Raw genomic sequence first — 144179 nt, 5'->3', positions numbered from 1 at the left:
ACTCCTCGGTGTCTCTTCTTTCCTGGCCTTGAGATTCACCATCACTTTACTTCGAACAGAAGTGGATACAATCGAGGAATTTCCGAATTCCCCCCCCCCCCACCAAGTTCTGCATTCCTGTGTTCATTCCCAACCGAGCAAAAAAAAATCCCTCTTCTGATGTACGTATGTTTCAATATTACTACACCGCACAGTGGGTCAGAACCAGGTAAAAAAAATTACATGTCCATAAATAGCTTTTTGATACTCTGAGATGAAAGTGCAGATGCTTAACAATACAGAAACCATCATACGGACTTCGTTTCTCTAATGCTGACTCCCGCTGCATCAGCAAGTGTGGCAGTGTATAAGATATGAGGCAGCTGTGGCATGGAGGTACTGCTGCCTGCTTTCTTCACTCGGCACTAGCATGAGGTGGCGGTACTCAGCTTGTTAGGAGGGGAGAGAACCTCGGGGCCGTTCTGGAATTTGGCAATAAGAAAATCCCGTCAGAACCGCAGATTGAACGTAGGACCTTCTAGTCCATAGCCAGTTGCTCTACCAACTAAGCTACCCAAAATCTAAGTAAAGAGCTGAAATACTAACATTATTTTTTTACAAGTAAGAAATTAGTAGTCTTGTCTTTAAAATTCTGTTGTGTAAGTTATAGGTTTTCAAATTGTGACTCTCATATTTACCGAAATATTTTTATTTCAGTCATATTCTTACAACCATTGTATCAAGAAATTTAAATGTTGCAAAGTATTCTTTGCTATGGCAGAAAGAATGTTCAATTATAAATTCAAAATAATTACATAACTAGACTTCAATCCGTACAGTCTTTCTCTGGAAATCCGGACTGTTACGAGTTAGCTACACGTGTGTACTGTATGCATACTGATGTTACAGATAAACTGAACTAAGTGGCTCTTCTTTACCGCAGAGCTCTGTGCATGTCATTTCATGTGCTGCTGTAGACTGCTTAATGGTCAGTTCGTCATCTGCCATTCTCCTCCTTTCTTCTTTCTGCTCGGAGGCTCGCGACTTTTCCTTTATTTGGTTGCATGTCTTTCACTTGAGCCGTTTCTTCCTCTTCGGATTGCACGTCGCTTTTAACATTTGTGGTCTTGTGTAAAACAGCAGTTGTTTGAAATAAACATAGTAATCACTTTTCCTGTCACCTCCTACAGATCCGGACTTCAGTTGTTTCTGTCTGTGAAGTTTCCTGATGAAAGAGTCTCTTAGATTTTTCCATCGTTTGTGCAGTGATAAACGTATGGAGAAAAACTAGAATGAAGCCTTTGAGTAGAATACCGGTACCAAACACAGGAAAAGGAATACTTAAGTTATTGTCGTCGTTTTAACCAATGATGATTCTTTCGCCTTCATTAAACTTTTTTTGTGAGGTAGTCGTCCTATATTTCTTCTTTGAACATTATGTTGTCATAAAATAGCTCGGGCATGCTTATATATCTCCGTTCCGGAGTAACAACGACGTAAGTGCAACATACAATATTTTTCAGGAGAACAAAAACAGAATCGTATTACATATAAATACATGTACAAAATAAATAATAAATATTTGAAAAAAATTGTAATACTCCAAATAAAGAAAAATATTATGATTTTTAGTTACTTTTAAATAGTACCGGTACTAGTTAGATAGGGGCGTTACCCAAATTTTGCAGTTGCGTCATTGTTCTTCGGGACGAGCGATATGTTCTTATCATTGTTTATTTTCTTATTTCATAATTTACGGATTGAAAAATAATTTCCGAGCTTTCTATTTTTTATCCCTATCCCTGTGTGCAGACGTTAGATAGTCGCTGCAGTTAGTAGGTCTATAGTAATCTTCTTATGGAAAATTATATTTGTCTCTGCGTTGCTTGTTAGATGTGGCGCGTAATATGCCAGACTATTGTAATAGACGTAACTGCTTGACTGCCCCGAAGAAGACAACTTGTCTAGACGCTAGGCACAAAACACAAGCATGGCTGTTGTGTAACTCGTGTACGCTGCGGGATGCCCACGTGGCTGTAGAATAACAAACAATTCTATTAGTATACTAATGCTGGAGTAGCAGAGAGGGAAGGGATTACAGAAACTTTTACTACCGGGCTGGTAAAACGGGGAATTACTGCTGCTCCACACCACGTGATGCGTCAGTGTCAGCATATTTCACATTGTAATGACATAAGCAGAAGTGGTAGGTAACACCATTAATTTTGTGTCTGCAGGGAATACGAACCTATTACGAATATGCCATAATGTGATCTTCATGCCCTTCAGACAATTTCAGTCTTGAAACAAGACGGACATGTAACGAAATTGTCATAGTTCTGCCTATTACAACACACCAGACCATGTCCTCCAGCTGCGCTGTAAATATTTCTTCTTGCAGCAAAAGGCCTATTTGTTGCATGCAGTTTATTATGTATGTATGACACCTACTTTTTATCGATTACCGAAAAGCATTTGATAATGTTAGGAGAGAAAAACTTCGGCGAATAATGACACAAAGAGGACCCCTGAACACCTGATTGAAGTTATAAGAGACATGTATGAAAACTCCAAAATTTGTTACAAATCAAAACAGGCGAAAATATGTACGGAGACAATAAATTTAGGAATAAAGACAGGCTGCAGCTTGTCGCCGACATTATTTAAGGAATATGAAAGTACAGCTCAATTAGTTGGAGAAAGAAAAGTTTGAAAAAAATGTATGTTTGATGGTGATCAAGTAATTCCATCAAAGGATGAAGACACATTGCAGAGCGGACTATTTGAATTAAATGAAATTATAAAAGAAATTAATCAAATTTCAAAACAAAAAACTAAAGTGATGGATGACCTTTACTCGTATAGGCAAAAGACCTATAAGATCTAAGATTTAATGGAAGATGATATTATTGAACAAGTGAATACATTTAATTTGTTGGGATGCCAGATATCATGCATGGGTGAAATTGATATTAACCATAAAATATGTAGATTTAATCATTTATGCGGCACTATTAGAAGAACACTCCGTAATAAAACAAGAAAGGACACCCAGATTGAATTATGTAAAGTAATGGCATTACCTGCAAGCCTTTACTGAAGTGAGAAGGATAAAAGTAGATGGCAGGCAGCAGAAATGAGATTTCTCAGGAGTGACACGATTAGATCCAATAGGAAATTATACAATTAAACACAATTCGGGGATCCGCAGTCTTCCACAGTAGATGTGCTGTTCAATATCAGGCACATTGCTGACCAAGATGGTTGCTGAATATTCTGAAATATTCAAAAAGATGGCGCCAACAGGCTTAAGAGCCTAGTAGGCAATTAGAAATGTAATATTTCATGTCGTTATTGCACTAACCTTGAGTAAAATTATCGCTGTTTTCGATTTCACAGGGATTTGTGATTTCCGAAAGGGATTAAGTACCCTACCAGTATATGGCATGTGAACGACAAACAGTCAAATACCCGACATTAGAAAAAAAACTAATCCAGTTCCTCTATAGTTATCATACCACTGCGCTGATTCAGCAAGTCCTGGAGAGATCCTATTAAAAGCGCGACATGCTGAGTTGCAAACCTCCGCCACTGTACTGCAGGATGTCCTGGTTTAGTCACGTGCCCATGACTTCTTGCGTTATCAAATGTGAAACATAAAATTTCTGCCGCAAGTGACTACATTCGTTCTTACTTGAATTAAAATTTTTCCAACGACCGTTTAATTTTATGATTGGCACTGTGCATACATGCAGGTATAGGTAGCCTAAGTGTAAGGCGTTCAGATATGTGTCAGGAAAATTCACAAAATAAAATGAATATAATATACTACTAATTATTATGTATTTATTTACTTACTAGTAAAAAGATCTCTACTCCTATTACCTAAATGTGCTGGAATGTGCATTTCATTAAAATAGCGCGCTCGCAGTTCCTGGACGACAAAACATAAAACAATGTTCGGGTGAGACTGACTAATCAGCACATGATTCCCGGCTGGAATGAGCAGGCTACACAGTCAGAGAGAGATCTGCACGGGCCAAAATTTTAAAGCCTCTGAAACCGACCGAGCCCGCCTGAAACTCCAAAGCATCCATTGAAGCCCGATGGACTTGTGTTACATGCGGGAAGGAAGCAGCACTTCATTAAATTAATAAGTATGCTTATATTTATAGCGATTTGTTTACTGTGGAAATGAGTACTCGCTTTTCATTGTTGATTCATGTTGTCACCCATTATGTACCAATGAACATTGATAAGTTAATGTGATGTACTGTTGATCTGGATGCATTGTTAAATTAAAAAGAACATATTTGGCTTATGGAGGGATAAGAAAATTGCTTCCTGTAAATCTTTATTGCAGGCACAGGACAAATGTTTCCCGTTTCTTCATTTTTGAGATGAGAAATAATTATTACAGTAACATGTTATTTATTTAAGAAGCGATACCACGACTAGAGAAGAAGCCGTAAAATATTTTAGGTTTTAAGTGCAAGAAACCCTTAAGATTTCAGACGGAACCCAGGCCCGTGAGATCTCTAATAGAAGAAAAAACCTGGGATCAACAATCTAATATATAAAAGTGAATGTGGGTATGTATGTATGTATGTGTGTATGTATGTATGTATGTATGTATGTATGTATGTATGTATGTATGTTCCCTATACAAATCTACACGCTTTGACCAATATGTACCAAAGTTTGCACATTTAACCTTCATAACCAGGAGAAGAACATAGACTATATTAAAATTGTTAAAATGTACGTTAAATTAATTAAAACAGTAAAAAATAAAAATAAATACGATCAAACATTCATGTATAATACTAAAATGCAATCTTCTATAGTCAATTGTTCTTTATTATTGTCTGTTGTATTCAACATCGACTTTCATGAGGCCATGGAAAAAGCAAAACGACATAAAATAACATTGTAGATACATCATGAAGGCCAAAATGTAGACAATTCATGCAGTAAGTATCCTTATGCAATCCAGAACCGTATTATGTATTTCTCGAGACAGTTGTAGATAGTGAGCAGACTGTGTTTTATCAAACTGAATTCTTAAATTCTTTGAAATCACAAGAATTGCCAACAGATAATTTAATACTTAATATTGAATCACCAATAGTACTATTGCGAAATATTGATCCACAAGAACTATGCAATGGAATAGGAATTGGTGTGAAAAAACTCATGACAAAAGTAATAGAAGTGACAGTATTAACTGGCAAAACGAAAGAAAAAAATGTTTTTATCCCACATATTCTTATGATAGCCAGTAACATGCCATTCGATTTTAAGCAACTGCCATTTCAGTGCAACTAGCATTCGTAATGACCGTAGTAAAATAAAGCTCAAGGATAGGTTGCAGATATTCACTTAAATCTCCGTGTTTTTCACATTGTCAATAATTGCATAACTTGCTTTCAAGTGAGCACACCTAAACATATATACACATTTATACAAAAGACGGGAAAACGAATTGTATGCATATCAATGATACTTTTGTCATGTTCCTAATGTAGTATGTGAATATACGTAAGCCCACTGAAAATAAAATATTAATTTACATTTTCTCTATTTTTGTTCATTTGAATTGATTGGGATGCCGATATTTTAAATCCAAGATTTGGACGGCTATCATTTCGATATACTACTTAATTCTAAAATATATATCTTTCAAAATATTATTGCCCATGTCCAATAAAATTTTATCTGTGTAATCAGGTTGCCAATGTAGTATGTCAAGCGTTGTGGAAAGAACGGTCACTTCATTTTCTATAACATAGGATGTCTTTCAGAATATTATTATTTATGCTGAACAATGACTTCTTGCAAAATTATACTCTATCTGCATTCTGTATATAAAATAAAAAGTAATATATTTTATATGTTTGAATTTGTTAGATATAATATCTCAAGTAGGCCCCTAATATTAAAAAAAAAAGACTGGGTATGATATAAGCGGGCGTACAGCTGTCAAGGGGTAAAAAATATTCCAATATAAATTGAATTACATACGTATATATTGATTCTTTGGTACGACCGATAGATAAATTTAGGCTCACGGTGACACCCCAACGATTCAGACTGGGAACAAGGGAATTCTCTAATCACCATCAGCTGTCTCTGAAGTTCAAGTGAAGCACACATAGACTTGAAATTACGTGAAATGTATGTCAGCACAGCTTCAGTTAAATGTACAGATCTTATAATATTTTTTCTCTGCCTCTGTACAACGTCACATTTTTGGCGGGGAGGAAAGGAGACAGCAGAAAAATTAATGGTGTTTAATACGCTGACAGCCACGACTAAGATAAAGCACTTAAAATTTAGCGGTATCTGACCGGCAGAGATAAATAAACAAAACAAATAAATATATGAACTTAAAACAAAGTTGAACGTCTTGCACATGATGAAATATTTTCTTTTCGGTGCCTGATCTACAATTGTTTTAAATTTAGTTAAACCTGGCAGGCATTTGGCTAAGGAATATTAATTCATGTAAGTGAAGTTAAGTGAAGATTCATCTTTATATGCGAGGAAAGCTTAGTAAAACAATTCATTTTGGTTGTCTATAGTTGGGTTTCCGAAATTTCCGAAAATTTAACAACCAGTTCATTTGAAAACAGAAGCAGAAAGGAAAACCCGGGCAACGCCGGGTACTTTCAGCTAGTATATAATACAGAGCGAGCCAAACCCGAGCCATGAGGTTGCTTTTAAACGAGCGGCGCGTTGGGTTCCCCGGCCTCTTGTCTGAAGAACAATGCTTGGTGTTTCCTTATCAGTTGTACTAACACTAAGCCGATACCTTGCAACAGCAGGGGTGGAACTTAAGCAATTTATGAACTACCGATACCTTGCAACAGCAGGGGTGGAACTTAAGCAATTTATGAACTACCGATACCTTGCAACAGCAGGGGTGGAACTTAAGCAATTTATGAACTACCGATACCTTGCAACAGCAGGAGTGGAACTTAAGCAATTTATGAACTACCGATACCTTGCAACAGCAGGGGTGGAACTTAAGCAATTTATGAACTACCGATACCTTGCAACAGCAGGGGTGGAACTTAAGCAATTTATGAACTGCCGATACCTTACAACAGCAGGGGTGGAACTTAAGCAATTTATGAACTACCGATACCTTGCAACAGCAGGGGTGGAACTTAAGCAATTTATGAACTACCGATACCTTGCAACAGCAGGGGTGGAACTTAAGCAATTTATGAACTGCCGATACCTTACAACAGCAGGGGTGGAACTTAAGCAATTTATGAACTACCGATACCTTGCAACAGCAGGGGTGGAACTTAAGCAATTTATGAACTGCCGATACCTTACAACAGCAGGGGTGGAACTTAAGCAATTTATGAACTGCCGATACCTTGCAACAGCAGGGGTGGAACTTAAGCAATTTATGAACTACCGATACCTTGCAACAGCAGGGGTGGAACTTAAGCAATTTATGAACTACCGATACCTTGCAACAGCAGGGGTGGAACTTAAGCAATTTATGAACTACCGATACCTTGCAACAGCAGGGGTGGAACTTAAGCAATTTATGAACTACCGATACCTTGCAACAGCAGGGGTGGAACTTAAGCAATTTATGAACTACCGATACCTTGCAACAGCAGGGGTGGAACTTAAGCAATTTATGAACTGCCGATACCTTACAACAGCAGGGGTGGAACTTAAGCAATTTATGAACTACCGATACCTTGCAACAGCAGGGGTGGAACTTAAGCAATTTATGAACTTCCGATACCTTGCAACAGCAGGGGTGGAACTTAAGCAATTTATGAACTGCCGATACCTTACAACAGCAGGGGTGGAACTTAAGCAATTTATGAACTACCGATACCTTGCAACAGCAGGGGTGGAACTTAAGCAATTTATGAACTGCCGATACCTTACAACAGCAGGGGTGGAACTTAAGCAATTTATGAACTACCGATACTTTGCAACAGCAGGGGTGGAACTTAAGCAATTTATGAACTACCGATACCTTACAACAGCAGGGGTGGAACTTAAGCAATTTATGAACTGCCGATACCTTACAACAGCAAGGATGAATCCCACACGTAGGTCTACAGTGACGCAGGCCAATTCTGAATTCGCGATAATTCGGTCAGCCCTGTTGTTTTACTCATTAATGCACACATTGACAGCAGAAGTGAATGAGTAGCAGTAGCAATCGTTGGTAAGAGGCATAAATAACACTGGTAAGGAGAAAAATGTGTTGTGTTTCACAATTACGAAAATTTTTATTTTTAGCTTTAGCTGAAATCATCTGCAAAACAGCTTAACGCATGGAGACTTACTCTAATCTTAACATCCGAAGAAATTCTGCTCAACACGTTTTGGAAATAAGTTGCTCATCTTTTCTTATACACGCCCGCCAATAAGATGTAGAGCATCTCTAGAAATGAAGAGGAACTCTGCTTAGGAGTAGAGAAGCGCACGTCTTCGAGGAAGCGCCCACGCTTAGCGGACAGTGCTGTGCAGCTGTTTTTCTCCGACATGTGCGGATGAAGCCAGTAAAGGCTAATTCACACGGGGATAGTTTACAGGAGTCAAGTGCTTGGAGCAAGTCGACTTTTCTTCAACTTTCCCCGTGTGATATGGTCGAGACAGTCAAGTCGTGACTTGGCGGTCAAGCAGAATTTGACTTGACGATCCGTCAACTTTTGTGTCCACTTTCCCGTCACGTGACCAACTTGACTCCACCACTTCCCGCGTGTGAATGCGAACTTGTAGCAACTTGGTAAGTAGAAAGTTTGTAGTTTTAGGCCTATTGTCGAAGTAAATTAATAATTATTAATAATGAGCGCTCCTAAGTGGAATTCCAACGATATCATAAAGTTTTTGGAAGCGTATGAGAAGTATGAACTTCTATGGAATATACGTGACAAAGAATACCTCAATAAAAACAAGCGGGAATTATTATTCCAGAAACTAGTCAGTGAACTCGTGGAACAAGGTTTCGAAAACATAGACGTAGAAGTGGTTCAAAAAAGTTAAAAACCCTTAAAACAGGACTCACTGTGAGATGTTTCCTGTATTCTGCAGGACCTTCTTCAGCTAATTCTTTCAACAAGGTATTACAGTTTCACCAAACTAAAAATGTCAGTTCACTATTGATTTTTATTAACTATAACAGAATACAAGAATTCAAACTCCACTACGAATACAACATTCAGCGCGCTTTTTATCAAGCATGGTTTCAAGTTTAATGTTTCCGTGTGATCACGAATACAGCATCAAGTTTAAAGGCTTCAAGCACTTGACTCCTGTAAACTATCCCCGTGTGACTCTGGTTTAATATTCATTTGTTGTATTGCTTTTAACGCCAATGAAAAATTGAAGTTGCCTTTCGAACTACTCATGCTGTTGCACGTGGTGACTGGGGCATGGAGGTAGAGCTTTCGGCACGAGGCACTATTATAATTCATAAAAATGTGGAAGAGGAACATTTCTTGTTGACGTAGGCCTGTCAATGTTTTTATTCAATTTTTGTTAGTATTTATATGAATTATAATATGTTCGGTTTTGAAGATTATTCTTATAAAATTACGTATTATTACCGCCGTTGTAGTTACTGGCATGTTCTACCTTGTGACATGTACTACATGATTGGAGAGTGCGACCCAAGATACGTTCAGTTCGTTTTACGCAAGGACTAAGTTTTCAAGTGACATGCACTGTGTGAATCATAAACATGGAGTGCCGGGATCACACCCTTCGATTACAAAATCGCGCCATGAAATAAAAATATCAACATATATTTACGAAAACAATAAGCGTATAGGGTCCATAGTATTTGTAGCAAAACTATACAGCGTAAGCCTAAAATGTTTTTATATTAAAGGCTATTTTTTTTAATGTTGAAATCTAGTTAATATTTGCAATAGACCCACTATAGAAAATTCACTACAGAGGAGAAAATGTTTTGACCGCACACACAAAATAAGTACAGTTTTCGGAACTGCAATTCCAAGAACATTATCGCCGATCAGACCGGTAGGGCATAATTATGTTCAGAGAGGGGAACCTTCTTCCTCCGGTTGAGAATGAACACAAGAATGCGGAAGTTGGGGAAAGAATATCCAGAAGCGGAAAATTACATGCGAACACGAGGAGGCTGTTGCACTTAGTAGGGCCTACTCCGAAAACTGAACGTTGCGTAATAATAATGATGATAATAATAATAATAATAATTATTATTATTATTATTATTATTATTATTATTATTATGTAAAGTCAACATGTTAAGTGGAAAAAAACATTTTCAACGCATATTTTTGTATTCCAACAATAAAAACTGTTTCCACCGACATTTAACCGGCTGACTGAAGCTCTTGTTATGTATGGCTACTAATTAGTTCTAACATAGGCACTGTCAAAGCCAAAACTTTCGTAGAATTGGAATGTCAGAAATTTTGAAGCCCCGGGGTTAGCATAATAGTTCAACTGTGATGACGTAGGGCAGCCGTGGCGAAAATGTGACTCGCGAGCACATTGTGGCTCGCAGTGCATTTCTCTTGCTTCCTACCTCCTCGCACCCCCACCCTCTCACTCACTGGATTCAAACTCCGTTCTATTTGTATTTGTCTCTGACCTGCGAGTGACGTATCGTCGCAATGTCTCTATCGAAACCATGTACCTCTACAAAAACGAAAGTTTCAAGTAGGATGGGAGGACACATTTTTTTGATGCCAATATGATGAGAATATTAAATGTATGATTTGTTCACAAGTATTACTAGGAAACGATTGTATAATATAAAACGGCGTTATACTACATGTCACTCATGAAACATTAAAAGGTTAAGTATTATTATTATTATTATTATTATTATTATTATTATTATTATCTCTGTACGTCGACCCCTTTTCAGCAGATGTACGAATAATGCGGTTAGCTCTTCAATTTAAACTCACAGATTTACAATGTGATCTTGAATAAAAGCTAGATGTAAGGACTTGACAAATGTTGAACTTTCAAATCCTTGCCAAAAAATAAATTTCCGAACCTTCGTTCTTTCGCTTGCTCAGTTGAAGCCATGTTCGCTACAACTTACGTTTGTGAAAAATTACTTTCAACAATGAAAATAGTAAAATTCAAATTTAGATCACGACTGACAGACAAATACCTTCGTGATCAACTACGACTGGCAGTAAATGACATAATTCCTGATTTTGAAACTCTGTCGCAGAGACATTCTGAAGACAGTTAATTTTAGGTTGTGATAATGTGTCCTATGTTTTCTTATTCATTTCTTTCTTCGTTACACGTACTAAACATTAGTTTGTAACCTTATACTGTATAAAATTATATTTAAGTGCTTGACGTAAGGAAAATGAAAATCCGTTAATAATTAAGACAGTTGCTTCACTTCCCCTTCGGGTGTCCGCCTCCCTCCATAGGTGCTATGCACGTTGCCGGTTACACAGTGGCTCGGCGCACGACCACATTTTCGCCACGGCTGACGTAGGGGTTCATCCCGCCTCCCTTCAAAAAAATTAATGGATCGAACCTGAGATTAGCGCGTGAAGATGCGTGTATAGACCCCTTGTTGAAGGCTAAGTATTTGGATCTCTATCTCTGATTATCTCATGTTGTCAGAGACAATATTTTGTTACTGATATTGACTTTGTTACTGTTTCTTAAATAATGAAACTTCTCCGAATTTAGGCAGTAAGTTCAACATTTTCCTTCGATATCATTCCATAGAAACGTTACGATGGTTGTCAAGTGTTATGTGTTATCTCTGCTGTTGATTTCGACGCTGTTTTTTTTTTTCAAATCTAATATTCAACTATTTATTTCTCTTAAAGCCTCTTCATATTGCATTATTTTAACTCTGAAGCTACTACGTCACGGACCGGCTGAAGCTCTGCGACAACGCGAAAGCTGGCAGCTGACCTCTCACCGTTACCCGACGCTCATGGAATTCCCCTTCTATTAATAAACGTTGTAATTTTGGTTGCCATTAATGAAATATTTTCGCATCAATTTATACTTCTGCATCATCTCTTAATTCCGTGATTTCACTTCTTGCGTCAGAGCTTATCTCTTAGTAAGCTTGTTTTGGTACTTTTACCTGGAACCTAATGCGGACTACGTTTGCAGAAGATAAATAAAATAGATTTCACACATCTTCATATGCATACCTGAGTCATTCGTCATCCATACATAGCTGTAGACGATTACATTGCCTGCACTTATATTACGTACATGATTCTTAACAACTATTTGCCACATCAGCTTTAAAGTGTTTAGTGAGAGATGGAATTGATATCTTGTTGGACCAATAAAAATCAATAAATTAGAAGCAGACAGTATTGAGGGCATCAAAGCAGCTACTCACAACTTCTAGTCATGTATATAAAGTGAGTTAGAAACAGCCAAAACATAACATATTTGTTCAGTCAACTGTTACGAGTGCACAATGTTTTTGTTTAAGGAAATGCTTCCTTTAAAAGTGCTAAGCGATGGTGCTACAGAATGCTAAACTTGTAAATTAAATTGTCGTTTATTATTTCAAAATGTATCCCACAAATCTGACGGAATCTGCGCAGAATCGAATTCGCTCTCTTCCAATGAGAGGGCATTAGTCGACTGGTCTTTATTAACTGAGCAAGCAACAAACAAACAAACAAGCAAACGCCACGTGCAACAACATGGCTGGAAAGGCTGTAATCTTCGTCGGCCTGGTTTATATCTTTATCAGTTCAAAGACGTCTTCTGACAAACTAAACTGACGTGTGAAATGCGTTAGCGTCTTGTCATTTTGATGTTATCTGGGAACTGACGTGCGATGTTGATAAGCGAATTAGCTGCCTCGTGTGAAGAGCAGCACACCTTGATAGCACTGACCCGTGGAAAAAATAGATAAGATGTTTTGCGAAGCTATTAGTAAGTTATTTCTAGGATAGTGTGTGTTTATACCTTGGATTAGTGCAAAATGCAGGTTGTCTCATTATTACAGGCCATGCTAAGAGTAGAGAGGCCGTCAAAATACTGCAAGTAATTGAATATGTACACCACAAGTCTTACGTAACCAATTACCCTCGCTAGTCGACTGTGCTAAGATTCGCTGCTTATCCTTGGTTTCATGTCACCAACGAATGACTAGAGAAACATTGTGCCATGGGCAATGGGATGATTATCGCTCGGAATGAAGCCAACGCCTATAAATGGCGGTAACAGGAGAATCTCGAAAAAACCTCCAAGGCCTGACTGGTACTCGAACCCCGAATCACACAACCAACGCAGATGAGTTTATGTCCGTCAACTCTCACGAGGAAGATCTGGAAGAATAAGGTTATTCTTAGTGGAATGTAGATACGACTCGTAATGTTTATATTAATTAGAAGGTGTTTGCTTATTCTGGTATCCAGACACTGTACTGTGAAGATAATATTGAGGCGTGTACTTAGTGAGTTATCACGAAGGCAAATAAATATACAGACGAACAAATTTTAATTTTAAATGTACCGACTGAGATAGTGCGTAAATTAACATCGTATTGAAATGAAATGGAATGACTTGAGTCCAATTGTGTTGACGTGCATTCAGATCATCTCATGGAAACAGATATACAAACCAATGTGACAACTTAATGTAATCGTACTTTTAAACTGTGTCCTACTGGGCAATTTAAGGCTGTGAACGATGTGAAAGTAAGTGGCTGTTCACAAATGTGTCAACTTTTAAGATATACATAGTTGCAGCCATTATTTGTGATTATCCATTTTTGTGTCTGCAGCTCTTGTCACGTCTTGCTTATTTTCAATGAACACTTGGGAAATGATGAGTGACAGCATAGCTTGTTGAGCGTGGAATGTTTGTAGTACGTGACAATTGTCTGTACAGTACTATCTGCAGCCTCAACTTGACCAGCAGCACACGTGTCGGTAAGTACAGAGTTTCGATGGCTTTGTCTAAGAACTGAATGGAGTTATGTTCAATGGAATTCATCGCTCTCTAGTCAGGACGGGATGTACTGTATGTGTTTTAAATAGTGGCAATATGCCGTGCTGGTGATGACCATTAAGCTGTGACTGCAGCACTCACCTTGACGTGTTGCTGAGCTATGCTGTGGGAGGTTCCTCTTAACAGCTGCCCTCGCATAGAAGGCGTAGTAAAGAACTGAGTACTGCGTAAATCAGTAGGCCTATGCAAGTATTATTATTATTATTATTATTATTATTATTATTATTATTATTATTATTATTATTATTATTATTTGTATGGCGATCCTGAAGAAAACTGGTGTGGAAAGAGAGGAGGTTGTTCTATAAGCTTTATATGAAACGAGTCAAAGCCAGGATACGAGAAGAAATGTCATAGGAAAGTCGAATAGGAAGAGGAGTACGTCAAGGATGCCCTCTATCACCCGTCCTGTTCAACATCTACTTGGAGGATTTAGTGAAGAACTATTTTCAGAACATGGGAGGAGTGATAGTAGGAGGGAGAAGAATAAAGTGCATAAGATTTACTGATGATATGGCGTTGTTAGGAGAAGAGACGATACTAAGAGATATGCTACTGGAGCGAAATGACAGCTGTGAGGAGTACAGGATGAAGATAAATGCAAACAAGACGAACACCGTGGTTATCAAAAGAAAGCTAAAGAAGGCAAACTTGCGAATTCGAAATGAAGCAGTGGAACAAGTAGATGGCTTCAAATACTTGGGGTGTACTATAAGCAGTAACATGAGCTGCTGCCAGGAAGTCAAAAGGAGGATCGAAATGCCAAAGGAAGATTTTTTTGTAGAAAAAGGAGCATCTTCTGCGGACCTCTAAAAAAAAAACTAAGGTAGAGACTGGTGAAGTGCTTTGTATGGAGTGTCGCATTGTGTGGGGCAGAAACATGAACATTACGACGAAATGAAGAGAAACGAATAGAAGTATTTCAAATGTGGATATGGAGAAGAATGAAGCGTGTGAAATGGACAGACAGAATAAGGAATGAAGCTGTGTTGGAAAGAGTGGGTGAAGAAAGAATGATGCTGAAACTGATCAGAAAGAGAGAAAGGAATTGATTGGGTCACTGGTTGAGAAGAAACTGCCTTCTGGAAGGAATGGTGAACGGGAGAAGATTTCGGGGCAGAAGAAGATATCAGATGATAGACGACATTAAGATATGTGGATCATATGAGGAGACTAAGAGATAGGCAGAAGATAGGAAAGACTGGAGAAAGCTGGGTTTGCAGTGGAAGATCTGCCCATGCACTTATTTAGCGAAGTATTTCTATACACACAAAGTGAATGTTAGTAATAATGTACGTCCGACAGAAGTTTAATAATGTAGGGCTAAACAAGTAACTGTTTATTTATCATACTTTCAGAACCTTGAAGATCATTTCTTAGATATCAAAATATCGTAATTTGTTCTATCTGGAACTACTTCCAAACATTTTAAGCAATATATATTTCATTATCCAGTTAAGGAATTGTAAAGCATTGCTCAATTATTTGAATGCTTTTATAGTTTTATTGTGCGGCATCTCAGACATAAAATGCTGCTGCAATATCAAGATGTAGCGTGACACACAGATATGCATATTAACTGTGTGGTACAAGGTTATCATATCTTTTATATAAACTGGCTTGACTACCTGACAAGCTTGTCCGCATACAAACATAGTAACAATGAAATAGAAATAACAAAATTTTGCGCAAACGTTTGAGAAACCAAGGACGCGCCTTATCAGCTTATCAGTTGTGAATGCTGTGCACTGTTGCCTACCCACCGCGGACAAGGCCTTCGCACAATAGTGTGCTGCGAGGAAATGAAAATATTTTAATGGTGTTAATGTCTTTGTTTCATGGATGACAACTAGAAATAATTAACATTCTATAGCACCAGTATGTACAATATTAAGGTTAGCCATCACATTCATAAAAAAGAAATAGGCCTACTGTAAATTAACATTAAAAACTAGTGTCCAGTACAGTACTGACAGTCAGGGATCTACTTTGTCCGTTACTGTTCCTTAATTATCAGAGTCCGTATTTTTATGTAGCCTACTATAATTACATAGCATTTTGTATCTGTCTGAAAACTCAAAATGTTGACGAATTAGATTACTCATTTCATTCAGTGTTCTGCCCAAGGGCAGGTCTTTCACTGCAAACCCAACTTTCTCCAATCTTTCCTATTTTCTGTCTTCCTCTTTGTCTCCTCATATGATCCATATACTTTAATGTCGTCTATCATCTGATATCTTCTTCTATCCCGAACTCCCGTTCACCATTCCTTCCAGTGCTTCCTTCACTGAAGACCACATCCGCGAGAGACGCGCAGTTTGCTTTACTGAATTGCGTGTGAAGTGGCGCAGGCTGTGTGGACTGCAGCTTGGCAGAATTCCGAACACATCGAGAAGTTGGACGGAATCGAGGCGACAAGCTGAATGCTGTCCGTGGAACTGCAGGTATTATGAACAGCAGTCCTCGAAGAACTTCGGGGTTACGCCGTCATTTAAGATCCTTACTTACGTCGATTCCGCAATCTGCCCATGTCCATATTTACTTAGCATGTAAATTTACAATCTGGAACTAAGTCATTGCGATGTCAGTAGCAACTGATAACTCCAGCAAATGATGGGCCTACTGCGATAACAAACATGGAAACCTACTTCGTTATGCAATGAGAAACTAGACTTGCATAGTTTCTAACGTACTCACATGGCAATTTACTTGTTAGTTTTCAAATATGTAACACATTTATACTTAACTTTACACTGTCAGCTAGAAATACTCCTGTTTTTCACAACGCGACGGTTATTAATATTATAATTATTATTATTGGATTCCTTACAAGTGGCGAACTTTGAAGGCATTTTGTGTAATGTTTGTATTTCGTTTTCTGCATTGCCCGCCACAGGCCTTTGCTGTATCACGAGGCATTGTCCAGCAGACACGTGTGCGGTTAGTCTTATGTGCCACAGAGATGTACATTTATTTTCTTACTTACAAACTTACAAAGGCTTTTAGAGAACCCGGAGGTTCATTGCCGACCTCACGTAAGTCTTCATCGGTCCCTATCCTGTGCAAGATTAATCCAGTCTCTACAATTATATCCCACCTCCCTCAAATCCATTTTAATATTATCCTCCCATCTACGTCTTGGCCTCCGCAAAGATCTTTTTCCCTATAGCTTCCCAACTAACACTCTATATGCATTTCTAGATTCGCCCATACGTGCTACATACCCTACTCATCTCTTTTTGATGGTTTATCTATATTAACCATTATTTGTACTTCACTATTTATTATTACTATTATCATTATTATTTTCAATAATTGTCTTATTTTTTTATACTTTGCTTGTCTCATTTATTTTGACCTGCTGTTCACATTTTATTATGCTTTTTCCTTTCTTTCTGTATGTTATATATTATGTCTGATTACTACTTACTTGTTGTTTACATTTTATTATTATTATCTTATTCAGTTTTGTGTGTAAAATTGTAGTGTACTTTGTAAATTTGTAGTGTTTTTTGTAACTCAGTTTTACTCCTGGTTGAGTGTTAGAGAAGGCCGTATGGCCTTAACTCTGCCAGATTAAATAAACCATTATTATTATTATTATTATTATTATTATTATTATTATTATTATTATTATTATTATTATTTCAGTTTGCTTTAATGAGACTTCTCCTACACTGTGAAGTTGATAGTGCGTTCCTCAGTTCGTCTTCAGATCAAGTAATTGTAACCTGGTCATTAGCAGAAGGAAATGTACAATATGTTGTTGATATGTGAAAGTCCATTGTTACAAGTTAGCAGGACTGTATCAGAAATTAACCTGAAATTACGAGTTTTTGTTTTACTGCCATTTTCTCCCTATTACTTAATAACAGTTAAAAATGACGTCTGAGAAAATTTTACGTCGTATTTATAAAAACCGCTTTCTTATAGAATGTCGTGTTATATGACTTTCCTTGTTTCATTGCCAACTCATACGACTACAGACAAGGCAGTGACGTGTGAATTGAACTATTGCGGAGTATTAGAAAGAAAATCACGGGTTTCTTCCATTCACTGGTATAATAGTGGTTACAACGATACTTTCAGTTCAGTCAACAACATTATCCAGGTTTGTTTTTCACAGATTTGCCTAAGCACCAGCAGTGACACGTTCGATTGTCGAGAACTTCATACTTTCCAGTTCTGTGCTTACAAATCTCCGTATGCCTACGTTTAGCTTGTCTCTGAAAATTGCTCAGATTCGTTTTTGTTCGGAATTTATTTCTTGATTTCTCTGCATCGGTGGGTGTTCACTATTGCAAAGAAGGCCATGCCCAGACTGTGCGTCAGTGTGACAAATAATTCAGAAACGTAGAAGCACACACCGCGTTTATAGATTTCAGTGAAACATTTGATAAAGTAATTCGTAATATGTTATGGAAAATAATGGAAGATAAAGAATGTCCAAGGACGTTAAGAGCAATGTGTTTTAATGCTGTGATCACAATCCACAAAGAAGACTTTAAGTTCTAAGTGGAAGCTGATTAATTTATGTGTAAGACAAGGATGTCCACTGTCATCAACGCCTATTAATGTGTATATAGAAGTTCAAAAACACGTCCGAGATATGCTTTAATTTTAAATTGAATAATATAATTAAACCAAGTGAGGAGAAATGCATTGGCAGAAAAAAAACAAGAACATATATTTCCAGTTAACCAAAAATACGAAACAGCAAGAAATAGTAAAAATTTTCAAGAGGTACAAAACTTTAATTGTCTGGGGTGTACAAATTTCAAAACGCGTGTGGAACATTAAGACACACATTAGGGAGATATATTGTGACAGAATGTGCTGGAAACTGAGTTAGGAACGGAGTAGACAGAAACGGCTGAAATAAGATTCTTAGGAGGAATTTCTGGATATGTTCTGCGAGATGATAATAAGACAAGATTGTATAGCAACCATGGGGAAAAATGGCTCCGAAGGGCCACTGCACTCAAAGTCTCCTTACCTCACTCCACCGACCATCTCCTCCGCCTGGTGCTTCGTAAAGACACGCTTCATTCAGTGGCGGGTATGGCTTCGATCTCGGGACGTCAGTTTCAGGAAGAGTGGCAGAAAGAATTTTTTGTTACTTACAAAAAGAATGAAGTCTGCTGCTTAATATGTAGGTTTAAAATTGCGCATATAAAACGCTTCAATATTAAACGCCACTTTGATCGGAGGCATAAAGCGGACTTGGATAATCTTACAGGTATAATTTGAAAAGCTATTTTCGTAATATTTGTGAAAAGATACAAAACAAGATATGTTTATGGTATTTTCGGGGTCTAGTCACTTATTATTTTATTAAAGCTGGAACTGAAGTTACTTATTTAAAACTTTGATGCGATATCATCAGTTCTGTAATATATTTTTAAATCTATTTCTCTTAGGGTTGGAGAGAGAACGTAGACTTAATGAACTGAAATCGAAGTCAAGTGCACCCCAGAATGAAACTTCTCGACAGAAAATATTACGCGCAAGTTATCGAAAATCCTGGCTTATAGCTAAAAGAAACCGCTGTTTTTCAGATGTGGAATTCGTTAAAGATTGCTTAGTGGCTGCTGTCGAGGAGGTTTCTCCAAATTCAATGACTACTATAAACTCAGTTGCTCTGTCTCGTCGGACGGTCACCGACAGAATTACAGAAATGGCAAATGACATAGGCCCTACAGGAGCAGTTAGAAACAAAACTGGAGCACCTACTTTTCTATTCTTTCGCCCTAGATGAGTGCACAGATACAAAAGATACAGCACAACCAGCTATATTTATAAGGGATGTGGACCAGAACTTCGATATAATTTGTCTAATCACAGTAAGTGGCTGTAATAATTATTATATGACACATGTACTTCATATAAACAAAATACTGTAAAGATTTGGAAACGACAAATAAGAGAGGAGAAATTACTGACGCGTAAGGTGTGTCGAATCCACCACTGCACTTGACTTAGCAAAACAACTGCGTTACCCCTCGCCTGCCAATCAAACGAATGTGGAGTGAGTAGGACCGTTCCCTCCCTACTTTGCTGATAGTCCCCATAGCTGCTGTATAGCCTTACTCAAACCTGGGCACTACTCAATTGAGGCACTGAAGATTTCCCCTTAACCCCCCACTCCACCTTCCCTAGCTGAGACAAGTAGACAGGAAGTAAGTATTGCTTAGTGACGGATTGTATAAGGCTTTCATGAACTTTCGGCTCTCGCTGGTCGCCTGAAATCCATTACTGATGCACAGTGGCTGCTGTGTGTTTGTTTGTAAGGCATGGGCGGGGGTTCTGAGTTCCGTTTCGCATCCCCGTTGTGCCCAGGGCTGTTTTAACGTAAACAAAAAGATACAGAATAGAAATACAATATTTATCAATCATATCACAAATCTGGCAGACGGATAAAGTTATTCTTTAAATGTAAGTTCGTCCGCTTGTTTATTATCATTAATGATGAAACCTCTCCTTCCATGGACACGAGGTTGCCTACGCTTCAACCATACAGTGTGGGTGTCTGCACAGCGGTCAGAGCAGGTTTCAGACATACAGACAAAGTGTACTTCGGTGGGACATAAACGTTGCTCACTACCTGTTGGGAACATTTGGAGTGAAATATAACCAACGTAAAGTTTTACTCTTTATGAAGTGTACAATTCAACTAAAGCCTACATATATTAGAATGAGAATATAGCAACATGTTAGAAATTGGCTCGCTCACTTACTGGACACGTAGCACCAGCACTGTTGCTGTACAGAAAACAATTTTAACCCCCTTCCCTCTGACGTCATGTACAATACTCGAGTCACATATACGCTGGTATCATGTTTACGAAGGAATTGTTTCATCTCTAAATGTATCATACAGAATAAGAACATAAGACCTTAATAATTTAGTAGAAGAGAAAATTTCTATAATCGATCACCTATTCACACTTTATTTTGTTGTTTTAAGACATTTTTATCCGTGTTGATTTAATAATTTGATTTCCTAATATATCGCTGTACATAATACAGTATTATAGCAGCATAGAATGCTAGCAACCTTAAATGCACCGAGGTCCTGCTATTTGCATATACAACAGGCGAAGTGATCTATCTGTACTTACTTACTGGATTTTAAGGAACCCGGAGGTTCATTGCCGCCCTCACATAAACCCGCCATTGGTCCCTATCCTGAGCAAGATTAATCCATTCTCTATCATCATATCCCACCTCCCTCAAATCCATTTTAATATTATCTTCTCACCTACGTCTCGGCCTCCCTAAAGGTCTTTTTCCCTCCGGCCTCCCAACTAACACTATATATGCATTTCTGGATTCGCCCATACGTGCTACATGCCCTGCCCATCTCAAATGTCTGGATTTAATGTTCCTAATTACGTCAGGTGAAGAATACAATGCGTGCAGCTCTGTGTTGTGCAACTTTCTCCACTCTTCTGTAACTTCATCCCTCTTAGCCCCAAATATTTTCCTAAGCACCTTATTCTCAAACACCCTTAACCTATGTTCCTCTCTCAAAGTGAGAGTCCAAGTTTCACAACCATACAGAACAACCGGTAATATAACTGTTTTATAAATTCTGACTTTCAGATTTTTTGACAGCAGACTGGATGATAAAAGCTTTTCAACCGAATAATAACAGGCATTTCCCATATTTATTCTCTGTTTAATTTCCTCTCGAGTATCATTTGTATTTGTTATTGTTGCTCCAAGATATTTGAACTTCTCCTATCTATCTGTGCTATTAAAAATGACGATACAGTAATTTGTGGTGTGTGTAACATACGGCTTTGATTGCCTTATATTTTGAGAATTCAGTGACGATCCACCAAACAGCTCAGTTCCTTCACAGCTGCAGAACGCGTCGGGGGATTCCCGTCCATGCAACCAGTATCAGCGACCTGTTACACAGCAGCACCATGTGCGTCACAACATGGCGGCCACCCGGATGTACGTAACATGAGGAGAAAGCACTGCGATCCTGCAGCTGTCAGTTCCAGCATTCTTCTTGCTTACTGTCTCTGCCTGTGTACAACGATTTCTCGTAAACTCTTGCACAGATTTTGTTCGCATTGAGCACTTCCTCCTGGAAATTATGCACGTGAAGTATAACAACATTTCTATTCTTAAGGAAAATGCCGGACTGGGTACAGATACGGACGTCTGCAGACTGTTCAGGTACGGCTACTAGATGGAAATACATGTTTGCGAACTGGCCGATAGCTGGCAGCAAAATGAAAATACAATTTCGAACACAGTCAAATATGAAGTCGCACTTAAAGCGACTACAAATGAACCTTAAAAATTATAAAGCGTGCTTTTTCCTTAATTAACAGTATCTGTGAAACAGATCAGAACAATTTTGCGCACTAATAGAACATTTATCTCAGACTGAGGTTCTGGCTGATATGTACCGGTAGTCTATTACCAGGCAGTAGGCTGCATCTCACTTGACAATGTGCGTCCAGCGATGATCGCCGTAAACAACCCGTAGCTTTAATCAGTTGCCGGAACTTTTCCCCATGCCTTTCTATACTGCCATAGCTAGGCCTAGTTTACCAGAACATGTAGTTAAACAATGTAGGCTATACGCCCGCAACAACTTGTGTAGAGAAAATGTTCGAAGCCTTAAAGTAGAATTATAATTCCTGAATTTTAACACAAATGCCGCCATATAAGTAAAATTAATAAAATGCATATTTTAGTGATTTTTGTACTGTTATGTGGTGACATTGATTTGACGACTTGGCAACTCTGTTAAGGATACCAGCGTGCATGACTCAGTAGGAAGCAGGAAAACGAAGACTGTGAGAGAGGGAACACACCATCGCGAGATCGCATCGGGGAAAGAACTCGACGCTGACTTCGGAGGAGGAAAAGATGAATCTATAACGAAGGGAAACACCACTCATTTTATTTATCTATAGCGTCACCATTTTCTGCATTTATTTTTACATCCTTCATTTTCTATTTATTTATTTATAGAAACACAATTATTCTACCAACTTTATTCATGCATCCTTCATACTTTTGTCATGTTTTATCCCGCCCTGACAATGCATAGTGGAGGAGGTATATAAGATAGGAAAAACTGGTGCTTCGAAACAATTTGTGAGGTGACAGATTGGACCAAAAGGAAGCCATGGATCGGAGTTGTGTAATTACTCTGCAATAGGTGTAAGTTCCATAACATCGATAGCTGTTAAAGTCCATATATATTTCAGAACGATATAAAAACCGCGTCTGTCCTGTAAAACTTCAAGGTGTGTTTCTTAACAGCTTCTCAACTTGGTTAGTTTTAATGGATCTGATTATTCTTAAAGCGCGTTACGGAATGAGCACTGGTTCGAGTTTTCATGGGGGAAAATGTTTCCTGATGAAATGTCGGTCACTGTATGGGACCGGTGCTCACCCACATCGCATCGTCATGAATTTAGGGAGAACAGTGAGTTGCAGAAAGGTACCTATAACGGCTAGGAAATCTTCCTGCTAACCAAACGTTACTCCTGTATTGGTTGGATGATCGCTCACCTCTGCTGAGGTCTGGTCCTCTATGAGCTGTTGTCATATTCATCTGTATTCTAGCGCGAGGCTTTTAAAGCCATGATGTAGTGTGGAAGTCCTGAGAGGCGTTTGTGTGGTGTAAGTACACAAAACTCCGCTAGGGTTGTGAAACTCATCAATAGGCCTATGTGCGCAAAAGTGAAATAAACAGCTTCAGATTGCGTGATCAAAGTCTCATTTGACGCCACTGTCCAGTGTAGTACCGTGCTAACTCCATATCACGAGAGTCCCAACCCGTTCAATTCTACTGATACACAAGTATGTGTCATCCAGGTATAATAATAATAATAATAATAATAATAATAATAATAATGATTTATTTTAGCTGGCAGAGTTAAGGCCGCAAGACCTTCTCTTCCACTCAACCAGCAAAAAGTGTATATACATATACATGAACTTACAAAGAATTCAACAATTTGATTTAGATGAGAGTTACATGTATACAAGAGTTATTTACGAATTAAAAAACAAAATACTATGAACTATTAATTAAACACTGAAATAAACTGTGTAGCAGAATTAAACTAAAATACATAGAATGTTAATATATTTCAAATTATATTAGATAATAGAAAGAGATTATTATGAGACAATTTTGAAAATACAGCACTATCAGGATGATGTCTAAAGAAAAAAAGTAACAATGTAGTCAGTGATAGTTTAAATGAGTTTGATTGGAGTGAAATGCTAATAAGGTCATCTTTTAAGCTGTTCTTAAAGGTGTTTATTGTCTTGCAGCCCCTAATACTTTGTGACAAGGAATTCCACTGACGCGAGGTGGATATTGTAAAAGATGATGAATAACAAGATGTTCTATGAAGAGGTATACTTAGCGTGCTACAGATAAGTGATCTGGTATTTGCGTCGTGGTTAGAGTATAGATAAGAGAAACGAGACGAAAGGTAATTTGGTGTTGAGGTGTGCAGAATTCGAAAGAGTAAAGACAAAGAGTGTATTGGTTTAAACCAAGGTCCAGATCTGGCTGAAACCCCGAGAAGGACATAGAAAAATGGAAGAAGTGTATGTAAATAGAAAAGCAAATATGCAAAAAAAAAAAATTGAATTCTAATTTCCTGAAGTCTGTGGAAAGCAATAGAACACATCTTAGTACAAACCACTTGCTAGTGACCGCAGAGCCTGGATGGAGGGGAAATGCCCTGTGCTGTTTATACCGCTCAAATTACATGCGCGAGCCAAAAATACTTACAAGCCTGGAAGCGCCATTATCCATAACTTTCCAATATAATGCGACTGGACAATGTTAACGTTTGTCAAAGAACTTAATGTAACTTTTCAAGTGTTTGAATGACATTGTGAAATCGCTGGTAACATTTGAAACTGAATTCCATGCGTCAAATTAATGTCGATACGCTGTGCAGTTATGATCTGATTGAGGTTCTGGCTGATATGCACATCTGTTACAGCTCACTTGACGATGTGTGTCAGAGGAAGAACATCTGAAGTCTGATTAGTGTGATATGTATCTGGTCAGCAATGTATGCAATGGAGGGGGAGAGGAACTGGCCACTCTAACCCATTATCTCCTGGCCTAGTTGCCTCATAAGTGATGCGTTTTGGTATCACGTGTGAGCTTCGGACAGCTGACTAAACAAGAACCTTACCGCGCCACACAATGCAACCTGCAGGCTGAATACATGTTGTAAGCAGTTACTGCACTAGCAAGCGACTGAATTGCAGTTTTCATGTTTCACTTCGCTCTGAAGAACTTGGTCGATGGGGTCATGTTCATGACGTACACTGCATCTTGCACCTTGAAGCAATTATAAAGAGATTTCTCGTTTTTTTTTTTCTTCCGGTATGACGTTAGTAGTAAATAAAACATAAAATACCTCATTGTGGCTACTACTCTTTTTCACATCTTTGTTATTTTCTCTTACAATGCGTCATTCTAGCTTCAGCTACCATGAAGGTTCAGTGCTGTCGCATTCCTTCTAATTAGATATTTAAGCACATATTTTGACTTAGTAACACTAATTATACGCAACATCAAAACTTTTTCGTGAAATATTATGACTAGTGTTACTTCAACTGTGAAATTTTTCTTCAAGACGTTCTGAATTTTCTTTTTAGATTCCTAAAATTTCCTTAATTCTAACAAAAAAGAGGAATATTGCAAGGGCGCCCACAGGAGCCATCTCAGTGGTAGCGAGATGGTTAGTAAATTAGAAGAAATGGCTGGACATGAAAAATAGTCAGTTCTGAAATCTGAATTACCTTGCGCACGCATTCATAGTTTAAAGCACTCGTTTTGTTGAATTGTTTGAGAAAACATGTATCGAGCACGTAGAGAAAAAAAAAAACCGCGTAAAAAATCAAAATCTCAGTGGTAGCAATACCACTGGCTACCCCCTGTGGGCGCCCTTGGAATATTGCTTTTTATGTAGTGAAATATCAAAAACAGTTTTATCTACAGTATGTTGCAGTTTTACACATATGAAACGTTTATTTTAACCGGACTTTACGTAGCAGTTCAACATCTTACAAAAGTCTGCATTGTGCTTGACTTTAAGTGTAAGCTAGAACGAACAGATATGGTTAAATCAGCATGTAAACCAACCAAGTTCACAAAAGTTTAGAATCCATTTCACAACAGAGATAGTCATAATATAACAGTAGTAGTAGTGATCATAAGTTACAAGGGACGGCTGTGTTCAATTGTGCGCAGAGAAACATTAGCATTCAGCTAATAGACTTTAGCCCTCTAAAGGCACAGAACTGTTGTTAGCCTATTATTATTATTATTATTATTATTATTATTATTATTATTATTATTATTATTATTATTATTATTATTGTAATAGTAGTAGTAAACATGAAATACAAGGTGTCATAATAACGTGTTTGTTATAGCAACCTGTGTTGGTTTTTTTCTTATTCATTCACTCACAGTGTTCTGCCCAAGGAAAGGTTTGTCACTGCAAACCCAGCATTCTCCAATTTTTCCTATTTTCTGCCTTCCTCTCAGTCTCCGCATATAATCCACATATCTTAATGTCGTCAATCATCCGATATCTTCTTCTGCCCCGAACTCTTCTCCCGTTCACCATTTCTTCTATTGCATCCTTCAGTAGGCAGTTTCTTCTCAGCCAGTGACCAACAAATTCCTTTTCCTCTCCCTGATCAGTTTCAGCATCATTCCTTCTTCAGCCACTCTTTCAATGCCCTGTATTTCAAAAGGAATATTCTCTCCAAATGCCTTTTTTTTACTTCCAGGACTTAAAATGCCCCCCCCCCACTCGTCAACATTACACTGCGGCATTCCTGCCAATTGGAAAAAGTAATGCACCAGATACGAAGTTGCGTCAGCCTCGGTACAGCGGTGCTCGAGGTTGCGGGTTCGATCCCGGCGAAGGTCGATGGCAACTCTGCCAGGTTAAATAAATCATTATTATTATTATTATTATTATTATTATTATTATTATTATTATTATTATTATTTAAGTGTGTTTAAATGCGACAGGCTCATGTCAGTAGAATTACTGGCATGTAAAAGAACTCCTGCAGGACAAAATTTTGGCACACCGGCGACGTTGATATAGTCTCTGCAATTGCGAGCGTCGTTAAATAAACCATAATTTAATTTTTTACAAAGTTGCCAAGTCAGCTATGTGTAATTATCCAGACGGACTGCCAAAATTATTAAAAAAATATGATTATTAGTAAATTCTCCAAATTCTGATATCTATTATTGTTATTATTATTATTATTATTATTATTATTATTATTATTATTATTATTATTATTATTATTTCACAGACATTATTTTAAGCACGGGGATCTGAACTGCAATTAGCTTTGTTTATGTTAAATCATACTCTTTCCGCTCCTATTTGTGTTACATTGTTGCCGAGTTCAAGTGACATAGATTAACTATAATAAGGAACTGTTTGTTAAACGTTCAGTAGCTAGTTCGAACACCGAGCGCGTGGGCTAGAATCGGCTTTATGTTCACAGCAGCACGTGGCCAAAACAAACTAGTGCAATGCAATGAATGCCAGTCTAATGAAGAATTAGTTCAGTTTAGCTACTGCGAAAGAGAAATGTTACTACTACTCGTATTTAGCAATGGAGATTTATGTACTTATTCCTTGTTTAGTCAACTGCCCGAAAACAGGTTTGAACCTCATATGAGGCAACTAAGCCAGTAGATAGACGGGTAGGATGGCCAGTTCCTTCCTCCCCTTTATTGCTTACATCGCTGATTATAACATATTACACTAATCAGACTTAAGATGGTTTGTTGTCAACTGTCAGAAAACAGGTTTGAACCTCACAAGTGACACCAATAAGCCATCACTCATGAGGAAACAAAGCCTGGAGATAATAGTATAAGGTGGCCAGTTCCTTTTCCCCTCCATTGCATAAATCGCCGACTAGCTACTATACATTAGTCAGACTTCAGATGCATACAAACAATTGTTCTTCCTCTGACACATATCGTCAAGTGAGATGTAATAGATGTACATGTCAGTCAGAGCTAGCCTACAATTCCAATTTGTGCATCCTCTCTTTCTCTTTTACGTAAGATTCTTTAGAGTTAGACGTTCAGTCTTCCGTGGACAGTTGGTGCATGAACGGATAGGCGTACAGTATGTGTAAAAAAGATTAGACTTGAAAGAATCACGTGTTACATTTCCCCCCAGCGCATACATATGTTCTTCCTCAACTCGGATTCGCCGGTACTTGCATCCGCAGGTTTCGCCGGACCGGAGCAAGTTCGAGCTTGAGCGGATTTGACTCGTCATGTCGCCAACGTGCGTGAAGCACAAGTCTGGACTTGCAGGAATGCGGATCGATGTGTACAAAGCACTGGATTCTGCCTTCGTCCGAAAGTCACAGTACATACGTATCTCTGCAATTACAGCGATCCAGTTGCTTATTTTAAGTAATTAAACTTTTATTGACCTATATCAAGAAAATTGTGCTCTTAAAGTCTCTGATATTTTTTAAGAAATTTTATTATGACACGCTGAGCCGAAGCATTCTTCCCATCGCCATATGAGACCACTTATGAGCAAGCAATTCAAATTAACAAACCTAAAAATTTAACATTTGTTAGAATTTTGTGAATGAATTCTATGGTTCAGAAATAATTAATATTAACTCTAACCTCGTAGCTTGACTATAACAAAGTGTAATTTTACTTAATTACCAGAATAATTTTATTAGGGGGTGAAGTTTTATATAATTCACCTAAGCGTAAAACAACACAATATTGTAACTTTTTTATTCTACTTTTAACCAACACACCTGTCAACAATGTGCCTTTTATTCTTAATAACTCGCACTACAACAATGGGTATTCCACTCAACACAGCAACACAGTAGCCGTTATTGCACTCCACACGACAACAAAGACAATGCACGTGTAGGCTACATCCCACTAGAACATATACGAAAACAAGAACACATACAAGATTTCATCATCCTTCAAGAAACTAAAATACAACATTGCATATAGAACACAGAACACACTACAAAAACATCTTAACACACAGACAAGACACAGAAATAAACAAACAGATGTATACAAACTATCATGCAATAGTTGCAACGACTTCTACATTGGACAGACTGGAAGATCATTTCAAACACGTTATAAGGAACAAATATCACAGCCATAACCAAACCACACAACAATTCAATGTATGCAGAACACATCACAAACTACTCCAATCACAACTACAGCAACATAGACACTGACATGAAAATATTACACATCCAGCCAAAAAAAACGGGAACTTCACACTCTAGAACAATGGAATATACAAACATACCAAAACACACCTCAGCACATCCTGAACACTAACTGAATTTCAAAACAAACACAATCATGAACACAGGAAACCAGAAGATAGCGCGGAACCTTCACTAGGCTTCGGCAATGAAGAATATCACTAGTCAGCCAAGTAAAGAAGTTATGAAGTTAGGTTTATCTTCACATAGACTTGGAGTGATTTATTAAAAAATGTAACCAGGAGTAACTTAGAAACATGTTAAACCAAACCCTGAACCAAAATGATCGTATCCTAATTATGTAAATAAATTGCAATTAAGAATCATATTAAACGAATTATTCTTGAACCAAATACGGATTCTGCCTGGATCAAAAGATAACAGTTTATTTATTAATTACTTCATAGGTTCATTCTGGTATTTTATGAAGTTGTTATGACTGAGATATCTAATCTTAATTGTTTTTACTTATAATAGTAGCCATGACTGACAGAGTATATAAGGACTCGCGCTCAGAGGGACAGAGGTCGGGGTTTGGATGGCCACAACACATGATGCTGCTTTGCTAATATGGAGTGATGTGTGCTATCCGGAGCTGTTACCTTTTAAGTATATAATTTTCGCAGTGACACATCGTGTGTGTAGAGTGGTGTGTTATCATTTTGAGGTTATTTTATATTATTTAAGTACGTTTTTTCTCCTTTGTGTGGTGTGGGAAGTTTCACCCAAAATTTTGTTAGATATTTTAAACGTAGAATTACAATAACAAATTGTTATTAACATTTTATGATTATCACTTTAGAATCGTGTCTTGACAGCAAAATCTGGGCACTAAGTTGAAAATAAAAGTGATGTTTTATGGTAGTCGCTAAAGTCTAAGCAGGACGACTAATCTTTCACCTACAAACAATTTTTATCAATAGTAATCTCACTAGAGGTTTTGATTTATCTACAGGAAATCAAAACTCGATTGGGATTTAATTGACTATTACACGATTAGAAGAAATTATATAAATATTCGAAGAAATAAAGTATTATAATACAATAAAATATTAATTGACTTACTAAATTCTATTTTACTAATGTTAGCTTCACCAAAACGTTTGAATGGAGCCGTCATTTTCAGTCGACTATCTATGCGGAAAGCAAATGACGATCGGAAATAATTTTTTCTAATACCGTAAAGAATTTGCAGTTTGACATGTTGACAAACAAAGAAACAAATGCTAGGGAAGTGATAAAAAAGAAACAAATGCTAGGGAAGCGATAAAAATGAACAAATGCTAGGAAAGTGACAAAATTGTGCGATAAGCAGCCATGATTGGTTGAAAGACGTCCTTTCGCACCGTTTTATTGGTCAAAAGCAGTATGACGTAGTAAAAGTGTAATAGAATAATAATATTGTTCATTGTGTATGAAAACGATGTGTCACAGTTTACTGTATCTTTCAAGTTAGAGGAGGCTGAAGGTCACTAGAGGTAAATTCTCTGTTGCTTCAGAGGCAGAAATGTTTAAATGAATTCCGACAACTGTATACTGAGATAGGAATTTCTTTGTGAATACTCGCCATCTTTTTAAATGAGTTGGAGTGGAGTTAGGTTTGGTCTCGTATCTTTGTAGTGCTAACATGGAGGGTCGTCACGTGTTGTAATGCTGCTGATATGGCATAAGGAAGAGTTGCGCGCGCTTACTTGACATGCACAGCCTGTCCGCGCTTCATTGAACTCTGCTTGAGGAAAGTGTTCAATGTGAGATGTTGGGGAATTCTGAGAAGCTGATAGGTATCCAGATCAGACCAAGGGAATGTAAATTAATCCAACAAGGCATTACTGAGATAAAATCCACAAGGAAGCAGGAAACAAACATGTTGAGTAGGACTGGCTGCAGTATTTTGTTCAACCGTAACTTTATACGCAGTCCTGCTGGATAGTCCGAAAATATTTTATAAAGTGGAGACAATTATATAGATTGCAAGATGAAATTATAAACAGGATGGAAATATGCGGAATGCTCGTAAGAAATTAGTGTTTAAATGCTCACCAACACACCGACTGCAATGATACTTCATTACAACATGAATAGCGATTCTCTTATTTTGAACAAACTTGTATAAAAATATGGAAATATCAAAAATTAATGTTCTGTAGAATTTGCAGTCATTCATAGTTTTCTGCCCAAGGACAGGTCCTTCACTGCAAACCAGCGTTCTCGAATCTACCCTTTTTTCCGCCTTCTTCTTAAGTCTTCGCATATGATCCATACTGTCTCCATCATCTGGTATCTTCTTCTGCCCCGAACTTTTCTCCCGTTCACCATTTTTGCAGAATGATATGTGGGTGTAAATATGCGGAGTGGTCCTCTCGAACGTGCCTGGTCTGGTTGTTATGAAAGGAAGACCAAAGTCGCAGGGAAATTATTGTCGCCTTTAAAATCACACCGAGACAGGGCGGTGTAACGTTTGCAGGGTGATCCATTTCGACACTCTTCATGAGTAATATTAACATGATTGAAATAAATGTGGTCTCGTTCGATCGGGTATAAGACTACGATGCGAGCATGATCTTCATTTGGCGCCGCGCATTCGTGGACAAATATTTGCGGGCAGTTTATCTCGCGACTTCGATGTGCTAGTGCGCTGATTTTGGTGCTAAACGAAAGATCTCGTCTAGATCTGTCGGTTTAAGCCAGACGCATTCACGTAAATCTCGACAGCTACATCCCGATTTTTTGTTGGGAAATTCGATTGAAACATTATGCTGCACAAAAATACGGAAGTATCACACTTTATTTTTATCTAGAATATAGGCCTACCCTAAGTAACTGTAAATATAATTTTCTCTCGAAATTGTGTAATTTTGATTGTCGTATGTTGGCTGAGAAAGAGGAGTAACGTTATCCAAAGAAACCTGCCTGAACATGGTCTTTGTTTAAAGTTGCACTTCCCGAGATTCGAACGCCGCGTGTCTAGGCGTGAAGTGCTAATCTGAGCTCGTGCAAGGAGCAAATATGCTTAGAATTAGAATTACTGTTGAATCATAAGCTAGACGGAAGTGTCGATGATCCCCCGTGGGTGACGACATCCGCTAACACCTGTACAACTCATCGGTCGCTAACAGCGTTGACAAGTTGTTCTAATTTACTGTTACATTTTTACCTGTATGCATATTAACAATGCGAAAAGCATCAACTTAATAAATAAGTAATAAAAATGTTACATTTTAAATACATTTTAAACTCTTACGCACGAAGTTAGCGATATTCAGTTAGTGAACATGTATTTCGCATTTCTTTGACGTCATAGGAGCTGAACTACGCAACGGGAAACGTGTTGCAATGTGCCACAGAATTGGCCAACGTGTTGCAGAGCTCGGGGTTTCCATAGCGACTGAAACTCTACAAAAACATATCAAATAAAGTGATGAGAGTTGTATCAGTGCTGATAAAGACTTCATGAAATATTACTTGTTTTGCAGAATACATTTTGAGATTTATATTTATAAACGGTAATTAGTTGACAGTCAGCCGCCTATAAAGCTGAGTAACGAGAAGTTTTCGGGGAATGAAAGATGTTGACCTAGTCACATAATCTTCTACAGAATTCGCCTTATTAGAAGGCGGGCGGCGCGTTTTCGGTACTGATAACTGGCAGACTGTTATGTTAGCGGCATGGTTTGCCCTTGTAGAAGTTGCCAACGTTCAGGAAACGAAAGTTATTAGAGTAGCGGGTATTATTTGAAGTTCGAATGTAATTAATAATTATGAATTTCAACGTAATTGATAGTTATTGATATTATTAATAATAAATAATACAGTAAAATCAATAAATAAACACATTTTAAAGTGGTATTCGGTCTTCGCAGTTTGTACTAATCATGTCATGTGATCAAACAAAATAAATTTTTAGGTTCAGTCTCATGAATCTAAATCTGTTTAGTCAAACCAACCGATTTCATGTGCCAGACAAAATACATTTTAATATTCATCAATCAGTCATAAATAAATAATTAGTATTCTTCCTTGAAAGCTTGCTTATATTGACTATGTCCGACCCCACTTGAAAATCAAAGTTCATTTATTTTTACTCGGTGTCTTGGTAGTACTTAGTAGCTCCTCTTGCTACTCGATGAATTGTATGGTCCGGTAGTGACTGTAATTTAATTTCTGACCGAAATACTGTCCTCTGAAGGGTAGCATGCTTTTTTTGCCTGACGTAAATGTGCTACGGTAGATAAGTGTGTCCTAATTCTTGAGCACTGTCTCACATCATTTCATATTGATTGCACGTAAGACTGGCTAATGCCTGTTCAGAAATCATTTGCTTCGGTTTTGATTCGAACAACTGTATGGCTTTTTATATTTTCGTTGCTCTTTTAGGGGAAGCTAGGGACAGTTCTTTAATAATGTTGGCAGCATCTCTTTTTCCTGGATTTCTGAGATCTAGTTGAGCTGCTTCGGAACGCTGCTCCTGAGAAAAAGATTCAGCTTTCCGCCTCTACTCCCGTAACTGCTATAATTTTGGCCTACCCTTACTTGAATCCAGTTTGCTTGTACTGCTGCAGAGTCCGATTTCATATCTCTATTTATTTCTGCTGGGAATTTTAAGTCACAATCTAACCACTGTAGATTTAACTTCAAAAATTAATCCATCCGTCTTCCACACTTAACCCACTACAACTAAACTGTATCGAAAGTTTTGACACAAAATTTTTCATTTTATTAAGAGTTGTTTCATTACATTCTCATATGTACAAGCCTGATGTAGCGATTCCAGCATTTTTATATACTGCCAAGATAACCAAGCAGCACAGGATCCATTCCGACGGCCCTTCCAAGGTGTCGAAGCGCTCTTAAGGAATGAATCCTGGCAGAGATATTGCCACCTAGGTAGCCTACTGTTTCAGAGAGGTCGCCCCTCCCGTAAGCGGATGAAGACATGCGTCATGACCTGAATATGCCTATGGAATATGATATGAAATCTAAATTCTTTTTCTACAGGGAAAGGAAGAGAAATGGACCGTGGCAATGAAAATTCCAACCCGGCATTTGCCTAAGTAACTGTGGAAAACCACGGAAAAACCGCAGTCAGGTTGATCGGTCCGGATTTGAAACACGAATCTCTCGAATGCGAGTCCCATGCGGAACGAGGTTTTCTAATGTATGGCCTAGCGACGGATATCCTTAGCATGGCTTCCTTCGGGAGGCAAGTAAAGCTCTGGGTTCCGTATCGTAGATTTACTGCAGGTAATAACCCGTCCCTTATTCAAATGTGTCGGCCATTATCTAGTCCGCGTGTAAGCCACCGATTAAACCCGGGACCTCCAGTCCGCAGCCACTCGGTTATTTATCTGATCGTCCCGGAGTCCGTTCAGTACCGGGTCTTGCCCGGTCGAAGCCTGGTGCCTTGTTATGAAAGCAAGGGACTATAAGGGAATAATAAAATGTAAGTGGAATTGAATAATTCACACTGGAAATCACAAAAGCAAAAGTTTATCAAAAGTTGATAAATGCAAATAATGAATTTTAGAATTACTGGAAAGACAAACTGTGGGATGAAGGTTGTGTGCACCTGACGCCACCTTCGTATTACTCAACGGAATTCGAAGTTCGGTGGTGCGAAGGCACACTGACCCCCTAATACGTTTATTTGTTCTTAATTCGTCATAGCCTACACTCATGACGTGTTCAGTGATGTAATAACGCTTCGGCGAGGCCTTTGCGGTGTCGGTGAAGGTCGTCTGGCGAACTTATTCTGCCAAGAATAACTCGAAGAAAGCCTTCAACGAAGCACAGTTGACAGCTGTTGAGTGTCAACTTCCTTCACATTGCTTTCGTTTTAATGATGAATTCCACTTTAAGCGGAGAGCAACATATTATAATGACGAAGCATATTCAGTGTTTAAAACGCTACTTGGCATCAACAAGTTACAGAAGACAATTAAAGGATGGAAATGATTCGCTGATATGTGAATGCGTCGATGTTCCTTTAGGCATGAAAATCAAAGGACATTGAGAGCTTTATGCCAGGATCCCAGTGGGCACACAGACTATGTTCGTTGTGGATTTGTTACCACTTAGGAGGGTCGAACCAGAGTCTTATTAGCCGGTCTTCCATATTTCTTTCTGCTATTATCTGCACATATCTCCTGAACACTGTAGTAAAATATGTAAGTTTTCATAAATATATTCGTTCAGATGTAAATTAATTCGGTATGCACAGATTTTACTTTTATTCTGCATGTGGATTTTTTTCATTAAAACTAATTACCATAGATAGGTAGTAAGTTTGTACCAAAACAGTTGAGTACAGCGAGGAGTATAGATGTCGTCCTGCTCCCTCTCGCTACAGACGATACGCAGTTCACATAAACAACGCGTAGTTTCATTCCGTGGAGCTGTGTGCAGTCGTGAATACTTTGAAGAATATTGTTAACTTATGTGAACAGTTCAGGTTTTGAACAAAGTGAGCTATTCTGTTATTATTGTAGTATTTACGTAATGTTAATATTATTCATGATTCCAAAAAAGAAAACTCGCCTGTTATTAAATAGTTATGCAAACAGGAGTGTGTAACGCGTTTTTTTTTATCCTTCGTTAAATGTTGGTTGGAAGACTTGTTTGTTTTGCTTGTCTGTTGCTGCTGTGCTAATGTGCATTACAGTCCAAGTTCATGCAACATCAGAATTACGATACGAACTTTCATTCCGTCATTACAATAGAAATGAAACATTTTCTTGAAAACAATTATGCGTTTAATACTGTATTATGAGCCACATACGAGATACACTATTACATTCACAAAGTTGTTCACCTGATGATAGTAAGATATGCTGTATTATAATTCAGATTTGCTTCAGTAACGTCTTGTGACGTAGAACGAATATTTTCAGAGTACAAAATATTGTTCTTTTTTTTCTGAACGTAAAAGGAGTATTTCTTTCGATAAAATGAAAATGTTCATTGTTATTTGCTATAATGAGGCTAGAATCATAATTGTATACTTTGTATGTTATTTTTATTTCTATGGCACATTATTTTAGGTTGGGAGTTACGAAGTTTGTAATAATTACAAGTTATTGTTTTTTTTATGTTTTTTATTATCCAATTTAATAAACCCTATTTCACCCTGAGGTATATTAGGGTTATAGTTGGCATCAAAATACATATTTTATAAGCAATAAACAATAATAAAATTATAATACAAAATTGTGGTCAAGGTTACAATTCACATGAATTATGTACAAGAATGCACCTTAATGAAGAATGGATCGTTTCATAAAGCCTCTAGGCATGTCTCTATATTTATATCTAATGGTTATAGAAAGAAAAAAAATATATATATATTTCTTCCTATAACCATATATATAACCATATATATATATATATATATATTTCTTCCTATAACCATTAGATATAAATATAGAGACATGCTATGTTATTCGTTTATTCTTTTCTTTTTCTAAGACCGTGGTCGACTGGAGTACAATTTTGGTTACCATCCGGCTGTACATGTTTGTCGTTCTGGTTCACTGACATTGAGAGCTGCGCTACTATCCTTCATTCGGTAGAGATATAGTCCAAATTCATACAAATTAACAGTTTCGGTACCAGCTTCCTAGCTCTGCTAATTACACTAAATAAACCAAACCTTATAATTGAAAGTAGAAGAATGTGTACAAAATGTAACTGCTTGTTATTTCAAAATAGCCCAGCCCACGGCACTCTTGAGAAAGTTACATTCTGTGGACATCTGTTCTCGTCCAGACAGCTACCTTTAAATATTCACAATTATGAAGTTTTAAATGTTTTTCTTCACAAAATTCTTCAGTTTCTTCAGTAGAAGACAAAGTAAGGCAAGTGGCCTACGGTTTGAATGTCGCATTTTTTTACTTCCGCAGCAAATTCGAAGACAAGCACCGCAGCCTTAGGCTTTTTGTGCAACCTTCTTCCATTGGGATGATTTCGAAGTCCTTAGGGCCGCTCTTCAAGGCCCGTGTAATTCGATGAGAGCAGATATTAATGTTACACGCGGCCATATTAAATCAAATATCCACGCAGCCACAGTGAAGAATTCTCCGCTTACCTCATCAGCATTATTAACAGATTTGTAGGCTATGTACCATATGCCCTAGCCCAGATATACACCGGAATAGGCCTACGCTCAGTTCAGAATATCTTATTTTATTAAGGAAATGTGTTTGTATTCTGCTGACCAACTTCACTACGTGATTCGGATCCGCATATATTGCGGATGGATGACAGCACTGTGATCCATTTTCAAGTTCCACACCCCTTCATGTGTTAATAGCTATTCTTACATCTGTTGTTCATAATTAGGCCTACATTGATGACGCAAAATGGTTATAAGTAAGGGAAACATATTGTCGAATATGATAAATGTTTGTTCTTGTTTAATTTACCATAAAATACAATAATTGAGGAAAGTTGGTACCATAGTGAGTGGCTGGCAGGTTGGCATCACCGTCTTGCCTTCTGCCGTTCTTCCCCGCTGCTTAGTCAGACCCACTGTTGCTGTGTGGTGTCACGCTTCAACGCTAGTCCGGGGATTTCCTGAAGAAGGTGCGGACTACAGGATTTCGAGTGGCGGCGGGACTTTCTCGTTGCCAAACGTCAGAATGGCCCGGAGTCTCCTCACCCTCCTGTCAAATTGAGCACCGGTTAAATGCGGTCGAAGCGTGGTGCCGACCACATCGTCCCATTCTGATATTTAAGTCATGAAGGCTCGGAGCTCTTCTATATATTATTCAAGTGGACAGATCTTAGCAGTCCCTCTTCTCGCGACTGGTACGGTCGCCACTAGGAACAGTTCTTCATTGTTGAAGTTCGGAACTTGTTTCAGATTTCTCTTCAATGCAGAATACGCTTTTTGTGACCAGAGCACTCGCACTGTGTGGGTTTTATTCGTATCAATGACTTGAAAATGTCTTTCAACATTTCTTTTATGACCCTTGCAGATCCAATCCACTCCACACACATTCACTAGAAATCCTGTACTATTATTTCGGATGTTTCGACACTAATTCTTATTTCCTATAAGCGTACTCCTTTTCATGTGCCCAGATATCCTGTCCGCAGGCAAATAGGAAGGCGTCTCTAAATAAACTAAAAATGAAGATATGAATTATGATTTAAGTGGGGTTTTAAAATAATATTTTCAATGACTTGGCTGGACTTTGTAGGAAAATACAATGTTTAAGATCTTGTTTCAATGACACTAAAGTGAGTTCTGCAGGTTTATGAAGGCAAGTATGAATCTAAATCTAAGAGAAGGTAATATCATAAAAGAAATATAAATTGACTTAAATGGTGTATGGAATGGAGCTCTTCAATTCTTCTTGCACTGCGTTCCTGCAAGTTCTGTGTCTGTCTCCACCTCTTTCTTGTGCTCTGTATAGGCTAGTCTAGTGCTTCTTTTTCTATGTATTAGGTTGCTCTGTCTTAGTGTTAGTATAATTCATGTCTTTATTTCCACTGACGTTATATCAGCATTCTAGCTTTGAGATGTGGAAAAAGCAAATAATAATAATAATAATAATAATAATAATAATAATAATAGTAATAATGATAATAATTTCGCATCCAGATAGGATAGATTTTACATTACTCCAGACGATTTTTAGTTTTGTTTCTAAAGATATATTATTTCCTTTCCAAATTTTGTGTAATTGGGGGAAAAAACAGCATTGGCTTCTGATAGTTGATCATTTACATCGTCTATATTTACTTTGTTACCCAACTATAGGCCTGTAATAAAACTATTTACATCTCTCACTTAAATTGGGTTGTGTTTTCCACTACTGCATCTTTACTCGAATCAGTGTTGCAGAATAATTTTAAAGGTGTGTGAGAGTAAATGTACTTCATCTGCAGAATCTGAATGCTCCAATCCTTGAGTCAGATTCCCCTTTTATCCACAGTGGACTTTTTCATTGTTGAATACAACACTATAAGAAAATAAAGTAGGAGATAGGACACATTCCTGCCTGGTTGTTCCGTTACTACCAACTTGGCTTGTAAATGGGACCTTATCAGTTATCAGTGGAATTTCGCTAGATTTCTCATAAAGGAATAAGTTCAGGTGTGTAAGGCGCTGCATTATGTTCAACATGCAGTACACGAAACACGCTCATCAGATTAATTCTAAACGTATAATAAGATGGCAAGGAGGGGTTAGACCTGGGATTTTTCATTATCAGTCGAAAGTGGTTGAAAGGTACAACGATGAAAAAAGCGGTATACAACAACAAAACACTGTCGCTCTCAAATGACTCTGCAAATGTTGAGCATTGTATAATTCCTAATTCCACTTTGCTACATTTTGTTGTATGGTGCCATCAATTTTCATTCTAATCACTGTCATAAACCTTGGTGATTCCAAAAGCATATTCCCTCATCGTGTCGTGTACTTCTTCATGTTAAACACGAACAGAACAGTGTTCACAGCCGAAACCAATCATATCAAAGTATTAACCGTCTTAAAATTTACTGAACAGTATGGAAGGGGAGTGGAATGCACTGCTGGATCTCATGGCGGAGCATTTGGTTCTAATGACTGCACTGGTTTATTCCAACTTGACATGGAGGCGTGCCATTAAAAACCGCTTTCACCCTATTCTTCCCCTAGTTTAATACGTTTTGAAGACATGTCCTGTTGTGGACATCCCTAGTCAGGGGCGTTCTGCCCATTGGGCTTCCCCCAGGAAAGGCCACTGTTTACATCACAGATCTGTCGTCTAGTGCGAACACGCAATAAAATAAGATCGAGGGAAACCACATCACAAAAGAGCAAGTAACTTCCACAGTTTACACAGATTGCGTGCAGGCCCACCTCTGAGACAACATAGCACAATACTGGCCACATGTTTAGTCAACCATATTGTTTCGTTTCCAGATTTACTGCACTCTATACCGTCAGAATGTAATATAAGAAAGCTACGTGCCAAATGTTCAGTGGTTCATGGATTCTCCTTCTGCCTACTTTCTCCACTCTTAATGGCAGGACTGTAACACATCCTGATTTACAGTATTGGGACGTCAAGCTTGAATTAGATGTCTGATTACTTATTCTTTGATTCTAGTACAATGTTCAGTCGTTTCTCTTATCATAAATTCCGTCACATATGTAATTGAGTTCAAATGTACACAAGGCAAAGGCTTTAATTCATTTGTCAATGTGACAAGATGCGTGCCCTCTCTTCTTATTTGGAAACCTATCCTTTAATAACGTACTGTATCTAGGATCGTGATGTATTGCCCCTGTTCAATATGGGCTACCAGGACAGAGCCTCTTCTGGTCTGATTAGCTGTACATCCTGGCCATGCATTCAAGATCCCATTTTTTTTTTACGTCCGACAAACTTTAATTTATCGAACAGCGGAAGGTTTATTCGTCTGGAAAGCACACCTGAGAAGGATAGAAATGTAGTTATAGGCCTGAGCATTTTGAAATTTCTTTATTTTACTGGTCACAGTTTTAAAATTAAATGGTAGCACATCCTCAACAGTGAAATGAATACAAACTGCTCCATTCTCCCAAAGTGAAATTTATGTGGACCGTTGTCACTCTTCTTTCGGACCCGCCAGTCCTAAACGTTTCCACCCATTTTCTGTTTTTCGTGCATAAATAAAAAAAAATCCCTTTAATGTCGTGGTGACGTTCAACACGATGGTAAGATAAATCTTCCGAATTTTCCAGTTTCTTAATGCCCTTCACGGAAGCGAAAGAAATGTCTATTTTCGCCGCCATTTCTCTTTGTGAGGAGACTGCGCATTGACTCAGGGCTTAACTATTTAATTATGAGGTGTAAGATAATTACATCTATATCCATACCAAATGATAGCAAAAAACATTCCAAATGCACAGCTTACAATGTTCAATCATTTGCACACACCAAGCTCGGTAAGGTTGACTCCATAGTGAATCCTTGGCACCAATTAAATTTAATGTAATGTAAAATTCCAAACAACTGTAACTATTAATTCTTTCTAAATCGAAGGCATTCTTACTAACGTATGAGGTAGGCAAACAAAGTTATGAAGCAAACAGAATTATAAAAGCTTCATTTAGCAGTATCCTAATAAAGCAGCCAGGTACATGCCTCTCCTCGGCGGACTGGCCATGTGTCTCAGTTTTCAGCGCACCACTTGAGAAACATTGCAGCATTGCAATCCATGTCCAGGCTGCAGCATGGAGTAGGCAGGCCTACGCAGTCTGTGCTTGGGATATTTTAAGAAGTCATGTCCATCATAGCACTTCCTGAAAGAAACCACCCAGCTTCCGGGATGTCGTCTCTTTATATAGGCAATTCCAATAGCAATTATGACGTATATTTAATAAATAAATAATTAATTTTGATACTTTTTCATTTCATTGATTTATATCTTTATGCCAGGAGACCGTGTTAAAAACACTCGCAGGTCTGCATGTTCGGTATTAGAAGGACTTGGAAGAGATTCGCGTGAAACACTATTTAATTTTTAATAATTAGTCTACACTTGATGAAGTAAAACAAATTATAACTGGTAGACAAATGGGGACGTTAAATAAATGCGGGACGTATAAAGATGGAAATAGTTAATTTAATATACAGAGTGATTCACGAGGATTTACCGTCCCTTACGGAGCTTATTTCCGAAGACATTCTGAGCAAAAAAGTCACATAAACATTTGTCCTAATCTCAATATTTTCAAAGTTACACTAATTTGAACTTCTTAGTAAAATATCATTATTCTTGAGTTTTAAAAGTAAAATAATATTACAGATAAAGAATGAACTATTCAGGAGTATCATTTCTTTAATCAGCTAGTATTCTGAAGCTAAAACTGTGTTGTGAATTCCACAGTTGCTTTGTACAGATTTTTTTTCGATTTTTAACTACAAAATTACATTTTCTTACGCATTTATCACAAAAATTGTTACAAGTCACGTCACTCTTCTAAATTCTTCAAGACTGTACATTAGGATGCAAAATTAAACTGTAAAGAATCAAGTTCCTAAAGTCGTATGATTTGTAACAATTTTTGTAATAAGTGCATAAGAATGATGTCATTTTTAATTAAAAATTGAAAAATAACATCTGTACAAAGGAATTAACAACACATTTTTAGTTTCAGAACACTAGCCAATTAAAGAAATGATATTTCTGAATAGTACATTCTCTATTTGTAATATTTTTTTTACCCATAAAACTAAAGAAAAAAAAAGTAGTTTACTAAGAAGTTCAAACTAATGTAACTTTGAAAATATTGAGATTAGGGCAAATGTTTATATGTCATTTTTTTGCTCAGAAATAAGCTCCGTAAGGGACGGTAAATCAGTCTGAATAGTCGTCTAATTTTAAAGTAGTAGGCCTATTTAACTGTGGTATTAATTTCCAAATTAATCCAATTCTCTGTAATGACATTATTCATTACAATTTCAAACAACTCATTGACGCCATATTGATGTGGGAATCGTTTCGACTATTAATTGCATTGTTGCCTGGAGACTAGGCCTCGTGGTATGAGGAAGCGATTATGAAATTTAACTGGAACATCTTCTTTGTCATTCATATATACACTACGTCACAGAGAGCGGTCGGGGTTGAGGACACTACAACATACTGTTAATAATATTGGACTCTTGGGAATGATGGAGGATGTTATGATTTGAGAGAACTTTGTAGAAGGGGGAATACTTACTTACTTACTTACAAATGGCTTTTAAGGAACCCGAAGGTTCATTGCCGCCCTCACATAAGCCCGCCATCGGTCCCTATCCTGTGCAAGATTAAGCCAGTCTCTATCATCATATCCCACCTCCCTCAAATCCATTTTAATATTATCCTCCCATCTACGTCTCGGCCTCCCTAAAGGTCTTTTTCCCTCCGGTCTCCCAACTAACACTCTATATGCATTTCTGGATTCGCCCATACGTGCTACATGCCCTGCCCATCTCAAACGTCTGGATTTCAAGTTCCTAATTATGTCAGGTGAAGAATACAATGCGTGCAGTTCTTTGTTGTGTAACTTTCTCCATTCTCCTGTAACTTCATCCCGCTTAGCCCCAAATATTTTCCTAAGCACCTTATTCTCAAACACCCTTAACCTATGTTCCTCTCTCAGAGTGAGAGTCCAAGTTTCACAGCCATATAGAAGAACCGGTAATATAACTGTTTTATAAATTCTAACTTTCAGATTTTTGGAGAGCAGACTGGATGATAAGAGCTTATCAACCGAATAATAACACGCATTTCCCATATTTATTCTGCGTTTAATTTCCTCCCGAGTGTCATTTATATTTGTTAATGTTGCTCCAAGATATTTGAATTTTTCCACCTCTTCGAAGGATAAATCTCCAATATTTATATTTCCATTTCGTACAATATTCTGGTCACGAGACATAATCATATACTTTGTCTTTTCGAGATTTACTTCCAAACCGATCGCTTTACTTGCTTCAAGTAAAATTTCCGTGTTTTCCCTAATCGTTTGTGTATTTTCTCCTAACATATTCACGTCATCTGCATACACAAGAAGCTGATGTAGCCCGTTCAATTCCAAACCCTGCCTGTTATCCTGAACTTTCCTAATGGCATATTCTAAAGCGAAGTTAAAAAGTAAAGGTGATAGTGCATCTCCCTGCTTTAGCCCGCAGTGAATTGGAAAAGGATCAGATAGAAACTGACCTATACGGACTCTGCTGTATGTTTCACTGAGACACATTTTAATTAATCGAACTAGTTTCTTGGGAATACCAAATTCAATAAGAATATCATATAATACTTCCCTCCTAACCGAGTCATAAGCCTTTTTGAAATCTATGAATAACTGATGTACTGTACCCTTATACTCCCATTTTTTCTCCATTATCTGTCGAATACAAAAAATCTGATCAATAGTCGATCTATTACGCCGAAAACCGCACTGATGATCCCCAATAATTTCATCTACGTACGGAGTTAATCTTCTCAAAAGAATATTGGACAAAATTTTGTACGACGTCAGCAAAAGTGATATTCCTCGAAAGTTACCACAGTTGGTTTTGTCCCCCTTTTTAAAAATAGGTACAATTATGGACTCCTTCCATTGATCTGGTACAATTTCCTTTTCCCAAATAGCAAGTACAAGTTTATAAATTTCGCTATATAATGCACTTCCACCCTCTTGTATTAATTCTGCTGGAATTTGATCGATACCTGGAGACTTGTACTTTTTCAGATTTTCTATCGCAATTTCGACTTCTGAAAGCGTGGGTTCGGGTATAAATGGCTCAGCAGTTTGTATTTCAATATCGTCCCGATCATTTCTATTTGGCCTATGTACATTTAGTAGTTGCGCAAAATAGTTTTTCCATCTGTTTAGGATTGATGGAGAGTCTGCAAGCAAGTCACCATTCTCATCCTTGATCACGTTTACCCTTGGCTGATATCCGTTCTTAAATTCCTTTATACCCTTATATAAATCTCGAATGTTTTTATTCTTACTATTTGTTTCTACCTCATTCAGTTTTTCCTTCAAGTAACCTCTCTTTTTATTCCTAAGTGTACGACTTGCTTCCCGTCTTTCATTGAAATAATTATCTCTCTTCTCCTCAACTGGATCCTGTAAGAATTTCAATTTTGCCTGTTTCCTTCTTTCTACTACCATGTAACAATCTTCATCAAACCACGGTTTCTTTTTCTTAGTTTCATAATAACCTATGCTCTGCTCAGCTGCAATTTTGATACTATCTCTGATATTTTCCCACACGCTATTAACATCTAATTCTTTCTCAACTTCGTCGGAACTTTCTAAAGTGGCAAACCTATTCGAAATTTCGACCTGATAATTTTGCTTAGCTTCCTCGTCCTTTAATTTCAAAATATTGAATTTAGTAATATTAACTTGTTGCTCTACTCGCTTGGCTACTGATAATCTTTCTCTAAATTTTCTCCAATCACCAAATAATGGTCAGAATTACAGTCTGCACCTCTGAAAGTTCGAATATCTACTATACTAGTATGTGTCCGTTTATCTATCAAGATGTGATCTATTTGGTTGTGTGTCAATCCATCTGGAGAAGTCCAAGTATATTTATGTATATCCTTATGGGGGAATGTTGTACTTTTGACAATTAAATTTTTCGATGTGGCAAAGTTGACTAATCTAACTCCATTGTCACTACTAATTGCGTGTAGGCTCTCTTTTCCAATAGTTGGTCTAAAAATATCCTCCCGTCCTACTTTATACAAATCTGAATTATTTCTTGCGCTTGAACATCGATATCCGATGCAGTAGCACAAAGACAAGATTTAAATTAACACCAACATTATGACGACCAGATCGGATCGGCAGTGTGTGTGAGTGAGTGCATTTCTCAATGAACGTGACTCGGCGACTTACGTTCAACGAGGTCATTCTCCTTGCATTGCGCGTTGCCGTCGGACAGGGGAAAACCGTCTGGCTTTCTAATGAACGGGTATTTCGTCACAAACGTAAAGTTAGTCTCAATCGTCATAACGGTTCTCTAAAAACAGTTTTGCCAAAAATTCGCTCGAAGATGACTTTTCCCTTTGACAAAAAAAAGCTTCAGATTGACAACGTCGTCCAAGAGTCCGCTACAAATCACCAATGTGCCGAGCTCTGTAACGTGGAAAGGGACAGAAAACAAACAAATAGAAAACATATTACAGCGAACTCGAACAACAAGTGAGATTCTTCTCTTTCTTTTCGTGGTGTGTTCAGAAGCAACCCCCGCCAGACTGAGCTGGTGCGGGGAGAAGATCTTATCTTACATGAGGAGCTTCGTTGTACGGTCTTCAAACACTTTTTAAAAAGGACAAATGTCCTTACAGCTACGGATGGACCCTCTAAATTTCTAATCTGAAATCTAAATCACAGATGCCAGTCTGACGTTCAACCTCTATTTAGTTATGCTGCAACCCGCCATACAGCATAGAGGGGCGGGGATGCGACGAGTGCAGGAGAAGTTTAGCGTTTCAATTATAATGCAAATTAACAACAATTGTGTGATAATAACATTAAAAACGAAACATAACTTTTTTGTCTATCAAACTGACATACAGTATAAACAGAAAATGTAACTTCAAAATAATTACCTTCTTCAACCAGTGCGTGAAACTCAGGTGTTATACTGTATCTGCTACTACCAGTCGAAATTGATCACTGTAGCTAGACCTGCATTAAGATTTCATTGTTTTCATAACCGTAAACAGTTTCTCACTCACTCACACACAACACACACACACACACAGGTCGTAGCGAACATAGCTTCAATGGCATATCCAAAGGAAGCAAAGAAAAGGATATTTATTTTACAAAACTTCTGCTGCTGCCAATTCCTTGCATTTAGCTTGCAATATAACATCGCACTGTGAGCTCCGCGTGTGGGTTTATTGCAAACGGTCAACAAGCAAAGATATTATAATGTCCTGCTCCAAATGCCATACATAAATCACTAAACCTACGTTCGCAAAATTGGAGTTGTAAGTTGAGCAAGACATCGACATGATCGTTCAGTTTACCAAGCGGTACGCCTAATTTGGAAATCATGCCAAGTGCAACTGGTTCTGAGCCATCCAGAGAGTGAGTTTGTTGATAATCGTGCTACACTTATTATGTAGGCTAGAATATTTTAAATTTCCTCTTTCTTGAGGTACGAGGTTTAGACAGCGACATTGTAATCCGCCACTTAGCCTACCGTCTGTTCAGATGTCAATGTTGGGCGAGTTGGTGCGGAGTGATTAGCTTTTCTTATAGCTATATATATGTGATTACATAAAATCCGGGCTCTACTCATAAGTTAGGATAGGTATCAGAAATTCAGAATACCATGTTAGATGTTACAATAATTAAAATGGACATTAACAACAATTATAATAAGAACAAAAATAATACATAACTTCATAATAATACAGTATTGGTAAAAATGTAGAGGAGAAAAATTTCCGGTTGGCACACTAATTTCTATTTTAATTTTTTTATGCTCGACCATGCCGAAACGTAGTAATTATACACCTGGTAGCAGACCTTTCATGCATGTCATTAAAGTACACCTACTCATTAAAGGTCAGGTCTTTCAGCCAATGACGACTCAGGTTACAACTGTTCAGCCAATGACAGGTCAGCTTTCTACCGTTATGAAACCGCAAGTATCGATTATTCTCGGATATGCAATCGAAAGAGAATTAGCGAAAAGTCACGGAGGCTGGAAATCCAATACTGTCGCAGAAGGTTATGTTCTGTTACTATAATAATTAGCGTTAATTGTAAATAATATTCAAATAAATTCAATTTGTCATCTCGTTTTTCAATCTCTAATTTAATTTGAATGTTATCTCTGTAGGTTCTTATGGCCTAGCAAGGTCAATGTGCACATCTGTTCCTCGGAAAAAATCAATACTTTCGCGTCTGCGCACATCTCACACATACGGGACATTGCTCCAGGTCAGATACAATAAAATTAATAATATCAAGTTAGAAATATGATCGAGCATAAAAAGTCGCATGAAACTCGCCTATAATGGTAATTAAGAAGCTCGTATGAAAATTATGAAACTCGCTTGCGCTCGTTTCATAAATATCCATACTCACTTCTTAATTACCTTCATTATAGGCTCGTTGCATAATGTACTATTATGTAATTTATAAGTTATAATTTGTAACATGTCCGGTTTTAAAGTTTATTCTCTAGAGATGTCACACAGTGAGAAAGTTAATGATAAATTGTGCAATTATTTTGTTAAATAAATTAAAATAATAATAATAATAATAATTATTATTATTATTATTATTATTATTATTATTACAGCAATATACATTTAAGCTGTTATATTATGATTGGTCATAAAATCGTATATTGCATTCTTACGCCTCATATTTGCAATGGCTTTCTAGGAATTCATGTAGACTGGAAATAAAGCGACAGCTCATTGTTTACTCCAAGACAGAAGTCAGAACCAAGTCAGCGTGACTGGCGTTTCCTCGCTTCTGATGTATCAGCGATGTGTGACGGAATTGGCAGGCCTGTTTCATCACCAGGCTTCCCTGCAAGCTGTGGCTCCTCTCTTGTATAATTCCGTTATCACCACATACCAGAACAATGACAATGTGCAGTTGTTGTTGTTCACCAAGGTGTTGTGCAGTGACGTGTTGCTTTCAGATAATAACAGTTTTGCATCAAGTATCATTATGCTGTTGAGCGGCGTCTTGAATCTCGTCTCTGAATCATCATTGCTCGATATACAACACATTTTATATCATTTCTTACAACTATATTCCAGATTACGTCAGCAAGGTTTTCGTATCATCATTTAGCACTGCCACTACCTCTACTGCTGCTGCTGCTGCTATACTGCCTTTAGCAGCGGTTGTAATTTTCTTTTTATGCGGACCAGAGGACAAATGGGGATGTGATATTCGAATGATTGAGAGGAAAAAGTGAATTACAGTATTGAATATGTTTTTCATTATATGTAATATTTATTAACAGCAGGCGTAACTTTATATTTGTAACAACTTTGTTTATATCTGTTATATTTAATCAAACGGTCACGATGTTGTGTGTGAATGATCTGGAAAGTGACTGACAGTATAATATTACTGTAATTTTTATATTACTCACGTCAGAGAAACTTCATTCACGCCGGTAAGTTGACGGGGATATTGAGAAAACTTACAATCCAAATGTCTTGCAAGTTTGAAATTATCCACATATTTGTCCAAAAATAAGTGATATTATAATTTATTACTTCCAAGTTGCTATGAATTCTGAATGTGATGTATTACTGAAATTTATTGTAAGCTACCCTGATTATCCCAGGCAACGTTGCTTTCAGTCTTTCGCAGAATATTATTTATCTGTAAGGGTGTTAAAATGTTTGACAAGTTTGGAGAACTAAATGTTCGACGGGCCGCGTGTTGGGAACCTTGACCTGTAGCATGGTGCTTTTCGTCATCATCCACACATGGATGTGTACACTAAAGACATGTGTTCGCTGTGCGCGGGAGACCACAAGCGTCAGGGGTGCCCAAACATACTTCAGTGAAAATCTTGTAATGCGTATTTTCGGAATCACAGTATTACAACAAGGAAGTAAAGTATGGTATTATGAAAACATTAGTTATGGTTAACTGACTGCAGGAAACTACTAATCGGGGGAACGTGAAAGTTAATATAAATATTGCGGCTGAGATATGATGAAAACTTTTCGTTAAAGCATCCTCCAGCTCAGACGGCAGCTCCGCTACACGGCCTTGGCGAACTGCACCAAGCAGTGCCTTGCACTCTGAATTCCATCTGGAAGCAAGCGTTCACCAGCAAGATAATGTTTCATCACGCCACAGGATGCTCCACGTGGTACTTGCGCAATGCGTGATAGTGAGTACACCAACATGAAGGAACTTGACCATGTTGAGCATAGCTACGAGATCACAACAATAACGATTTTGAAATAATGCTGTCAAAAGATGAAGAATAGATCAGAACCTCTCTCTCTACGATTTGATTAAAATATTCTGACCTATTGTTCATTAATGAACTAATGTTGATCGTACTTTGTCCAACTCTGGGTGTGGAAAATCTGTATTATTATTATTTTCATGTTAATATAGTTCTCACTTTTCGATGATGATCTGTAGCAACACAAGGGAACAAAGCTGAACAGTCCGTCTTCTCATAAGTTAACAGTTCGTTATTTCAGTTCTGGCTCTACAGCAGACCTACTTCGGTCTTGCTAACGATCTAAAATATAAACAGTTTAATACAGGCTGATGGATCTGAAAATGGGTGAGATACTGTAGTAAAATAAACGTTAAATTAGTAAATAGATAAACATATAGTGATAACCGTTAACATTATTATACTGTAGAAGTCTAACGTTGTCTTTCCGGGCGAAAGTTAAATTAAAATGTCATAATTTGAATTTCTGGTTTATATAAAATGCTATAAATAATATTATGATCGGCATGATTAAACGAGATTGTAGGTTAAACTAAAATACTTTATTTTGTATACCATGCCTTATACTTCATCACTTTAAATTATGATTTTAAAAGTATTTAGGCAACCAGAATAATTTTCAAGGTACAGTGCCAACCACGTGACTGAAGTGTTTTGGGTTGATATCAGTGTTAGGTTCCTTAGAAGCTATATTTCTGCCGCTCAATTAAAAATTCTAGCCTACTCAATTCGTTCATTTTAAACTCGATTCTCGCTAAGTTCTTCAAAATTCAACATCGTCTGTTATTTTAATTCCAATAGGAGCAGTACAAGTAAAATAAAATTCTACCAATTTTTTGTCTCTTCGAGGACATTTTCTTACTATTAATGTCATTTGCTAGGGTTTAAATTTTAAAATTTGTATCTTACAATTCAAATTCGCATCTAGATATCGCCACAACGACATACCGGTGATCTTCTCTTCAGTTAAAAAAGTTATCATCGGATTATCATCATCTTTGAGGTGTCTGGCATGTTCATCGAATTTAAATATATTTCTGTAGTCGTTGATGTAAGTTACTCATCTCTTCCTCGGTTTGTCTACACGTTTCTCTTCCGGTCTGTGATATGCGCTTGGAAATGTATTTTTCTTCTATTTTGTTTTAAATGTTGGAGGCATTTATTTTTCTCATCCTTTTCTTCAGTGTCGTTGAATATTCTGATTTTATTTTTGATGTCTTGATTTTTCCTCTGGTTACACATCCTTGCAGACATACACAATTCAGAATTCTTCTCTTGATTATTGTTTGTTTTGTGTGCAACGTAGCTACATGAAGCGAGAGCAGGGACTGATTAAACGATATTTGGAATTCCTTACTATGTAGTATTATTTCATATTTATTCGTTGGTATCATTGGATATTAATTAATCTCAAACTGCCGTTACTGATGAATGCTTTAATCAGATGAAACGCCGACATTGAACGAACTTACATCTCGAATTTCCTTAGAGTAGACATTTTCACCCGGATTTGCGTCAAACGGATAGTGGGTCACGAGGTGACTGCTAACCACCTTCACTTGCGTCATGCGACGGTCTGGAGGGAAGGCAGACATCCACAACAGGTTTTATTTAACAAAAACGCAATGAACGAACACTTTCCCAACATATAGTCGGGAAATTGTGTGTGTACTGAAGAGGCGGATGTAAGTTGGCCCATTATGCGCGACAGATGGTACACAATCCCCGTGTGCTAGCATGTGTCGCCAAGTTGGAAGTGGTGTGTCCCTCCCAAACTAACAGTGTGTGCTGCAGGGCTACAGAAAGAAGGGCCCTGGTGCCCGTGTTGTAATGAGAATGGAGTGTGTTGGTGGAGTAAAATGTGCAATGTTGTAAACGGGGGGGGGGGAGATTGGAAAACCTCTTCCTCTGTCTTTGTTCAAAAGAATAATATTTGTCAGTTCCCAGGATCTCAATGGGTAGGATACTGTATGTACAGTACCAGCCAAAAAGTTAGGAATCGCAGTTCATTAGCAGGCCTTCAGATCCGACTCGAGAGAAATGGTAAAGAATATTAAAACCAGCATACAAGCCAGATGATCCAAGCCCTACGGTACGGCCTAGCAACTGAGTCACTCAGTGAACGCTTGCCTATTCTTTCCCAACACTTATTGTTAGTCCTTAGACACAAACCATACCATGATTACCTGAGTATGACATAATAATGTTATGTTTCATAGAAAATATAGACTAATTAGTACCAATTCTGTTCCATAAAAATCATGTTTATAGCTATGGATTTAATTTCAAATAAGAGATGCTTTTCCTGCTTTGTCAGCGGACTGTTACGTCACTCCGTTTGCTGTTAATATCGGTTGATGAAAGCAGCCGGAACTCTATGAATTTATACGATCATGCTGATGCGTATTTATTTAATTCTATCTGATGTTGTTGCTTAGTCAACTGCCCCAAGACAGGTCTGAACCTCACAAGTCATACCGAAAAGCACCACTTATGAGGAAACTAGGCCAGGAGATAATGGAGTTGGGTGGCCAGTTCCTTTCCCCCCTCCATCGCTTACATCGCCGACTAGCTACATATTCCACTAGTCAGACTTCAGATGCATACAAACAATTGTTCTTCCTCTGACACATATCGTCAAGTGAGATGTACTGCCTGATAATAGATGTACATATCAGCCAGAACCTCAATCAAAGGATTTCTGGTTAAGAGATCAGTCTGCCGTAGAGCTTGGGAAAATCCCACCTCCTCGCTCGGGAGATCCTGCGATCGTTAAGATATAGTAAGGTCCAGGGAATTGAGCGAAGTATCTGTAGCTCCTGGTACAGTTTTATTCTCGACAGCGACTGAATTCGACGACCCTCGCAGTGCAACGCCACCCTCACACTCACCGGATAGAGAGCATATTAGTGAAGTAATATTTCCCAGAGGATGATGACCCACGGCCTCCTGCGTCAGAGTCCCTTAATTGTACTACAACGTTTTTGGAATCCTCTTCTATATTTGTTGCAGAAAGGAAAAAAAAAACGTATTCAATGCTTCTCTGCTAGATATTGAAATAAAAGTCAAAAGCTTCAATATTAAAAAAAAAAGAAAGAAAAGAAAGCACGTAGGAAACGTGATCAAGTAATGAGGACGACGAACATCTGCGCTTTTTCAAAAGTCTGCTGCCAGATAGACCAACGTTTGGTTGAAAGAAGTTCTACTTCACTTAAAATGTTTCCGAAGTCATTCTGGTATACTGAAGAAATATATGCAAGTCTCGATTTATTGGATGAATGCCAAACGTTTTCTTGTCATTTTTAATATAAGACTTTCAAAGTCTGTATCGGACGAGCTAGCCACTGGCAGGTTTAACACGCGTTCTCACAGGTCACCGGCTTTTGCACGCTTTCTTTGTGTGCGTATCCTATGGCAATATATTTCCAAGAAGCTTTACACGAGGATTCTAAAGGCCGTTAAACGGGATGTCTGCATGGTTCAACATGAAGTTATTATTTATTTAATGGCAGTAGGGATGTTAGCCCCAAGGAAATGTCCCTGGTATTCATTTCTGTTGGAGGCTGAGTAGACCCCAGGGCCATAGTGCGGCTGGAAGGATTATATTGATAGAAAAAGCCGTGACCCCATCGGAAATCGAACCCACGACCTTCGGGCTTGCAGCGTCACGCCTTAATCGCGAGCCCTGCTTTTTTATTACCGCACATAATTCCTGTGAATGAGTGTAAAACTGGAATGAGGGTTTTCCCGATTCCAAGGCGCGCATTCTGTCTCGCGTCGAGTGTAAACACAATCCGAACTGAATTCCAAGAAGCGGAGGGCGGGAACCTTGGCTTGTTCTGTGAATCAGCTGATCGTTTCTCAAGCACTCCACGGGAAGGAGTTGAACTGTATTTGCGGAATTCGGAGAGTTTGAGAACAACGCCAATTTAGTTAATAATTCTGATTTTCCGAAAACATGGAATTCTAATCCAATACTTAAGCTATTCAGGTTCTAGAAATTCCCGTATCCTCATTTATATAGTAGTTTATGTATAGTATAGAATGTTGCTTAGTTAACTGTCCGAAGACAGGTTTAAACTTCATAAGTGGCATCAATAAGGCTTCATTCATGAGGCATCTAAGCTAGAAGATAATGGGGTAGGGTGGCCAGTTCCTTTCCTCCCTGACTGTTGTCAGCGCATTTCGAACTGCCGAATCAAGGTTAAAGAATGGACAGCATTTTGCACGTGTGCTTGCCCATTCCTGGACCATTCAGTTAAAGTCAACTGGGACAGCGGGATTACCAGTGCTTCAGTCCAGTGACCTTGTACGTTTGTATGTGACCTTGATCCGCCAGTTCGAAATGCGCTGACAAGTAACGTACACTAATATTGGCATTAATTAAACGGTGAAAGACAAAACGTCCTTTCAGAGTTAACACATTTATAAGAAACCAGGTACTTGCAACACTGAAGTGTCTTGTGGTTACTCTGTCTCTATTTAAAGGAAATACTCTACAATATTATATCACTACAGACTTCATTTTGTAAAGTGTGGATAAATGCAATAATTCGTTTGTCACATATTCATACTCAATAACTTTTCGTATAACGATTTTTAATATTTTCCATGCACTGTACGAGAATCAGGATTTAACATTGGTATATATGTCAAGCATATTATACAAATTCCTTCCTTTTAGAGACTCTACGCTCTCTATAGACCTCCTCGTCATGAAAATATAAATCATTCGGTATATAATGTATTAATCTCTCTCAACCAATCCATCCCCCCTCCCCATCGATACTAATCCATCTCAGTTGTCAATTTGTTCTACGTATTACAGAAAATATGAAGAAAATCGTATGAAGATTCTCGAAATAGAGCGCCATTGTGTATGCTGCTTCATTCCGTTTATGATTTCATAGCTCTAACATGCTGCAGACTATATAGAAGCCACATATTTTCTGCTTCATCAGTTCCTTGCTTCTGGCCGATGGTTAATGTCCAGGTTTTTCATCTCTTGGCCACTCTAATTTTCCAGCGTAGAGCTATGCAAAAACTTCAGTGGTTGTGGTAGTTATTATTAGATAATATTTATTATTATTATTATTATTATTATTATTATTATTATTATTATTGTTGTTGTTGTTCTGTATGGCTGTGAAATTTGGACTCTCACTTTGAGAGAGGAACAGAGATTGAGGGTTTTTGAGAATAAGATTCTTAGGAAAATATTTGGGGCTAAAAGGAATGAAGTTACAGGAGAATGGAGAAAGTTACACAACGCAGAGCTGCACGCATTATATCCATCACCTCACATAATTAGGAACATTAAATCCAGACGTTTGAGATGGGCATGGCATGTAGCACGTATGGGCGAATGCAGAAATGCATATAGAGTGTTAGTTGGGAGGCCGGAGGGGAAAAGACCTTTGGGGAGGCCGAGACGTAGATGGCAAGATAATATGAAAATGGATTTGAGGGAGGTGGGATATGATGATAGAGACTGGATTAATCTTGCTCAGGATAGGGACCAATGGCGGGCTTATGTGAGGGCGGCAATGAACCTCCGGGTTCCTTAAAAGCCAGTAAGTAAATAAGCATTATTATTATTTTATTATTATTATTATTATTATCATTATCATCATCATTATTAGTATACATTCCTGTATTGTATGCGATGCTTTTATTGCATTTCCCCGTTTCAGTCCTATCCTCCCAGCCTCCTCCTCTTGCAATGATTCCTCCTAACCTTGTCTTCATGGGCTCTCTCTTTGAATTCCCTTTGGTAAATTCAAGCAATTTTTCTAGCAGCCCTTTTTTTTCCACACCGTACAATTACAATTATTAGAAATCGATAAACTTTATTGTGGAAATTCATCCGTTGTTTCATTTTTTTTCGTTTATAGTTTTGTCTAATCCGGAACATGTAACTTCTAACTGGTCGTCTGAAAAAATCTATCTGAATAAGGTAGGTGTCCCTGATATGGCCATGCTAAGGTTTGAGAATTTTTCTAGCCGCCATTTTGAAAAAATGTAAACCTCTTTTTTCTTACTCGTTCTCGGTCTAATGGACTTTCTTAAAACAATTTCCTTTCCCCATAAAAATAGCTTTAATTGTCCAAAAAGTCCCAAATTCCAAAAGTCTACCTAGTGGCCATATCAGGAACATGTGCACATGGTATGGCCACCCTTGTTCCATGTTCTACAAATAATTGTGATTGTTTTCAGTTTGATAGCGTAGTTGTGTTAAAATTAAATAATTTTGGTGTAAAATGAATAAAAATGACACTTAATAATCTTTTTTATAATTCAAAAGTGTAGTCAAAACAGGTTTTTCCATAAAAAAAATTAAGTTGTTTTTCTTAAAATACGAAATTTTTGCGTAATCCCAGCTATAAGGCATGTAAATTTGTCAGGTGAAAAAATAAAAGTGAAATGAATTTGATATGGCCATGGTGCATTTGATATGGCCATATCAGGAGCAGGTAAGCTTTCACGAAAATCGTTTGATTATGAACAACTCGTAAAAGATACGCCATCAACTACACCACCAATCAACAGAACATTAAAAACTGAATGGAGTACGATGGTTTTCATGAAACAAGTCTTTGAAAAACACGCATAAAACAAAGGAGACTTACCAGAGAAAAATAAGAAGAGGTCACATGAAAACCGCAAAACAGGCAACTGACACCATATTGCCCAACCTGACTGGATGGAAAATGATCAAGTGACATACCAGGATGCCCTTTCACTGGATGCTGCTGCAATTTAGCGCATTTTTTGGTTAACTAACTCACAATAGGGGGGTGGCCATATCACGAACATGGCCATAACAGGAGCACCCACCTTAGATTGTATTTTTTTTAAACACTTTAGCATCTCTTGTGTTTTCTGGTTGAGCTCACGGATGTTGTTACATTGTCAACAATGCAACGTTGAAACATGTGTTTAGGTTTCAGCCCAGCAACAGTCCTGTTATAATTATCGTATTTTATATTTTGAAGACTGGTTAATGAACAACCCGGCACTTACATTCGTTATGAAGTATTTTTCTTAACATTTTCACATGAGGTTTTAGTCGCAGTGTTAGTGTTTGTTTTTAGTCTCTTCGCACCTCAGCATGTAACTACATTCATTTGTAGCAATATGTGCTTCAGGGTCTTGCTAAGTTAATCCGCCAGGAAGTTGTACTCGCGGTCTTTCCAGATGAAACAAATGTTCCAGTCCGAGACAGGAGCGCGGGGTGGGGGGGGGTGTTCATTCACTCGGCCTTACCCGGAACCAGGTGCCCTTGAACTGATATGTTGGAAGTTTCCAATAATCCGGTCTCGCAGAACCGGCCCGGAGTTGGGCGGTGAAAGAGAATCCGTGCACGAGAGAAAATCGATTTCGTTACGTGGAATTTCCCACAAAGAAACGTGAAGCCGATAAACATCGCGATGTTGGTGCAGAACCAACTGCTGGGAACTCCAGATACACATCAGTCGTGAGCGATAACGATTGACAGGCTATTGTCGATATGCACATCCATCTTGTGGCTGAGTGGCATCGTGCTGGCTACAGATGCCACAGGAAAGTGCACAATGTTGTTTTGAGGAAAAGAAGCGAATTTCTTCTTCTTCCTCCTCTTTCGGTAAATAAATATTAGACTCTCGTTCCGAGGGACAGACTTTATCTGGCCACAACATTTAGTCCTCCAACTCTAGTCTAGCCAACTATAACGTCGGGAAACCTCGCACCACTCATCTTAAACTTGTGTTTTTTCAATTTTATTATGTATTTCACATTTGATAAGCCTTCGAAAATGTAAACTCTGAGTAAAACTATACAAAAGAGGAATAGCAGGACATTCTATTGTTGCAATTCAGAGCTTAAAAATAATCATACGAAATAATTCTAAATTCATAAATGTGTATGTATGCATGCCTACTGATTATACGGTAGTTATTTTATGAACATTTAATTTCATAAATCGTATAATTCAGACGTCTGTAGATAACAGATACGTGACGCAAAGGGCCGCATTTTTTAGCTCTTCTCTTAGAACGTTATGAACTACATTAACAGTCTGGAAGCGATATCTAGCACACAGCAGGTCTGTTTATCGGCCGACATGCTTTTGTTGCTTCCGCAGAAGCTTGGTCTTTGCACCTTGAACGTTTTCAGTCGGCTTGCTGTTTGGAATCGACAACCTTTGCCTTCACAGTGCCCCGTGTACCGGCACCTGACTGCGTGTTGCGACCCGATCAGACTGCTAAGGGCAATGACTAAAGGCTTATTTTTCATAACACTTCCATCTTGTTCGTACCCGCCACAAAATCAGACGACGTGAGGTTCAAATTTCAGGAAGGGAGTGAAGATTGGTATCCCTCTTAAGGTCTTTGTGTGGAATAAAAACTGTATTTAGCAGCAGAAAGCAATAGATATAGTAGTGCAGTAGTGTGTAGGTGCATTTATTATTATTATTATTATTATTATTATTATTATTATTATTATTATTATTATTATTATTATTATATGCTGCGGAAGATGTTGGCTGCCGATTTTACAGTATTAGTTCTGTCATGACATAATTTCGTAGTTATCATATGTGCGTGTGTGTGTGTGTGAGAGAGAGAGAGAGAGAGAGAGAGAGAGAGAGAGAGAGAGAGAGAGAGAGGATCTAGCCACCATACGCAATTATCTCCTGGCTCAGTTGCCTCATGAATGATGTCTTATTGGTGTCACTTATGAGGTTCAAACCTTTCTTCGGACAGTTGACTAGACAACAACAAATGTCTAAGTCTAGGTCTTCCCAATGATTTTTCCCTCTAGAAGATTCTTTAAACAGTATTTTAACTCTTGGAAGTTCTCGAAATATGTCAGTCTGTCGCAGTCTTCTTGATTTAATTCTGTACACACTATCAAAAGATATGGATCGGGTGTGGAGACTAAGAGGAAGACGAAAGATAAGGAAGATTGGAGAATGCTGGGTTTGCAGTGAAAGACCCCTGCCCTTGCGCAGAAAACTATGAACTATGAATGAATATCAGATGAATTGTATAAATCATGAACTATTTTTTTGTGTAGGTTCAAAGTTGCTGTATCGCAAAAGCTCCCCATATTTTTCTTGAGAACTTTATTTTATTTTTAATTCTGTTTTTGTCTTTGTCTATGTCTCACAGGCATAATTAAAGGTTTATATATTTGTAATTTTGACTTTTTGTATAATTTGCTCTTTATTACATTGGATAATGCTTATTTTCCATTTGGACACTGGCATTGTAATTTCTTCTTTTACATTGTTATCGTGTCTATTCGTAGATGGAAAATGTCTAGGTACCAATTTTGGTGTTATCGTTGACATTTAAGTTTTGTGTGAGCAAACAATATTTGGTTTGGCAAGATTTACTTTAACACCAATTCCTTGTGCAACAGTAAAGTCTGAGTTTTAAATTCCGCGTTCATATGGATCTAGTGAAAGAAATCATCTGCGTAAGCCAATATTTTAATTTTGTACTCTATTTTTTTTTTCGAGATACGGGCGTTATTATAATCTCAGTGATTTCTTTAATAACTGCAGGCTACTGGTACACCGTAGTAGAAAATATAAAAATAATAGTAACAGTTTCTTACAATCCAACACGCAGTAGAGCAGCCAGACAACACTGGCAAGGGACAGACACACCAGCAGCCCTCGCAGGGATGTGAAGCGCATGCGCTAATGAAAATAGTTATAGTAATGATACTGATAATAGGAACAATACAAATGTAAAAATATTTGCATAAATTAGCGTTTCCGTGTTTCTGAAACATTGATTGTAAGTTCGTGAACTAATTTATTGTATGTATGTGTGTATGTATGTAGGTATGCATTACATACCAATATGGTTATAGTTATTTTCCAGTAAATCGACATTTCGTGTCATTTTGAAATAAATATCCATTTTTAAATAATTATAAATAGACTTTAGTGTATTCCACCGACATTTGCAACGTTTCGGAACTAAATACAAGTCCCATCACAGGGTCGCCTGCTCGCTGTACCTGGCACAGAACGCTCATAGAGAATTTGCAGGAAAAAAAATTGTGGGTCATTTCTTGTCCCGTATAAATTTAGAGACAGCACAACGGGACTGTGCTTGTCCCCTAATCCAAGCGCTCGTCACTTCCGGATGAATTGACAGAAACAAAATATGTCCAAAATAGTTTGGGATGAGAGACAGACGGCTTTGACAAAACGACTTCCTTGGAATCAGGTATCCTGGAAATGCGTGCTTCCATAAAAGTTCCTGAATCGATTTTATTTAGCATCCGAATATTTTCTCTTTATATTTTGTATAAGGGATCAGTAAATCAAATCTACAGTTATTGTAGTTGTAGGCTACGTGGAAGTGAAGGACCTCCACTATAATTGTGGGTAGTACCTTCAAGAAAAACACGGAAAACTGTCTCTTAATTGTCCATTCAGCAGGAGGCCCGTCCCAAGTCCAAAGGTGGCAAGCGAGGAAGACGAGTCCAAAGTTCGGTGCGTCGTCCTCGTGCATCAGCGGACAGTTCAGATTGTGCGGAGTGAAAGTCGACATCTGCGCGGACTTCGCCCCCTTTCCCTTCTCCCCGCTCAACGAACTGCCTAATGTTATTGTACTCGTATTATGTGGCCCTGCCAGTACCTCTCGTCTGCAAGGTGCGTACGACATTGTTGTATTTCTCCTCGTACAGACGAAGTTTGGAAATGCTTTCTTGTTTACAGTAACTTGTACAACCCCCACTGAGCATGAGAGAGGGTGTATTTGACAACTTCTTCCCTCCCTCATGGAAGTCGTTATAATGTTAGTAAATACTATTTTGTTTTAATAAGTTTATGGATTTAAAAGACGTTTATTCTTCACATCAAGTAATACTGTAAATGCATATAGATAGACGTACAGTAATTTAAGGGGGGGGGGGTAATATAGCGCCAATGCTAAATTTGCTTATTCAATGACCCATTATTTCAGGACCGGCTGAAGGTATTGTACTGAAATAAAGATACAAGGTTTCTAAGCAAACTGACAAAGAATTATCAAGTTGTAAAAAAAAATTAATTCTAAACATATACCTAATACATGTTTTTTCTACGATAGTGCGTAAAGTTGCATTGTACTCACTGTTATCAGCGCCTAAAGTGAACCTTTAAAACTCTAGTGCATAAAAAAGTAAGTAGCCACTTTAGGCACTGCTATTCATTTTACGCTCTGTCAAAGAAAATGTAATATTCAGTAAGAAATTAATGCATTATCTCGATCTTTCATTACTTAAATATTACACGTAGCACAAATAAGTAACAAATTTAACATTCATATCTACATTTTAGCCCTTATTATTCTGAAGTTACAGGTAGTACTAATTGTAAAGAGATTGGTGATTCAACTGTTTCTAACAGCTTTGTAGATTATATGGCCGGTTTAGACGGCCATGAAATCGTGAACATGAATAAAACAGACTGCCATTCCATGAATACTTAGTTCTTATTGGTTCTGAGTATAGACGACCATGAAATTGTGATCTTATAACTTCTCCAAATTGAAATATTTTCTTTGTGCTATCATAGCAAAGCATCGTATGCTATTCAGTCGTAAAGTTATCGTTTTGGCCTCGGCTTCGCCTTGTTTCACAAACTTCACACTCGTGCCAAAAAGAGAACCTTTACCAACTTGTCCATAAATAACTATTGCTCTGTTTTTATGTAAATGCCTCGTTTTCTCACGAACTGTAAATGACAGAAGGATGGAATTTTAAACATATATTGACAACAATACAGTAATGATTTGACGCACATTCAGTGATGTACATAGGCTATGTGTGTTACTTTAATCAGAAAAAATATTTTACATAAAAAGGACAAAATAAAATCAATATTACCTTAAAAAAATATTTTTTACAACTTGTATTTCCTGACGAATCTGCGTGAGTTTCCTTGGAAACTTTGTGCCTTTTTTCAGCACGATATGTTCAGCAGTTCCTGAAATAATGGGTTATTAAATAAGACAATTTAACGTTGGCGGTATATGACAGTTAATCTCTGCTTAAAATTAGCCTATATCTCCTCATTACAGACAAAAATAATTTCCCTCGAGTGTCAGGCCACTGTATATGCCTTGAGAGTAAACATGTCCGTTGCTATAGTAACCTTCGTTCTCTGTTGTTTTTATCCCCGCTGTATATGCCTCGACATTGTGAATTTGCTCTCTTCACACAACTTTACTCGCGAATTTCTCTAGTTTAATTTGGTGACTGCTGATTGTTGCTCAGTTGATATTGTAGCCTGGTTCGTTACGAATTGTTTGACACAACTGCAAACGTTCTATCGCTTCACATTCTCAAGTTACACCTATAGCCTACCTGCCTACCCAACCGCCAATTCGTACAGACCTCAACTTCTCTCCTCCCTTTTATCGCTAGATGACGTCACCCGCTCCAACGAGATTACATTGGATCGTCTGTTGATCGTCGTTTACTTCGTTGGAAAATGTCGTGTAGTTAATAAATGATAAGCGCGACAAAACTGGCCTGGAAATGTGTCGCTCTCTTTCTGGACGGCACCAGCACTGACGGCGGTAGCGTATGGAGATGACTCGGCGGATGGTAATGATGATGGTTAGGCTGGGACTTCTATGATCCAAAAGTTAAGAACTACATTACAACGCTTTTGCCACAGATCGTTACGTCACGTTCACCGGACCGGGACAAAGTACTAATGGCTTGGACCAATGGGCTTAAATTATGTGCGGTCCGGGTTCGAGTCCTGGTATAACGTGGGATTTTACACTTCAAAAGTGATTTCATATTAATTTCTGTACTGTGCTCGAAAAGACGGCCACCACATGAAGGCAATCAATCAACGTCCACCAGGTTGATCTATCCATCGCACAACATTGATCACAGTACGTTGTAAACATGAAGTGGCTATTACGTTGGTGACTATGTACGTAGTCTTAGCAATAATTATTAATCTCCTTTCCGAGCCAGGACCTGAAATACGGACATTTCGTCATTTTTTACTCGTACAGTACGGACACGGGCACGAGTCTTGAACTACAAACTGTCCGTAGAAAATGCGGTCGTATTGTAACCCTACGTGTAGTGCTGACAGGCGTGCGATAAATTCATAAACATTTTGCAAGTTGCGTAGACTCGTAATTTTTAACAGAAGTTCTTATTCTCCACGTCTCATGTGAATTTTAGCTAAAACTGTGACGTCCAGAATTTCAAGAAATCTTAATTCTCTTACGCATTATTTACGTTAATTTATTATTCAACGCGCAGACAGGCGATTGTCGTGGGACTCTGGCATGACGGGAGGTCGAGCGCACCCTGACTCAGCGCTGTCTGTGTTGCGGGAAATTCAGCTTAATCGAGTCCCCTTGTGAGTCACCGTTAGAATATTGCATTATTGGATCTGCCTGCTTGTTGGCCGCGTAAATTGCTTGATAGGCTACATATTTTAAGTAAATTACACGTAGTATAAAATGTCGCGTAGGAAAATTAATATTTTACACGATTTTCTACACGGCGTAATACATTTTTATGAAAGTAAATTAATTAAGTTGTGCAGTCTTGTGTGCTCGAAGACGCCGTGTTGCTCTGCTTCCAATATTGTGGAGCCACAAAATGCAGTTATTTTCAAATTTTGTGACAATAAAACCAAGTTCGTCGTAGAGCCCGGACGAGAAGTTATGGCACCGGCGCGAGGGACACATTTGAGTTCGTTTGCTTGGACTCGCCCTCACACTCAACTGGAGGGGTGTTGGGTTAGTTGGTTACTAGCATTCCGAGTGTTCAGATCGTTCTGCTACTACCGCTATTGCTAATACTGAAAACATCGTACTTCCGAGCGCCCTCATTATGGCATTGTCTAAGGTGTGAAATCATAGAGTGGTCCATAGTCAAAGACATGAAATAGCATACAATGTATGGAAATTCATGTCAGAATAGGCTGTAAATGGAATACCAATTCCATTCAAAGCGTGTGTGCAAGAGTACTGGCTGCCACTGGTATTTCAAAGAGAACCTTTGCAACAATCAAGAAACTAGGGAAAAATATTGATGCAGGAACAGCAGATTCTTTCTCCAGTACGCAAAAATCACACCCGAAAAAGAAGATTGTTGCAGCTGTAGACAGTTTTGATGAGGAAGTCATAAGAACACTCATTTATAATTTTTACGCTACGCATAAGCAGAGGTCGACTCTGCAATCGCTTCTGCCAAGAATGGATATCAGTGTATGATTATGTGAAGAAAGTAGAGAACAATTACATTGAAAGTGAGCACGTGATGGACAGTATTTTGGAGAACATTTCTATAAACTTAGGGACATCTGATTCCAGCACAGATCAGTCGTCTGATTCGGACGGAGAATAAGAATATAAAGATGGAATAGCGGGAGTAATTTCATTAAGTACCTTCGGGCTCTTAAGTAGGAAAGTGGTGATACTAAGATAAGACGAATGTTTTTGGAAAGAGATGAAACGGATATGCCTGCCGCTCTGAGCTTGAGAACCGTAACCCAAACAACCCCCACTCCTCTACCCTGCTGGCCGGCAATTTAAAACTTAGCGCATGTTGGTGCCATAACATCTCGTCTCAGCTCTACTTACTATGAAAAGGTCTCTCTGTGTTCGACATGATTTTTAATCTTATTAACTTCAAAGTCACTGATTATCTCTTACTGAACGCTTCGGAACTGAAGTTGGCTGTAACATTCATCCTTTTAGATTCCTACTTAGACTATCAGATGACATTATAATCTAGAATTGTGCAGTAAAAGTGAAAGGCGCCGCCTCAGGCAAAGTCTCAAAAGAACAACAAAATAAAATTTAGTGTTTCCTCTTTTAATATTGGCATCTGTGAACAGGACTTCTTCGGTCAGCGGATAAAGGAAAGTAAACGAAGTCTGTATCACGCACAAAGACACAGCCCATTATCACAATTATGTAAAGAGTTCAGTAAAAAATATAAAGACAAACGATGCCGGTAGGAACCATGGGAAACACAATGGCAATGATGAAAACCGTTGACAGCCTTTGCAAACTGTGGGACTGTGTCGGCGACGAGTGGGAAGCAACACGCGGACGGTGTGCAGTTTCCTTAACCTAGCGGGACAAAATTCGTTTCTCGACTTGTTGATTTCACTATAATTATATGTTTGTTGTACTTCAGCACTATAAACAGTCTTTATCGTTAGTGAAAATCGTGCATAATATGCCACACTATTGCACCAGAGCCGTAAAATACACTCAGGGACAAAAAAAACCGGACACTTCTATATTTGCTTATATTTTGTTGCCAATTATTTCAAAATGAAACAAAACCCATTTAGACAAGATAATGTTTCATTTAGCACCTTATACGACAACATTTGAAAAAAAATCTTTGATGAGAAAATTTACAAAAAATTACAAAGGGCGTATAACTAGGCATCGTTTGGTCTAACTGTTTTTTTTTTTTTTTTCATTTTATGGTGCCTTAAACATTAAAAACTCTTTTTAGTAACGGGATATTACCCCCTCTGGCTTGAATAACTGCATCCATACGTCTTGGCATGCTCTCAATTTGGTTAGCAATGTCTTCTTGAGGAATAAGTTCCCATTCTTCGCCAAGTGCTCGCCTCAACTCTTGTAACGATTCTCGTCTCGGTCGTCTATTCTTAACACGCCGTCCCAGCATGTCCCACACGTGTTCAATTGGCTTCATGTCTGGACTCCTTGCTGGCCATGGAAGAACATGGATTCCCACTTCTTGGAGATAATCTCCGACCGCATGGGCAATATGCGGCCGTGCATTGTCATGCATTAAAACAAAATTATCTATCGCCTACAAATTGGCCAAATGGCACAACATGATCAGCCAAACATTCATTTATATACCTATCAGCTGTTAGTCTTCCATTTTCCACAACTCTGTACGAGCATCCGTACGCACTCCTGCCCAAACCATCACTCCACCACCTCCATACGGCACATTTTCGGAAATGCAACACTGTGAAAATCGTTCTCCCCTCCTTCACCAGACTCTTCCACGTCCATCAGGTGAGCACAGATTGAAACGGGACTCATCGGTGAACAGAATACAGCTCCACTGTCCATTTCTCCAATCCCTGTGATCATTTGCAAAACGCAGTCGTTCAACTCGATGCATCCTGAGAAGTCTGGGACCAGTTGCGGTCTACTTGATATCAGTCCACTTGCTTTCAACCTCCTTCTAACTGTTTTAGCCGAAATTGGGCGTCCATGCATGTTAACAAATTGCTGGGCTACACTAGTAGCTGGCAGGTTGTGCTCCCTAAGAACTCTCAACACCATATATACCTGTCTTCATTTGGATTTGTAGCTCTTGGACGACCCGAACCTGGTCTTCTGGTATATTCTAGGGTCTCTCTATACCGTTTTATGGCATCATGGGTAGTGCTTCTAGCCATATTCATAACATTTGCAATGTAACGTACACTGCGTCCATCATCGTAAAGGGCTACACCTCGAGCCACATCTTCAGGTCGCATCTTGTTTTAAGACAAATGTTACAACCCCACTTAAACTCAGAAAATGTAAAAATAAAGAAATAACGAATGATAACGATAATGAAGCACAAAATGGTTGAGACACAATTGTTATAGCTGAGACTCCGAAAGCAAAATTGGAATATTTGCTTGTAATGGCTTGTTTCTAAAACAAAAAACAATCAACAATGTATACACGTCTCCATAACAACAGATGACTACCATAATATTGTATGAGAAGATGTTTTGCAAAATACCAGCAAATATTAAAGTGTCCGGTTTTTTTTTTGTCCCTGAATGTATTACCATGCCAACTAAAACGTTATGATTCTATTATGACGGCATAACGTGTGCCATAAAGTTAACATTATGAAACGATTTTCCATGCTATAATCTTTAATACATCCTCTGATTGAGGTTCTGGCTCGTATGTACATCTACGGTATTATCAGACTCTCACTTGACGATATGTGTCAGAGGAAGAACTATTGTTTGTATCCATCTGAAGTCTGTCAGCGATGTATGCAATGGAGAGGGAAAGAAACTGGCCACCCTACCCCATTATCTCCTGGCCTAGTTGCCTAATAAGTGGTGCCTTCCTGATATCACTTGCTAGGTGCAGACCTGTCTTCGGACAGTTGACCAACAACAACAACAACAACAACAATGTTTAATATAATCACTGTTGTCATAGCAACCTCTTTCTGCACAGACCATGATATCAAACTACCCATCATTACAAATCTGATGTTATTTCTTTATTAATTGTTTTATAATGCTGTCGTACATAAAATAACTTATGAAACACGTGTATAATTTAGGACACTTTAAAATAACTTATGAATCACGTGTATAATTTAGGACACTTTAAAATAACTTATGAAACACGTGTATAATTTAGGACACTTTAAAATAACTTATGAAACACGTGTATAATTTAGGACACTTTAAAATAACTTATGAATCACGTGTATAATTTAGGACACTTTAAAATAACTTATGAAACACGTGTATAATTTAGGACACTTTAAAATAACTTATGAATCACGTGTATAATTTAGGACACTTTAAAATAACTTATGAAACACGTGTATAATTTAGGACACTTTAAAATAACTTATGAATCACGTGTATAATTTAGGACACTTTAAAATAACTTATGAAACACGTGTATAATTTAGGACACTTTAAAATAACTTATGAAACACGTGTATAATTTAGGACACTTTAAAATAACTTATGAAACACGTGTATAATTTTTAGGACACTTTAAAATAACGTATGAAACAGATGTATAATTTAGGACACTTTCCCTGAAAATTGACTCTTGCCATAACGTATAACTAACATTATGAACTTGTTTCATAATATAAGCCGATGTCATTAAATGTCCTGACTGTATGATATTTATTTGTTTTAGAGTAACGTAAACTTTGTTATCTGCAGATACACACTGCTCAGAGCGCTTTGTTCAAGAGCGGTATTATGTTCACCCGTTCATTAGAGTTCTCACTTCGTTGTGAAACATTCGTCAACGTTTTGTGCATTTGACAGTTCATATTTTAATATAAACTTCACATTATCATTCCGGGTTCTTTGATATGTCCAAGCAACCGCAAAGCTCAATTTTACTATTTTTTTTTTCATTAAAAGGTTGCGTAGTGATTTTCGCGAGGTTAGTGAAAACTTCACATTGGCAAATGTTTCTTCGCACCGCAGTGCGACGATGTTGTCGAGAACTTCTTCCCAGAACTAGTTTACATCCCCCTGCGAAAACTCAGCTGACGATGATGATGATGATGATGATAGACAAAATTTAAAATACCGATAATGTAAATTTTAAACAATTTTAGTAATTACTCTTGTCAAAATTCTGCGTACGCCACTGGTTGTAATGTATATCTCCAAAGCATTCAAGGTTTGTAAATTATAATACAATTAGTTTCACGTTTACCTAATAACTGTTTCATCATCCACTCCAACTGATTGCAAGCGAAGTTTATTTAGTTGGATGATGCAAGTTTTGTGACCGCACTCAACCCGAACATAGAGCTAGCGGTAATGTTATTAGTTTATGGGTGATTAACAGCTCGCCATATGCGTTTTAGACACTGATAAAAAGACTTAATGATGACGAAATCCGTTGATCTTCACGCTGATAATTTTCTAAATTGAAACATTAAATATCGCACAGTGAAACTGTAAACAGAACAGATTGCACCTTTTATTACGGATTTTCGTTGCATTCGGAGGGGAACCTGATTCTTTAATGAAGATAATTATCTGGGTGTGTGCCAATTGTCTTGTGCCGTACTGGTCGCTTGAGCAACGGGTTCAGCCAGTTGTGAACGTCAAGATCAATGATCAGCAACAGACAACGTCAGTGGTTCATAAAATTAATAATACGGCAATAATAATAATAATAATAATAATAATAATAATAATAATAATAATAATAATAATAAAAAAAAAATAAAGCAAGAAGCTTTACCATATGTAGTGGAACTATTACTGGATGTCTTCCACAATCAGTTATACGCAGAAAGTATCTTTCAACGCATTCTTCAACGAACCAACAAGATTTACATACTGTATACACTTTATCCTTGATTTTTATTAAATCGCGCACAGTTGTAACATCGGTCTCGTATTGTGATGCGAAATAACCCAGAATTCCTCTATCCCCAAACCACTGAATTATTTGAATTTTGTTCGATACTTAGCACAACACGCTTTATTTTGACACTCACGGAATTCATTTTACACAGAAGTTGTAGAGTAAGTTACGGCCACTCGAACAGTAGACCAAATCTTTGTAAGTGTAAATACTTGTAATAACACTCTGTAGAAAAAATACGTACTGTTCTCCAACCAGGAGATCAACCGTGAAAGGAATGTGCTTACTATTGCGTCGTCTATTGGAACGAAGTAGATAGATAATATTACCGTTATAACGTCAGTTTAAAAACCATGCGCTCTCCTGCATATGTTATTTCCTGTATGAAGAGATTAAAAGACCAGGAGATTAACAGTGATCTAATTTTGTAACTAGGGTAGTATCAATATGTGTGTATCAATGTTATGGTTTGTGCTGTGAGAGCTAGCCAATAGAGATGAGAGTACCCACGTGTGTGACCTTATGACATCAACATTCATTCACAGCATCATCCCCCTTCCCTTCATTCCCCGGAGACTTTCTCGTGGTTGGAGCACATCTACTTCATATGTTTCTGTAGGAAAAAAATGAGCGAGTGAAAGACAGTCGGATAATCCGCCAATCGGTTAATAGGGTGACGGATAATCGGGGTTCTACTGTATAGGCTACCGGTAATCCGCGGGGAAGAAATGATCTGCGTTTCTTTAAGACCTGACAAGCACGAATTTCAACGCGGCATAGCTTCGTATATATTTATATTTATCGTAAACATTGCACGGGAAACCCGCACGCTTATCAAAATCTCGGGTAATGTAAACAAGTGCAGCGCGATTCATTGCATAACATTGTGAAGCTAAAGCCACAAAACAAACATGACCAAGTTTAAAATAAGATTGAATATTCTTAACATTCTTGGTGGGGTGAGTACGTTCCACTTATTAATTATGTTTCAATTTGATCTTGGTCCAATTCGCCTTTTATAATAATCGACATGAATTCAATTTCACTGCTAACAAAAAGGTTGCCCCGGATTTAGCTTATCGCATGTTGTGGCAAGACTGTGTTGCCACATCTTGCTTATTTTATTTTATACTTAATTAAGCATAATATGGGCATTGGAGAGTTGACAGCATAGTTTTGACGAGCGCAGCTTGTTTATAATGCTGGTTTGTACTATCTGCAATCTCAACTTAGTAAGCAGCATGCAATTTGAACCACAGATCTGCATGACCCGCATTGTTCATAAGACTATATAGTATTCCTGCATAATGTTTTTCCCAAGGGCATATCTTTCACTATAAACCCAGCATTCTCCAATCTTTCCTATTCTCCGCTTCCTCTTAGTCTTCGCATACGATCCATGTATCTCAATGTTTTCTATTACATTATCTGATAACTTCTCCTGCCCCGAACTCTTCTCCCTTCACCATTCCTTTCAATGCATACTTCAGTAGGCAGTTTCTTCTTAACCATTGACCCAGCCAATTTTTTTTCTTCTTTCTGTTCAGTTTCAGCATTATTGTTTATTCGCCCACTCTTTCAAGCACAGCTTCGTTTCTTATCCTCTCCGTCCATTTCACCGCTTCATTCTTCTTCATAACCATTTCAATGCTTCTAATTCTTTTCACTTCGTAGTAGGCCCTAATGTCCATGTCCGTCCCCTATAAAATGCCACACCCCACACAAATCACTTCACTAATCTCTTCTTTAGTTATTTTTTAGAGGAACGCAGAAGATAGATGTGGCTACAGGCGCCGGCCACGTGGGTACTCGAACACCCAACGAATATTTGTTTGTGCTGAAATTAATTTCGATTTTCATTTTTTACGATATAATTGCAGAAGGAAACAATGATCTCAGCCAGACCACATTTTGTTGTATACATGCAGAATATCCAATGGAGGTAAAATTATGATAGAGCAATTCCTCCTCACACTTTAGTTTAATATAACAGCCTACTGAACCTGTTAAAATGTCCACTATTTAAAATAGGCGAAGTTAATTTATAATATCAGTACCATACCTAGCACCGTTGGGCTGTGTCTATGCATATGCTCCTTCCACCTTTATTCCTTCTCCTGAGAGCTAGAGAAGCAGAAGCGTTGCTTGCACAAGAATCTGACGCATTTCACGAACTGTGACGGATTTGGAGATTTCTCTTCCAGGAAAATGACCAGATTCTGGGCTAAACATCTTTTCTGTTCTTTCGTTCTCAAACCTGCTCGTGATTCTTGCTGTAATTTCTTATGTGTAGTTAGAGTTATAAATAAATGCACAGGAAACTAATTTAACTAAACGAGATTCTTTTTTTTTTTACTTGGTTATTTAACGACGCTGTATCAACTACGAGGTTATTTAGCGTCGATGATATTGGTGATAGTGAGATATTACTTGGCGAGAATTCGCCGTGGATTACCTGGCAAACGAGGTTCTGAATGACGGCCATGAAACTTTTGCATTTGTGCTAAAAGAGGTGGCATTATATTTATTATTTAGAATTATTTAAATTATTCCTTTTCTTGGGTATCTAATCCTAGTTTGATATAAATATTTCATAGCTTTAAACCAAATAAAGTTATGATAAAATTAAAATTCTAAGAAAAGAAAGAGCCGAACCAGGCTTGAGTATTCCCAATTTTATTACAGTATTTTAATATGACAGAGTTCCATGTGTAACGAAACCGTTTGTATTATTACTATTTTCTTTACATTGTAAGACTCAAAGAAAATATTCTCAGAAGCTATCATAGGTATTTTGTTTTATTTATTTTTGATTTCTATATTATACGCCTAAAATTTATTCTTACTTATTTGTGAAATACTTGCTTCCACTATTATAAATTCGTATGCTCAAAACGAAAATTTTAATTTAAATGCTTCTTGTTATGCTATGTTTTATTTAACGACGCTCGCAACTGCAGAGGTTATATCAGCGTCGCCGGATGTGCCGGAATTTTGTCCCGCAGTTCTTTGACATGCCAGTAAATGTACTGACATGAGCCTGTCACATTTAAGCACACTTAAATGCCATCGACCTGGGCAGGGATCGAACCCGCAACCTTGGGCGTAGAAGTCCAGTAAATGCTTCTTGATCAAGTCAATGGAAAAATGTGGTCTACAATGCGATAATTGTAGAAAGAAACATCTGTAAAAAAATGTAGCAGGAAAGCAACTTTCAGATCAGAAAGATAATACTACCGTCTTATCAAAGATGTATAAGAAATAGTAATTCTGGTTCAAGAAAGCAATAATGACAAGTGAACAGGGATCACCTGAATGTCAAAATGAAACTTGTTCAAAATAATAACCCACGTGTCATTTGAAAACAAACAATTTTAGCCTTGAACAAACTGGACTTCCTGCAAATAAGCAAGTCAGTTTTAGTGATTGGCTGCCAGCGCGTCCAGATTTGGCCGACAAAGAAGAAACTTCGTGAACCCCTATCTTCGAGCATGAAGAATTCTGTATAAAGTATATTATCCTGTATTATAGGAGGGGATGGAGACTAGCAGACGTGAGGAATGTCTCTTAAATTCTCCTTGTGGCCTTGCCAAAATAATCAGGTAACATATATCTGAAATGGATAATAAGAGGAAAGAAATTTTTCTTTTGATCTGTAGTATGTTGACGTATTACAAGACTATACCTGTGCAGTATTTTCTTCAAGTAATGACGGTATCAGCATTGATATTCACACAAAACTGAAATAGTATAAGATGGACACCTACCGGCTACCATAACTACTGTAGTAGGCCTATTAGTTTGAGATAGGAAAAAAGTTCTGGGTAAGGGGTTGGATAAAGAGTGATGGGGCGTTGGGCGTTGGACATTAACGTATCTTGCAAAACTGAAAGCTGTTGATGCGTGTCATACAGGGACACATTCCTTTGTCATCCCAGCTTTCCCTGCCTATTAGAAATTGGACAGAGTTACACAATAACAGACCAACTGAAAATTTGAAAAAAATTATATATTTGCAGCAATATCTGCATTTTGCTGCTATTTATAAGCAAAATTCGTTTATTGCATAAAATTTATTTTGCTTTGCAATATAAAATCAACTGCAGGTCAGTTATTAAAAACCAGTTAACCTTTTTTTAATATTATTTGTGCAAATTTTTGTAATAGTATGAATGTTACAATACTTTTTGCATAAGATGTTTAATAAAAACTAGATTTATTTCAATGGTGAGTATCTCGAAAGCAGGTTTTTGGCGATTGGTCTTTTATTGCGTAACTCCAATTTATGCTGCTTATAAAGTCCAATGCACTCCACCAGGTTCAGAGATCATGAACTCCGAATCTGGTGGCAACAATTGCAGCTAGTCGACCAGAAAAGATTCACAGCTTAAAGTGTGGGCGTCCCATACTTCAGCTATGATTTAAATGAAAGGGCTCTTCACCTATATAATATGAAATACCTTCAAGCGATAAGGAGATTGACATTAGTAAATTAAAAGCATAAATTTCATTTCCAGTAGAATATTTTATTTATAAATGATAACATATTTTACAAAACATCATCTTTTTCTGTTTACAACAATATTATCTCTTTTTCCCCTCACTTTCTTCTTTTCGTCAGTTGTACACGCACAATAAAACCAGTCTGCTAACCCTACACTATGGTAATCCGTTAAAGCTCTGCAGTCCGTACAAGACTTAGCGATGAGAAGTAACCACAAACACACTGTAGAAATACTGCAGACTCAAACAGTGCTGGCTGATCACCAACCGATACACAAACTGGGTCATGCGAAGATGCTGCACTGCACCCTCCAGGTGGGCGTCGCCCTTTGACATCAGGTGTACTCAATGGCGTTACGATGCCTTCCTGATTATGGGGCGAAACACCCTTTGAAGAAGACAAAAAGTGCCTTCCATGGCTTAAAGAACCTGCAACAAATAAAAACAAATATTCACTTATTTTATTCTTCGATTTTCCAACTGATGGTTTTATATTTAAACTCAGGAATCTTCAGACCTATTTCTGCAAAATGATTGTGAATGGTGAGCTCCCTTGTTCGGTTCTGGTTTTGTCAGAATTATATGGAATGTTCCACTGACAATAAAATTGGCCTGACCATCGAGCTGTGCTCATTTTCAGCAAATGATTGATATCTAATTATAGAAGGACGAATTTATTGTCAAGGGATCGTCTTAGCTAATGTCGATATCCTTTGAAAATTCCCTGGTTTAATATAGGCTATATTCAGCGAGAGTGAGAAATTTCCTTTTAATAAGGACTGTTTGCAGTATTATTGATTTTGCACGTTAAATAGCACATTCCATACTGATATTTGCTTTCAGTGATTTTGAAAATATTCCTTTATCAAATCTGAACCACTGTAACTTCTTTCTGCTTGTATCTATCATGACTCTTTTATTCTTTTAGTCTTGTCTACAAAGATAATATTAGGCCTACTTATACTCTTTTCCAGATCCTGACTTCGAGAAGAATGTCTTCTCATGAAGGACGTGATTGTTGAAATCTACTCCTGACCAAGACATAGTGCAAACGGGACTTATAGCCGAAATCGACCGACCTGTAGTTTTCTTCAATCAAGTTCGAAGTTTTGTATATTTGTATTTGTGTTGCATTTAATTATAGTTATTACTTTTATGTGTATTATGTAATGAATTATTAGTTTGTAAATTTGTCATATATATGATCAGTGGATGCAATAAATGATTATATTTATTATGATTATGATTACTAGCAACATCACATCACAGTCTACTATATACAGTTACGAAGCTTGAGTTTTGAGGGTGCTAGAAACAATAGACTGTGACGGTTCTATTTTGCATTGCCTGTAATGAGGCGATATTAGCGATCCTAGTGGTGAGCAACTATCTAATGTTTGCATATTTACTACGTATTGAGCTTCTCGACTTTATATACTAGACTGTGATCACATCTTAATAATGGCTCTGCGACAAAACTGATTTTGTTTCTGCAGTAATAATGTTCACAAATAACAGATGTAGGTGGTAATGATAAGCACCTTTTTTCCAGGAGTTTCTCTGTGCGGCTTTCACAATGCTGGCAGCTTGATCACTGGTTGAGGGTATTCATCGAGAGTCTTGTGGCAAAATCCTACCAACTGCTGTTCCCATTTCGAGAGTTCTGGTTGATCCGTGGCCCATGGCTGGTGGACAAGCACACAGCTTGTGTCCAAGCGTGGGCCATTATCTTTCCCAGTCACGATGTCTCCAAGCTTCTCTGAACTGTCCACCTGGAAAATGAATTCAATCATTAAAATCAAAATGTCCTTGCTCCCTGTTTAAAGGACAACTATGGAGATTCACTTCTTTGCTACTTTAAAGAGTTCTCTTTTGCTCAACGAGACCAATGATGTTACCAAATTACGGCATATGTATAAGGTGCGTCTACACAGGTAACTGTACGCATTATGCAAGATTGATATTTAATATTAATTAATATAATATACAGTATATGTAGTCAATATGACATTCAAAACGGCGTACCATATAGACACAAAATCTTAATTGGTCGCGCGTTATAAACTTGATTCTTTCCAGATTGCATGCGTACGCTTATGGAAAATTGAACTGTTTAGATAGCTATAGTAGGTATGCAAATTTATTTTATACTGATTTTGAAATTGCATATGCAAATAGGCTAGTTTATGTGATTAAAAATAAAAACCAGACAACTTTAAATTTCAAATAAATGTGTATAATTTTGTAGCAAGTTTAAAAATAATTAAAATTTCTTTGGAAGTATGGCTAGAAGGGTACGTACCTGTATGATGTGGATGTCATTTTCGTAGCAGAAAGCCTGGAGCAGGACGGTCTGGATGTGCAGGGCTGCATTGCCCTGGCTGCTCTGGGGCATGATGCAGAACAGGGCGCTGTCGGGGTCCATCTCCAGTAATTTTATGGCTGGCAGAAGTCCACACGTCAGACGGTTTTCGGCTTGGGCTCGTCTGAGGACGGCCATTACCGCTTTAGAAACTGTTTTCCTGTTTATGACACAAGAAAAACACCCGTTAGTGCCCTGCATGGCATTTACTCTGAAATAAAGGAATTCTCATTCGCATGGATACGTGTACAACAATAAACCAGTGAACGTCACGAAGAATGTTCCTCCGCTCCTTCACTGTTGAGACTGGATGCAAGTGTCGCCGGTCCCACCTGATATACCTACTCTGATTTAATATCGTTGCACAACATTATGTCATGGAATTCATCTCCTTCCACGTTTCGCGAAATATTGGAAAGTGGTGGGAGTAACGGTCAGTAACCCCACCTTGAAATACTAACGACCTCGAAAGGGCGAAAATGACCGATTTTACTTAATTTGGAGTCGCCGAATTTTGCAGCTTCAACATTATGGAAATATTTTTCTTTTAACATGAAAATTTACAGTATCTGCCACTGATGATGGCTGTAATTATTGAAAAATTAATTACGGTACATTTGAAATTATGTCGATAGTGTGGAATTGTACTAATATTGTGAAATAAGCTACCTGCAATCATGTCGCACTTTCTAACGTCCAGTGTTAACGAGATGACTTTCATTTACGCAAGCATAGCAACAAAATCATCTGAAGATGACAATGTGATATGAATAAAAATAAAGCAAGTGATGTTGCGTAACATTAGATATGAACTTCTGTACTGTAATCGTATGAGACGGCAGAAAACCACATGTGCAATATTGCGCAATCGCGCAAGTCTGGTTATTCCTCGTGACGTTCACATGGCTACTCGCAATTTCGGTTACATAACCGTTACACAAATTTCAACTATTTATTCAAAAGCAATTTGGAAATGTTAAAACTGATTCAAAATGCTCAAGCAAATCTGACTGTATTGCAATAATTGTGAATTACTACAGAGAGTAGGTCATGTTCAATTGTGAAGTAGGCTACATGAAGCATGTCTTGTGAATGTTTTATTTCTAACACTTTAAAATTTTGTGCAAATGGATTGAAGTACTTGGTAACGGGGCACTTAGATCACGCAGAAAATACATTCTGTAAAATTACTTCTTACAAATGTTTAATGATTGTGAGAAACTTGTAAAATAAAACTAGTTTTAATAATTGAGAAGTTACTAAAATAAAATATAATAAATATAAAATGCTTGATTAAATTCGGTCTAGTACAGAAAAGGTTAACTTAATTTAAGTAGCATTGATAACTAACCTGCTCATGGCGCTTTCGGTGAAATCTTCCAGAGTCATGTTGTCTAGTTGAGAGTTCAAATTGTCCAAGTGAACGGAAGAACTCTTCTGTTGAACGGATTTGTATTGCAAACTTTTCAAATGATGCACCACGTTGTTCAGCTGAATGATCACTTTCTGACTGTTAGCCACTACGACCACACCACAACACAGGGGCACTAAACTTCACACCTCGGTGTTGGCTTGCTGTATCACTGTATCCTTGATGTCTCAGCGGCGTAGTCCAATTGATTCGAGCTCGCCGGCCGTACCTCGTTTTATAGCCTTCACTCTAGCGCATGCGCAGAATGAAGGCGGCTTAAAATCCCGCAACAAGCACGTGATGATGAATTCCACGGAATGCCAGCTCTTCCTAGATAAACAGAGTTCAATGAAGGCGATAGCTAAGCAGATTTCCCCGTACATCTGCCTTCTCCTCCCCCTCTTCTTGTAATCACAATAAGGTCGTGGGTAATGTTTGACGGACACTTGAAAAGTGTTTTATTATCACCTATATTAACAAATCAGAAAGTTAAATATTGATGAAACGTGTTTATTGCGTGAGCCGTTATATGTGAAGTGTAGTATATAATATAATTAATGTAATGCATATACAACAGGATTATGTATGAATATTACTGCTGATATCCATTATGTTATTAGATGAAGTAGATCCCTACTATAGGTCCAACAAATTAGAATTTCGTACCTGTACATAATTTAATCACTATATTAGTAGCCTATACACCTGAAGCCATTATTTTGAACCAGACTGGGGACAGAATTTAATTCGATGAGGTTTCGTGAAGTTTTGTCTTAGGGATGGCTGAATCCAAATTATAAGAACTAAAAATATAAAATAAAAACTTAGGGATTTTAGAATGGAAAATCATGAGTAATGAAAATATGTTTCTACTTCAATAGATGAAAATTTTAATAGGCAAACGAAAACAAACAAAACAAAAACTTAGTATTACTTATCCAGAGAGGTCGACGCTTCAGAACTCTCTCTTGCACTGCAGTGGCGCAACAATGGGTGGATTCATTCATTTGGTGCAGGGATCTTAACCTTTTTTGAAAAAGACGCAAAGTTAACTGGGCGATAAACTTGCGCGACCCATGGGCCTATTTTGAAGTTAAACAGTGCTATTGTAATAAAAACAAGTAAGTGTAGCAATTATTTATTAATATAGAGTTGTGATATTTTATAATAAGCAATAATTATAAAACATAATCATAATCCCAAGTACTTTAATTTTATTTTTTCGGGAAGCCACGGCGACCCTTATTTGGGTCGCGACTCATAGGTTAAGAACCCCTAATTCAGTGGATATTCCCTTAAATTCAGAGGGGTGAACAATATAGTTTTTGTCCTTCAAAAATATTAAAGACGTATATAATATAGTTTATACTCTTCTTTGTGACCAAAAATTCAAGTTTATAATTTATTTTAATGAGATGAAAGAACTTCAAGTCACTTTATATAATAATAAAAATAACTAAATTGGAACCATTACGACAGTCACACGAAAGGAACATCACCACAATGAATTCGGAAGTAGTTTCAATATCGTCGAAGTCGGGCGCTCAACGTGTTGTTTCTTGTTTTGTGTGATCATCATTTTGTTTGTTTAGTGCTAATTTAATTAATGTGTTATTGCAAGATTTCGGTTTTTCATTTATAGATCGAAGTAGTATTACTATTAAGATTGCAACGAAGAGGTCTGTCAAAAGAAAAAAGCAAATGGAAGATAACGGTAAGAACATAAATATACCTATATACATCCTACTCTTTACTTCCTTCTTATCAGAGGTGGCATTTCTTCATCGATAACCAGTTACAGTTGCAATACTACATTCGAATAATATATATATATATATATATATATATATATATATATATATATATTTTAAATGTTTATAATCGAATTTATAAAAAAATATTATTTAACTTAATGTTTCAAAATTATTTATTTAAAACTAATTTTACAATAATATGTAATTACTGTATTCTTTTTTCATACTTCAAATTTGGTCTAATCCACAATCACAATTTATTATTATGGTAAGATTTCTTATAAAAATTGTATACGACAAAATTCTTACCCCACCCCAACCAAAGTTGTTGCGCCACTGTGCAGCTGTCCCATTATCCTTCCGCAGTAGCCTGAAGCTTAAGATCTCCGATATCATACACATTAAAGCAGTTATAACATACCACAATAGAAACAATAGTCAACGACCTGTTGATACACCCAAAGATTCCCCACACGCGATATGGCCGTAGATGTTAAAGCCTCTAAAATAAATACAAACGCAAATAGATTATTAATATATTAGTAGTGGGGAGGCCGAGACGTAGGTGGAAGAATAATATTAAAATGAGTTTGAGGGAGATGGGATATGATGATAGAGACTGGATTAATCTTGCACAGGATAGGGACCGATGGCGGCCTTATGTGAGGGGGCAATGAACCTGCGGGTTCCTTAAAAGCAATGAAAGTAGTAGTGGCAGCCCAGATCACACACACATAATATGATCTAGGGTGGTAGTAAGCAGGTTCCCCTCCGCGAACTCCCGGGCGCTTCACCGAATTAAAACTTACGTGCTAGGTTATATTTTCTGAGGCCGGGAAGGGAACATCCCTGTGCACCGCGACCTGAGGTCTATTGTGCGCCCCTGGGATGAGTTGCGAGCCCACCTAACCCCCAACACCCTAACGACCAGTCCCACCATCCTTCTAAGTCCGTGTACCATTCCCCCCTCAAACGATCTGAAAACCGGAACGATAAGGAAGGATGATGAGGGGGAGAAAGGAAGTGGCGAGAATGCATACCTGATATTCATCCATAGGAATGAGGGAAAAACCCCGAAAAAAAACCTCACCCAGACAACTCGTTCTAAGCGGGGAATCGAACCCCGGCCCGCTGGGTTCGGGAGCGAACACGCTACCACGACACCACAGCGGTGGACTATGTTATATTAATAACATTCGTTACTCACTCTCCACACAGCAGCTGCTGGAAGTTTTGTTAATTTTTTTTCCGTACGTACGTTTTCAAAATCTGCACACATTCATGCACTGAATAGGTATGTAACCATTGCAAAACACAACACGACGAAATGAATTGCACTTATTCTTAGTTGATCACTGCTTGCCTTTACTAGCTGTGAAGCAGACTGCAGACTGGCACAGCTAATTTCGGAGTACGGGGAGTTACCAATATACACTGTCACGTGGCGGCGTCTATTCTCTCTATCCCTCATTCCATCTTTCTTGTCACATACACAAAAAGAGCTGATGCCTGAAGGATAACATAGACACCAGTCAGGGGTGATAAAACAAGCTAAGTACTAGGGGATTCACCAGACATGCCGGTAAAGAGAGACGAACTCGTGAAAATGGTCAAATACGACAGTACGTTATTTTTAATGCGTGATGCAAGCAGCGGCTGTAGCATGGAGAACCACTGACAGAAATACCGGAAACGTTCGATGGGACTCACTGTTTTATCTGTGGAAGGCAGATGAGGTGTACCATTTTCAGAGGGCAATAAAAGCGTTACGTTTGTCACACTACCTAAAGTGAGTATTGTATAAATAGAGTTGACATTTAAAACGTTCTTTTTAATTCCTTCAATAGAGCTTTATGTACTAAATAATATGGTACTAATATAAAAATACCAGCATTTATTATGTTTCATGTATGTATGCACAATTTATATACGATTGTTACGTTAGTCACTGAAATATCCCGGTTGGGACTGGATTAATCTTGCTCACGATAGGGACCGTTGGCGGGCATATGTAAGGGCGGCAATGAACCTCTGGGTTATTTAAAAGCCATAAGTAAGTAAGTTTAAACGGGAGTTCAAAATCTGATTTTAATTAATAACACAAACAAGAACAAGATAAAAACATTTTAAACATTGGAATAGTAGCAGTAGTACATAGACCGCAAGCGATCCTTGATGATCCACACTGGATATACAGGGCGACATTGGAATAAAAAATTCTGAGTCACATTCGAATTCTTACGCCATCAGTTTTTTTGATGATGATGATCTTTTTTTATTAAAAGTACCAGGTCTCTTGGACCCTTGCTTTGATGATGATGATGATATGATGATGATTTTCTTTTTTTATTTTTTTTATTAAAAGTACCAGGTCTCTTAGACCCTTGCCTTGATGATGATGATGATGATGATGATGATGATGATGATGATGATGATCTGCTCGAGGACGTAGTTTACAATTTCGTCACTAGATGTTGACGTGTCCAGTGATCTCAGAGCTCAATGGACGTTTCGTACTCGTCGTGACATCTGATGGCCTTATTGTGAACTATGGTTCGAAGACATGAGAATCTTTCCATGCGCACAGTAATGTCAGGTAGAGAGAAATTTCCCACATCCCAGTGGAAAACTGATATCTTGAGAGAAAAAAAGGAAAAATAATATTGTTTCAATCAGCAATATTTTATTACCATCTATTTCTATAGATTCCGGAATTAATACGAATGTTGAATATTGTGCAACTTTGTTATAGATATAATTATGAGACTTTGAGACCCATGACCTGTCATTGATGACGCAATACAGGTTCATTTATCAGGTTTTTTATTGCTCTTTTATTCTGTTATACCACAGTCGTTATCATAGACAAATAAATAGAGGTCGTTATACTGTGACTTGAATGGGATATTCGGAGAGTTACCGTTACCGAGCACAAAGTTACAGAACGTTATATCATTTTTTCACATTGTGTTTACCTGGCCCAGTTATTAGAGACGCAGACAGTCCCTTCGAACATTTACTATACTTTAATGCTCGAAAGGCTGTCAGTGACGTTCATATTATATATTATATACCGGTAGTGAAATTAAATGACGTTACAAATACCCAAAGACGTTGTAGTTATATATCGCAAATACCGCTAATTTGTGAAGTAGTAACAGGTCGGAGAGGTAGACGGTAATTTTAACCAATCACGAGGGAAATTACGGGAATAATCTGACAACACTATTTGCGCATGTATTCTCGAATTTCTCGTCGAGGAGGCTGAGAAAAGTCGAGTGAAGTCTTATGTATGTTGCTATGTTACTCGTCGTTTAATAGTGAAAGAAGATGGCAAATAATCAATATTCAGTTGTAACGCAAGATTTCGTCAATGTCGTTATTACGAATTCAAGCCAAAGAGAAGCATGCGTTGAAAGACGTTTTCAGAAAGGAATTACTATTGCTGATTTGAAGGTTAGTTTCTTGTCAAGTGTAATTTAGAGTTAAAAGTATTAGAAATTACGAACTGTTCAACTAATTACAACATAATTAGACAAATTTTGAAAGTTAGCATAATGGTGACATCAATATTTCAACATCTTCAGCCCAACTTAATAGACTGTTTTTAGATTGTCTTTTGTGAAAAATTTCAGTATTACTATACCAAGAAACTGATTCAAATAGGTCTACTGGTTAAGTAATTTAAGAAGACTTCAACATTCCATGATTTCTTTGGAGGTACTAGCTGTTTCGGATGAAGTGATAGCTTATATTGCAGCATGAGAGTCTGTACTGTCTGGTGTGTGTGTGATCGATATGATAATTATTTTACAGGATTAAAAGTATTGCTGTTAGGGCAAATCGCAATATAGCGAACGTAGAAGCTCCGCCCACGGTCCCTTTCACTTTTCCCCTACTAGCTCACCAAACACTCTATGTGATAGGCGAGTGTTGTGTCGAATGCACATTTCATGTGGTTGGGGATAACTTCCCCTACTGGCGTTCGCTATATTGCGATTTATCCTACTGTTACTTCCCCATCAAAGGCTGTTTTGTGTTGCCCTACTGGTATGTACCCCAGCCTAGTATATACAGTCACGAAGCTTGAGTTGTGAGGGTACTAGGAACAATAGATTGTGCCGGTACTATTTCGCATTGTCTGTGATGAGGCCATAGTAGCTATCCTAGTGGTTAGCAACTGTCTATGGATGCATATTCCCTACATATTGAGCTTCGTGACTGTATATATTAGATTGTGTATGTATTGTAGGACCATCGGATCTGTGCCCCTTCAGCGCTGTCGTCGTTCTTGGACAAGTTAACGCCTGTACTCACTCCATTCCACCCGCTTTCCTCCCACCACGTTAAACGGCAAGCCACGAACCTTGCCGAATAGGGATGTTGCCAGACTTCCGTCAAACAGTGTCATAAATAACTGGTCCTCCATGCTACAATATTATTTCTTTCAATCAAAATACATCTTGTATTTCTACATTTTTTAAACCTAAATCCCATGTCTCGAATCACTTTCCGTAGTTTTTCTCTCCAACCTTGGAAATTATTACTTCTCTCGCAAGCTTCAGTAATTTCTTCAATGTTGAAACTTCTTTCTGAACGGTATAAAATTCTTGTATCTTTCTTCTTAAAATACATCGGTTCATATCATCAACAATAATTAAAAGTTCCCTTGGTCTGTTCTTCTCTGGTGATTCTAGCTTTTCATCTCCTGCACAGACTCCCTCTCTCGTGATTTTCTTTATTAGGCGCTCTGATCTGTCTATATAAATTACATAAAATGTTGTATTATTAGTATTAGTTAGGTAAGTAATTTTAATACGTAATCAATTGAAATAAAATAAGCCTCACCTGTGATATCAGTTGCTCTTTTCGTTGCCTGATTTATAGGAAACAGATATTGACCTGTTTGTTTCTCTTCATCGCAAAATGCTATTACGTACTTGCTTAATAATATTTCTTTCGCCACTCCGTGCTACAGTATTCATGTTGAGTTGACAACACTGGGCTGCAAGTGCAAATATTTTAAACTGTCCCGCAAGAAGGCCAAAATTGTGAGTAGTGGGGGACAGAAAGGGAGAGAGATAGGAATGCAGGGAGAGAAATGAATTGCCGAGGCTGAGAAGGAATTAGAGTTCAGTTTGCATATCTTACGGGGGCACAGATGCGATGGTCTGACTATACTATAAGAACAGTTGACTATCCATGCCAGCTTTTGCACATCTTTCAATCAGTTTGGAGTCATCAGTAAGTTATATAGTCTATATATGGCACAACTGACATCTTCTGATGAATGAAAGACACTTGAAAATGTACTGATTTAGGGTGTTGGGTTAGATGCTATTTTTAATGGGCCATTTTACGATGCTTTATCAACTGCTCAGGTTATCTAGCATCTGAATGATGTGAAGGTGATAATGCTAGCAAAATGAGTCCAGGGTGCAGTGGCGAAAATTACTCAGCATTTGCTGTTGAAGGGTTGAGGGAAAACCCCGGAAAAGAACCTCAACCAGGTAACTTGTCCCAGCCAGGATTTAAACCCAGGCCCACTCATTGCATGCTGTTACTCCACAGCGGTGGACATTAAGTGTTATTCTCCACACGACAACATGGGATAGTTATGCAACTTCCTTAACAGAGGATCTGTAATTCACATCTCTTGTAGAGTGTCAGTGACAGATGCCATGCATGTAACAGTTGCGGTGTTTTTAAGGGAAAATTGGAGCTTCTCACTGGTGGAAATGCATCAACAATGAAGATAGAATTGTACAGCAAAGAGAACGCTTTGGTTGGTTTGCTCGACAATGACGATGCACTCTTAGGGTCATATCCAGTTGATGAGGGAATGCGTCTTCATGTAAGTGATGGATTTAATAATCATATATATTTACATAATGTTAATGATCAGAATAAGTGTAAATTGGGTTTTTCCATTACCAGCAATGGAAAAGTGTCCAGTCTGCCATTGCTTTCTCCCTCATTTAGATCACTGTTTATCATTCAGTTCATATAGACCAAAACTGGTATAGTCTTTAATTCCTGAAGGATGTCTGTATATGTGGCTGCTTGTGAGATTTGGTGTTGGGGGTTCACGTATTGAATACAACTTTAATTTATAGCATTACTTTTTTTGCGAACAAGCCGAGACATTAAAATATTCAGTGGTGTGTCTTCAAAAAGAGAGAAACGTCTCCAGAAAATTACAGATCCATATCACTTCTACCAGTATTCTCCAAAATCTTTGAAAAAGTAATGTATAAAAGATTACATCATCATCTAGACAGATACAACATTTTAGTCTGAGAACAGTTTGGATTTAGGAAAAATAAAGGCACGGGAAATGCAGCATTTAGTTTAACTGACAAAATTCTGGAGGCAGTTAATAAAAAATTACAAGTTGGAGGAATTTTCTGTGATTTATCCAAAGCATTTGACTGTATAAATCATAAAATGCTGCTAGACAAATTAGATTATTATGGAATTAAAGGCGTTGCACACCAGTGGTTTCATCATATCTCATAGATAGGAAACAGAAAGTCGAAATCAATACAACTATGAAATCTACCTCGACATGGGGAACTATTAATAATGGAATTCCTCAAGGATCAATATTAGGTCCCCTACTTTTTCTAGTGTTCATAAATGGTCTTGCCCCCATACTAAAATATGTAGGTCATCCCATATTATTTGCAGATGACACAAGTATAGTAATTACAGCCAATAACTCAACACATTCCAATCTTAAACAGAGGAAATTCTCTTCAAAATATATGACTGGTTCTCAGTCAATAAATTAGTATTAAATTGTAACAAAACTAACATAATTCAATTTAAATCCTGTCCAAATTCAACCTCACAAATTTCAAGTGCAATAATTAACAATAGATCCCTATTAGAAACAACAATCAAATTTCTTGGCTTAAAAATCGATATGTTAAATTGGAAAAATCATATTAAAGAAATTACCCGCAAACTAAATTCAGCATGTTTTGCTATTAGATCTATGCAAAATATAGTAAATATCAATACTTTAAAAACAATATACTTTGCATACTTCCACTCAGTAACGAGTTTTGGAATAATATTCTGGGTAAATTCCACAGATAGTAACAGTATATTTCTATTACAAAAAAGAGTAATTAGAATAATAGTAGGTGCCAAATCTAGGGAATCGTGTAGGACTATTTAAAAAAAATTACAAATAATGCCCATGGCTTGTCAGTATATTTTTTCATTAATAATCTTCCTCGTCTGTAATCGTGAAAACTTTGTAACTAATTCAACAGTTCATAGCATAAATATGCGTCAAAAAATGACTTTCATACTCCATCGGCAAGTCTATCGTGCTATCAAAAAGGAGTGCGTTATATGGCAGTAAAAATTTTTAATAGCCTCCCTATTGATGTAAAAAATGAAACTCAAAACATAAGATTATTTAGGGCCAAATTAAAGAAGTACCTAATTTCTCACGCCTTCTAGTCTATAGGTGAATTCATGACATTCAATAACGCTTCATGAAATTGATAATAAAACTCTGTGTTGTACTAGTAGACTATATTGTAAACCTCGTCTGTATATATTTCATCTAGACTGTGACTATAATTAAGACTTTATAATAGTATTAAGTTTTTTGACTTGTTCCATATTCTAGCTGTGAAGCAATGTATGAATACCATGGAATGTTAATAAATGCAATACAATGAATTTGGAATTCTGACACTCTCTTCATTGTATGTTTTTGCTGATATTATGTTTATATATTTTGAAGATTTACATGAATATGTTTCTGGTAGTAGGGTACATTCTCATGAGTCTGAAAATAGTAACCGTAACATAACTGTTCCTAAATGTAGATTAGCTAAGGTTTGTTGTAAGTGTGAAACTTTTTAATGAAATTCCACTTAATATTAGCAGTATTGGTAATAGTAGAATTTTTAAAAGCAAACTAAAAGCCATGCTTTTAGCAAACAATTTTACACAGTACAGGAATATAATGAATGTAATTTTAACTAATTTGTATGTAAATAGTTTAAACTTTGAGGAATCCTTTTGTAATTTTATATTATTTAATAGCTTTTAAATAAACTAAACTAAACATCTTAGTATTTTGTATTCCTTATTTTTGTTGTTATAATGTATAGCTGATTAGCATCACTGCCAATGATCAAAGCATTAAATACAATAAATATGAATAAATAAAACATGAAAATAAACTGCAGACATGAATATTTTTGCCAACACGGCAGAGAAACTGGATTGTTGTGAAATGTTCTGTCTATTGTAATTGGGGCTTTGCCCTGTTATAGACATAAATAAATAAATAAATGTATTATGAAAAAGTGTCATCTTCATGGTATTGATTTTTGATATGTGAACTTATTTTAGATACACCTTGTATTGTGTATGTAACAAAATGTTATATTAGTTACCATGGCTGCTTTTAATACTAACAGAAATTCAATTTCAGGTTATTGATAAATTTGTATTGAAAAATGAATTCGAAGACCTCTCAAAAGTAGAAAAGTTCGAATTGTCTCTAGAAGAATATTCGAAGAGAACAGGTAAGCAGTCTCTCGCATTTGCGTACAGTGACTGAAAAATTTATTTTGCAATGTTGCTTTAGTTTTGAATGGCATAGCAAACGTGAATTATATTTTTCTCTTTTTTTTTTTTTCAGACACATTAAAATCATTTCTTGAAAGAAATAAAGTAGGCAAATATAATGAAGAAGAAAAGAAACGGAAAGAAGAGGAGAAAAGAAAAGAAGAGGAAGCTGATGAAGTAGCAGCTAAGGCAGCCAAAGTGGGGGACCGTTGTGAGGTTAGAGTTCCAGGGCAGCCCGTCAGGAGAGCTACGATACAGTTCATAGGTAAGATTCCAAGTGATGATAGTTCTCATTACTTCTGCGTCTGTGGTTACCAATACCTTGGTTACACTTGAATATGAAATCCAGATGGGAACGGTTTTTAAAGGCTATGATAGCTCCTCAGGTCATGTGAGACTGCTGTGTCTGTGATGTTCAAATCAGCGTGGGGGAGGGGGCAGTTTCCAACATAGGGAAAGTTCCGACAACTTTCACAAGATTATTAAAACTTAAGGAAAGAAACAGAGCTGATTTAACTGTGCTTGTAGGGTCTATATTACTAGAGGTGTTGAAACTTATGGGTTAACATTGCTAGTTAAGGTGGACTTTGTTTTATAATATAGGATGTAACAATCAATCTTCTTAATGTATCCAGCTGTTTGCTGATAACATAAACTCCACTATAGTCTATTCAGTTGTTGTTTTTCATGAGAAATGAGGGGTACTTTGATCGGTGTTCATTATAGATGCCTGTTGCTAGTAGCCAGAGTTAGGGTGTAGTCAATATATACTGCAGGGCTGTGTCTTCTGCAACTGGTACTGACGATTTTAATTTACTTCTTTTATGGTTTATGGATGGACAGTATAGAAGAATGTGTTCCAGATCTTCATCATGATTGTTACACCACAGACGTTTTGTTTGTGTGTACGTTTTGTAAGCAATGTTCGTAAATATGATCATATTACCCCATCCCTGGAAACAATATGTTGGCTTAAACTAGATAAGAAAAGAAATTTACATTCACTTCTCCTTCTCTTCGAAATCTTGAACTCTTCTATTCCTTCGTACCTGTCGTCTCGCTTCACTTACCTTTCTTCCCACCACAATCTGAACACACGCTCTCGCCATGAAACAATATTAACAATACCATCCCATCGCACCTCCTCATACTCATCCTCTTTCACAATAGCCCTGCCAAGACTCTGGAATTCGTTACCTGCTAGCATCAGGGACTGTCGAAATTGAATTCAAACGCAAACTTACTAAGCACTTGGTCAGTAATTGAGACTCGTTCAGACATGGTTTCTTGTAAATAGTTCTCTTAATCTATCACAAAATATTTCAATATCCGGTAATTTCATTATTATAGATTTTTGTTATTGTAGGTTTAATTTGTAATTCAGTAAATACAAAAATATTCTTTGTTCTTAACTTCTATGATAAAATGTCTAGCTTTCATTAATCAGGTAATCTTGTCGTACTTTAATTTGTATTGTAATTGTAATTGTAAATTTAATGTTAATTGTAATTTTATTCTTCATATTATAGTTGTAATCCCCTGGTAGAGGGGCAGAGAAGGCCTGACGGCCTTATCTCTACCAGGTTAAATAAATAAGTACTAATACTAATACAAGTAGGAGTATCAGAAAAGTGAAATTGGTGTAGGTACAACAGTGCGACAATGTGACCTGTTCCGGCTCTTGTTAAAATGTTTGAACATGTCTGGGCAAGTTTTTGTACATTTCCAGATCATTTGGTTTCTTTTGAACGAACTGTAAAACTTTCCTTTTGAGTCTCTTAATCCGAATAACATGCGAAAAGGGTAGCTCTCCATACAAGGAGTAACATCATCTGCATAGATACTTATTTTTACCTCAGATGGAACAACATCAGATAAGTCATGTAACATTATATTAAATAAATTTGGGCTTAAAACAGAACCTTGAGGTATACCACCTGTAATTTTTTTGGATAAAGATAAATGATTATTTACTGTACTGTTGTTTGAATTGTTCTTTCATTAAGAAAAGAATGTAGAAATCTTAGCATTCTGCCTTTGATTTCAAGTTTCATAGATGTAATAAAATGGATCTGTATGGAGTATTATCAAAAGCGACTTCAAAGTCTATCATTACAGCTAATGAGGTCTTCTTTTCTGTGAAACCTTTATAAATTTCTTCAGCAAAATATAATAGAGCTTCAGTTGTGCCACATGATGGTCTAAAACCAAACTGATATGGGCTTAAAAGATTGAAAGTTTCAAGTCTCCACATAGAATTCCCGAATTTTTTGCCTTATAGTGCTGTCTATAAAATTGTAAAACTTCGACCTTCTTTTTTCTATTGGATATTGGTATTGAGAATGAAAGACGTCCTTTTGTTTTCGACTCTTTTTCTTCCTTAACACAGCGCTGACCAAACTCGTAGGTACACCAGTGGCACAGCATTTATATCCAAGTTATTTTCTGCTTTTAGCTTTTTAAAGCACTTACATACATTGAACACAATTCGGTGTGCCTGATATAGATTTGGGTCAAACAGTGACGTACACGAATGATATGTATTATATTCTGAAACTGATTGAATCTATGACACGTACAGCTTATATTCAAAAGTAAATAATGTAGTTATATTTTATCCCACTGCAAAGAATGATGCTCTGCAGTATAATGTCGCCCTAAAGCAGGACTTTTTTTTTAACACATCTGTACTTATCAGATGTTAAAATTTGTAACTGTTTTCTTTTCCCCACAGTCCTCCCTCTCTCGCCCATCCTGTTCCTCACCTCTGACATAAAAGGAAATTTTAAACAACTGCCACAACTGGATTTTAACATGTTTGCGAGTATAGAGTTGAACAGAGGTAGCAGGATCCACATTCTTTGTCAGCTTATCGGATAACTATGGCCACAAAGTCAGTTTTCTTTAGCAAAGTAAAATATTAATCAGTGGAAAAGCAGCAGCTATAATTTTGTGTATGAAATTGCTGGAAAATAAAACGAAATTTAAAAAAATTCTATAAAAATGAATAAGAATTGAAGTAAATTACTTTTAATGACCTCCCCCCCCCCCAAAAAAAAAAAAAAACTTATCGGACAAAAATGACAAAAAATGAAAAAGAAAATGCAACATAAAAATTGCTTATTTTGTTCTGATTTTCGTCCTAACATAGTTCAAAAGTTAAAAGACAAATAATGACTTTTGTCAACACCTGCCCCCTAATGATAAGTAATAATAATATTGCCATAGTTGTGAACAGAGTCCTCCAGCTTGTGATGTTTGTGTTCCAGGGAAAGTTGAATTCAAACAAGGTTGGTGGATTGGTGTCAGATATGATGAACCATTGGGGAAGAATGATGGCACGTAAGTGTGACCTAGCATATCTGAGTAGTTGGAGGAGTCGCAGAGCAGTGTGGGATACTCGTTGAATTCAGTTTAATAAAACATTCGAGACTAGAAGTAAAAGAATATAATCATCAACAAGTTATGGTGTACCTTCACATTCCTGTATTCAGGTCGCACCATACTGCAACTATCACATTCACATCTGATTACACCGTTCTGCATTTCAAAACTTATTTTCTGTTGTTTTCAATCTGATAGGCGATTCTAAACGGATTTTTTTGTGCTGAATTCGAAAATAATCTCCATTTTGCCCCATCACGTCAGGTTTTCAGACAATTCATGAATAACCAGAAATGAAATTATAGCTTTGTGAAACGTCATAAAAATTATTTTCAACAAGAATTTTGTGAGAAAAGCTAGGCCACAATTTGTTGTTTTCCACTAATTAATCATTTATTAATATTAATTAATATCTATAAGCACTTTCATAACATTACCTCAATATTGCACTTTTTAACATCCAGCAATGGTCCATAGTGTTTCCATTATGAAGCAAAACACCTTTAAGACTTTTCTGAGAAGAATCTATGAAGAACCTCCACTCTTTGGAATTATAGTTTATCTTATGAAATTTTAAGACGGCAAGGAAATCTTGGCAATACACTAAATTTTCTTCTTCAGCAAAAAAAGGAACAGGTTCCTTCTCACGATGCCTATACCATGAAAAATATGTATCCACAGCCAATACTTTCTTTTCTTTTAACCTAGAACCTAATAGTTCTGCTGATTCTTTAGGCAAATTTAAATCCGTCACCAAATCATTAAGCTCATTTTAATTAAAACATCTATCATCACCAGCATTGTCTGGTTCATAAGTATGATCCACTGGAGATTCAGTTTCAGTGCTACTGGACCCAGATGGCAATGTATCTGATTCAGGGTGTACCGGAACGGGAATATTGGGACCATGAGGTACGGACCGAATGGCAGAGGGAATATTAGGATATAGAATATCTTTCTTGTTTTTAGCAGTTTATCCAACTACCTTAACTACACAAAAATAACAATCGTCTCCATGATTTGTAGGTTCCCTCCAAATCATAGGGATACCAAAGGACAATCATTTCCTTTTTCCATTTTTCCAACTCCTCAACTCTTCAACACAACTACGACACACTTTATGGGGGCACCAGGATTTGTCCTGGCCTCCTAACTTAATGCCAAAATATTGAAAGTAAGTATTCTTTACAAAAACTGTTGTATTGTCTCTGTTTTACCAACGTTTATGACCCACATATATAGCAAAACAAATTTGGATCATTTACACAACCACGTTTCGACATTTCTATGAAACAACACTATTAAGTTGTACTCTCGCATAAAAATGAGAACTCACACACTTCACTTTTACACGACAACCAACAACACAAAATTGAACCTCTAATTTTAAAACAACTTTTAAAAGGAGATAGGTTTATTATCTCAGTAAGGAAATCTGTAGCCTCATAAGCTGGATTGCACTTCCATAAATAAATATATATATGGGGACCCTCTGTCATTTCTCTAATTCATTGTTAGTTTTAATAGCAATCTCTAAGAGTAAATATTTCCTTCATAATTTTTTATGGCCTGAGACACTAAACATTTCAACTTCCTGTTTATAGATAACGTTGGTTGCAGACAGATAAAAATCTCCAAGAATAAACAACGGATGTCTTAACCTCAGTTCATTTTAAGGCGGAGGATACAATTTTGTACATCCCTCATGGGCGGATATAGTTAGTAGATTTTAATAAATATCAAATACAAACATAATCAAATATATTATGTCACATTTTCAGTAATAAATTTTAAATTATAAGCTGTCGTGCCTTTTTAACAAATGAAAAGCACATTGTAATATTACTATATTACGAAAAATATTGAAAACATAAAATTTAGAATTGTAAAAAATTCTGATGTGGTACGCAAAAACGGATTTCAGTTTTGCAATCTGTGTGAAATTTTGGTTCAGAAACGCTCATTTATTTCAAAACAACAAAATCCATGCAGAACGGTGTTATCATTGATAGATATTGATATTTACACCGTATAATAGAATTGTTATAGGCATTTCCTTCCTAACTGCATTATAGTAGTCACATTATTTCCGTCCCAAGCTATCATCTGTTGTATTCATAAGTCATCCATTTTTTCTCCCCTTTCTTCACTTGTTACCTCTGCCCATAAGCTGGTGTAGGTACCCTAGGGAGTTCTTTGCTCTCGCGTCATAATTGATGAATAATATCTTGCATTATCAGTGACTAATTATTTTGCCTATTTTTAGATAACTAACACAACTTTACTGTTAAAATAACCAGTTTTAAAGATATTAACTGTCATTTTCTTGTGAAAATCAGAAATGAAATTGAGTCACAATTTCTAAAAGTACATTCAGGTGGGGGTTTTTAAGTTAATTCTGTCTGTCAGTGTTTGTTTTTGTGGTGACAGAAACACTTGGAATATATTCTACATGCAGTGGCGTTGTGTGTTAAAGGATTCACGAGTTAAATCTGACACTGCTTCACAATGTCTTAATGATCGAAACCACTTGAGATGTAAAGTATGCTTGCAGTATATTGTGTTATCACAACTAATGAAACAAGACTCGAGTGTAGTGGGTTTTGTGTTCATCATTGAAGAAGATAACAAATACATTAATATTATCAATCAGTTCTAATACTGTGTCCGTTGACATAACTAAAATATTTTTTAATTTTTATGTATTAATGCCAGTAATCACGAAAATATGGATGCCATATCCTCCTGTTTTTTAATATATAGAATTGAAGATTGCATTGGAATTCAAGATGGTAGTGAGAATGAATTTTTTGCTTGTCTGATCTTAGAAAAAAAATATGCGCATTAAAAGAAACATCTTCGTTGTGCATTCACACCAGTTTTTAAATACACGTTTATACATTCTACGCTGTTTCTTTTTTCAGAGTAAATGGAAAAAGGTACTTCGAATGTCAGCCAAAATATGGTGGATTTGTAAAACCAATTCATGTTACAGTTGGAGATTTTCCTGAAGAGACGCTGGATCTTGATGAAGAGATTTGAAAATGGTTTTAATACACAATCTGCAAAACAGTTGCCCATCGCTATTGATGTACTGATGCTAACTAGTCACTTGATTTTTTGAAAGTCTCAAGTTCATTTTCGGCACAACAAACGAATATTATGCTGTTAAATTGAATGTTTGCAGTACACCGTTTTACATTCCTTCTTTATATCACAGAAGTTAATTTACTTTGTATTTTTGCCTAGTATTTTTATATTAAATCTTCAAGTGGTATGCTTTTTTAATTATGTTTATTAATAAAATGTTTACAATAATCAGTAACACAGTACACATGTGTGGTCTTTGAAGTCTGTATTTTTTAATGCGGATAAAATTCTTAATACTTCCTTCTCTTGAGAATTTCTGGTCGCCAATGAATTGGATGAGTCTCTTCTGTCTGAAATGAAATGAAATAAGCTTAGTTATTATGAAAACGACCATACAATTAGCAGCGACCAATTTTGGTATACAATTTGGAGGACATTCTGAATTTTGAAGTTCTTGAGTGTGTCATATTCTATGTTTGGAATATTTCATGTACGAGTGCAATAGCTTCTGTTGATGTAACAGCCTCAGGTCTCTATAACAATTCCGTAATGATCAATGAACAATGCGATGTTACCCATTGGAGAATGACACTCATGGGAGAAAGGAGTACATTATGAGAGAGCTAGTTCAGAAATTCTACTTGGATGTAGTGGGAATAGAAAGCCTACAGTTTGTTTCTATCATTTGAGTCACGGCGAATTACAGAGAACTCTATATACTGTACATTAATGACTGCTAATTCTGAATCCTGTCCACTACAATTGCATAATATGCATAATTTTCGTTCAGTTCTCAGTCAAAGTTACTCGATTATTTTTTAATAATCAGTAAATTTAAAATCTACACAAATATCCCTGATATTGTTAACAATAAATAAATAAAACGTAATTCAGGTTAAAGCATGCATAATCAAGTCACCGGAATTACTTTGCACCAGCTTTTAACCTAATGTGTTCGTCACTGACACCATGGCAATGCAGATGGACTGTTACTTTTTGTGGAGACTTTATGCTCCAGTTGGTATTATTCACGTTTTCTAAAGGTTAATGTCTGCAAGTGAAAGGGAAACAGGGTTTCTTTCAGTAATTAACACCGCGGGATTGGAAGTTTCTAGTTATGCACTGTTATGTCTTTCTCCTTCGTCAAACATCAGAATTGTAAACAGTAGAATTGCATGTGCTTCTTATTACACAAATATACACAGAGTGCCAATAAAATATGGATGTAAAAATTAACGAGTGTGTACCTATAAATTTTAATTATTATTGCACAGATTTCAACACTGCGAGATTTATTCATGATGAATAATCCTTTCAAAATGAATGGCAATACAAAGATTTATTTTAATTTTTCTCTAAAACTGTCAAAAACTCTGGCACAAGTCAAAGTTGTGAATTTAGGAACGGAAAAGGAATATTATGAAACTTAAGACTGCCTGAATACAAAATCAAGGACGAGCAGGCCTCTATAGAAAATCATAAACCTTATGAAGATTAGGTTCAGCACCAATATATTAAATACTATGTTAATTTTACTATTGAAATTACCCTTCCCTTACTTTTATAACAGTATCCAATGAGCAGCTCGACTCAAGAGAACTTTAAAATAATTAAGCTGTTACAATACGTGCAAGCTGTGCAGACTCGCCGGTATATTAAAAGTAAAGATTCCACAGAAAAATAGAGTAATTTTATTATATGTCTATTTCTATGGCGGCTAGGGTTGGGATAATTTTACTGAGTACTGTACATATAATTAAGCCTCATAACGAGTCTTTGATTGGAGACATAATTACGTTCCCACGTAATAATTTTTCTTAAATTGTAATTTTTTTGGACATACATTGTATAACGTTTCATGTGTCATTTCATCTTATGTAAGATGAACTTTTTACAACTTATTTTGATAGATTGTCATTTCGTGTTATTATTAATAAAGACATCAATTTTTAGTAAAAAAAGGATTGAGGAACCTTGGTTACAGGCTTAATGTTACATTAGTATATGCTGTAGCTGCACCCAATTCATCGCTCAATAGAATAAATTTGCGGGTCTTGCTTCTTCTGTTTGTTATATTGGAAAATTTGATGTATTCCTAACTCCTTTATCAACATGCCTGCAACGGCTCCAATACCCAGATTCGCCATTTTTAAAACAACTCGATCGGCAATATATGTCAACCACATCTAGGAGTGTGCTCGGCCTGACTGTATGTGTATTGTGGCAACGCGGCTTAACAATGCCACTAACACTACGAACTCGTGAAGATAACAGATCAAATCATATGTGTAATTAAGACATTTGGCAACATGACTCCACGTGGACTAAGAATAGCCACTAAATAACCAAATCTGATGGGCGACAATAATACAAAACAACAGGAAACTGTTCCATAATACGGGGTGGGGAGGGGGTTAAGATTGCGTATATTGGAGCACACCATACCGAATACAGTATCAAACAAGCCTACATTATTGTGCACATGTTCTGGCCAATGCAATGTTATGAAACTGATGCTGGTCTGACGAATGTCGCATGATGCTCAGTGGACATGTCAATAAGCAGAAATTTTATTTCCTTGGTTGGGAGAAATCAGAGGAGTATACACAGAGACCGTTACATTCTTAAAAAAAAAGTAACAGTGTGGGCTGTGTTCAGCCAAGGCCTCATTGGCCATATTTCATTGAACATGAAGCTGACAACAAGCTCAGTGTCCTTGCACAAGTTTACAGAAACCAAGATCTTGAATGCTTCCATTTGGCTAAATTTTGTGAAGGAAACGATCTTGATATGAACAAGCAAGACGAGACGACTACCCATACAGTGCACACTGATGCTACAGATGTTTCCAGAGGCTCAGAATTTGCATATCCTGTGTGTCAGTATGTGATGATTTTGCCTGTATTTCACGTACTCGTCAAGATCTTTGGGACAGTTGTTCAGAATTTAACAAGGAAGCAGTGCAATGCTATGGAGCTTATCACAAACAAAGGTGGTTAGATAAGTGTCTTGTTAAGTGTTATCAATATATTTTGGTTACCTATTACCTTCAGGACACCATCTGGGGGAGATCGCTGCAGCAAGTAACTATAGTATTCCAGTAATTTACTTACAGCTGTGTCATCTTCTTTGTATATCTTTATGGTTTTATCTGCTTCTGTTGTAATGAGTCTGCTTCCGCTCTGGTCAAAAGTCATGGAGAAGATTCCAGATTCACTGTCCATGGAACCAGGTTGAACTGGGGCCTGAAATATGCATACCAACTTACATGTTATTATACTCATAAAACCCGTCTATTTCCAACAATTACACACACTAATTTTAAGTACAGTCGAACTCAGCTTTTACATTCCTGCAATTAACGTTTTCCCGTCATTTACAACATTTTTTTCTTGGTACCTTCAATTTTCCCCTGTATTTATGCTGTCGTAATTTCAAACTTTCCGCAATTTACGTTGTTTCCACCAAACTGAGAAAAGACGATGGTGTCCATGCGAAAAATTGCGATTACAAACGTAAGTTTTGCTATAAATGCAGATTCAAGCATAAAAATTCTGTGACCACGTGTATTCCTCATGAAGAATGTGGTCACTGGTGAGGGCATTCTCGGCACATCTCCAGGGTAATAGTGCTGTTATTTCAGAGTCCCTTGAAAAGTATAAGAGAGGGATTCGACTGTAGTTGCATATTAAGTCTTAAAACTACCCAAATTTACAAAACTCTAACATCTACATTATACTGTACAATACTGAACTTGAAGGAATTAGGTGTATTGTAGTTCCCCCTCAGAATTATTGGCTTAATTGGATAGACAGTCAATAAAGTCTTACATAATTAAAAGAATGTTAAATCCTGTTTGGGGTTATTCTATATGACTCACGTTATACAATATGTGATAATTATTAAAAAGTGATTACTGAGACGCAACTTTTTAAAAACTTATAATTAATGTAAGGAGAAAAAAAAGATCTTTTCTTTATATAGCATTGTAGTTAATTTCCAGTTTAAACTTGTTAACCCATATATGTTGTGGCTATTTGAACAGCAATTACTTGATGCTTGGCCAGATTCCTCACATTCTCATGTCATTGTCCTAAACTGTTAATTTCAGTGACTAGAGCGATAGTGTAGAGGTTTGTGTGTGTTGTTTCACTCATTCCAATTAGCCCCACAATGTGTTCGGATCGCTTTTGAAAAATGTTTCCTGGTTTGAGAACAATATTTATGCTTACCAAGTTCTTTAACTTATACAGGATTTGCAAGAGATGACTGATCTGACAGCTTCTGTCTCTAAGGACGGTGCTGTATGTTAGGTGTAAGTTGCATGCTTTCTGTAACTGTACTGTCATCCTAACATCCTAACTACGGTTTCTGACTTACCTGAAGCCGCTGGAAGTTGTATCCCGTGCGCCAGTCCCAGCAATGTAGAGTGCCGTTGTCTGCACCGGACACTAGCACCCCTTCAGGGTTCACAGCCAGACAGTTTATTATTGCATTATGGCCGGGCAAGTTTTGTATAAATTTTCCGTCTGGACATTTCCATTGTTTGATATTGTCTGGAGAAGCTGATGCAAACATGTAGCTGAAAACAGAACAAACCTATTGAAATTGTAAACCTTATTTCTGCGGCGGTCACATGGCATTCAGACACATGAAATTATAAATCCTCAGGGGCCAAAGAGCAATTCTCAAGGTGTTTGCACCTGACTGGATCTAATTTGGGACACTGAAGTAGAATCAGTGAGGAAGTTTCTTCTTTATCTTGATACTCCTCTTCAGGCGACAGTGAGTATATTTATCTGAAGTAGATGTCTGCCAGAGATCAGGTACAGGCAGGGCATATTGCATGACCTCAAGACTGTATATTACTCAGCTCTCCTCATACTCGGGCAGCACTATTAGTTCCACAAGATCCAAAACAGTTTGGAATTGTTTGAGTATCCTGCACTGGGTAATAAAATTCAGATGATAAGAGTGCCGAGTCAAAGGATACGAAGGCAATAACATTGCAGATTCTGTAGCAAAGAAGACGCAGATCAAAGACTCAGTGGTTCTGGACCTGTTTTACCCCTTCCTGTGGGGCTGGTAAGCAATCTATCAACAAGGAGTCAAAGACAAGCTAAACAGATCATTCAGAGCTCTACCACAGCAAGTGGGCACTGCCTCTTCACTTCTAGGACTTGTGTTGTTGTCTAATGGCTTGGGACCTTTATCATGTTAAACCCGGTTCAGACGGTGCTGTTTCCGTGATGGATTCCAAGGTGGCTAGCAAGCTGGCTCCCGTGTTGGCTGCGGTGATGGTGGTTGTTCTCACGGAGCTGGCTCTTTTCACAGTTCAAATTGGAAAATCATCTGTTGTTTCATCTGTTGCCAACACTCACAGTCAAAAATAAATTAAACCGTGAGTAGAAAACAACTAAAGTCCTACATTAAGAATAGTAAATGTCGTTATAAGGTAATTAAGCCATAAGTGCAAAACAACCAAAGTCCGATATTTAATTGCCGTTTGTTAGAAACTAATGAATATAGAAAAAACAGGTTTAGTTGGAAAACAACGAACATGGCGACATGGTTTCAGTGATGATATTGTATCATCATCTTTGGTTCCAGCCTGCAAACCATCACGAAAAATAGCAAGAAACCTACCCGCAAAATGCAGCAAGTGAGCACGCAGGCTAGCCATCACAGAAACACGCACCGTCTGCACTGCATATAAGTACAAGCATTTGTGTCCCACTCCCAACTGCTGTCTTTCTTGGTATATCATTTCTAGATTTTATGTTTGCATATTGTTCGTTTTGTAGTAAGTTATCTTCTTTATGCCCCCCCTCCCCCATATAATGTTTTATTTCGTCAATATGCTCATTAAGTCTGCATTGTGTGGACTTTTCATTTCCCTTTATTCCAACATAGCAGGTATTCATTGTGAACAACTTGAGCAATTTTTTCTTTTCTTACTTTCATCAGATTTCGTATTTCAGTTTTTCTGGATGGTTTTGAGTTGTCATATCATATATTGTCTATGAAATCAGTTTTTCTCAAATATTCTCACCCCTGTTCATTTTAGAGAAAAATGTTCAAATATTTATTTTAAAGAATTAAAAAAATAACCAGAATACAACATATTTATTTTGTACTTACTGGTACAGAAAAATAGCAATGTTACTACTTTTATTATATTTTTTTCCACTACTAATATCTCAAATGGTCTTTGTTTCGTCGTCCTTTCCGACATAAACAATGGTTTTATTTGTAGATCATTAAAATTTAAGAATCTTTCAAGCGAAGATTTACATTACAAATGTGTTATTTAGTGTACAGTAACACACGATGCATTAATGGTGAATACAAATGGAGGAAATTGAAATGTTAAGTGGCATTTCATGCTAGCTATGATGTCTGTGGAAACGTGTTCTGAAATGTACCGAAGGATAAGGAAATATTACATAAAATTATACTTTATTCAGCAATATTTAGCATTTGGCATGTATGCTATACTCACAGTGTTGGATGGAACACTAATGATCGAACACTTTTCTTGTGATTTGTAAGTGTTGCTTTAGACTTTCCTGCTGCTAAATCCCATAATCGAATGGTGCAGTCGTGACTTCCTGTAACAATCTGAAACAAATTTACAATTATAATGAGGCAGCATTGGACAAGGAAGTACAAGTACCCGACCTGCACATTGTATGCACACACTTACTAATGACTGTCACATAGGCATGTAAAACATTAATGATGATGATGATGATGATGATGATGATAGTGAACTAACCTGAGGCTCGGCAGCTTGGCACACAACACTAGCCACGGTGTTGGTGTGTCCTGTAAGAGTGTGCACATTAGCCTTCGTCCTCATGTCCCACACTCGGCATGTTGCATCTCTACCTGCTGTAACCAGCACATCAATATTTGGATGCAATGCCAATGTATACACAGCACTTAGGTGTCCATGATAGTGACGTATGACCTGCAACACACACATAGTTAAATATCAAAGTAATGAACTACCAATTTGTAATCAAGGTTGGCCGCATAAATTACATGATACGTCACATAATAGTTATTGATCTTACAAGTGCTTAAATTGGCCATTATTTGTGAGTGAGATGTTTATGACACAAACATATAATGGACTTTTAACCACGTGTAATATACAACGTTCTATAATTTTAGCAAAACTACATTCAAACTAAAAGAACATTTGACATCATATCATCACATACTGTCTCAGAACATCTGACATCATATCACATACTGTCTCAGAACATCTGACATATCACATACTGTCTCAGAACATTTGACATCATATCATCACACACTGTCTCAGAACATTTGACATCATATCATCACACACTGTCTCAGAACATCTGACCTCATAGCATTGCATACTGTCTCAGAACATCTGACATCATATCATCACACACTGTCTCAGAACATCTGACCTCATATCATCACATACTGTCTCAGAACATTTGTGTGGCACTGCCTATAGTCGTTCTTATTTTTAGCACTTTTCAATCCAATGTAAGACCAACTAGAGAACAACCTTTCAAGCTATATTGATGATGCAGTCTGATACTAATTTCGCTAGCTCTTTGTGAAATATTTAAATAAAATGACAAAATGTTGCTAGAGATTGAATTTACCCGAATATAAGATGACTCTTTTTTTCTTCCAACTTTTGTGTTTTAAAAATAGAAGTTGTTTAATTCGCACTATTGTCCCTGCATTGGCTAACGACTAAGAGCTAAATGAGTGACTAACAATATTTTATTCTACTACCATAAATTAGTTAATGACAGTATTTTCGCCAAAAGCAAATGATCACATCTGCAGCAACTCCCTTGTAAGTCACACTTTTTAAAAGCACATGAGTCGTCATTGATGGCTACCGTGTTATGTTTTCCTCTGGACTTTGGAAGTAAAAGCTAATGACTCTTGTAGTAGGTCGACTGCAAATAAAAGAACTGCTCGATAAGCAATACAGGAATATACAAATAAAAGCAACATTCTATGTTTAAGGAAGTGTAAATCTACTAAAAATCAAATACAGCAGCCCATATTTCGTTCTGTATCTCATCAACTTTTAAAGCTATCCATTGCATTACATTAATTTTTCAAATTAAAGCGATCATATATCATATTCCACTTACCAAATTTAAATTATGTTGTAGGCTGTGTAAAAAATTCTATTCTAATTATTTCACTACTTCATGAGAAAAATTGGCACATATCTCAAGTGTTTTCACAATTTTTTTTTTTTTCAAAATATTTTACTAAAATATTTGTAAGTTCACAAAAATATTAAAATTTACAGGGGGATATTCATCAGACTTTTTTCAAAATATTTTATTAAAATTTTCGTATGTTCACTAGAAAATTAAAATTTACAGGGGATATTCATCAGACTTTTCCTCATCAGTCTTAAAAATTTCACAAGAATAGCTTTAAAAGCTGAGATACAGAGCAAAATGTGAGCTGCTGCATTTTGTTCTATTTCAAACAGAATTCACTGGCACAATAATAATTGTGAGACATACAGTTTCAAGTCATAATTTCGCTTGTGTGTAGTGATACAGTACGAGGAAAGGGCCGATATGAAGCCAACACTGAGAAGAATCAATTTATTAGTAGTCAAGTGTTGGTACTTAAAAGCAACAAACCAGATGTTTAATGGAGTTGATGTCTAGCTAATATCTTCTATTGAATTTTGCACTCATGATATAGACTCAGTGAATTACATATACTTTATATTATGTAAATAGTGAACTCACGACAGCAGAAATGAAGTACGCTTACAGAACCTGCCATAAGTTCATGTTCATCAGTAAGTTCATTTTAGCTGATACAGCTTCGGAAAATAAATTCACTGTTACGGGTAATAAATACAAGAATGAATCATAAATAGTTACTATATTTAATTTCTTCTTACCTTATTGTACTCCAAGTCCCAGCACTTGACTTGCCTGTCCTCACCGCAGCTGAACAAGTAAGGGTGTCTGGCACTCACTGCGAGGCCTCGAACACTGCTGATGTGTCCGGTCAGCGACACTTTGAGGTGACCACTCGCCAAGTCCCAGATCTTTAGAAAGAAACACACAACGTGACCGCTTACAAGAGCTAGGTAAAGGTCTTTATAAATAGTTACTAAAGCAGAGTCTCTCTGAGTTTAATACACTTTCCTCCACTGTACTCGGCAATTACACTAAAAAACAATTTGCTCAATCGAACATGAGCCACCTAAATTCAAGAAATCCCAGGCAGAGCATAATGTTGTATGGCGCTGAAATGTGGATTTTAAATAATTTACTTGGTACAAAAGTTGATTTTTGGAGGTGATCAACCAGGAAATCCACAAAAGATAAAACAAAAATACAGGTATAACAGAAATCATTAATGTAAACGTAGGCTAAATATCCTGAACAAAAAAAAGAACAAAGTGGTAAGGCTCATAAAGAACAACAGATTTTCACAAGTAGCAGGACTCAATGATCTTGCTGTCAACACGACTGAAGATCACTAATTAAGACACTGCAGAATAAACACAAGACTGAAACCATATAGGGGCTGCAAGACTCTTACCTTGATAACCCTGTCCGCTGAGCCAGTAGCAAACCACTCGTTGCCAGGCTCCACAGCAACACAGCGCACCCAGCCTAAGTGGCCCGATATCACACGATACAGCTTCCACGGAGCGTGCCACTTCGGTTTGGGCATTGCAGGGGCACGTCGGGGAATGATGTTTTGCACCGTGGTGCCAGTGACAGGTGCTGGCACATGCACCAGACCACCACCAGGTCCAACATTGGCAGGGACAAGTGCGCCTTCACCCACTGATGCAGCATCACCGGTGAAATTTACACCATCTGAAATGCACAAGTTGCATACACATCATTTTATCTGGAATTAAATAAAATCTTGTTAAATGATTTGTGTTATTGGAACAGTGAAAAACTAGTAACCACAGTTCACAACAGGAACACAAATTAGAAACATACGTTCATTTAAATAAAATAGACTTATAATAATAATAATAATAATAATAATAATAATAAACTGTTGCGTTCAACTAGAGGATAAAGACTAACGCATCTTTTATCTTTTTTTTGTGCTGCTTATACTTGATACTTATATTCCTATAGATGATATTGTTTGTTAAAATTTTATTTCATTTTATCGATTTGTTAAATATTTCATTGTAATTTTTATTCAATGTAGTAGCCTGTATAGCTACTAGGTTCACTACCGGTAATCAGAGTACTGTAAACACATTGATTGAAGACAGTTTTCAGGCTATGATACTTTTTAAACGACTGCCGGTCGACCATGGTGCTTCATGGGATGTTTCACTTTCTGGGAGCCAGCCTGCTGCATACAGTACGAAGTGAGCGACCAACTGCGTGTGTATCATGACTCTTGGTTGGTCGTTCTTAATGAAATGCAGAGCTCTACTGGCTATATAACAGGCATTTCATATTCAAAAAAGAATTTATACATACAGCTATTCAGGAAACTCAAGCATCATTTTTAATCGATTGTTTAGTGATGCTGAATCAAATATGCGGTTATCTAGCATCGATGGGATTGGTGAGAGTCTTGACACTCCCTTTACCTTGGGAAGACCCAAGAGGGATTCGAACCCATGAAACAGGAATCGTACTCGTTAACTCTGGCCTCGATCATAGTCAATGCTTATTCTGCAAGATTTATTACTTTTTATTATAATTGTTTGCTTACTCAGCCATTCATCATTTTCAGCACAGATTTATATTTAAGAACAGTGGGAGATAAAAGTACGAGAAAGGAGGGGAGAGGTGGACTAGACTAATTAAATTATAGTTTGTACAACTTCCTTGTGACTTCATTGAATGCCATCTTGACAGATTTACTACATCCTACTCTGAACACCTCCATTCACATGCCGCACAGTTGCCACATTCCTAGCGATCCTCAATGACAGCTACTGAAGTTTATTCAGAGATGTGATAACTCTGTCTCCACGTAGAGATGAAAGGAAGCCTCTTTCTAAACAAGGGTTGTGACTGGTTACTGACTGCTGAAGACAAGATTTCTGTCGCAGTAAGGACATTATTTTATTTATGACAACCACGTGGTCGAGGGTCAATCAACAAAGTATTTTCTGTGCACTCGAGAAAGTTGAAGTGAACATTGGTTTTCTGTCTTAAGGGTAAGCAACATTACTGACCTTGGACAGCTGGATGCTGGACGTGGGCGTCTGCTCGATCTGCATTATGCAGCTTCATGGCATTACTCCTCTTCACGCGGTCAAATACCAAACCGTAACAATCTCTCGCCTTTACGTCTTTTTTAACCTTCTCACTGAAAAGCAATAAAAGTCCTTTCTTCAATTATATTATTAGGCTACTTTGCTCACTACAAATTGTGTTTTCCTTAATCATAAATCGAACTTGTGATGTGTTAATAGAAAGCACACGTTAACCAAATGTCACTCTATGTACAGAGTGTTCCTGTACAGACCAGTTCATCGGTTTATATGACAGTAGTGTGGAGCGCCTATAACAATGAAGCTCAGTAGTAGAGAATGGAGTGGGACTGGTCTACGTAGGGAAGCGTGTACGAACCTCTCCATACGCTGGCATAAGATCACTCACCACCTGCCAGCAGATCTTGTTACGTGGAGGCTGGAGTGGGACCGGTCTGCATAGGAATGCTCTATGTATGGAAATAGTCTTAGCTAGCTTCTTCGAAAGTTCCTATTACATATAACGATTATGATACAAGTATTTACTTACGCCTTTTCATCAATTGGTGCTAAGAATCCTTGATTTGATAAAAACATGTCATGACTTCGTTTCAGAGAACGAAACACCAGGGTGTGCACTGAATGTCTCTGGACATCCTGTAATGTACAAGTGTACAGTTATTTAAAAAAAAAGTAGGTAAAGAAATTAACTCCGTAATAATTATTTGGTACATTTCCAGAAGCTACACTGAAGGTGGCACAATACTTCACACGCTTGTGTGAAATGTACCGGTATAAACACGTGGTTTTAGTTAGTACGGTAGCCATACTTTCGACATATATTCTAATGAATTATCGTAGCCTCCCCCCACTTGTTAGCAATATAATACTAGAGAGGGTCGAGACGCAATAACGAAATACTGGGCATTCCCTAGTAATTTGTCCTGGACCACTCGCATGTTTTTTGCTAATTAGTACAGGGGAAAGGGACATGTGCCTACTTTTAGTGTACTTCTTCTGGAAAATTAACCTATTTTTGCTTAGAGTCGGCTTAGAAATTAAATAAAAATTGAAAGTTTATAATACCGTCCTGTTTTCATAACAGATGGGCGTATAAATGTATTCAGGATTAATTAATCGAAGTTACTTCTTCTCGCTTTGCAGTTATAAATAAATATGATATATCATAAACAGCATACGTACAGTTTCTTTCTGTACATTATTTCCTAAATATAAATTGACAGTTCGTAACATAGACCTACATTTAAGAAGAACATAACCTCACATAACTAATCATTATTGTACTGATACCGTATTTAAGGTCTAGAAACCTGATATGATAGTTCAGTTTTTATTAACATTATCAACCATACTTACCTCGGTCATAGCGAAAAAGAATTTGATTACAATCACATACAAATTCAATATTATCTATACAAACCACACACAGCAACTAAACCAGTACTGCCAACTTAGCGTAGGGAAAGTCTGAAAGTCACCAATAACTAGTTCAAAAGTAGGTACAGGTAGATGTATCGTTGCAAAGTTACTAGAGAAGGCTTTGATTGTTGTCATAAGAGTAAGCTGTATTTTTGTCATTAAAGATACAGAAAGTGTTGTCAAATTGCTATTTAAACAAAAGAAAAGTTAAAAGTAATTGTTAAAGGACAGTTAAAAGTCACCAGTTTTAGCTACAAGTCGTTATATTGACGACACTGAACCAAGCAAGGACACGAACGTAAATGCAGTTGGCCATGACGGTTTGGAACACAAAGCATTGCCTACTTTAACATAACGAAGGCAACGAAACAAACTTTTCCAGTGAGACAAGAGCAATTGGTGTAGTCGGCCATGACTCGGTGTAATGTCCGTCCTTGTGGATCTGTGCGTTCTTTGGTGCTGTGTACCCTCACACAATTAATTATGAGTGAAAAAGTTTGTAATTTCATTTCTATATGAAGAGGTACGTATAAATATAAAAATAGGGGCTGATTTAACATAATTTTGTATGTGTTGCTTTATTAAAGTTTGAGGCATTCAAAGCTCAATGAAAATATTGTCTTTGACAGCTTACTTTTGAAAAAAGTAAAATTAAAAAATTTAAATAATATATAATAATTTATATGTAGAATACATGTTTTTGGGATCTATGTCTGGAATGGAAGATATTTAGAGTAAAATTTTTGAGTAACTTACAATGGATGTCAAAATATGTAGGCTATGTTTACACGATTGTAACAGTTTTATATTTTCAGAATGTTGAAACTACCAAAAGAACTTGCATTTTGCATAAGATAACGTCAACAGTCTTTCCCTGAACAAGTGAGCAAAGTTCGCCATGGCAACTACAGCAGAGATAGAAGATCTCATGAGTGGACCTCTTGTTACATGGGTAGGCTAGTTTTTATTTATTTTTTTTTTTTTTGCCTTGTGTCATTGTAACGGATGTCTGAGTTAGGAGGAGATTTTCTACCGACTCCGCCACTATGTTGGTGGCAGAAAGCGTCGAGCCATCCCACAATTAAGCAATTGCCGTTTTTGCGGACACAAAAATGTGCTCTTACCTTGCTTGCAGAAGGGCTGAGCCACAGTTGTTTTGTAAGGCCTCAAATTTAACAGTTTTGTTGCAAAATATGCAGACGCTCTTGATATCTGTGTTTGATATGCTAACTCACGAATAGACTTTTTCGGACTGCTTCTTAACAGGCACCCATCTTTTCCAGTTTGCGTTCAGTAAGAGCTTATCAACGTTTAGTTCCCGTATGTACTATCCAGTAGTTATCCCGTTGCACGAAGGTTCTCCATTGATTTGTAAGTCATATAGGCTAGATATCAGAGAATTTGAAAATTATTTACGAACGTGCCTTTGACATTTTCAATCTTCACGTTTAGCTTTATATAATCAGACACTGTTAACTGAATACATGTTATCACAACAGTCAGTGTCGCTACTGAGTGAGCACAGCTTGGCTTGCCAGCAGGAATGGGAACTTATACTGCATGTCCTCTTCATATGGATATATCAGACACCCATTACAATTTAATGATTTATGGGACCTGATATAAACTACTGATAATATAAATTACATGTTGATGCTAGGATTAGTAGGTTATTTTACGACGCTTTATCAGCATCTTAGGTTAGGTCTAAATGAGGCTAGGTGATAAGTGATAATGCCGGTGAAATGAGTCCTGAGTCCAGCACCGATAGTTACCCAGCATTTGCTCTTATTGAGTTGAGGGGAAATCCCGGAAAAAACCTCAGCCAGGTAACTTGCCCCAACCGGGAATCGAACTGCTAGGATTATGGCATAGCCTATTTTATATTTCTAAGATTTTGTAATTTTGGAGTAATTACGGAACCAAATGACAGAGGAAACTGAAGTAGTCAAAGAAAAGAGCTTCTTTGGCACTGTAGAATCTACACATTACAGTTCAGTGTCATAAATAATGGCTAGTCCCTCCCATTTTTAGTAATTTTGTAGCATTATGTGCTGATGTAGCCTATGGCCGATCCTCGCTTGTACTAACTTCGGGAGAGATCTTTGCTGCAATTGTTCTAATCGAGCACTGATATTGTCCAACTTTTCCTCTGTTCAGACATGGCACCCTTGTCTTCTTTTCTTGTCCAGTTTTTAAACTTATGAACTGTAGTCCTTTCAGGTTGATCAATCCAGGAAGACATTCTTGAAATTCTCCAAGACACTGAGCAGGTGGTTGGATTTTTTGTTTTTAGTTACCGGTATGACAATTAAAATCCTTTGCTGTGTATTAAATCTCTGAACCAGGACTCGGCCAACAGAGAGATTAAACTCAACCTATAGGGCTACATACTGCACTGAATACAGACAACTGTCTTAACAGTGACTATGCATGTCTTTGAATGGCAGAGTGCTCAGCTACTTACTGCCGACTCCGGTCCTCCATTATGCGACCGTGGAAAGATAAAATGTATGCCCTGTAAGAGGCTTGTTCATGCTAATTTGCCTCATTTCTTGCATTGTTTGAATTGCCCAACACAAAGTGTTCTGGAGCTGATGAGATTTATCATTCTGAGACTTACAAGTAATTGTGGTGGTAGGGGTGCTACCTTGTGACCTCCAGACAGGCATTTCCTCCAGGGTAGATGAGACGGTTACACTGCTGCTATTCTCAACAGCTACTGAGACCAGAACAGACCTCAGCTTTTAACGTCTTTATTTAGTTTATAATTCTGTAATCTATACGAAGTGCAATAAGCTGAATGAGATGTGTCAGGCTCGCATGAGTAAACTAAAACTAATTAGTGAGACAAGCAGCATTGCACATTGTTAACCTTTCTGTAATTTTTTCAAATTGCAGTTCAGTTCCTGCTTGGAAAATGCTGACAGATTGGCTGAATACGAAGACTTGACTGATGGCATTCTTATTCATGAAGTTCTATTGCAAATGTAAGTTATTGCTGTGAGAAGACTTTCTGTTGTTTTATTTTTACATCAGATGTTTGAGCTGGTAAGCTTTTGCTGTTATACAGAAATATTGTTATGTTCATATTAAGTACAGTAACGAGAGGGCAAGTGGACGTGCTTCACACCTGCATTGTAACATACCCATAGTACAACAGAACTTTTACTCACTGAGAATGAACAAAATTTAATTAAATACTGTATTCGGAAGAACTGTTCTTACAATTTTATTTATCTGCACTCACTTGAGATGCACCATAGCCTGAGATGTCCCTCTGCTGACTGTAGTCAAGGTGGAGAGAGGGGAAACGGGAGTGAAAGACGCTCTTTACAGATATAGTGATTTATTTAAATATTTCGTTTTCTTTACTAGTTCGTGGCAAGGGAGAATGGGAGTGCTGTTGTGAAAATCTCGAATATTGACATTTGGTCCTGAGTCATTCCATACAAAACAGTATGACAAAAAACATGAACTCCAGATTTATTCATGTTTTGTATTTTCAACTTTTTGTGTCTCTTATAATTATTATTACTATTATTTTAAAAAACATTCCAATTTCAGGCCTCAGTGGCTGTTACCACAGTCTAGTATATACAGTCACGAAGCTTAGGATAATTTTTTGCATTTCTCGCGATAGTTGCTAGCCGCTTGGAGTGCTGTAAGTACTAGGAACAATAGACTGTGCCACTGCCATCGCGATCTAATACAGGCTGTAAGGCAGACAATGTGACTCGCTTAACCCGATCATGAAGGTGGCGTTTCAACCACATAACAACATTATCAACCATTATCAACAATTTATTCAATATTTTTCATTTCTAAGACATGTTTTTTGAAATTATTGTTATTTATTTTACTTTTCTCTCAGAGATCCAGAGCCAGTACATCATGGTGTTGTGCCAAGTCTGGGAAATGTGTTGACTCGTGTACGTAACATGGATATCATCATTAGGAACATCAAGGCGCTGTATGAGGTAAGAAGCAAATTACACTTCTCAAATCATCATTCCAACTTTCTCTTCAAGCATTTTTTCACTGTTATCAATGCTGTAAGTTTGTATTTCGTCATTATAAAGCTTCATAAAGTGAATCAACGGTAAAACATATTTTCTCTATAAATTTAACGAACTTTGTTTTGATTGTTTTCATTTCTTTTGACTTCCTGTCATACTTTACTTCTTTCTTCCCTCATTTTTGTGACAAACATGACACTGGACCAGTTCCTTTATAAATTTAACGAGTTGCAGAAATATGTTTATTTAACGACTCACTGTCAGAATTGCGAATTTGCTCTAAATAAATGAAAAGGAATGTCTTAGTTAAACAAAATGCAATGTGCAGTATGAAAGTTCGTTTTGTTTGGTTGCACAGTGAGTTAAATGTTTATTCAAAGAAATAACCCGTAATAACTTCATTGCAGAACATAAGAGAAAGCATGTGTTATCTTTAGTAGTCTGATTATTTTTTTATTTACACTGTATGCACGCGAATACATCTCTGTGCCATGGATAAATGGATGGTCTTAAAGAATATTCGTCCAGTCTTCTGTAGCAGAATTTGGTTCATAAAGGAAAGCACTTCGATTTGCACGCAGGATGCTGCAATTTTAGACATTATCGCAGTTCTTGAGGGTATTCCTCACAGTGACGTGCTGTACAGTCGTTGTGGTCGGCAGGAGGAGCTGTGCCAGGTGCTGCTGGTGCTGCCAGACTGCGTGAAGCTGGGCAGGGAGCCTGACAGCAAGGCTGGCGTGGAGAACATGCAGCTGCTGCTGCTGCTGTTGCTGGGCTGCGCCGTGCAGTGCCCGAACAAGGAAGCTTTCATCGACGGGATCAAACAGCTGGACTTGGATGTGCAGCACGCCATTGTGGACTGCATCAAGCAGGTACTGCAAAGTGATGTGCAGGCCCATCTCTTTGAGTGTCACTTAGTTTTGCTTCTGCCAGTCTAAGGGCCATTTTCTCCAAATAAGTTTAAACTTGAATTTATTTTATATTTAAGTCTGAGTTTAAACAAGAAATAATTTTCTCCACATTAGCTTAAACTGTTGTTGTCCTCAGAACTGACTAGTTCAGAACTGAGTTCTGAGGATAGCCCACACATGAAAGCAATATAAACTTTATATTCCAAAGTGATAGTGTTGACAGTTGTGTAATCAAGATGTATAGTCAAACATTCCGTCTGTATTTAAAAAAAAAATGATAAAAGACCTGGCAACACGAGGAAGCTGGCATAAGCCTATTTCATACATTTAAAAACAACAGATTGTGTTCTGACATGTCACATTTGTGGCAAGTAAGGAAATTTATTATGTAACCAATCATATTATTACCATTGTATTACGACCTGCCCTTTCTGGGTGGAGCTGCAATAAGTGAAATCAGATACTTCCAGTCATTTCAAAATAAATTCCTACGAATTCCACTCAATTTTCCTTTGTTTTCCGTGACAGCCAATTCCACAGAGAAACTGGTATTGACACAAGCAAACCAAGAAGTTCTGTAACAACCTAGAAAATGTTCCAAGTGCCGTCCACTACTCTCTTGGAAGTAACTCTTCATTTCCCACCAGATTCAAGAGTCAACTTCCCTTTGTATATATTGTATATTTTAATCAAAATGTATTATCACATCAACCTGGTATGTATGCTTATCAATCTCTGAGGAGCCCAGTCAATTCATGTGACACATTATCTTTGTATTTATAGAAATTACACAAGATGTCATCTGACAGTTTGAAGAACATCTGAAATCTGGATGAGGCTTGCAATTTTAAATGCATTTTTAGATCCTTTTGTAATATATAGTGTCTGAGTGGTTGAATATACATATATATTATTACCATGCATTTCAAAATACCGAATTTGTAAGTTTCTAAGGTGGTTTTCCTCCAGAAACATTCGATTATAGTGTTATGAAACTTTGTGTCCTGATGCATCGTTTAGAAAATTAAGCCACTTCTGCCCAAGGAATTTATTTTTGTTAAGCTGAAGTCAATGAAGTGGCGTATATCACAAGTTAGATTTGTAGCTTATATTCAAATAAAACCTCCTTCACTCAGTACTATTATTAAAAATGTGTGAAGTTGGATGTAATGTTAACACCAGAGAGTGTTCATTGCATTTGGTCATGTCTCAATGGAAAGCACTGCTGTCAATTACATTTGCCTGAGAAATTCAGAAGTATAATGCAATATTAATAAAAGTTAATTTTTAATCTATTTTTTATTCCTTTCTTCTCTGACATTTGTTTATGTTGGTTGCCATGTATCGAAGTAAGATAGTCATATTGTTTACAGTATTTATTGTTATGCATAGGTACTCTCTCTCTCTGGCTACATGTTGCTCACTGTATTGTTCCAGGTAACGGATAATCACCACATTGTGCTAACTCAAGATGTGATAACTGAAGCCTTTTCTCCTGATCTCATGATCAATCACATCAGAAGACTTGTTCGAGAAAGGGATGATTATTTACAGGTTAGAGTTTATCATCATACTGAAAGTTCGGAAGTCGTCTGCCATGTGTATATTATTTAGTGAGATTACTACTGTACAATGCCTTGTTTAACAGCACTGGACAACTTCAGTGATACAAGAGAGAGTAGGAAGTGAAGGCTGTAATGAACAACAAAGAAAGCCGTCCACTCCTATGTTGGAAGGCGAGTCACATCATCTCGCTGTTGAACTCGCAGATTGGAAAGCTCGGCTGAGAAAACAGCGCCAAGAACTGTAAGCTTTATGTTGACATTCACATAGATGTAAGAATGAAATTAAGTGAAGTTACCTCAAATCAAGACACCATTGTGCCTAGCATGGGTAAGCGAAGTGCTTTTTATCATCATTTATGATATTATGAATTGTTATACACAGTGTGTCTGGTTGTGTGTGGTTCAGAAAATTGACACTGCAGCCTTCTTCTTAATTAATAATTTCTTCTTGAAAAATTTGTATTTTTTTTAAAAGGTGACAGGATTTGAGGAAATCCCTATGATTGCGGGTAATGTCTATACTGAAATTAGGGTAATGGGATTAGAATAAATACAATAATGTGCTGTAAGATTGTGTTCAATGAATGGAATTAAATAAGCCATGAGTAACAGTCAACCCTCCAGGAATGATGGTGTATTAAACAGAATGTACTGTTAAGAGAACAAGGTAAACTATTCTTTTTGGGCCAAAGACAATTAATAGTAAACTGATATAAATATTGTTACTGTTATTTATCCATCTGCATGTGAGTATTGGTAAGCTTATATTATTATCTTTCAGTAGTTACGCATAAGTCTATTTTGCATCTTTGTCGAAGCACAATTGAATAACATTATTTTTGCAGCCCTCACGGATTATAATGAACTCTTCCAAGTAGTTCATGCAGACTCCTTTTGTGTATAATAATGGATTTGTCGACTTATTTATTTATTTTGTAATTTTATCGAATATGATAATTAGGAACTTAAAATCCAGACGTTTGAGGTGGGCAGGGCATGTAGCACGTATGGGCGAATCCAGAAGTGCATATAGAGTGTTAGTTGGGAGACCGGAGGGAAAAAGACCTTTAGGGAGGCCGAGACGTAGATGGGAGGATAATATTAAAATGGATTTGAGGGAGGTGGGGTATGATGATAGAGACTGGATTAATCTTGCACAGGATAGGGACCGATGGCGGGCTTTTGTGAGGGCGGCAATGAACCTTCGGGTTCCTTAAAAGCCATTTGTAAGTAAGTAAGTTTATCGAATATGATATAAGCACTTCAATGGCAACCAAAGTCTAATTTCTGTTTCACAAAATTTTTGTTTTTTACTATTAGTGTAGTTCTTAAATAGATGTTATTATTCTGTTGAAATGTTATTTCAGAATTGACTTGCATGCTCTTGCCAAATGTTCGAGAAATAAGTGAAACAATAAATTAATTTGGAAAATAGAAGTTTTCACAATATTAAGGGGATCACTCGATGTAAGTAGTACTCTTCTATACCTTTATGCTGGTTTAGATATCTCTTTATCTGTGTACAGCATAACTACAGCAAATCATATTCTGTTTTGACTGTTTATTGATTAGGCTCACATCAGTGATATTTTTTTTTGTACATATGTAAATAGTGTTCTGCCCAAGGACAGGTCTTTCACTGCAAACCCAGCTTTCTCCAATCTTTCTTATTTTCTGTCTTTTGCTTTGTCTCCGCATAATATCATCTGATATCTTCTTCTGCCCGAACTCTTCTTCCGTTCACCATTCCTTCCAGTGCATCCTTCAGTAGGCAATTTCTTCTTAGTCAGTAACTCAATCAATTCCTTTTTATCTTCCTGATCACTTCAATTTCAACATTATTCTTCCTTCACCCACTCTTTCCAACACAGCTTCATTCCATATCCACATTTTAAATGCTTCTCACTTCTGACAACATAATGAACTAAAACTCTGTTTTTGTTTTCTTTCAGTGAAGAAAAAACAGAAGCATTAGTGGAGTGTAAGGAAGATCTAGAGCACAACAGACTGCTAGTAACTAAACTTCGACAAGAGGTAACCATGTTATTGATATTTTGTGAAAGTTTTCTTGCAGGAATAGCTGTCAGAAATATTATATTCAAAATTATTTACCATTACACTTATTTCTGTCTTTTTACTGTAGTCTTCAAGATTGTTACGAAGTTCAAGATCAGCATATTTACGGAAGTTGGCCTGTTCCATCTATTATTCTGCATGAAACCCTGTGACACTGCACAGATTCTTATGGAACATTATTTGGTCTTTTTATGAAAATTTGGAGTTTAGCTGAAATTTGTCGATTATTTCGCCTTTTCTCGCATGGGCATAACATATACAGTCACTTCGATCACCTGCTGTACTTGCAAAGGTTCAGGCTGAGATTCTGAGACGAATTTCGCTTGAACAGAATATTAATTTATAAACTTCTGTTAATTTATTATGATTAAAAAGTAAGCAACTTGGATGAGATTTTAAGCAGCTTTTATAATGATTGTATGCAGAGAGTGTGAAGGGTCTCCTACCTTGATGCAACCAAGCGTGGCTGACTAATCAGGATTGGTACCGTGGCCAACTGAAGTCCAGTGTTGAAACACTAACCAATGCTCATTGCAGCTTTTTTTGAGAGATGGAACCAATTTCTTGGGGGATGTTAGGTTTTTAGTTGTTATAAGGTATGTTATGAAAGTCACGCAGTCAAGAAGGTCACACAGTGTTACTGATTGATTGATACATTGGTTGTGTGGGCTCTGGCGAAGTCGTGCTCCTTCTCAGTTGAAAGGCTCTCCCTTGAATTTGTCACCAGCCAGATGAATTTTATGTATTGTGTATCTTCATAACGTCTGTTCCATTTTGAGGTTCAAGAACTGATGCAAGATGCTAGGGCTGCCAAGGCCTACCGAGATGAGCTGGATGCCGTGCGGGAGAGAGCGGAACGGGTCGACAAGCTGGAAACAGAAGTTCAGAGATATCGCGAGAAACTGAGTGACATCGAGTTCTACAAGACGCGTGTGGAGGAGCTGAGGGAGGATAACAGGTCAGGTGAAAGCAATGTACAGTACTTGCTACAATTTATGAAGTCCCCGATTCGATTCCCAGTTAGAGCACTGGAATTTTTTCTGAAAAGGAACTTGTTCCTGTGTTCGACCATGGTGTGGAATTAAGGTTAAGTTTAGATTTAAGACCTCTCCTGGTCCACATAAACATTCATGGTCATCCTATTATATCATTGGGGCAATGTAACTCTGCTTTCCAGGTGCCCCAACCTCGTAACTCGTAAGCCACCGCTAGACAAACTGGTGGTATTAATAAAAAATAATACTAATTTTATGTGTAATACATTTTTTGCACGATCGTGTTTTTTGCTGTATTTACAGCTATTATTGTTGGGCCTTGAAAGTTAGCATTCTCACACAGAAACTTGTTGCTAGGGAACTCATTCTTCATAACATAAAACTATGCTGAAATAGACCCATTACAGTGCACTTATTGTTACTTAGTTACCATTACAATGTAGTAGTGCGAAGGCTTTGGAATAATATTGCTCTAAATTTTCAGTGCAAAATATATTGTATTTGCAATTTGAAAAGTATGATCGTGCAAAAAATGTTGTACAGTACACGTTTGTGAAATAAATTATAAAATCTCGGAAATTTAAAAACGAATAGAGCGAGTTTTTCAAACTTTTTTTCAATTTTGTAAAAAGCAGTTCCCAACCTTGTATCGTGGTCTACTATTTCAAGGTTGTAAAGTGTGCAGGTAAAAATCACTGTTAACATAATTTTCCAATGTGTTATTTATTCTTAATTTATATTTATTATACCACATAGACTTTAAATTAATAAATTAGTTTTCTCTGAGGTTTTACTTTCTGGTTTTTCATGAGAAATGAGGCATATTTTGATCGGTGTTCATTATAGATGCCTGTTGCTGGTAGCCAGAGGTGGGGTGTAGTCAATATATACTGCAGGGCTGTGTCTTCTGCAACTGGTACTGAAAATAGAGCTTATATGAATGCTACAGTACAACATAATAGCAGTAGACCTTCTAACAATGCCATTGTCAGTATTGTTAACAATTTAATGTACATAATTGAAACATTTATTGAATATCATATAATTAATACGAAATTAAAACGATGTGGAATGGACAATAGCCATTTCTTACGAGATGGAATGTAAAGGTACTTGGAATTCATTAAACGGCATTCTGGTCTTCTGTCTGCTCCAAGGCCTGAAGTCTTCTCTTCTCTCACTATAGAATATTGTCGTGCACCAGTTACAGTTCATATGATAGTATTGTGATATCTGTGTAACCGAGTTATACATTCTGTTCCTTCTTCGTCTCTTGAGTGAGTTTCAAGTCTATGGTTCTGTTCTCATTGAATTATTTGTTTTCATTCATCATAGGATACTAGCCTTATATTGTCTGAGCTACAACTTGCAATAGCCACAGTGTTGTCCGTTTAAGCAGACAAATAGAACCCCCATAGGGGTGAGAGGTCAACACTGCTACCGAGAGGGGCCTGATGTTATTTATGATGTTCGCAGAGTGCTGCTAGAAACAAGGGAGATGCTGGAGGAGCAGCTGCAGAGAGCTCGGAAGCGGGGCGACCACGTGCTGGAGCTGGAGAGTGAGATCATCAAGTACAAGCAGCAGCTGAACGACTTCGCGCTGGAGAGGGAGGCGCACCAGGAGAAGCTGCAGGAGCTCTTCGAGGAGAATGCGCAGCTGCAGCTGCTTACCAAGTCGGCCCTCAACGACAACTCAGCATACGATATAGAAAGTGACAACATGGAAGATTTTGATGGGGGTAAGTAACATCCATACTTCAATGTGCTGTTTGATTCGTGGCTGTTTGCACTGTTTCAGCACTTCGTACTGGGGCCATTATCTGAGGGTCAGATTCATGCTCTTAGACTTACAGTGGTCCATTGTGACATGTGGCTTAGTGGCATTTCCAGAACCAACAATGCCCATAAAAAATTCGTAGCCATTTCAAAGTCAGCAGTTGCTGTGTACTTATCTGGCTCAGGATTTTCCTTTTGGTGTACTCCCAGATGTATTTCCTTCTCATTTCTTTATTTACTTCCTTTTAGTAGTTTTGTCTTCTTTTCACATGTCGGCACATTTTATGCTACCTTTTCCTGAAAAGAACCATTTACGAAATAGTTCATTGAAGACTGCTAAGTATTATGGACACTTCTTAGCTCATTATTTGTTTAAGCTGTAAGAAACTTGCACCAGCGTCAAGATGTGTGTCCATGAGAGAAATAAAGATCATAGATAAAATGTATTTTAAAAAATAGCGCATGTTCTCGGTTTTTGCCTGTCACTATAGGTAATGCAATCCTAATCATTTTGATAATTTAATTGAAGCTAGATTTCTTATATTTACTAATAAAAAAAAGTCATTGACAGGAAAAAAAATATCATTCCTTATAGATATGTGTCCCACCATTAACCAAACAGCTCAAGTCAGTCCTAGTAAGATGAAATGTTGCTTGAGAAGCTTGCTCTGTCATATTCGTCACTGCCCATACGACGGGTAGAAACTCTTAATTGTATCGACATGTAAGTGGGCAAATTGCTATGAAGTGATTTATACTGCATTGCAGGTTCTGGAGACAACAGCTTGTCAGAACAATTGAGTAGCAATGCACAAGCCCGTGCTCTGAAACTAGAACTGGAAAACCGGCGCCTTCTATCAACAATTGACAGTCTTAAGGAATCATCATTTCATGAAAGCAGCAACAAAATTCTTGAACTTGAGAAAGAAAAAAAGACATTTTCTTTGAAGGTAAGATGTTAATTGAGGTGGTCAGAAGCAGAAGGGTGTAAGTGCACTTACGTAATTGTCTATAAAATATGATTAAAAGTTACGAAGCATTCGTAAATTCCGTCAAGTTTTAATTTTACATGTTAATATGCGTTGTGGTTAAATTTTAAATGCTTTAGTTTATCTTGGATGCATTTAAATATTTTTTTTAGAAATGTTACTTACACTTCTTCCCTTCTAACTGCCTCAATTTAGAGCTTGTTATGATGTGAAAAATAAGTTTCTCATTATAAATATTAGCAAAAAGTTTCAGACTTTTGGCAGTAAAAATAAATGGCATCATATGAATGGTGCACACCTAACAATTATTTATTAATATTATTTGCAAATGACTTGTGTTATACAGACTGATCCATATAAACCTTTGCAATTTCAATGACTTATAACTTCTGAATCAACAATAGCAAACATGTGCAATCTGTTTTGAGTAACTGTGAGAGTTTCCTTAGAGTAAATGTTGAAAATGTCTTCCACCTGCATCCATACACAACTGTACTCGTTGCACCATATTCCATGACATTCTCCGAAGTGTATCCTCGTCATTGTTGCTGATTTCATTCCTGATGGCCTCATGAAGTTCGGTAAGTGACAGCAGTACATTCTTGTATACTCTGTCTTTAAGGCAGCCCCAGAGAGGTTAGATCATGTGATTTGGGGGCCACAGATTTTTTGAGATTAGGCGATCACCAAAGAAGCTGACTATAAGTTCATGGAATCATTAGATGCACGACGTGTGCCATATGAGCAGCCTCTTTCCTGGCTCAATTGGCGCAATGATTTTCTTGGTGAGTTCACTAAACATCATCAGCACAATCTTGACTCATTGCAGGTCTGTGTTTTCCACTCTCGCTGAGGGGCAAGCCAGTTGCCTCCAGCTTTCTTGCCATCGATGAAACATTGCACAGACCGAATTCTCTTCAAAATGTCCGTTGTGTTTGAATTTGTTTTCCCACATGTTTTCACAATAAAAACGCGCTGCCGAAATGTTATGACAGCAAAAACTAGACTGTGAACTAATTACTGACAGCAACAACAGGGTAGGGATACCAATATAGATTCCCATAGAGCTACTGAGTTCGTGAAATTCAGTTTCAAGTTTATAACCCATTAACATTATAAAGTTTATGTGGATCGCTCTGTATAAGATCTGTCAAATTGTCCTCGGTTCTTGTCACCTTGCTATTGTCTGGCCTTCACCCATGTGTGTATGGGCTTCTGATGTACTTAATAACAGTAAAAGTCATTTTCTGTGCAACAAAATGGATTTACTAAGCAAGTTAATACTGTGTTGCTATTAATGATCCAGTATGCATATACCTGCATAGTGTCAGATTATTGTTTTTTAAACTGAGAAATTAATTATATTTCAGGTTGACCAACTACAAGAAAACTGTCAAAGGTTAAATCAGCAGAATTCAGAACTAGAACAGCTGTTTAAGGATGCTTTGACGGAAAATAGAAAGCTCCAGGATGCATTAGATGCCCTGAAATTAAATTCTGACAAACAACATCAGGAACTGCAGGCAAGTCGAATGTTTCTTTCTTTCTCACAATATATATATACAGAGAGCAGTGTAATTTTATTAGATGATTTGAATTGTTTCCGCAGTGTGACAGATCTCGAATAGAAGAGCTTGATAAGGTCGTTGAGAGCATGGCGAAAGAGAAGCAGAGATTGCAGTGTCTTGTTGAGAGCATTCAGCGGCGTGCAGACGAATTAGAAAGAACAAATGACGTAGCCAATCAGCAGACAGAGAACTGGAAAACAGAAGCCAAACAAATTCCAGAGCTGCGAACTCAGTGTAGTACAAACCAGGCCAAGATAGAGAGTTTGGAGAAAGAGAACCAGGGCTTGCAGAGAGAGCTTTCCAAACTGCGGGAATCCATTGAGGTGAGATACAGGGTGTTCTGTAGTGCTGAGTGAGTGAACCTTTGTGAAGGCGTTAATAAACCTCGTGGTTTCATAAAAAGGGAGTTTTGTAGAAGTAATAAAGCATTAGAATTGTTGATTGGTTTGATGAAGTAATTAAATGACTACCGGTAGTAAGTTAGTCAGACAGTCGACTAGTTAGATTGGGTTTGAGTTCAGATTGTCAGGTTGATTGGTTAAATGTGATAGGTCAATTCACTTTGTTTGTGGTGAAAATCAGAGAAAGAATACGACATAGGTACTTAATTTCATCACATCAGTATATTTTAACTATAAGTATCATTGCATTTTAGTCTACATTTAAATAATACATTGACTGTTTAGTGTAAGTGCTATGTTAATTATATCAATGTTCCTTCTTTCCTTGTCACGCACACACAGTGTGTCTTTACTCTCCCATTACACGAATGCCAAACAAAGGATTATAAGATTTGTATAACAGATTTTGGCAGAAAACACCACTTTTAATGTGTCTTCACCTTTCTTTAGCTTTTATCTGCATCATGCAGTTATATACTGATCGGTGTATATATGTCCAAATTTAGCTAAAGAAACAGCAATATGGCACTGTATTTTGAATCTTAATACAAAAGACTGAGAAAGACTGTGTATTCGAAGTGATTCTTTTCTCCTGTATGAAACATTTCAAAATGGTACGTTGTAGGTGGTATATTTCCAAAAACATGTATTTCAAATTAATAATTTTTTAATACTTAAATATAAAACTACTGTGACAAATATTTATACTCATATTATAAAAATGTACATGAATGTGTATGATTTATTAACATATACCGGTAGTTACTAGTTTAAAAGAGAAGCATAAGAGCCGAGGCTCGTACATTTGATACACTTCCCACCTAGCAGAAGTAGAATGATTGTTTCCATAATTTTTGCCAGCCACTAAATCTGGATAAGAGAATTAAGAATAGATTGACTTTCGTGAACAATAGATGAGCTCTGTACATTGTTCTAGAATAGACAGACATCAAATTTGTTCCTAAGTTGCACCTTGAGTTACATACATAATAATCAACGGGTTGTACAATATCAGTACTTCCTCCACAGATAAGTAACGCTACCTAGGAGATTTCTTTTTGTGCATGGAAAGCAGTCTCAAGTTGCGTCCTAATTTTGTAGGTTAAAGACAAGACCCTGGACCAGTATGCCAGTGATTCTGCTTGCCACGAAAAAGAAAGAAGCAGACTGACCAAGGAGTTGGAAGATGCCGTGGCGCAAATAACCAGGTGCGAATTTTGAGTTTTGTGTGTAGAAATATTTTTATAAATTGACAAATTGAGGAGAAACTTTACAGTTTTATTCTTGGATTTGAGGTGATTGAGTTTAGTCCCAGTGGCTATACCCACGACTTAAATTTATTTTGTGTTAATCATTTCTCCTACTCCTGTTTCACCTAGAATATGTTACATGAATACAGTATATAATTATTAAGGTATAAAATACAAGAACAGTATATGTAATTGCAGAAATAGAAATCAAAACAATATCCTTCAGATATTAGAGGAACACTTGATGTAACTATTGAGGTACCAGTACATTACATGTAATTATTAAAATAAAACCTGCAGGGACACTGTTTGTAATTGTTAAGGTAAACACTTGGTGTATACTTCGTGATCACCAGCTGATGCATTCTAAGAACAATGTTCCCTTACATTTCTTTCTTCCGGTCCTTTATGTATGTGTGTGATTTGTTGATGTGTTTCGATACTAAACATCATGTTATGAGTACAAAATTATAATATAAACACAGGTAATGAAATAACAACAGCAAAACAATAATAGATTTAACAGCACCAATAATAACAATGCACAAGCCAGTCAGCAGATATAATAGAAATACGAACAAATGTGGCTTTGTCCACAAAATGAACTGGCTACGTCACAACTGGGAATGAGCCGTGATTTGTTGTTGTCATAGCAACCGTAGTGACACTTCCAGTGCAATCACGAAGTAATTTTAATCTAAGTATAATTACTATTTTCACTTAACTCTGTTATTTTTAAGTGGACTATTACTGTTGAAAATTGATGAATCCGTAGGATAAAGGTAAGAAAATCGAATGAAAACTAATAAAGAAATTATTAAAAAGTTACAAGTTCAGTCAAGACCAATAAACAGTGTGCTGTGGCTACCCACTGTGCTGCTGCACGTCTTTTGGCTGGCCCATCACTGCTTGTTGATGGCACCACTCCGTAGGGATTGCATGGAGTTCGTTTCCTTAGATGTGATAGAGAGTGTAATTCCATATTACTATTGCACTGGCCCAGTACAGTTCTGCCAAACACGAACTCCACTTGGATTGGCTGGGATTTGATGTCAAGTCGATTAATGTTTAATTAAAGTTCAGGCAAGGCAAGGCAGCTTTATGTATCTCGAACTGTAGCAACTGAGAGACTAAGTAATACAAATCCTACTAATATAGTAATATGAAATGGTGATTACACAGACTTCATGAAGTGGAGAGAGAAAGTCAAGAGCTTGCAAGTCGATCGGCTGTGGACAGGGAGACGCTGGCCACGCTGCAGAGTGACCTGGTCACTCAGAAACTGAACACTCAGCAGCTGAGGAGCAGCTTGGAGAAGCTGGGGCTGGACCTGGATCAGCTCATGGATCCAGACACTGCATTGGAGAGGTACGTTATTCACTTCTACAATCACTATTTAACGACGATTATTACCTGACATTCGCCTTACTGTTGGGGGACGCCTCGAAAAAAATCTAATTAGATAATCAGCTCAGGCGGTTTGGAAACCATATCTGATCACGAATTTCACTTGTGACTTCTTTGTGTATTCTATTGTATCGTATTTTATTGAATTATTATTATTCTAATGGCCAGCGTTGGAGGATGAGTCCATTTGTTGCCCAGCAGTCATGCTGTAGTTTGAAGACCTCAGCAGAGTAGTGGGTGTTTGCATATGTACTAGATTCCACTTTATGAAGCGAGTGAATAAGAAGTGACATCATGTTGCTGTTAGTAGAAGCTCAGTTGCCATAACATTTTTCTTTCCTCTGTCTTAAATTGTATTCTTCACTTCCTTTGCATGTTGTAGCACTCAGGAAACTCCATGCTTCTTTTAATCACAGTGTTAAACTTGCAGTAACAGTGGCAATGACACAGCACACAAAAGCAACTGCATATAACACACATGGCCTGGTGATAAGTTTGGCAATATTGTCCCGCTGTGCTCGGTTGCCATAATATTGCCAGTTTGTCACAGCAGGCAAATTTTTGCATTATAAACTCCAGTGAAAGGTTACTCAGTGTAACAACGCTATATAAGCTACCCTCTACCATTGCCTGTAGGACTACTGTCTGGCTCATTGCTTTAAAACATGGAAATTAGTATTGTATGTTCTCAGATAGATTGTTCTGAAATAATAACATGGCTAAACTCTTCTTGCAAAATGTTCGAAATGACTTGTACGATATTTTCTTCCACTTTTTGTATAACTTAAAAGTACGAAAACTTGCTGCCGTATGCTATACACCATTCTCAAACAATTAGAAAAAATACAGTAACTTGCAGTACACTAAACATGAATGAACAATCCCTTCCATGTTCTGAAACAATTAGAAAATACGCAATAGGTTACATTACATTGTGCACGAGTGAGTAATCCCTTCAGTAGCTCACAACAGCCTGAAGTGAACTGCATGCATGCAATGCCCGACAAATGGCCTTGAACTTCGGTGCATGTGAGAGGCAATGTTTGTATACATCTCATTGTGTTGTGAATACAGTGACAGAGATGCTTTGCAGGATAGCAGCCAGTGCAGAGGTAGTGCGAGCCGTGCGAGGCCTGCTAGCCAAGCAAGAGGTGGCCAAGGAGACTGCTGTGGAGGAGGTGAGCAGCAAGGAAGATCAGAGTCCCGACGTGCAGGCTCTCAAGTCCGATAACGAGTCCTTGGCCCGCCAGTGTGAGGAGCTGCGGCAGGAACTGTCCGCTCTGCAGAGCTCTGCTGACAGCCTTCACTCTGAGAAAGCAAAGCTGCAAGTGGGCGTGGCCACGCTGCAGTCGCAGATATCTTCTTTATCGACCCAGCACACGGCTCTGCAGCTTGCCAACTCTCAGCTGGTCGCCGAGAAAGACGAGGTAGAGGAGCCATTCGTGTTTTGTCGTGATTCACCTTCTAATTAGACACACACGTATTACCTATCATTGACAACACATAATAACATTGTAAAAGTAAGCTTTGTCACACTATTTTTGTTTACTAGTCAACTAATAATAATCTTTATTAAACACAATGCGTACAGCTTTCAGCTATTTTTTTAATTGTTCTGGAGACCTCACAGACTGGGGGTTATTGTGCAGTACGGTGGAATGATGATAGTAATAGAGAGAACACCGAGAAAACCCCACATTTCTGCTTTGCCCAGCACTAATTTTTTCATGGCCTAGATGTGAATCGAACCTGGATCGGCCACAGTGGAAGCCAGAGAGGCTAACCACTTGGCCATACAGTGAACTGATCGACAGGCTTTTTGATGGGAAATGTAGATGAAAATCCATTTCTTGTTATTTACCAGAAGCAATTTTTTATTTGAATTTTGCAAGTAATTAATATAGATAATTTTAGAACTTCAAACTTTTGTCTGAAAAAGTTGTCGGTTTTGTAGATAGTTATTATTCTGAAGCAAACATTGTTGGAACATATATCATAATCTACACTGTTTCATTTCACATTCTTTCTTTTGTAATAAAACACTGCTGGATCTGATTTTGAGTAAACGCTGTTTTGTGCACTTTTGGCATGTGGGTTTAAATAACCTCAGACTGCAAAAAAAAAAAAAAAAAGTGTATACTTGTAAAACCACTCTTAATTTGTGATGGACAAAGTGGGCGTGAGGGTTTTTTTTTCAGGTTTTTCCCGTTTCCTCTCCCCATCATCATCATCATAATCATCATTGCATCAGTACTTTACAATCACTCTGTGAGGTCCCAAGCCAAGCCTCCAGAACAAATAAAAAGAATGGCTAAAAGTTGTACACATTGAGTTTAGTAAAGATTATTATTAAAGCCACCTTCTCAGTATTAAGGTTCCTGATTGCTGAAGATCTGTATTTCCAGGAATATGGCTACTGCTTTGGTATTTTGTATAAAGTGAAAGTGCATGGGAGGTAAAGGATCTTCTTTTTGGAGCTCGGGAAAGTTGTTTTAAATATACTAACAGTTATCAGTGGCGTAGCATGAAATTTTGAGCAGGGGAAGCTAACTCAAGTTGTCTTTCATGTACATATGAGAAAAGTATTACAAAAATATAGTCTTAACCCGTAATTGGTGAGGTGGTGACTGTCAGTGCCCCAGCCATTGTAAGAAAAGAAGCCTGGGCCAGGTGGATGTGCGGAGATATATATTTTTTTCATTGCATATTATGCTGCCTGCTTCGCTAATTTTGAAGAACACCTAGTTAAAACTAATAAAAGTACTTGATTATATAAATTAAAAATTCAGTTTGATTATCTGAGTGCTATGATACAAGTTCCTAAGTTGCGGTAAGTGCAATCCCCACCTCACCAGTTATGTGACTAGAAAAATATCTCACCACTTACAGGTTAAAATAAATAGTAGTCAATGTCAAGTCAGCAGTCCGAAGATTGGTTGGAACATCGTAAGTAACACCAATAAGGCATGACCTCAAATGAGACGTAGTAAAATATGATTTCACGGTTTACACATATCTCTAACAAATAGACACGTATACGTATAACATTAGCTCAGTCCCTGTCATACTTAGAGGAATCACAATATTAACAGTCAATAGATACAATATTAGTAACATTACGTAAGTATGCATCTGTCTTTTGGTTGTGCCCTTCATTGACAGCAAAGGAGTCGTCATTTGTTTTTTAGATCACACTTGTGTTCAACTGAACACAACTCATGAAAGGGATAACTCGGAAAAGAAATTATTTTCAATCTAAAAGCTAGCTTCTTGCGAGCCTTGCGACCAGGGTAGTTAAGTTAGAAAGGGATGGAAAATCTGCGGGGTGGGTTACACAGAAGAATGTGTGAAAGAAACCAGTCAGCTTGGAAGCTGGTGTGTGCAGGCTTCTTGTTTACTGCTGCATCACGAATCATCCTGAGCTGCCGCATCACAATATTTAACGCGTAAATATAAATTCTATAAAAATTAATAACTAATTTTGTTCATAAACTGCAGGTTTATTATGAAATTATTATTAACTGGGGAAGCTGAGCTTTTTGGCTTACATTGACGCTACGCCACTGACAGTTATTTGAACTCGCTGTGATGTCCCGCTTATCAGGCATGTAGGAATGAGTTCTGTTTTGCGAGTTATCACCAACCAGGAGCCCAAGCTCTCAAGCAGAGTGTTGTTGTGCCTGCAGCTGGTGAAGGAGCGCAGCCTGCAGCAGTCGGCACACCAGCAGCTGCTGCTTGACCAAGTGACGCTGCAGTCCCTGCACGAACAGCTGAGCACTGAGTACGAGGCTCTTCTGCGAGAGCGGGAGGGCCTGAAGGCAGTTCAGCGGGACCTGCGCAACGAGCTGCGGGCTCTGAAGGAGTTGTGTGCGCGCCAGGAAGCGGCCCACACTCTGCTGGAGCAGGAGAAGGAGAAGCTCAAGTCGGAGTCCCGTTCCTTGGGCAACTTGAGAGCAGAACACTCCAGCTTAAAAGTACGTATACTGATACTTAAACAAGCAGTGTTACCAACTCACTGAAAGTGCATTTCTTATGTCAGATCTGGTCACTTCACTTTAACTTTGTGAACTCACCTGGCTGAGGACCCCAGAAGAATTATTGCAAGCCTCAAGTTCTGGGTTGGCTACTGAAATACCGTGGCGTGCTGTGATTCATGCTTTGGGAATGTAAAGTTTTAAAGCCTGATATCCATCGGTTTTTTTGGCTTTAGTGCACCCCTGAGTACCTGACACCTTTATCTCAGTTTTGATCAGGAACTTCATACCAACCTTAGAGTTATCACTTGTTTGCAAGAACCCTGTCTGTACTCACACTCCAGAAGAATTTGCTTTGCAGTCTCTTAGTATTCGGAAATAGGTGCAACATTAGCTGAACTGCTGAGTGTTAGCATTCCACACTGGTAACCTGGGTTCGAATCGCAATGGGTCCAACTGGAATTTGTGGTGGACAAAGAGGTGTTTGGTGGTAGGTTTCCACGGGGTACTTCTGTGTCCCCTACCAGCATTGCACCACTGCTCCATTCATCATCATGTTACTTTAGTTCTCCTCCTATAGTGAACCAAGGACAAGAACTACAGGCTTTGGCTAGATGGGGCCTCTTTAGTGAGTGACATAAGTCAAGTGCCTGCCATTAGTTTAAAAAAATTCAGAAATAGAATTATCATAATATTAGCCCATCAGAAGTTTCCTGAACTGGTCGTGTACATTTATTAGCACTATACTTTGTTTTAAGACATCTCTCCACTTGAACAAGAGAGATAAGAAACTGGTTTGGCTTGTGGCAAGCAATGTGCTGGTCTGTATTGTGAACTGTATTTCTTTCCATTTCTCTACTTGCACTACTGACTAGTTCTCTAAAAGTATTTGTCCCCTTTCTGGGCATGAAATCTGTTCATTTCTCTTGAGCTCTGATAACCTGGCAACCGTTGTAGTGTACACAAAAAGTGACCACTCTCCTGCAGCATGAATTTGTCTAACTCCACTTCGGGCAGCACAACTAGGGAAAGGATGTTTATTGTGCACCCCATTTAGCTCTTCAGTATACCTTTGTTATGGATTGTTTATAACATTTGATCTATAAACAGACAGAAAAAAAACAGAACAGAATCTCCTATAAGAAATTCGCTAATATATAAACCTAGGCTCTCACGGAATCAACAGAAGGGGACTTAGCATATGGCAGCCGGTGACTTTTTTTGTCTAAGTCTGTACATATTATATACTGTTATAGTTATGTTATTTAAGGCTTGTTTATGTTAACACCCTGTAAATTGTTTATCAGGATGATTTCCGAAACTTGTTCACTGCAAGTGAGAAGCTGAAGCAGGAGTACCGAAGTCTGCAGGAGGAATACAGAGCTCTGCGCACTGAGAATGGAAGTCTGAAGCTGCGGCAAACAGAAATGCAAGGGGAGCTGGCCAAGGCCAACGACCACAGCACTCTGCTAGAAGTGGAAGTGTCTAAGCTCAGTAACAGGTGTGAGGTAGGCAGTGTTTGTGTCGCTCACAGAGTACAAAATAGGAAATTCACTTTGCTTAGAAGAAATAAATGCTGGAAATAGTATCATTATATAAGGAAGGAGCTCTCACATTGTATTTTACCTGCTTTATATATTTGAATTTCCGTTTGTTTATTACCTGATTCTGAGGTTCCATTATGACCAGGCGTCTGCAGTTTCAGTGCCCGTAATCCTATATATGCGGGAGTCCATTGTAGTACTGTACTGTGCATTTTGTTGTGGTTTTAAGAGTTTAAAGTTCTTATTAAAGTTGTTTTGCAGCTCAAAATATTTTTATAATGTTGTTTATATGACTGCTTGGATAAGTTGTTTTGTTATTACTAATGGTCTTCATACTGTGGTATATTTTTACCTGCATCACATCGGAATCTAATGTGTGATATATACATCTTCCGATACAATGTTTAGAAATGGAAGAGTTATTCTACATAAGATACTGTAGCCAAAGTTGTGTTGTACTTTGAATTGATGAGGCAACATTTCTATACTTTACATGTTAATTTATTTCGGATACACATTTTTCGATCATTCATTTTCGTATTTTGAACCTTGGAAGATATGAAATATCATTTATATGTCCTAAATTAATTTTGCTCGTAACTAGGTTTGCCGTGAAAATAAAGTACATTTTCATGGTTAAGATGCAGTCCACTTTGAAATTCTGGAAATTCGAAACTGCGCATGGTTGCCTCCAACACTGTTGTATCCATTAATGAAGCTGCTACTGCTTTACAAACAGTGAAATGTTTCATAACATATTACGATGTAACTGAACAATTTGAGGACGTGGTTCAACTCTCAGGAGCAAGCAATGAAATATAACTGACTTTTGTTTGTAATAATCATATGGTATTAAATTTAATGCTATTTCAAATGTTATATGTAATTTTAGTTATATGTTTTTCTTACGTATGCGGTTTTTCTTCAGACCATATAAATGAAGTTTTACGGTATTAGGAGAGACAGCAGGTTTATATTGTGAAAATAACATAAGCTATGTGTCAGGCTTAATGACTGCTTTTGTGCAATTGAACGTAACTAGTTTTTGTTTTCAGATGTTGCTGCAAATGAATACAGGTTTGGAAGATGATCGCCGCTCACTTATGGATCACGTGTCTCTGCTTTTGAGCCAGTACCACGAGCTGCTCACCCATTCACTAGAGGATAAGGAGCACTACCACATGGAGGAGAAGATGTTCACGTAAGGAGCACTTTGCAAATGCATGTATTTTGAATACAACCTAACGTGGTATGTGGTGACAGATGGCAGCACAGAACGACCGTTTCCATTAAGATTGCGCCATTTGAAGGTGCTGCAGTTCGTGATTGCTGACAATTCCCTCCATTTGGCACAATTGCATTTTCCTGATACTGCTGAGTGCAGTGACGTGCTCCGCCATATTAACTTTGTCCCTCCATTCCATCATGTCAAGAGCAAGCCATCACGTGACTTCTGGGCTCTTTTCTTCAACTTTTTTTTTCTCTTCCTCTTAGCTTTAAACATTGCAGCGGAAATCGAGTAATCTTTATACACAATGTAAAGATTAATTTTTGGTCCTACAGAATTATCTGTGATGGTTACCATTTGTTATTAACAGAGAAAAATTCGCTCCGGCACCAAAAATCGAACCCAGGAACCACAGTTCTACGCACTGGGTGCTCTGAAGGAGAGTATGAGTTGATGAAAATGATGCAAAGACAGAATGTGTGATGATACATTGACATAATGTTTGAAATTCGTAACAGTTGCGGAATGTTTGATGTGTGATTTCATTTCTTTTATTTCAACAGAGACAAACTGAACAATCTATGTCGACAGAAGGAAAAACTGGAAGAGAAAATTATGGAACATTATAGGAAGTTGGAAAGCTGTTCTACAAAAAAGTAAGTAATTTTGTTCCACTATTAGATGATGAGTAGCTGCAATTACGGTTTCAGTTGTATATTATATCTGTGGAGCTTGGTAATAAATTGCAAGTTTTGGGGTAGAGCAGAAGGAAAGTTTGAAATGAGGGCCAATATCATTATGATGGACTGCAAATCTGAATATGGAGGCAAATGCCCTTTATACCATCTGACGAAGCACATTTCCGGTATTCACATGGAGATCATAACTCAAAACACCAATTTCTAATTTACGCCTTTTCTACCGTGCCCCATAGATATATCACTTTAAATGTACACCATTGGTCAGTTAGTATGCTTTGTGAAGGATAAACACGATGTTGGGGATTGATTTGTACCTTATGCACCATCTCTGCAAGAACAACGGAATTCATAGCGTGCAGCAGTCTGTGCTCACTTGCGAACAGACAGGTGACAGGCCATCTTTGCATACTTCCACCTATATTACTAACATGCGAAAGTTTAATGTACACACTATTGTTATTATGATTCCATCGATATTAAACATTCTACAGCCATTTAATAATACCTAGTTACTTTCTGCTCACACTGTAGAACACGAATTTTGGTATTTTTATTTCTCATAACAGTCATAACGTGTTCTGGAAATATGAGAACTGTGTACGTAATACACTATACTACTACACATCATAATACCCGTATGTTTTTCATTATAATTTGTAATGAGATACACTATGTACGTATATAAATGTAGTAGTTCAGGAACGACGAAGTGGAATTAATTAATATCTAAACATTATAATTAAATTATTTTTTTTTCGTTTTTCTAGGAAAAGTTTTGGTGCCACCCTTGTGAAAAGAGTGCGAAAGGCAGGCTCAGACTTCATCAGTAAGGTGCCAAGGGTGAGTACGCGTTGGTCTGGTACAGATCCATGGCAGTGCCTTCACACAGTGCTTCTGACGGTTCCGTAGAGCAGCCATGTCAAACTCAATGCAGCACGGTACCAGACGACAGTTCAGTCGTGTCATTCAGTGCAATGTGAATGTAGACCAGGGAAATTTCTTGTGCACGATTAGCAACAATATTTAGCGACAAGCTTATAGTGTCGAACTTCGAAGATTCATTGGGACATACATTCTTTGCTATGTTAAAATTCAGTCCTTAATAAATTGACCGTCTGAATAAGTTCGAGTCTTGCAACAATCATGCACGCTTTTGTCAGCGTGTTTCGAACTGGTGGATCAAGGGCACAAACCACACACAAGTCACTGAACTGAGAACAGTGAACTGAAGCTGACTTTAGTTCAGGGGAATGGTCCAGGATTGGGTAACACACGTGGAAAATGCAGTTCATTGCTTCATCTTGATCCACTAGTTCGAAATGCGCTGAATGTACTGTAGTTCGTAACGTCAACACTATACTCTAAGAACAGAGTGCGAACCGACAGGTTATTATCTCAGTTTTCACAGAATCCCATGAAGCTTTCACCCATTCACAGAGTTAGTATCGATGCAGAAGTTGCAGACAGATTTTCGAAAGAAAAGTGCGTTTTGTACCCCAGAAAGTACGGTACATAGCAGGGAATGTATAATAACATTAATAGAATACTATAATTAAAAAATGTGTATTTTACGGAATAATTAATATATATATTATTTTAATGTACCGAAGTACATATGATATTTCCATGCAGATATTCTGCGTCATCATACGATGATATAAATAAACATTAATTATTCCGATGAAAGAGTAATGGAACGGAGAAAAATTCCGATGCTGGGGTGGTATCCAGTGTGGCTTAGTGGATAAAGCATCAGCACATAGAACTGAAAACCCGGGTTCAAATCCCGGCGCCGGAGAGAATTTTTCTCCGTTCCATTACTCTTTCATCGGAATAATTAATGTTTATTTATATCGCTCTTTTAAATCTGTGGTCATTTCCATAAAAATTTAGTATCAATTTAATGATCAATTTTATATTTCGAAATGCAAGTCCCATCATTAATATTACGTATATTACTGGTACGACTTTTTTTTCCTCTTACGATCGTACAACAATAAATAGGCCTACATGTACAGTATAATCAGCACATTTCATGAACTTTAATACTGTGCAACTGCAGTAAATAGCATTTAACTTGGTAGACAGATAATTGTAAAATTTCACAGTGTCAGTGGACTACTTGCATCACATTTATCCACTTCTAGACATTTTACTAGAGCAACTCGTTCTTCTCCTTCAGATCCTTCATAGTCCGCCGGGTGCTTTAACTCGTAATGTCGTTTCATATTGTAATTGCTTGCATACTAAGCATTGTATATGATTTGCTATAATCCTACATAAGAACAGATTCACCTATTCTACATATTATATTAAAAATCTACGAAAATAGGAGATTCAGTGTGGATCGTGTCTATGGATTTAGACACAGCCTTTTCTTGGACTTACGTCTCTGCCTGCCAAAGCACTGTGCTAGCGCCACCATGGCCGAGCTTGACCTGACTGCAAAACTTTTAAAGATGTCGAGTCCAGTTAGATCATTCCCAGTAAGTGCATTCTGGTGTATAGTAATAAAATCATTGTAGATATCTTCAGACCCATGAAGCCAAAGTTGACAGAGTGCAGTAAGTTCACCACACTTCGTCCTTCTTAGGGCTAAAATCCTTAAAATGTTTTTCAATGACCCCTTTATGTACTAAACAGTTGAATTATAGACCATTTCTTGTGAATCTTATGCAGGGATGTCCTTGCAGGGATGTAGAACAGTCCTATTTTCACTTGAATGGTATAATTAAAAGGGAAAAAGAAGAATTCTAACTCTGGCAGGCTAATTTCGGAATTATAAACAAATTCTGAATAGTGCAGATGTTACAGACATTGAAGTAAAGTGTAATTTCCCATTATTAACTAACGGATAGCACGTGCTGTTTTCTAGAATCGCCGCTCTTGGCATGAAGACACCAGGCGCACTGAAAGTCAGGTGGCGCTCTCTCATGGCTCAGAGTCTGGGGAAGGTGGCAACGAATCAGATGTCAGCTTGGAAGATTTGAGAAATCAGGTTCTTCAGGGTATGTCATATTATAAAAATTTGTATATAGAGTAAGATAGGTAGACATTCACCTAATAGTTCAAGTCAAGTCATTTTCATTTGAGTGTTTTATTTGATATGCTATTTCACTCACCATGCCATCAAAATTAGTTCCACATTTCATTTCATTTCGATAAAGAGTGCAGACATGGGCAGATTAAATTCCCCTAATGTTACTATGTGCAGTAAAGCCTGTGCAGTGTGAATAAGCAGATAGGATATGCTTTATAGTGTTGTTTGAGGAATCTGCTTAACGTGGAAAGGAAAGCATTATTTCAGGACTTCATCAGGAACTACTTATTATAATGGGGGGGGGGGATGTTAAACTTACAGTATGTACTGTATTTTGTGCGAGATCGTGCGTATTTGCTTGGTTTCCGCACAAAACCAATCCGCAGAAAGTCTAAAATTCTACATTCAGTATTCCCAAGCTAACACACATAACAATTTCCCTCTTCTTACCGCTTAAGTGACGTATTGATTTTACTGCTTTAGGCTTTTAACATATTATTTTTAGAGACGTTCAATATGGTAATAATTATAAATTGGAAACTTACCACTGCAATTTCACCTAAATTGCAATGTTAATTATTGTTTTTAAATATTTGCAAAAATTAAATAAACTCTACAACTCCACTAAAGTTACTGCATTCGTGATGCAAGTAACATTAAGGAAGCCGTGAAAAAATCAACAAGATTCCAGACTCATCAAGACAGACATATATCACGGCCTGCTGGAGTATAGTAAACACAGAAAACATTTTAAAGCAACAATGTTGAAGATAGATAATTTCGTTTTCCAAAATTGCCGTCATTGAACAGAAACCAAGATGGAGATTTCATTGCAACTAATTAGAAATAAACGATCTTCGCACAAAATAATGTACGATACACGAGCGGTATGTTTTCTTTCAATTCTCGGAAATTAAAAAAGCTCAACTACGTTTCGCTTTTTCAAACTTTTCCTCGAACATGAAAACTTCAGCATATCGCTCTTGTAACGCATATTACTATTTCTATACCTGCTTGGTCTGAGAATTAATATCAGTCAGTGAATCATTGTTGTGATAAGAATTTATATATTTCAGATGGCTTCACACAAAGCACACTAAGTTTGGGCAGTGCAGGAACTCGCAGGACAGTCTATTACACAGGGGAAGATAACGGCACAAGAGAAACATCTCAAGACACTTATGTAAGTTATAACCATAGCTACCTTAAGTGATGGAAATAAAATAAGATTCATTTACGAAATCGTTGTATGGAAGTGTAACTTTGTCAATATAATATGTATATGTGGGGGAGTGGGTGGGAGGGAGAGGGAGAGGGAGGAGAGACAGCTTTTTTTTTTCATTACAAAACTAACTTACTTATTTACTTACGGCTTCATTGCCGCCCTCACCTTGGTCCCTATCCTGAGCAAGATTAATCCAGTCTCTACCATTATATCCCACCTACCTCGAATCCATTTTAATATTATCCTTCCATCTACGTCTCGGCCTCCCCAAAGGCTTTTTCCCTCCTTCATCTGGTAACCCTACCTAGAAAGTAGAAATAATTACAAAATATGCTACATTTTGATTGTGCTCTGTTTTTCAGAGTAAAGATCAAGATACTACATTTGATAACAATGCGACTTCGGAGGTTCCATGTGCTTCAACACCACAACAAGATCCAAGGTAATCATAATGCGAGGTATGCACGAAAATACACGTTCGTTTTCCAAAATAGTGGAACATAATGGACCTTACATGCACAAAGTTTCATATCCATTGTTCAAGAATTAAAACAGAAAATCAATATCCCAAATTTAAAAGAAAACTTACAAATTAAACCAAACCCTTTAACTCTATTAAATATAGAGTATAATCTAAATTTAACAGAAGTAAACACTAAAATAATGAAACAACTGTCGTTAGAGACAATTAATATTAGGTACCCTCCACAAAACTGGCTTCATTTATACACCGACGGATCCTTGATCTCCAGGGAACAAGGTGCCGGTGCAGGTGTTTACGTGCTGTCTCTTCTCACTTTATAAATCTCTTGGATGTGGAACAAGTTTTGATGGAGAAATCACTGCAATAAGTGAAAGTCTCAGGAATCTTCTATGCCACATCAATAAATTTAAAAGTGCAGAAATTGTCAAGACTCCAAAGCAGCTACTCTATCAATAGTCTCTAAACACACACCTTCATCTGAAACAGCAGAAATAACTAAAATGCTCTCTCAATTAATATCACTCAGTAAAAGAATTGTATTCCAATGGATACCATCCCATTGTGGAATCCTGGGAAACGAGAATGCGGATGCTTTAGCAAAGAAGGGCAGCACTGCTACTTACAGACCTGTTACTAAATCTACGTATTACTCTGTGAAAAGATTTATTAAATCTACATACTTAGACTTCAACAAACAAAATTTGATTACACAATCTCAAGGGAAAAAATGGAACTCTGCATCAAATTCCACAGTTAATTCCCAATTTACCACGAAAATCGTCTGTAGCTGCATTTAGATTGGCAACAGGCCATGACTGTTTGGCCAAACACGTGCATAGAATTGGAATATATCAGTCCCCTAACTGCCCATTGTGCAACTCAAACCAAGAAATGGATTCGGAACACCTCAAAATCTGTGTTTCAGTGACTAACCATGACAATATCTTTGAAAAATATTGGAGTGCAAGAGGTCAAATGACTTTATTGTCAAACGCCTGGCATTAGAAAACAACAACAACATTTTATCAACCCCAAAAAGAAGTCTGTTAACATTATAAATAGGGACTTGATCTACTTAGCACAAGCTCTTATGGAATAATACAAAAGTGAAGTGTAATTTTAATGGACATTTTAAATCATGGCAAGGAGATTTTTAAAATGAATGACAGGTTATACACGAATCGATAAAAGTACAGGAAAAATGGAAACTAACATGAACAAAGGATGAACAAGTGCCACATACCCTGTAAACTTCAGAATTATCATCCTGAAGGCAGAAATATGTAGAAACACCCTTAAACACTGGTGAGAGGTGGTAACAGGCTGTTGACCTAATATATGAGGGTGAAAAAGAATAAAACAAATCATCATGATCATAACTGAGGGTATTTTGCTTGCAGTAAGACGTACTAAGGCATTGTGTGCTGATTGCTCCAGCTTTAAGATGGAAGGAAGGTGCAACATGCTTAGTTATGATGAGTCAGGGGAAAGGAACTGACCACCTTACCCCATTATCTCCTGTCTTTGTTGCCTCATTAATGATGCCTTATTGGTGTTATTTATGAGGTTCAAACTTGTCTTCAGACAGTTGATTAAACAATAACATTATGAGTCTCATCCTCTTCTAATTTAATGAATTCGTCAAAGTGTGAGCATCCTAGCAGAAGTTATCTTCATTCCAGATCAATCTCTCAGTTTTAGAACTGGCACTTAAGAGATTTCTTACAAAATAAAGTAATTCTGCAATAATACATAATGCTAGAAGAATCAGCCTCATTATTTAGTACCAGATACATTTTCATATTTATCAGTTCTATTTCAAAATGAAATGTTACATACACTGCTACAATACATTGTGCATGTGCGCTTGTGTGACAATAAAGAAGATTTTTTATGACAACTGTAGAGGAAAGAAAAGTTAATGAAGTGTTTGATGATCTCAGCTTAACCAGGATATGGGCAATTTAGAAAGTTATGGTGTGTAGCTCATGTGTGTATGTCCACTTACACAGTAAGTCTTACTTGTGAATTTAATTGCAGGTCATTCCTGGTTTATAATCGTATTTCAACTGTAATCGGTGGAGCGGATGAGTCTAGTCAGGTAGCCCCTCGTGGTCCACCCAGCCCCAATGAGGACAGCCTTGCACCCCCCGCAAATACAGCAGAAGAAGGCAAAAGATCAAGTAAGACTAAAGCGAAAGGCGAAAATTCAATATGGTATGAGTATGGTTGTGTTTAGTTGTAAGTATGGCTTGAAGGCTTTTGGTATGTTGAATAGAATTTATCAACAGAGCAAATCGGCAATTCTTGTAGCTCTATCTTCCTGTTTTGTCATAATGTTGTACAAACACTTTTTAGTTATAATTTTATCGTAAACATGACAAATTTTGTAACTGTCGCATTTTGAGTCTTTGTGCGTTTGGAGAATACTGGGTTTGCAGTGAAAGACCTGCCCTTGGGTAGAACACTATGAATGAGTACAAGAAGAAAAAGAGAAGTGAATGAAACTCCAGCATAATTTATATAAACATTTGCCCGAAATCGTTGCGTTTCATAATAATTATGATACATTTATAAAAGTCTTACATCTAAATACTGGGAAGCAAGAAAGAAAATAAATCTGTTGTTAAATCAAGAGCATTAGGTACTTACCTACATTATAGAAGTATTCGAAATACAGTGGAATACTTTATTTCATTGTCACAAAAACAAAACAACTGGAAAATGCCACGTCTGACGTTAGTATGCAAAGCTTACCTGAGGAAGAGCACGTCTTCCAAATACGAAGCTTTCGGAAAAATGTTTATGTAAACTCTTCCTTTGTTTGTGTGGGACCACATTTGAAGTTGGCCAATCATTTCTCTTTCTCATGCAAAGATATTTATTGCAATGGACTTATTTTTTAACTAATAGAAATTTTTATATTGAAATTTTACCTTATAAAAGTATTCAGAAAAGATTTTTGTGTGAAAGGTATTGGAGATCTTGCCAGTTGAATGAGTCTGTGCCAAGGGCTCAAAGAATGTGTTGTACGGACGAGTACAACTTGATGACACACATATGATTATATCTTAAATTTTACAAGGAATAGTAATAATTATATTGGACAATATTATTGTCAAGAGAAGGATATGCAACTTAAGAACAGAATGTAACGTTCCTCGAATGCTGACATACAAGTGCTGAACAGAGATCACTTGTTTTTGTTATATTTGTGTCATTTTGTGACTTTGTCCATTTAATTTTTGTCTGTTGATAAATCCAGTTGTGTTGGTTACCACAGTGATAACACTTTATTCGGAGATGGCTGTATTGAGAACTGAATCAGCATTTAGTTACAAAACGAAATTGTGCAGTAAGGTCTTAAATTTGCTGTGCCAGTATTATTTATTTTAATTTTATTTTACTTCTAACGTATTGTTCTGGGTGATTTTATTTTCCTGGTGTACAACCAGTAATTTTAATTAAAGTTTCATCTTTTCCTATTGAAGAGAAGGAGTTCAGGTTGGGTTTCATGAATTGCTAGTGAAATATTACGAAAGCAATATCTCGAAGAATTAATTAACCTTCTGTTGGACCATTAAAAATGTTAAAGCTATTTACTGATAGGTAAACAAGAGACAGTAGTAAACTGATAAAGAAGAAATGGGTGCCTGATGGCACAGAGATGAGAGAAGGCAGGAGGTAGCATAGGCCTGATTAGGTGTTTATTTACAATTCGTACGTCCGTACAGAATCTGCTTCTGCTGTCAGGAGATTATTTCAAGAGAAATTCTCAGGTGATCGAGTTCCAAGTTATGATATGAATAATAGATTTCGGGAAACGGGAAGTGTACAAAATAAGAAGAGAAGAACTGAAGGATAAGATCTGCAAAGAGATCAATTCACTTTGTCAAAGAGAACTAAGAAAGGTGATGGGTAATTTCCTGAGTAGATGCTAGGGTCCCCTTGCATGACCTGAGTGAGTACATAACTTTTAAAATTTATTAGGCAGTCACACTAGCATAGCAAGTAACCGCTGAACCACAGACTCATGTATTGGCCAGCAGAGTATCTGCCACAGCACTGGTCAGACGGTGATTGTATGACCCAGCACATTTATTTCTGAAAGATACAAATTCACGAATTCCTTCCTAAGATAATGCAACAGCGGGAAAATCCACTCCATGGCCTTGCAAGAATCTATCCCATGCCCCTAAGATTGAATTTATTTAAAATGAGAATAAAATTATTGGCTTTCACTAAGGGACAGTTGTGCAAACAGTGCGTGTTTGTATTTCGTATATGATAATGCTATAATGTACAATGCTTATATTGGATTGCAGGTTATGTTAGCTTCATATTTCACGTTTCTTTGTGTTGTCATAATTTTAAACCTTCCCAGTCTCTTGTTATTACATTCGTGAAATTACAGTCTGCAGTCATTTGTTTCCAACCCTCCTCCTTTTGTTTTATGGTAACAATCAGTTCCTTTATTCTGTATAACTTATTTACAGTTTGTTTGGGAACAATTTGAAACAGCATGAAGGAGTCAGTTCGATATAGAACGAAGTTCTGCAAGCCACTCATAAACTGTGGCTAATGACAGACTAATGTGACGTCACATTCTTAGTCATAACATTGAATAAGTTTATATATAAATGCACGTTTAACGTGATTTTAATATAGCAATTCCTTTGCTTTTTAAAACTTTGAACATGTATTTATATTAGGCGATTGTCACGAAGGCCATGACTAGACTGAGTAACCATGTGACTCGGATTCGCGCCATAGCTCGTCTTTCTCATTAGCCATGTCATAAGCACGATTTTCCACCACATTTCACGTGTGTACTTCTGTGATCTTGGGTCAGTTTACATAATCTCATCAGAGTGTCATACAGAGACACAAGTCAGTTCATTTCCTGGCCTTCAACGAAAAATGAACTCCATTAGTGATGTTTATGCAGCCAGGCCTACACTTTTCACTTTATGCCAAAAGTGGTCAAAATGCTGGTTCAGTTGGCACAAGACATGATACTAGTGATACCTCTCCTTGGTCATGACTCGTTATGTAATAGTTTGTACTTATTTATTTGAACAATGTATGTTACCATAATGTTGTCTGTGGACATAGCTCACAGCTGTAGCATTCTGATATAAGACTGCCAAGTCCTTCACATTACACACATAACTTTATAACTATGTTGTCTTTCTTAATGAGAACAGAACAGACATGAAAATGTCAACTTCGATCTTTCTTTATCAACATTATTACAGTGTGCTTATGTGTACAGTGAGGGCATAATTGTTGAGCAGGCGCAAATGTTGCAAGATCTGTAGTGGGGTTCACAAGGGGCTATAGTTTTAATTTCTTGTAGCGTAGATATGTAATCTTTAAATATCTCTCAACATATGACTGAAAACTTTCAGCTCGGAGCATGCACAGTTTGCTTTCTTTGACTTGGATACAACTCTGGTCACTCAACTGTTATGTCCCTTATTGTACAGACTGTTTGCCAGGAAACAGGTTTCGCTCAAGATGTGCTGTTATAGCGGAGGAAAGCGAGTACATTTCCACTGGATCGAGTGTGGCAAGATTTTGTGTTGTGTAATATGAACAGATGACAGCCATTCAGTGATTCAGTGCAGTTCAGTTAGAACAGCAAATCTTCATTTATCTTTATCATATTACGAAGAAATCTTACAAAATGTGTCATGCTGTTTGACGTTCAGAACCATCTGATTCAACAATCCAGAATTTAGAAATCGTTCAGAAAGTTAGCTCAGCCTGGAAAGTGACGAACCTGTTAGAAGAAGACAGTAATTATTCATAAGTTGCTTGGAAGGATTCAGTTCATCTATAGACTTGAACTCCAGTATGTCTAGGAATCAGGGAGGATGGTTGATAGGTCCAGCAATTACTGTAATGTAATGTATAAGTCACGAAAACTGAATCACTGCCAAGAGAGCTGTCACTCTTCAAACAGCGCTACCCTAAGCAAAACCTGTTTTTGGACATACACCCATTGTTATATGCGTATGTACGATATGTAATTTCACAAAGGACATTGGCAGTATAAAACAATGCAATTACATGTTTGGTTATCACTGATAATCTTTGATAAGTTTATAACATCTGACTTTTGATACATTTGAGAGTATGTCCATTTCAACAGACAACCGTAGTAATATAGTTTCTTCCGCCTGAGAGTGGGATCAGGTTCAGTATTCCTCTCTCAGTAGGCTTTGTCCTGGAGATTGTATATGTAGTGCCGAAGTTATTTTGCATCTACGTTAGGTGCATCACATGACTTGACTTACATTATAGTTTGTAAGTTATTCTAATCAGTGCTACAAAAAGTACAACAAATAATACCGTCAATCATTAGACAATTAATAATAGTTTAATAATAATACTCGTAATACATTTACAAATTTAAGTGACATTGGATAACAGTGAAGATTTGGCACTTGCTGTAGAGACCTGCAGAATGCAACTGCCACATTCTCTGCAGTGCCACGCTTCCTCCTCCTACAGCACACCCAGTACTTAATTTATACAAGTCTGAATGAACTCTGGAGCTGTTTTTGAAGTACGGCTGGAAAAATCTCTGCTCCAATCGACGGCCTAATTGTTATAGTGACTGTGAGAGAGAAGTTTACAGTTGGATAGCCTGCAAAGAATGTAGAACTGTGTTCTCCTGTTATCCTTAAGTTTGATTTCATCTCAATCTGCAAGGAATGTGGAACTGTGTTACCTGCTAATTGTTGGATCCAAGATTTGCCGGTTCAAATCTGGCAGAGAGTAATTTTTTAAAGGGTGATAAAATCCTTAGCATCATTTCCCCTGGGAAGAAAGTAAAACTTTCAGTTCCATGTCGTAGATTCACGCCATATAAAAGAACCCTGTTCAGACAGAAGGCTCCACGCAGAATTTCTCATGCATGTTGAATTTTGACGCTGCAGAATCTCAACACCTTGTTAAGTAAGGTACCTCCACTGCTCTGTTGCATGACATAATTACATATATTCCTCTTTAGCTTACAGTCAGTGGTGTGGAAGATGGCTTCATGTTCTTCGTCACGCATCCTTATTCTCACCTCCGCATCATTCTCTGTTCTGTCCAACACGTCAATCTGTCTTCCAAGGCCCCGCTGACCACTCGATTTATCTTAGTGTTGCTAATTGTATTCCTCTGTTACAGTTCTTCGCAAGATTTTACTTCTCATGCATTTCAAAAATGGAATGTCCTATGTTGTCATCTTCCATATGTCACTGTGGTCCTTCTCAAAATATTACGAGTATAATTCTTGTTTCATATCGAGAGTGTTTTGATATGAGGAACTTAACAGAACCAAAATATGCTTAATTTGCAGCCACGAGTCTGGTTTTTAGTTCTGTACACACATCATTGTTACAGGTAGCAGTAGAGTCAAGAAATTTGAAGCTATCGGCAATTTGAAATATAGTTCCTTACCGTACCTTGATATAATTTGGTCCGTCAAGTTTACAAACCTTTCCTGCTGCTACATACTTGTCCTTAATAAAAACTATGGCCATTATCGTATTATTCTATTTTGATGAAGTCTGGCAGTGGCATGCATTAGTACAGCTGATTGTGGCACTGATTAAAATATCGCAGGTGCTGAGTGGTCTAGGTATTGTACATTATTGGGAATGGACCATTCATTAATATCATACTTGATTCAGTATATAAGACAATCATTGAAACTTGCTTGGTATTTTTAAATAGCGTCTTCCATAATGGGCACATTTTATTTGAATGAAAGAGAGTATATATATTTTTTAGATTTTAGAAGCACAAGCCAAAGATGGCGTATAAACAGACTGAATTGGCCTACCTGTTTTAAGTGGAATGTGATACAACAATACAACGATGAGAAACTATATAGTGCCCAGAGCGAAGTAGAATATGTGTGCATATATTGTCGAGTCATGATAGCATTTCAATGATTCTCTTGTATCATTTATTTTGTTCGACTTTGTTAATCATGGAAGTGCATTACAGACTTGTAGCTTGGCAGCTAATCGGAATGGTTCCTTATACAGATATGTTGCATTTATTTATTTCCTGAGAAAATTTTGCAGTTTACACGTACTTCATAATATGCGTTTTATAGCATGTTGTATATATCAGTCTTCCAGTGTATTATGGTAGCAGTTTATTATAATTTTTAATGTGCAAATAAGCAGTATTGAAGGTCATACTGGAATAAATTCAACCACCCATTGTTTAAAAAATGAAACAAAATATTTATCTTACAATAAATACAATTAGAGGAAGTTCTGGATACACTGATTCCATGTGCGCGCATCTGAACACACCCACAGGGTCATTTATGAA

The 144179-nt window shown here is 37.3% G+C and overlaps 4 protein-coding genes across 5 annotated transcripts; 2 read left to right on the top strand and 2 right to left on the bottom strand.

Moving 5' to 3' along the window:
* Positions 1-73410: 73410 nt before the first annotated feature.
* On the bottom strand, positions 73411-77492 carry Gadd45 (Growth arrest and DNA damage-inducible 45). Its single transcript, XM_069846531.1, has 4 exons — positions 77122-77492; positions 75711-75930; positions 74950-75180; positions 73411-73837 (listed from the first exon to the last, which is right to left on the bottom strand). The coding sequence occupies exons 1-3, from the start codon at positions 77157-77159 to the stop codon at positions 74980-74982; spliced, it is 459 nt and encodes a 152-aa protein (XP_069702632.1). The 5' UTR covers positions 77160-77492; the 3' UTR covers positions 73411-73837; positions 74950-74979.
* A 4673-nt stretch (positions 77493-82165) lies between these two features.
* Positions 82166-94252, top strand: Tbcb (tubulin-binding cofactor B). The gene is made up of 6 exons (XM_069846530.1): positions 82166-82391; positions 84646-84789; positions 87400-87493; positions 87610-87801; positions 90806-90878; positions 93845-94252. Exons 1-6 carry the CDS (start codon positions 82266-82268, stop codon positions 93960-93962), a joined length of 747 nt encoding a protein of 248 aa, XP_069702631.1. The 5' UTR covers positions 82166-82265; the 3' UTR covers positions 93963-94252.
* On the bottom strand, positions 94198-106826 carry Tango4 (transport and golgi organization 4). Its single transcript, XM_069846527.1, has 10 exons — positions 106618-106826; positions 105791-105897; positions 105223-105356; positions 103599-103882; positions 102949-103098; positions 100789-100983; positions 100513-100631; positions 98391-98592; positions 97124-97255; positions 94198-94360 (listed from the first exon to the last, which is right to left on the bottom strand). The coding sequence occupies exons 1-10, from the start codon at positions 106624-106626 to the stop codon at positions 94301-94303; spliced, it is 1392 nt and encodes a 463-aa protein (XP_069702628.1). The 5' UTR covers positions 106627-106826; the 3' UTR covers positions 94198-94300.
* Positions 106827-107053: 227 nt separating this feature from the next.
* Positions 107054-143287, top strand: Girdin (protein girdin). Of its 2 annotated transcripts, none has more exons than XM_069846523.1 (25): positions 107054-107203; positions 107496-107632; positions 109582-109670; positions 110555-110660; positions 111362-111571; positions 113048-113164; positions 113259-113416; positions 115128-115209; positions 116031-116209; positions 117723-117985; positions 118791-118972; positions 120382-120534; positions 120621-120902; positions 122082-122188; positions 123413-123598; positions 124731-125064; positions 127324-127611; positions 128919-129119; positions 130211-130356; positions 130947-131039; positions 131852-131924; positions 133960-134092; positions 135201-135307; positions 135712-135791; positions 137874-143287. In XM_069846523.1, exons 2-25 carry the CDS (start codon positions 107579-107581, stop codon positions 138070-138072), a joined length of 3822 nt encoding a protein of 1273 aa, XP_069702624.1. In that variant the 5' UTR covers positions 107054-107203; positions 107496-107578; the 3' UTR covers positions 138073-143287. The 2 variants fall into 2 exon arrangements, with proteins under 2 accessions (XP_069702624.1, XP_069702625.1); XM_069846524.1 differs by having other exon boundaries at positions 107482-107632.
* The last annotated feature ends 892 nt before the right edge of the window (positions 143288-144179 follow it).

The sequence above is a fragment of the Periplaneta americana genome, chromosome 14 (assembly GCF_040183065.1).
Source record: "Periplaneta americana isolate PAMFEO1 chromosome 14, P.americana_PAMFEO1_priV1, whole genome shotgun sequence".
NCBI classification, from domain to species: domain Eukaryota; kingdom Metazoa; phylum Arthropoda; class Insecta; order Blattodea; family Blattidae; genus Periplaneta; species Periplaneta americana.
This window is presented reverse-complemented; position numbering and strand designations above follow the sequence as displayed.

Bases quoted from the DNA above. Each gene is read 5' to 3' on its own strand.
- Gadd45 (XM_069846531.1), bottom strand. From the start codon at position 77,159: ATGACTCTGGAAGATTTCACCGAAAGCGCCATGAGCAG. The intron at 75,931-77,121 runs GTTAGTTATCAA...TGTCATAAACAG, and splicing joins ACCGAAAGCGCCATGAGCAG to GAAAACAGTTTCTAAAGCGG. The intron at 75,181-75,710 runs GTACGTACCCTT...TTCATTTTCCAG, and splicing joins ATGACATCCACATCATACAG to GTGGACAGTTCAGAGAAGCT.
- Tango4 (XM_069846527.1), bottom strand. The intron at 100,984-102,948 runs GTAAGAAGAAAT...TGTGTGTTGCAG, and splicing joins GGGACTTGGAGTACAATAAG to GTCATACGTCACTATCATGG. The intron at 98,593-100,512 runs GTGAGTATAGCA...TTCTGTTTTCAG, and splicing joins TTAGTGTTCCATCCAACACT to CTACATGTTTGCATCAGCTT.
- Girdin (XM_069846523.1), top strand. From the start codon at position 107,579: ATGGCAACTACAGCAGAGATAGAAGATCTCATGAGTGGACCTCTTGTT. The intron at 123,599-124,730 runs GTACGTTATTCA...GATGCTTTGCAG, and splicing joins CCAGACACTGCATTGGAGAG to GATAGCAGCCAGTGCAGAGG. The intron at 134,093-135,200 runs GTATGTCATATT...TATATATTTCAG, and splicing joins GAGAAATCAGGTTCTTCAGG to ATGGCTTCACACAAAGCACA.
- Tbcb (XM_069846530.1), top strand. From the start codon at position 82,266: ATGGCAAATAATCAATATTCAGTTGTAACGCAAGATTTCGTCAATGTC. The intron at 82,392-84,645 runs GTTAGTTTCTTG...GGTGTTTTTAAG, and splicing joins TTACTATTGCTGATTTGAAG to GGAAAATTGGAGCTTCTCAC. The intron at 87,494-87,609 runs GTAAGCAGTCTC...TTTTTTTTTCAG, and splicing joins AGAATATTCGAAGAGAACAG to ACACATTAAAATCATTTCTT.